Source organism: Molothrus ater, chromosome 3 (assembly GCF_012460135.2).
Source record: "Molothrus ater isolate BHLD 08-10-18 breed brown headed cowbird chromosome 3, BPBGC_Mater_1.1, whole genome shotgun sequence".
NCBI lineage: Eukaryota > Metazoa > Chordata > Aves > Passeriformes > Icteridae > Molothrus > Molothrus ater.
In genome coordinates, this window is record NC_050480.2 from 72,867,142 (window position 1) to 73,011,320 (window position 144,179).

Sequence of the window (144,179 nt, forward strand, 5' to 3'; positions counted from 1 at the left end):
AGCAGCAGCAGAGGACTGATGGTTGGACTGGATTATTCCACCTTGGTGATTCTACAATTCCAGCCTTCAAATATACCGAAGGATAAGCCTGCACTTCGCTACCCCCTTCTCTGCCATTTTTTAGTCACCCCAGCTCATTTTGCTCTTTCAAAACTACCTATTCATTTTCTCCTTTGCCAGAATTCCCAAAGAAACCGTGACCTGTGAGAAAGAGTGAATGACAGGCAGGAGGAAACCCCCGAGACGCGCGTCCCGGGATGACCTCCCCTCTTGCTCCTGCCATTCCCAAGCGGGTGGCGGGCGCCGGAGCCCAGGTGAGCACGGCTGGCTAGGAAGGGCAGGGTCGGAAGGGCTGGGTAGTAAGGCTGGTCCCCTCCCTCAGGGGGGTCGTGGCCACCGCCCTCACGGCGCGGGCGGCGGGGGGCGGGTCGGGCCCGCCCTCAGCGCGCCCCGCGGTCCCGGCGGAAGGAGCGGCCTGGCCCCTCCTCGCCCGCTGCTTCCGCCCGGTGTCGGCAGAGACAGCGCCGGCCGCCGCCGTGCCGGGAGCCGGGGAGCCTGCCAACGGGGAAGGTGAGTGTCGCAGCGGCCCTGCCCTGCCTCCCCCGTCCCTGTGCCGGGGCCGAGAGCCGCCCCGAGCCCGCGGGCCGTCCCCCCCCGCCGCCGTGCGGGGCTGACCCGCAGCTTCGCCCAGCAGGGAGGTGCCGCCAGCCCAGCTGTGTCGGGTGTCAGCTCTATTACGGACCCGTTGCAGCGAATAACTGGTGATCTCTAGGCGTGTGCTTGACGATGGACTGACACATCCCATGCCGAAAGAAACGCTTCGTGCGTGCTCCCTTGACTTGTTTTGTCATGGAGGAGATTTCATGAAACGAGTCCTAAGTGGTGTCTCCTTTGCCAGAAAATAACTGAGGTGATGCTCTTTGTGGTGTTTTTTCTGTGTGTTAGCGCTTGTTCCTGTGAAGCATCTCTCAGAGCTGAGTGATGCTTGTTATCTTGGTGGCGTGTTATAAAACAAGAAACGAGGGAAAAGTCTGTGATCTGAAGGGCCTATAAATAGGAAAAGAGGAAAATAAGATTACAAATTCTTAAAAGCTAGAAGTGAGATGAGATTTTTTTAAGTGGAAAGAGGTGTATTTTAATGGAGGTACTGGTTCAGAAAAGCAGGGCGTCCTGCAGGCTCAGGCCCTCTTTCCAAACCTGCTGTCTGCCAGGTTTGCTGTCACTGCTGGTTCTGGGGCGTCATCCCTGTCATCACCCACCTTCATGCCTGTATTTACTACATAGGAGAAGAGGTGCCTGTGCCAGACAGGGTGAGCAGCAGGTTCAGGAAACAAGTAAATGCTGGAATGGAAATGTGCAGTGAAAGAAATTAGGATAATGATGAAGGGCTATTTGAGGCATGACAGTTGTTGAGAGCTTTCTTAGTGGTAAGTTTTTTTTGCATTGCAAAAATTTAGAAACAGCTTATTTTCTTGAGACTTAGCTATAATAATAAAGCCTTGAATGACTTGAGTGATGCAGACTCTTATTTTTTTAGGTGTTGAATACTCCTGGCCCTCTGGGACCTTATGGTGCCCAGTTAAGGCCTGAGAGTCCATCCGCATGGGTCTGTGTCAGAATCTGGATATGAATCTGTATTCCACGTGCCTCAGAGACTGAAGCCTTCAGTTACTAATTGTGATTACTACAGCTTCCTATTTTCTTGTGACATTTGCTTATGATGTCAATGAGGGAAGTGGTCACACGTTTACGTGCCTGGGTAAGCGGCGACACTAAGACTTTATACCTTCCATCATGGAATTACTACAAGGTTTATATCAAAGCAGTCAAAGTCAGTGATTTTTTATGAATCTTGGACAGTACACTAAGCCAATGCCTGTGAGACAGGCAAGCATGTATGGTTCTTCCTTATGTAGTTCAGATACTCTGAGTATCCATTCAACTTGCAATAAGGTGCAGTCCAGGAACTTTCTGGAAGAGATGTGCTGAGGTCTTAAAGAGCCACTGTGGATTTCCCCATCAACGCATCCTTGCCTTTGACTCATAGGTAGCTCTGGTTTTCCAAACATCCAGCCTCAAGTACTTCTGTGGGCCAGAAATCCACTAACTCACTAACATGTGTTAGTTTTTGACACACTTCCTGCTACTTCTACATAGCATTATCTATTTCATTTGATTCACAAGGACAATTACAATAAATTGTGTATGAGTAATGGTAAAACAAAATTTCCAGTATGACTGGCCAAGCCAAAGAACTTGTCAGTAAATTTGACAAGATTTACCCTACAGCTTCCTAATTGTATTGTTTTCAGTGCTGTTTTTTGTTTGTTTTTAGTTGATAGCTTTGATTTCTTTTAAATGAAACTTTATTTTCCTATTCTTGTGGTTTGTTGTAATGAGGGCACCTTGTCTGGAAAAAGGGGTGGTTCCAGTTTTGGATGATGTCTAGCTTATTTTTATTGAGTATTAGAATCAGAATTTCAAGGTTTCAGCTTTAGAGCATGCTATGTATGCATTTGTACAGAAAACATGTTTGCAGGACATGAAGGACAGGTAGTTTTCCCTTACTTAATTCAGGCATACTCTTAATAGCAATGTGACTGTTTTTTCTGCAACTGACAAACTGCTGTGTTGACACTGCAATGTTTGACAACATTGGATTCCAGTTTACATGTTGAATGATGACATTTAGATGTCTTGTGAGGCTTGTAAACAACTTATACTGGGGGAAGTAAATTATTCTGGTAAAAAAATATTCATAATAGGAAAAAAACCATGTAATATGAAATGTCTGAGCTTAAAGAACAATTAAGTGTGAAACAAATGGCAGTTTTCACACTGAATACGAGCCTGAGTACATAATCACTGGTGAAATGAATGAGAACTGCTTGTTTAGCTCACTGGGGTTGCACAACCACCTCATGTAGTGTGACAGCACCTTGTTACCATATGTTAGGTAATCCTGATGTGCCAGAACAATGTCTAACCAGCGATGCTACAACTTCAGGTTTGGCAGGATTTCTCTCATCATTATCCTTGTTTCTTTCTTGAGTATTTTTGCTTCCTCCTGCTGCTACCACGCTGTTCACTTGGTTCTTTCCTTTTTCCATCTCATCTCTAGCTTCTGTTTAGATTCTGTTCCCATTGTCTTTTGTTTAGACCAATTATTTATTCAAATCTTTAGTTTAAAAAAGAAACCAAAGCACTTGCCATACAGACTTTTCGCAGAGTCTGAGATTTGGAATGAGTTTCAGGTGATAATTAGATTTTTATTTGAAGCTGTGATGAGTACAGGCTTTGTTCTTGTATGTATTTGTTCAAAATCATGAGTTATCAGGATTTAGCAGAGTTATCTTGATGGGAGGAGCTGGGCTCTTGTGCAAAATGCTGTAATAATTTCAGGGGTTACTGGTGTGGTGAGGAGCAAGCTGCAGTTTTCCCAGCATGGTGAATTGTCTTTGGATCCTCTTGTGACTGGGACTGTAGGTCTGTATGTCCGAGCTCTGGGATGTGTGGGCCTTCCTGCAGCACTGGTTCTGGAGAAACCTTCTGGCTCCTGCACCACTGTGTCCAGCCTGGCTGTTCAATTCCCTGTCCTGCTCTCCTGATGAGCAGAGCCAGTGCTTCTTACTGGGAAGGACTCGGACTCCAGGCCTCACATCAGTAGTACAGACAGTTATATTGCTGTAGTGACTTGGAAAGGGATCTAATGCTGCTGTTACTCATGTCTTCTGATCGTTGCTTCTCCTGTTTGACTTCTGTGTCCTTTGCACAGAGCTCTGTATAGTTTGCTTTCATGTCTCTGCTTGCAGTGCCTTCCTAACCTGTTTGGGTGAGTGGATGAGTATCAGAATGTACAGCTGCTGCAGGAAACATGAGGAGGTGGTAAGCAGCAAGCACGGGTTGAGAGGTTACTGAGAATGCAGCTGTGACTAGTAAGTTGGTCTACTGTGAGTTGATGGGATTTTGACTAATTCTTGTTTGTCTTCATTAGAAAGCAAGAAAACCAGCAGCAGCTGGAGAACTAAGCTGAAGGTGGGATAAACAGTTGATATAAGAACATACACAAGTTGAAATAATAAAATGAGAAGAAAAAGGTGTTTAGAATTTGGAGCATATTTTTGGTTAAAGGAGAATAACTAACATGGGAATATGGAAGAAACAAAGAAATAAGGGATAGTTCTGTGGGAAGATTTATCCTGAACAGCGTAGGAAAGGATGGGGGAAGCCAGATCAAGGGTAGTGTGATGCTACTTGTGGACTTTTTTTTTTTAAATTGAACTTGTGGACTTTTTTTTAAAAATTTGATATTTGCTTCTTGCTAGTATTCATTATGCTCTTTGAACTTTGCATTACGTGACAAGACAAAAGAAAGGGTAGTGCTCTCCATGAAGTGGTGAATCTTATTCTGATAGGAGGAGGAAAAGGAGTTATCAAACGTAAGGTGAAAGAGATTTGCTTTTTTCTGCTTTTGCCTGTTATTATTGCTGCTGAAAGATGGATGTTTCTTCAAATGCTTAACTTCTGAGAGCTGTAGTGTCAGTGAATACGTAGGTTGCTGTTACTTTATATTGCTGCATTTTTATGTTTCATTGAATCTTAGGCAGGTTACCTGTATTACTTAAACATCTGTCCAACAGAAATGTGGGACCTGTAGTTCTTTCGATGTAGGAGAAAAAATATGAGCATAAAATATATGGTTGAAGAGCCAAATAGTTTTTTGGCATTTTTTTTTTCTTTTGAAAAGTTCTCATTTTCCCTAGGAATAGTAGGAACCACATGGTGAAAAAGCATCATCTTTTTTTAGTGGGCAAGTGTTTTTTTTCCCAAACTCTTAGACCACAAGCAGGCTTATTTGCATGAATGTTTCCTCTCTCTCAATGCTGTTTTCAGTTTCTTCTTGTCCATGTGTCCTTGATAACCTGTTCCTTCACTCTTTTTTTTTTTCCCACATATTTTGATATTTCTCTCTCTCCTTTGAAGCAATACCCTGTAAAAGGCCATGTCTTCTTCCCATAATTCACATAACTGTTCACTTTTGAACATGCTTTGGTTTGTATGGTGATTTGTGCTGAAGTTTAGAGGTCAGGGATGTTTCTTCTACATCCAAACATAAGCATGATGGGTTCTTGTTCATGAAGTATAACATTCCCACCTCTAACTTCACACAAGTTTTAACCCAGTCTGTAATCGTGGTGTTGCATTTCAGTTTTGCCCACTGCCTCCCAAAATACTGATGATCAACGCAATTCTAATAAACAAGTTGCATACTTTGCAAACTTTACTATATTTGTGACAATTTTTTCATGCTATCCATTCCAAAGTGATTTATTCTCCCTTTGACTTTCTGGGAAAGTTTATTTACAAGATACTCTTGACATGAGTCTACTGTCTTTGAAATTTGTTGGTCAGAAGAGACCTGGCATGTAGTAAATCCCACGGAGCTGGCTAAGGCCCCATGGAGAATCGAACAATAGGAACTGCTGAGACAGCAACATGAGTTCCATAAGGCAGAGCTACAGTATCCATGAGAAGCAAGAACAACATCCTCGTTGAAGGCCCTGAAGGCAAGCTGGCAACCATCCGCCCATTTGTGATAAGGGCCCCCATCACCCTTTGGGGCAGAGATGTTCTATCCCTGTGGGGAGCTTCCCTACGTATTCCCACTCAGGATTTCTAATCAGAGCCACTGAGGCATGTGCGCTGCCAGATACACCTCGTCTCACCTGGAAACGCCACAAGCCAATTTGGATTGAACGGCGGCCCCTCAATAAAGCCAAGCTGTGCACCCTAAACACCCTCATGGAAGAACAGCTCGCAAAAGGCCACATAGTGGAGTCCGACAGCCCTTGGAACTCTCCAGTCTTTGTTCTACCAAAGCCTGGGACAAACAGGTGGAGGCTCCTCCAGGACCGTGGCAGAATCAACGAGGTGAACGAGGACATGGGCCCCCTCCAGCCTGGCCTGCCCTCCCCATCGATGCTGCCTAGAGACTGGACACTTGCTATCATAGACTTTAAGGACTGTTTCTTCAGCATTCCTCTGCACCCTGAGGATGCTCCACGGTTTGCTTTCTCCGTTCCCTCTCTAAACAAAGAGGCTCTGCTCAAAAGATATCATTGGTGTTATCTTCCTCAAGGCCTAAAAAACTCGCCCACTATTTGCCAGTGGTACGTGGCTCACATCCTGTCTCCCGTTCGGAAATTATTTCCAGATGCTATCATCCACCATTACATGGATGATATCCTGGTGTGTGCTTCAGATAAAGCTTACTTGGACAAAACAGTTAAAAAGACTATTGAAACCATAGAAAAGGCAGGAATGGAGGTTCATGAGGATAAAATACAGTACACCAACCCATGGCCTTACCTTGGAGTCCAGATCTGGGAAAGGACCATCATATCCCAGCAGTTCACCATAAATAATGACTCAAAAACCCTGAGGGACTTACACAGCCTGTGCAGATCCATCAACTGGGTAAGTCCACTGCTAGGAATTACAACAGAGGGCCTTGCTCCCCTGTTCAATCTTCTTCGTGGGACTAGGGACCTGGACTCTCCCTACACTCTCATAGAAGAAGTCAGAGGTGCCATCACCAAAGTCCAGGAAGCCCTGTCTTCACACAAAGCCCATTGCTTCGAGCCCAGTCTGCCTTTCCAGTTCATCATCCTGGAAAAAGCACCTGGATTCCATGGACTCCCTGCTTCGAGGCCCTTTGTTGATATTGGAATGGATTTTTACAAATAGCCAGCCTACAAAGACACTTACCACCTACCAGGAGGTCATAGCACATTTAATAAAAAAGACTAGGACTTGCCCCCGCTCTCTTTCAGGGTGTGAGTTTGCATGCATATACTTGCCACTAACCCTCACAGACTTTGAGGATTTGCTCCAGACCAATGAGAGCCTCCAGTTTGCCCTAGATAGCTATACGGGCCAAACTTCAGTTAAGATCCCAAAACACAAACTTTTTAACCCTGATGTAACCTTCCATTTGATTCCAAAACGAATCCAAAGTAGAAAACCTCTCAAAGCTCTAACCCTCTTTACAGATGGCTCAGGGTCTTCCCACAAGTCAGTGATTACATGGAAAGACCCCCAAGCACAAAATTGGGAATCTGACATACAAATAGTGGAGGGATCTCCACAGATCGCAGAATTAGCAGCTGTTGTCAGAGCCTTTGAAAAATCTAAAAACGAACCTTTCAATCTGGTCACAGATTCAGCTTATGTTGCTGGGATAGCTATGAGAGCAGAACATGCTCTTCTCAAAGAGGTTTCCAATCCAAAGTTGTACCAACTGCTCTCTAAATTGATACACCTGATCTCCCACAGAAAGCAACCTTACCATATAATGCATGTGAAGTCACACACAGACCTCCCAGGTTTTGTTGCAGAAGGTAACAGAAGAGCGGCTGCATTAGCAATGGCAGCAGAAACTGCTAAATGTTCCTAACATCTTTGCCCAGGCAAAGTTGTCACACGCGTTTTTTCATCAAAACGTACCTGCCCTCATGAGAATGTTCAAGCTCTCAAAGGATCAGGCAAAGGCTATTGTTGCTGCATGTCCGAACTGTCAAAACTATCAGATACCATCTATGGGGACGGGAGTCAATCCCCGAGGTCTGAATAGCTGCCAGCTGTGGCAGACAGATGTAACTCACTTCGCACCTTTTGGAAGGTCAAAATATGTGCATGTATCAGTCAATGCGTTTTCGGGAGCAGTATTTGCATCATCACATCCAGGAGAAAATACACTGCACACAATAAAACACTTTCTCCTCGCCTTTCCTGCCCTGGGAGTACCAAAGGAGATTAAAAGAGATAATGGACCTGCCTATACCTCCTGCAAGTTAAAGGAGTTCTTCAATGAATGGGGCATAGCACACAAGACCAGCATACCTGCAAACCCCACAGGACAATCCATCGTGGAAGGGACACATCAAACCCTCAAAAGAGTCCTTGATCAACAGGACAGAGACACGAGAATCATATCTCTAGTGGAAAGACTTTGCAAGGCTCTCTATGTCATCAACTTCCTGAACTGCACAGCATCAGAGCCTGACCCCCCAATACTTCGCCACTTTGCAAATACCACCCAAGCAAAGCTCACTGAGAAACCACCTGTGCTCGTGAAGGACCCTGAAACACACCAAATTTCTGGGCCTTACCAGTTGATTACCTGGGGTAGAGGATATGCGTGTGTGCCACTACCATCGGGTCCGAGGTGGTACCCAGGAAAAAACATAAAACCATACCTAGGCACTGCGAACACTACTCCTGCAAACATGGACAAGAACTCTCCTGAGGCAAACACAAGACCACCTCAAAACCAAACCAGCTCTGCCTGGAGATGAAGACGTCGCCGAATACCCACAAACACAAGAACAGACCGCCCCATCACAAGACAGCAGACAAAATTGAAAACTAAATAACATTCTGCTGCATCAAGCAGATGTTAGATAGTCTTAACACAAAAGTGTTCTCTGAATTATGTGTTGTTACCCTTTTTTGTATTTCAAAAAAACCCTATTATTCCCTCTTTCTAACCTTTTAAAACCCCTTAGCCTTCTACCCACTCCCCCTCCCTTAGTGTAGCTTGGAAATTTAAAAAAAAGGGGGGGAGGAGGGGAACAGAGAAAAGAACAAGGGAGAAATCCCTCTCATCATAAAGATAACAAATTCTGCTTATATTCCCTATCAGAAGCCCTATTCCCGCCCAAAGATGAAAAATATCTCTGTTGGTGCTGTCCTCACTGCTGCCTGGATGTTCTTCACTGTACTGAGTGCCTTTGGCTGGATTAGCCCACAGCCTAGCCATAATGTTTGGGTAACCCTAGAAAAACATTAAAACAGGACAACATATGCTTGTCCATGGGAAGCATTGATAACCCACTTTACACTTTCCACACAGTAGGAATTCCCCTTGTAGCAGATGACTGGCCTGTCTATAATTCAGAGCTCCTCCACACTACAGGTAAGAGACCCAATCTGGCTGATACTTGGGATGAGTGGACAAAAATTTTGCCCGATGCTCAAGAGGAACCCCAAGAATTAGATCTGTTGGGGTCCTCCAAGGCCACATATTGTGTCAAATTTTACTTTAGACGTCCAAAAAACAATTGGCCAGAAATTGACCAGAACAAAAACACATATCGAAAAGAGATATCACCAATAACTCTCACGATTGGTGCAATTACACGGCTCGTGGGATTTCTGTGTCCTCTCTCCATCCCAAAGTATTACCCAAGGGAATGTTTCTCATCTGTGGTGACAGAGTATGGGCGGGGATCCCCTCCGGACTCCAGGGAGGTCCCTGTACCCTTGGAAAACTTTCTACCCTTACTCCAAACATCACCCTGTTACATAATTGGAAAAAAGAAAGCAAATCAAAAGCTAAAAAAGGTCCTACACGGAATTTGATGAAAATGTGATCCTAAATTATACAATTGGAACAGACCAAAAAAGATTGCTGTCTCCCTGTTCTTACCCTGGGTAGCTGCAGCTAAAGCCCTCAGTGAAATCAATCACCTTGGGTGCTGGCTCAGTAAACAAGCTAACGCTACATCTGCAGCCCTGAGTGATCTCTTAAAGGAAGAAGAGACCACAAGACAGGCTTCTCTCCAAAACTGAGCAGCAATCAACTTCCTGCTGCTTGCCCATGGACATGGCTGTGAAGACTTCAAAGGGATGTGCGGCTTCAACCTCTCTTCACGCTCGGAATCCATCCATGCGAACATCCAGAAACTGAAAGATCTCGTGAAGGACTTGAAAGTAGAGAGAATCCCAGACTGGGTCAATGAACTTTTCAGGCAATGGGGATTAACAGGATGGATTGCATCTTTGGTTAAGGGAATGTTGTGGATTCTCCTTGTAGTTGTTATTGTGTTAGCTATGTTCTCATGCCTCGTTCACTGTTTCAAAAGAACTATAGCGAACGCTTTTTTTCTAAAAACAGAAAGTGGAGTTGTAGTAAATCCCATGGACCTGGCTAAGGCCCCATGGAGAATCGAACAATAGGAACTGCTGAGACAGCAACGTAAGTTCCTGTCTCCCTGACCCCCGCCCCAAAGCTTATCTCTGTAACCCTATAGGCTATGTTACTTAACCCTTACTATTGGTCAAGTCTGGATTCCCCTTAACCCTATAAAAGGGGCCTACTTTAGCCCATTCGACAGAAGAAGAGCTGTCGCTGGGACCCTTCACAGACTGCCCCAATAAACATCGCTGTGGAACCCCAAGGCGCTCCCTTCTCTCTCGCCGTCTGCTGCAGCCTCAAGCCAAGGGCTACCTACCCTAGCAAGCAAGAGCTGAGATCCTAAGAGAGCTTGCAATCACTAAAGAGCTGATAATCACCGAGCTTGCTAAGGGGGTTAGCCTGTGGCGATCGGCCTCGAGCTAGCCTAGCTTTTGGGCACCCTGCCTCCCTGAGGACTGCGCTCCCGGGCTATCTTGCACTGCTTGATAATAAGGCCAGAATAGAGGCTTTATTATACTGGCATAGTTTTGTTTTTTCCCTGGAAACCTTTCTTACCATGTAGACATTGTACTTCAGCAGCAGCTTTTTATGTTCTTTCACGTAGATACTCTATTTGACTGAGGTTTTTTGCTGACATTGCAGTTTAGTCTCAGAATATAAAGTATATTTATTATACCTACATGTTATTCATGCCTACTACCTTCTGTTTATTCCCCTGTGAGATTTCAGCTTTAAAAGCCCTGTTTTTTCTCTGGATCCAGTACTTTAATGCAGTATTTGGAGGGAAAGAGATCTTTAAAAGTTGTTTTATTTCACCAGTAAATTTCAATAGTGTGTACAAATGAGCAGCTTTTTCTTCCTTTGAGACGAAAAGGTTTCCCAAAATCCCACTTTCTGTTCTGGAAAATGCTTCATACTACACCAAATGAAGCATCCTCTTTGCTTTCATGCAAATGAAACTATCATTACTTCCTAGAGTAGATTTGTTTCTTTAAGCAGCAGCTTTCTTGCTCATTTCATTTTAGGTCATGGACATTCTTAGTGTTATCATCAGGCCTGTGCATTGACTGGGAAATTGGGAATTTGCTGGGAGAATAGCTACCACTTTCTTGTAATCTGTGGGATTCCCAACCTTGATTTTGCTTATGAAGTTACTTTAAGAAAAAACAAACCAAGACAAAAAACGTTTACTCATTTGGGGTCATTTTCATGTTGGTAGCTCTCAACAGTTCACAACCAGTTTGTTTTTGAAAAAGTGAAAGTTACCATCTTGTTGTGATTAAATAGAATAGCGAGTCATGATATGAAGGACCTCTTCCACTGTATCCTGAAATGTGTTTGATAAAACATACTCCACTTTTAGAAAGTCATGTCTTATTCTTTTGGATACATTTGTGGTGTCTGGTATTGTGTGAAGCCTCAGGGACCCTTGGCCACACCAGGGTAACTTCTCAGGGATTCCTCCATGCTCACTCTCAGTCCAGTGTTCTGTGTTTCTAACCAAGTGTTTAATTCTGATGGCAAATGGAGGAGCTTTGATCTAGCTGGTAACAAAGGACATGGACTCTGCTCTTGGAGCACTGGGCAAGCATAACTGGAGTTTTGTGACCTTTGTTAAGCTGAAGGTCTGTGATTGCCAAAAGAGAAAGAGACCAGGCATCAAACTTAAGAGTGTTGTTGCCAGAGCCATAGTGAAACATACCTGCTTGCTGAGTGTTAAGTGCTGTGGACCACCAGTTGATGCTTTCAGAGGCATGGCTGCTTTCATAAAGGCTTCATAAAGGTTCATAAGTGTGCCTGATCCCCATGGAAGTCTTTCATTTGCTTTTTCACCTTCTTGAGAGTAGCAAGGAAGTCAAGGCCAAGAGTACTTCCTGATCCATTTTCCCAGGGTTTTGATCATCTTATCTGTTGAATAATTTTGTGCCACACCAATGTATCATTGTGGGATCTGAAAATGTTTTCCGATTTCTTGATTCTCTAACTCCAAAACTCTTTCAAATTATTTCAGAGCAAAGCACCTTTTTGGAATAAGGTTGGTGGGGAATCCATCTGTTCCTGATTTGAGTCCTCAAATGGATCTTTCCAAGCTAACAATTTTTTGGTTTGTGAGTCCTGTCCTGCTTTGATGAATAGCTGTCTCGATAATTGCTTTTATAATGTTTGGCAGTGACATGTGCACCTTGTCTGGTACAAAATGAATACCCAGAAGCTATTTTCCCTGCATCTCTAACTCTGGGACTGTGCACACTTTCTTGGTCATTGCTACAAGATTATTAATGGTAATATCATATTACAAGGTCTTGCAGGTAGATCCAGTTTTTAAACTAAGTTTCTCCTTCTTTAAGTCTTTGCATAGTACCCCATATGTTGTCTATGAACTACTTTCAGGCTTGAGAAGTGATACCAGTTTTCATTTTGCACTTCAGCTTTTTATCATTACAACCCTAAACATGAGTAATCTGTGCCCCATTTCCACGTGTCACTGATATTTTTATACAGTCTTCAGTGAAATTCTTCCAGCAGTTTTACTCCTCGAGGGAGTGGCATGGGGGAATGACACAGGAACAAAACAAAGTGAAGGCATTGTATTGCAAGCTCATCAAGTGATCACTAAAAACAAGGCTTCCTAATTGCTTCACTGGTTTTAGAGGAAAGCAGTGTTATTTTGTTTAACTATGTTGCTTCGATTGATGTGTCTGCAGTGTAAATTTTTTAGCTTTTTCATTTTTACAAATAATGCCTAACAGTTTTATTTACTAATTCAGAGCTAGTGTGAAAGGGACTTGTATACAACTTTGACAGAGAATTGTGCTGGAAAGTACAATGAAGAAATGTTTCATTTTTATGTGCTACTGGCTGCTGCTGCTTTTCTTACAGAGAATTGGTCAAGATTTGTGACTGCTGTCACAACAGCTTGCAAAGTCTTTGGCCTGTGTTTATTGTTTTCCCTGAGAAAATCTGGCATCCATTGTTTGTTGTTTGTCCAGATAAATCTTTGATGAGATCTGGGCATCGTGTGTCATGTCATAGCTCATCTCTCACATCATGAAATCCCCACTTCCCTTGTTCCTCTTTGCAGTTTTCTTACCAGGTCACTCTGTCCCTTTCTAGTTCCTAGCTATGAGCCTGTAGGTTCCAGTCTGCAGATCAAAGAGCTTATGTCAGGTCTAGATGATTCTCCTGTGGGAGTAACGTAGAAATTGTCAGAGCCTTTGTGTAGAAGGCAGCTGAAGGAATCTTGCTATTTTTCCAGTTATTCTTTTACATTCTAGTGTTGAATTCAGTCACATAAAATCACGTATTAGGGCAGGGTTTCTTTTTTATTTAACCTGATACAGTTAATCAATAGAATACATCTACTTTAGTTTCCTATATTTTTGGGGAACTGGTCTCATTTAGATTACTTTTCTCTGACCTAAATACTTAGTTATTGTCATGGACTATGTTCATGAAACTCTGCATTTACTATGGTACTAGAAAACTTGTTTGAGATCCTTGTTTTATCTCCTGCTTTATTTTTTTTCTGCTGTTTTAGGACCATAAGAATTGTAAACTGTTGATTTGTGGAAAACTCTGGAGAAAACTTAGTCCATCCTTCTGCTGAGATCAAAAGTACCATTTTGTCCAGCTGAGTCTTAAAAACCTCCAAGAAACATTCCGCTGCCTTGCTAGCGATCATCCATTGCGTTCTTAGCAACCAGTTTTTTATGATGCCTTGGAGTGTCAAGACACAACTTGTGGCTGTTGTCTCTTGTTTTACCATCTTCCATTGCAAAGAAAGCTTTGGCTATGTTGCTTTTGCCGATCTCCTTCAAATGGCTCTAGGTTGCTATTTGATTGCAGCATGGGAGACTGAAAAAGCACAGTTCATAAAGCTTTTCCTCTAGCCTAGTTATTTACTTGACCCTCCCAAGTTTTCTTGTGTTCTTGATGTGAGGGGCTTGAACAGAGCTGGGCTCAGTGTTGGAGGTATGTTTCTGATGAAAATCCTGAGTTTTGTAGGTGCCAGTATTGACCCAAGATTACTTGACAGCTGACAGACAGTTGTTGATTATCTTTTAAGCTTGTTCAGTTACTTCTCAAAATATGCAAGTCAGTTTATTCAGCCTGCATTTCCTTGGCCTAGAAAAGAGAATGCAGTGGGAGACAGTGTCAAAATTCTTAATAACGCAGTGTGCATTACATTTACATATTTTCTTTCATTCTTGTGGCCAGGTATTTTATAATTAAGGGCAGTTGCATTGCTTAGCATCGTTTGCTCGTGGCAGACTGGTCTCTTTTTCTGATTAACATCTCTTCCTTTATGTGATCAGAGGAACTTACACAATACATGCTCCTGTGACTTTTTCCTGTGGAGTCAGCTGAGCCAGAACTGCCTATAGTGCCTTGGGTGCTCTTTCTTGCCTTTTCTGCTGGAAAATGGCCGTGACTTTAAATATCTTTTCATCCTTGACCATCAAGACCTCCACTGATTTACAGTGGTTTTTGATAAACAGCATCCTTGCAATTGACATTTTATGGTGTATCTAGTCCAGTCTCACAAATTTACATGCATCCAACTTTGTAGGTTATCCCTAACATGTAGTCCAGGTCCTTTCTCAAAAAGGTCAAAGCAGGTCACGTTGCTGAAAGCATTGTCCATTTGGGGACTGTCCTGCCTTTCAGGGCAACTTGCATTATTTGATAGTCCTAATTGTGCATGTAGGGGAAACCTTTATTATTGGAATTTCCTTCACTGCAACTTTTGACTATTTTTCCTTGTCCTTTGGACATACATCACATGCTTCAGCATCCATATAATCTAATTGGCTTTCTCTAGTACACTGATGTCTTGCTTGTCTGAGGAGTACAAAACTAGACACAGTTCTCCAGATGCAGTCTTTCCAATGCCAAGCAGCAGGAGATACAAACATTCCAAGATTGCAGGCTATTCCTTGTGCAGCCTTGTATACACTCAAGCTTGATGGTTACAGGGGCTCATTACTGGCTCATTTTCAGCTTTCTAATAATTTGTGTCTTTTTTTGGAAAGCCACTTCCTAGCTTTTGAGCCCCTAGTCTGTGTTGCTGCATTGGGTTGCTGAACTCTTGGTGTAGGACTTTCTATTTGCCCTTGGCTGTCATGTAGTTCCCACCTTTTCAGCCTGTCAGGATCCATTTGGATAGCAGCCTTGCCCTCCAGTGTTTCAGTTGGTTTGTCCTCCTCCCCCAGACATTTTGCAGGACCCTTCTGAGAGTGGCTCCTGTCCTGTGTTCAGTGGAGACATTGGACATTATTGCCCAATACTCATCCTTGAAAGAAATCATTGGTACATTAATGCTTGTTTCATGTTCTTGGGTACAACTTCGAGTGGGATTTATTATTTTATTTTTTTATAACTTTTTGTGAACTGAGATGAGGTTGACTGGCCTAGAGCTCCCTGGACACTCTAACCATGGTGGTTGCCTCTTTTTTTCAGTTTCCAGGCATGGTTTCCAATCATAGAATTGTTAAGGTTGAAAAAGAGCTCTAAGATCATAGAGTCTGACTGTTAAGCCAGCACTTCAATGTTCATCACTAAACCATGTCCCCAAGGGCCACATCTACACATTTTTTAACACTTCCAGGAATTCCACCACTCTCCTGAGTAGCTTTTTCCAATGTCATTGTAACTTACCAGAAAGGATAGAGAGTGGCCTCACAGTAGCCTTGACCATGAACACCTTGGGGTGTGTCTCTTACGATTTTGTGGAACCTTTTATGTCAAATCTGCTGCAGTTGTCCTTTCTCCTTTATTTTGGTATCACCATTGTTTTATGCAAGTTACCTTTGCCCTTGTGGTTATCATTGCATGTTTCACTACAGCATCTTGCTTCAGAATAGGTACACCAACCTGTTTGTCCTGTCTTGTGATTGAATAGTTTATATGCCAGATATCCATTTAATTACTCTGATTACATTACATGGTGCTTGTCTGAGTTTGTGATAACTCTTTTATTGAACACTCTTTAAGTGTCAATCAAATTTTGTTATTTCCAAGTTATCTTTGAAATTAAATGTCAAGTCCAATATGTTATCAGGAAAGAGGCATAAATAATTAGCACGATGCTTGCAAAGTTCACTTAGCTTTACTATCAGCATTTTACTTTGGAGTCAGTTGAACCAAAGACGAAAAGAATTGGTCCTACAGCAGAGATAATCTCCCTTTTGTGGATAACTCTATTTCCAGGTACTCCTGTCTGAAAAAATGACTGCAGGTGGCTTCTGGATCAGTAGGGAGACACCTAAATACATGTGTTGGTTTGCAGGTGCACCTGCATGTCTTCATATGTTTTTACGATGGTCTTTGTTAACCAGGAGAGGATTTTTCTAATCTGGAGGTGGCAACCAAGAAACTGATCCCACAATTCTTCCCCTAATCGGTTCATGTAGTGACACCTAAGGCTTTGTATCCTGTAACAGGAGTTTGTTTTCTGGTAGACACCTACGTTAAGGGTGTGTTAATCTGGAGCTAAAGCCCTGTGAATCGAATATTTCAATATTCTAACAGAAATTTTTACACTAGATTAAGCTCTCTTGACAGAAGCTGAATTTCTTGTAATACTTTTCCTACATTTGGTTGCAGAATTATGTGCAGGGGTTGAAGAGAAGGAAGAAAATACTTCTTGGGATGTAATAAGGTCTGATTTCTTAGGTCGATGCATCTCTTTGAGTCTTGTTACCTTTCTCCATGATAACTTGTGAAAATCCCACCAGTCAAGTTTGTCCTTCTGTCTGCTCAACATTCTTGGAGCTGCTGTGGCACAAACTGTGCTCTCTCTGTGGGCTGACAGAGTCAGTAGGAGCCTCATCTCTCGAAACCTCTGCCTGTTAAATCTGTTTGGAAATTGATAGACTGTCTTATGATATTTCTAGGGGAAATGCAGGCAATTGGCAATTTTGTGCCAAAAATAGATGCCTGTAATAGAAATACTGTTCTTCAAAGCTTCATTTAGGAAGGAGAAGGAGATCCAGAGGTATTTTTGTCTATTATTGATTTCATCTTGAAACAGGTCTGAATAGTATTCTGGGAGAATATTCACTGTATTTCCTCTGTTTTTCTCTTCTGTCCATTTATATTACCAAAGGCTGTAAAGTTGTAAATTAAGACTTAACAATAAATAAAAAATCCCTCAGACACTACATAGAGCTAATACAAAGAAGCCATTTGGGATTGTCTCAGACAGGCAGTTTTTCAAATAACCATTTCTTCTTCTCTGGTGTGCAGTCTTCTTTTCAGGTACTGCAACACTATGTGTTTTTGAAATTATAAATTAAGTTAAAGACTGGACCAAAGCTACAACAACAGGTCTGTGTGAACCTGAAAATCCTCCTGTGCCAGTCCAAAATGTATTGCTGAGTTTTCTGTTCTCATTGCTTAACTTCTGACCTTAATGTTGCAAATACTTCTTTTTAATGAAAAGTTGTCAATGGGATTTCCATTTAGATTTGTTAAGTGAAATCAATTCAGAATGAAAATATGCAACAGATTTTATTGTTTGTGATCATGATCAGAAACTTTGTCCAAAACCTACTTTCTTGGGTAAGAACTAGTAAATTTTGCTTCTTAGATTGTAAACACCTCAGAAAAGGAGTGACAACTTATGATTACTGTGGTTGTTGATGTAACTGGATTTCTTTGTTGAAACTGTTCTTGGCTTCTTTCAGCTTTAAATAATGAAGAATTACAAGCAGGGATAATGCATTAAAATGTACCTCTTTATAGTTTGGCAAAATTGACTTTACTTACATTTTAGTCACTACAAGTTAGATAATATTATGGCAGACAATGAAGTAGTAAAGGTGTCTGCATAATCATTAAAATAACTTTTTGGGGATGCTGGGATGAAATGGGCAGATGGGGGTACAAGGTTTCATCCAGAGAATTGTGCTGTAATTGGCAGCATTAAAGAATACTTCTCCCTTCCCTCCAGAAGTGTTTTCTGTTTGTATTATATTCAGGTTTTTTCATGGTGGTACTTGCTAATTCAAAACAAAATATTTTCTGTCTTTTCTGCATTGATTGTTCTTTACCTTAAACCTTTCAAAACCCCAGATTAACATTTGCGAAAGTAAAGAAATATTGTTTATTCAAGTGTACTTTTCTAATGTTGTCAAGTGTCATTACTTAAAATTTCAGTCAGATCTGTTCCTTTTAAGTTGTGTAGCACTGAGAATTTTTTGGTGACTATTAGTTGAGGGTAGTGCCTCCCACTTAATAGTGCAGCAGACCTTGTAGATCTTTCAGGCTTTGGTTTATGTGCCTGAAATTTCACAAACTGACTAGGAAATAGATTTTGTGTCCTTGTACTCAAAAATGAATGGTCCTTTTTCACTAAGCAAAAATAGTTGAAAACCTAATGTTATTTTTAACTATGCTTTTGACAGTTAAAGAACTTGCAAAGACATTCATGCACTGGTTTTTTTTTTGGTATTTTTTCATTTGTTTGCCTTCAAACAGCTTTCAGATTAATCTTCTCAGTGGACAAGTATGAACAAGAAATTTAAAATAATTTGCCTTTAAGCTAGAATAGAGCTTATTGTCCAGTTCATCATTGTGTATTTCTGAGACAGAAACTGAAAGATGATGCTTTCTCTCATATAGTAGCAACATGTATCACCCTCTCCAGCCCCTTCAAACATCAAATACTGAACTGGGCCTCAGATTACTGGATATGGCAGCTGTTGGGGGAAGGGTGGTTTGGCTGGGTTTTTTTGCAGTTATTCTGGGGGAAGGCATAATGACAAAGAGACAGCTCTGTAAGTATTGACCTGTTATAACAGTATCTTATTCTGCTCAACAGCAAACATGGGGTCAGAAGAGCCAGTGCCCTTACATGAAGAATTTATCTACTGTTGTGGAGCTGCCACCCATGTCTTAAAGTGCGGGCCCTGGAAAGACCTCTCAAAAGATGAAAGTAAAAATCTACCCAGGCTCTTGTTCATGATTATTCCTGGTAAGGGTCTTTTTTTGTGTTTAAGTCTAGAAGTTTGTTGATTGAAAGGGGTATGTCCAGTTTCATTTTCAAAATTCTCACTATCTAAGTGGTAAATTCTGGCTCGTGCACATGGCCAAAAACTCAATAATACTACAGTGGTGAAATTTCTTTGTTACATTCGATTGCTACTGCTACCTTTATTTTTAACAGTACCAGAAGGCAGCACTTAGAAATTAGGATGTCTTACTCATTTTCTTCGTGGTGGTGGTTTACTGAGAGCATTGTGGGCTTTTGTTTATTTTCATTGCTCTTCTTCTATTTATCTCTTGTACCTTGAAGTGTTACTGCAATGTCAGCTGTGTACAAACTGACAGATGAAAGTTACAGTATTTGAGGAAAAATTCTAGATCCAGTTGTTTCTTTTAGTTTTAGGGTTTTTTTAATAGGAAAAGTTTTTTAACTTAGATTTTTACACATGATTTTTTTTGCTGACCCTCTTGAACTCGGTGAGTATTGTACAGCTCCTAATTATATTTAAATGTGGCTGTCTTAAAATGAGAGCTCTAAACTTGCCTTTGGCATATGTTAAAATTAATGGAGAAATTCTAAGTTTGTTGAAGTCTACTAATGAACTGTAGGAATCCTGATCTTAGCAAAAGTAAAGCTTGAACCCACTCAAGCTGTGACTCTTTGACCACCTTACAGTTTGCAGATTTCTAATGCTTTCTGTTGTTTATTTGGATGTTCTGGATACTGTTGTTATTTCTCCCAGAATGAGTAGTACAAATAATGACTTTTCTGAGTATCCACAACTTTGGTTCACTGTAAGTGTACCTAGTGGCTATTTATGTGACTGTGTGTGGCTTGGTCTTTAGTGGTGAAAGAGAACACAGGTCCAATTTTTCAGGGTTTTTTTTCCAATGATTTGGAAGGTCCATTGGAACATTTGGAATATTTTATGTTCGTTTCCTTGGGCACAGTGGTTTTATGCCTTTGCCTCCAGGAGCTGAATAGTAACTTCTTAAGCCAGTGACAGTGAAGTTCAAATTCTTTTCCTAACTGAAAAGAAGCCATATATGAGTACATCTTGTTCCTGTTTTGTGAGGAAAAACCTTTTAAACCAAACACACTATGCAGTATCTCTTCAGTACCTCTCTGGAGGTACAAGCCTGATTTCATGCTTTTCAATTGCTGCTTTCTCTCAGTTGTGGAAGGTTTAATTGAACAGCTAAGTTTAGAGTTCCTTTTCCCCACAAGTTCTGGAGCTTTCATCTGTCTTCAGACTGATACTTTCTGTTTGGGGTGATAGTAGAGGCTGTAACAAAGATAAATCTGTAAAGCTAGATTATATCAGTGGAAAGATATGTAGGAGAGGAGCACAAAAGTCAAACATTAGCATCCAAGGCATGGTACCTCTGCAAGGCATGTAATTATTCTGTTCAAAATGTACCAAGTCACATTCATTGCATGGTCTCCATATTCATCATAGGAAACCTTTAATGCAAAAAAATGTAGTGGCAGGGCTACACGGAGCTGATTTCTTGCAGAACAGTTCTGTGAAGACTCCTTAATAACATCTTAAGATAGATGCTCAGAAATAGACATCAGTGAAATATTCAGTGTACTTCTGTCACGGTCTTCAGGCTTTTGCAAGCAGCTGATTTATGGTTTTGCTCTTATTTCGGAATTATGTTGGTAATAAGCTGGAACTTCTCTCACTGCAAAAACAATTTAAGACCTCAGCAACCACTATAATGCTCTCTTCACTTTAGGTGCCCAAATTCAGTAGTGAATAAAGTTACCCGAGCTTCTTGCTGTGGCTGTCAGGGAGCTTAGTGGGACCTGGCATAACAAAGTGCAGTTTTGCTTCTCATAAAACAAGTGGTGAGGCTTTTTTGCTACTGTTGCATGCCTCATTTTTAGCCTTCAAGGAAACGCTTATCTACAGTGCAAAAAACACAGCCTTAGGAGAGATATGGACATTTGGTCAATGTGTTCATGTACCTAAAAATCAGGATTAGATAGCATTTCCTTTGTGCTTTTGTAACTTCCTGAGTATTAAATGTGGAGCCCTTCTGGAGTCCAGCCATTTTCACACTTGAAAGGCCTGTATCCATGGTTTAGATTCTTTATGGAATGAGGGAAAGAGGGGCAAAAGGACAGCTTGGTACTGTCAAGGAAAGCCAAGGAAAGCAAGTCAAGGAAAGCAATATTCAGACAAGGGCAGCTCTGACTTTAAAAAAAGAGAGCATGCACAGGCAAGTGTTGAGTGATCTGAACTGAAGGTGGTTGGTCCTGCTGCATTTGTTACTCTGTTCTGTGTATTAAACTGCTCTGGTACATACTTTTCCAGTCCTAGTGAAATTCAGGCATATGATTTTGTTAACACATGGTCAAACCAAACAGAGTTGTGGGTGGGTATTGAGAAAGGTGACAAAATTCTCAGCTTCTGTTGGAATTGAATTGTTGCAGGAGATTTGAGAATAAATCCTGTGTGTATTTATTTTTGGTTTGTGTTTTAATCAGGTTACTTCAGAACAGAGAGGATTCCTCTTGGGTCCAACTTAGCTTTCTCCCTCTCCCCACTCTTTAAAAAAAGCACCTCCAAAACATTCTTCTACTCTGAAATCAATGACTTAAATGAAACAGGATTCTGCCTCTTGAGAGCTGATAGCTCACTGTGCTTGAAGCAGTTGAAAAACAGAGCATGCAGCAGGGTTTAATCTCATTTTTAACTGCAACAAGCTAATTTTTTTTTTGTTAGTGGCAGTGCGAGTGAACTTATAATTTTAATAAAGCTTTACTGTATTAATTGAAATGTTTAATACACACTTTGTTTCATGAAGCATTTAGTCTTGTGTCCACAAAACCTCTGAATAGGAGTAATAATGTGTCTACTAAAGTGTAGAAAGTTCAATTTTTCCTCAGTCTAGAATATATGCATATACTTGTTTGACTTTCTGAAGATAAATTCTTTTCTGTTAAAATTGATGAGATTTACTCATGAGAGTAACATTAAGTGTGTACAGATGGAGGATCAGGTACATGGTTTTCTGGATGTGTAGATGTCATGAAAAGGACAGGAATTACTGGTTTTCCTCTTGTGTCCTAAAGGACTGTTTTCACTTTTACAATGTTTGTTTAGTTTAAAATTAGCAGTGAAATACAAAATCTGCTACAGCAATATTTAACATGTCTTGTGTTCATTGAAAAACATAATCCACAAAGTGTAATGGAATTTTTTTCTGTTTTAGTAGTATCTATTTGTGCCTGTGTATTTATGAAACATTTAGTCTTGTAAATAAATACTCTACAAATTTTAAAACCACTGTGCTGTTTAGCTCATGACATTTTGCTTTTCATCAAAGTTTTTCTTGCATTTCATTGCAGGGGTACATTGGGATACCTTTGTTTCGGGCTTCCTAATTTGTGTTACCGTTGCTGTAAACAAGGCAATTTTGCAATTTACAGTCTTGTACTTGGTAAACATATATAATGTAAATAGGTTTTTTTTGGTGGTAAATCATGTTACACAAGTTTCATTCATTAATATACAGAAATAATTTCAGAATCTGGTTCTCTGGCCTGCATTCAGAGTACTCCCTATGCTTTGCCAAGTTTCTTGATCTGCCTGTTTGCAGTTGAATCACTGCTGGGTTTTTGGATAATGTTACTGTTTTACCAACTCATGCTGTCACTTGGTGATGTTTAAGGGCTATGAGGACCTAAACACAGACTTTTTTCAAGTATAAAGATATTTCTTCTGAACTAATTCTCTGAGTCAAGAATTGAGTATGCACAACATAAATTGCATATTTGGATTCTCATCTCTTAGGAGTAGTTACATGTACTTATATCAACAACACTGCTTCACTTGAAGACTGCTGAACTATTTTTTAGCAGTGAAAGCAGTACAAACAATTTGTCTGGATTATGACAAGTCTTTAGTATTCTCTCTCTTGAGATGAGAGTTCCTGTTAGTTTTAAAATCTTTAAATTGCCATTTTTAACTGTAACATAGGGACTCTAAAAAGCTTTCTGTACCTTATCTGGCTTTGTCTTCACCTGCTGTTTTACTTAACAGTCATCACCCTCAACACTTGCATTGAAGGAAGAAGTTATAATAAGAATCACTATGTTATAATACTTCTCAATAAAACTAATTGTATAGTCCTAAAGCTTAGTTTCTTTGTATTTTGTTTCTTTGGCTCTCACCAAACCAGCTTCTTGAAAGTTATTAATTTTTCACTCTGCGCAGCAGTTACTGGAATGAATTGTTCTTCAGGAGGGTCTACTGTCACCACTGAGACCAAGGGGTAAAAGCATCTATTTCCTCATTCAGCAAACTGTGTAAAGCATGTTTAATTCTCTTCAATTTGGTTTTAGAATGGGCATTGATTTATACAAAATTTATGTGATTGAATGCCCTTGTTGGTACAAAATCTTCCCGTTATAACTTGGTCTGCAACAACTGAAGTAGATGTAGTAAGGACTCTCAGTATCAGCAGATGAGCTTGCAGTGTGTAGCTTTTGGCAGCCTTAGCCAGGATATAATCTGGAATCCTGCATGGAATCTTGGCACCTCATGTGGATGGGTCAGACTGTTTATGTGAGGCAAAATCTGATTTTGGAGTCAAGACCATGAAGTTACTCGGGGAAGGTGCTTTATCTTCTCAGACACTACTTTCCAAGTCAGCAGCCAGGGTCTCCTCCCCCAGCACATAGCAGTGTCCATGATTTGCCTTTGAAATGCAGCTGGAGAAAAGGGAATGTTGCTGGCAATGGAGAGACATATTAGGAGGAAAATAGATTTCTTACCTCCTGGGCAAGGGGTGCTCTGGGTCATGTATATTTTGTGCCTAAAGGCACTGACTGAGCTCCAGCAGCAATTCTGTGAACAAAGTTGAGAACCTGTTCTGTCTGAATGCATTAGGCAGTTTTTTCCTCTTTCTAGTTTTGTGGTTGGTTGTTCTTATTTGGAAGAATAGTACCGGAGGATCATCCAGGAAAAAAAGTCTGTCCTCATGTGTTCTCTGCAGTTTTGTCACTTACCGGCAGGATTATGAGAGGAACTCTTAGGAAGTTTGGTTTGGGGTTTTTTTTTGTTTGGTTGTTTGTTTGTTTACTTTTTCTTGGTGGTTTGTTGGGGTTTTTTTGGCGGGGGGAGGTGAGGGGGTGGTCAAACTGAGTCCATGACATGACACCTGGTTCAGAAAGGGACTCTAAGGCCCAATTTCATCCAGCCTGATTAAACAGCTAGTTCAGATGCCGAAGGAAGGAGCATAAATTTCTGGGTAGTTTGTAGAACCAGAGGGTAGGGATGGCACCGTGAGCATTTCTGCCTACTGGGGGGTTAGGTGGCTGCCCTGAGATGTGAATCTCCAGCTGTGAAGGTAATAAAAACTTCACTGTGTGTGCAGCCTCCTCTGACTCTGCATGAGCAGGGAGGAGCTGGACTCACATCTAGATGATCCCTTCCAAATTCAATGATCCTGCAAATGTGACCCCTGAACTGGCCATCCAGGCTCCTTGACCATGTGTGGATTCTGATCTTGGTTGTTATTGGGATACTTCAAAAGGTAGTAAAATCTATGGATAATCTTAGATAAATACTTGATAAGAATTAGTCATCCTTTCAAAAACTGTATTTTGCTTCACAGCTCTACTGAACAGTGAAAACCTTTAACAATGAAACTGTGTTTGTTAAGTGTTGGGAACCAAATAGAATTAAAAATTGGTAAGGAATGAAGTATGCTACTTTAATACAGTATAAGCAGAGGATGCCAGAAGAGGGAGCTGTTCTAAAGATTAGAAAAAAAAAAAGGGTGTTTTGGCAAAGTTATTGCTATAGTTGCCAGATATATCATACTACAGGCTTCATGTTCTCCTCTGAATGCACAGGTAAGCATTGACTGATTCTCTACTGTATTATTATCAGGAAGAAAAATAAAATCAGTAGTTTTATAAGACCATGTTACAGTGATTAACCAGTTATGTTAGTTGTTGAGGGTCATACAAATGCCTTTTACCTGCATTAGGAGGAGTGAGATAAAGCAAGTTAAATTAGAGCAGAGAATATAAGATTGGAGTGCAGGGGCTTCTGTTCCCACCTTTCCATTGGGTTTCTTCTCAGTATATGGCCAGTCATCCTCACAAATTGTGTCCCAAAGCACCAAAAAAAACTTCATTCACATTTACAGTATTTGTAATTATACAATAACCTAAGCTTCTAAGCTAGCATTCACAGCTAACACCAAGTAAATAAATTAACATCGAAGCACAGCTGCATAGAGTGAGACAACAAATACTTCCTCCCTGGAATGTTTAAATCATTGACCAGCTCCATGGGCAGCTCCACTCTTACTCACTGTGAAAAATTCTTGTGCCAGGGCAGGTATCACCTCCAATGTACAGCAATAAATAGCCAGAGGACATTAAGGAAAATAACTCATCACATAAAAGTACTTCAGGTCTTTTTTTAAAGGAATCATTCATTTAACTTTGGATTTGGGGGGTTGAATTAAGTAATGCTTCTACATGCAATGAGAATTTTAGGTGAAATTCTGAAAGTGTAAGCACACTAGTACTTATGTTGAAAAAAGCTCCAGAGGTCCCCTGTTCATACAATAACACTTTCTTAATCCTGTGTCACATATTTCTGGTGATCTAAAGCTGAGGTTGTTTCTTATGTGGATGTTTTCCATGATATTAACATTGTACTTTATGTGTTTATCTTTACCTACCCCTACTAGTGTAAGGTACAAGTTTTCATGAGTCCTGTTGCCTTTCCTCATTTTGATCATGCCATCCCAAAGAGAGTAGTGCTTCTGTTGTCCATCCTCAGCTGAAACAATGGAGCAGAGAAAAAGGAAATTTTAGATGTTCAAAAGTGAAGATGTTGCTATTTTGCACATCTGGTCCAGGGAATCAACTAAAAAATCTTGTTTGATTGGAGTCTTGGCTCTCTTGACAAGGCACTTGGGGGGTTATGGAGCTCAGAATGGCAGCTAGTCCAGCTGGCACACTTGAGTCACATGTGGCTGATCAGCAGGAACCAAAAAAAGTCTGACTTTTGCATCTGATTTGTGTCCTTATTATATGCTGTTCATATCCAAACAGCTGAGCAGAATTCCTTCTGTGTGTGCACAAATACTCTATTTAGGAACAATTTCTCTTTTACATTTTATCTTAGCAGTAGCATTCATCCATTCTGTGATATTTGCAGTGCTTGAAATTAAACTTAGTTCTGCAGATACTATACTGTATTATTTACTATAAAACATTGTTCCTTACTGTGTGGAGAGGATGGCTGTGAATCTGCAGTGCTTTCCTGAAGAGAGGGAGAGAAATGCTGTGCTCTTTTATCATGGCCTCACCTGCAGCATAGGGATTGAAGCAACCACTTGATCTTTGAATGTGTTATTTGCCTGCTGGGCTGCTCATTGCACTGGCTCAGAGAAAACTACCTGGTGTTCCTAAAATTTTCAAGAATGTCTTTCTCTGTACTCCACCTCTCTGTATTATAATCTTACATGATCAGTATAACATAATTAGAATTTTCCTGGAAAGTCTCTACTATTACCTGCTTTGATTAGCAGGTAACACTTTGGCAATTGAACCTCTCTTTAGATGTGGGTGGCTATTGAGGAGACTGGCCATTCATATGGCTCTTGCCTTCACACAGTTGTTAGAACCATGATGTTAGGTGTAAAGCAGATGTTCCTGAGTGTAAAGTAGTGTGGAAGTTAGAAACTATTTGTAGAGTGTTCATTAAGACTCACCAGACAATGGAAATCCAAGAGATTATTGCTTGGAGCACTTAAAAAACTTCCTGAGGCCATTATTTTGCAATTCAAAATGTTTGTCAACAATACTGGCATAGGGTATTCCTTTTCCCACCATGCTGTGCCATTCCACCCCTCAGTTATGCCAGAACAATACTTTGAGAGATCATGCTGTGAATTAAATAAATACATACATTTATATCTGGGGTCTTTTTACAGCTGGAACAGTTCCCTGTTTGGGTTCACAGCAGGGCCCCCACAGAGCTGTGCCAGTGTAATTCAGGGGCTGGTGAGCTGTGGTAGGAGGGTGGGAATGATAGTCAGGGGGGAAGGTGGGAGTTCCTTCAGCTGGATTTGTCACAGAACTTTCTGTTGTTAAATTATGGTGTCAGTTCCCAGCACTCAGCACATACATGAGTTCTCATGCTCTGTCTGGAGACCTTGGCAGGAGCTGGTGCCCCACCAGCCTCTCCAGGTGGTAGTGATTCTCTGAGAATGCCTCTCCCTTGAGCCTTCTGCTTTTGTTTCCACTGCAGCTCCAGCTGAAGCTGCCAGCTCTTTACATTTGACCCTGAGTTCTCAGATTCTGACATCGAGAATTTGTATTTTACATTGAGATGAACTTTTTCCTTTTTTCTGAGTAAAAGAATTGGCTTTCCTACTCTCCAGTAACTGGTATGGGGGATGCAAAAGTCATCACTGAGAACAGACTACACTGTTGAGTTCAAGGTTTGTGCCACATAACAATCCAGGTAGAAGTACATAGAGTAAGATAAAATGTTTTTCCTTTTCCCTATGATTGGTCTTCTTATCAGCAGGTAAGGAAGTAACAGCACAGTTTTTTATTTCAGTGAGACATAAACACTGGAAAACAGTTTTTATTCTTGTGCTTGTATGGGGTGTATGTCATTATATTTTGTGTATTTGCACTTTGCACAGCAGCAAAAGCATACACAAAAACACACACAAATCAAGAAACGACCCACCCATATCTACCTGATATTTCCAAAGCTACTCCTCCCAACTTTTCTAGCCATTTCTTTAGCTCTAATGCAAATATTCATGACTTAATTACAAGATCAGCCTTGTAATTTCCTCAGGTGATCATGCATGTAAGATACTGTAAGCTGGAGTTGTTTGTGCATGAAAATTAAAGTATTATTAGCCACTGATTATTTGGTTTGTTTCTTCTTTATAAAATGTGAATAAGTATCACATGAACCTCCCCTTCACTTACTGAGGTAAATAGTTTGACTTCCTGAGGACATTATTTGTAATAGATAATACTAATTTGTCTGTACCTATTTGATTTCTGTTTTCAGTCCACACAAAACTTTGAATATGTTAGTGAATTTTCCCTAGGCTTTTTCTGAGACATAGTGGATGCCGAAGGATAGCAAAATAAAAGCTTGGCTGGAAGGCATGCATGCTGGTAGAGTACCCCCTGAAGGAAAGGTGTGTGTTCTATCCCACATTATATATTAAAAAATTAAATTCTTAGGACACTGTTCTTCTATATTTTTGCTGCTTCTGGACTACTTGTTTGTGACTAATATTTTAAAATATGCTGACAGTTGAGCTTTGTTTACTGGGTCAGCCCACGAGCTTCCATTGTCTTTAGAACAGAAAAAAACATAGTCTTTCATTAAAAATAAAAACTTCCTCATGCCGAGAGGAGCCTGTATGTCAGATCTAGACTTGGAATATGCCATTTTTTTAATTTCCCAGTGCTCCAGAAGTAACTCTGATGGGGGCTTGGCACAGTTGAGCTTGTTAAGTTTGAGAAGGCAGAGTAATGACAGGATGGTTGAATGTCCAGCTGTGTTTGACAGTACTTCCCTCCACTAAATCTGGGTGGCAGATGGGACTTACTGAAGTGACTTACTGAAATTTCTCAATCCACAGCCTTCTTTTGGTGTCCTCTCCCTACTAATGAGGCATTTTCAGCATGGATCCTTCCTGCCTGGCTGTGTGAGCAGCATCAGGGGAGGAAGTGATCCCTCTCCTGCAGCATGCAGTGGCTTGAGTTGGCCAGAGTTATGGAAAAGTTGTGTTCTAGGGTATTTTGTTTGATTTGAAAATTTTAAAAAAGATCTGTTTCTCTTCATGGGATGTCTGAGGTGGGAGGGAAGAAGAAATTGCTTAGTGAAGGACTTACCTATGAAGGAAATCCAGTGTTTCCATGTGCATCATGTACAAACAAAGGATTTAAAACATTTAAAGCTACAGCAGCAGTGTATAATGTACTTACTTTCTGGGAGCTGATACCAGAAATACCTGAGCTACTACAAATTTGCCTTGATATTAAACATTTTGACTTAGTTGTATCTGAAAAGAATGAAAACTAAAAAATCCTCTTTCAGATTCTAGTTAACACATGATCTTATTTCTGTCTGATAGTAACTCTTATGGATCACTGAATCAGTACTAGAAATAAATATGACCCATTATGTTCAATATCTGGATTATGGAAAACAGTATGACCAGAAACTCAGTCATAACTCTTGCTCTTGTTTTTCTGTTATGGGCATGAGGGGAGATTTTGTTCATTGTCCTGATTTCCCTTTTTGAAAACAAACCTTGATTATCCTAGTTGGATTAAAAAACTCTCATAGGAATAAGTAAATACATAGTGATACATAAATACTGCCTTCCATCTCTAAGTTTTAGATATTTTTTATCCATTGTCACAGCCTTCTCTTAAGAGGCAGAAGCTCTTGGCAATAGATCTTGAATGGGTGAATAAATGTGCTTGTGAAGTGATTTGTGTTTTTATGTTTTCCTGAAAAAAGTGTTTCAGTTGAAGTCTTCATGGAGCATCTACTGAGGACCAGTATTAATACCCCACCTACAGGGCCTTTTTCCTCAGTCAGAAAAACAGTGGTGTCAATGCAAAGAGTCTGTTCCTAAGGATGTGTGTTGGTAAATCTTGGTTTATCCATGTTCAGAACAGTTTGTTCTTTTATCTTGCATTTCTGAAGACCCAAGGCAGATGCAAATGCAAAATTAGTTCTCTAAATCACCTTAGATTGTTGGTTTCAAATGCAACATTCTTGAAGTTTCAATACACAAAAATTGCAGAAACACATTTTCAGTCTGTTTTTCTGAAATTAACTGTCTTGGTGCTCTCTCTTGCCATTTATTTCCTGTCTGTTACTACCTTGATAAAACAAAACAAGCAATAGCCAAAACTAATAACCCCAACGCACCCAAACCTGTGTGTTTTCTTATTTTTTTTTAATTCTTACCAGTGGTACAATATAGGAAAATCTGATACAGGTTTGAAAATATTCTTTTTGGTGCCTTTTGAGTGTATTGGTTCCTTTATCCTTGTATACAATTCAAAACTGATCAAATCTTCAGAGCTGTGTATCTGCACAAAACAAATAATTTGTGGTTATCTTGGGTTTGAATTATTTTTTTCCCATCTTTGTCTTTTTCCTGCTGCTGTTGTCTCATCAGAACTGTGTTATTCAGATGTTTCATAGGCTTTCTTGTGAACCCATTTGACATCAAGTCTCGTGTTCCTCTTCATGCACTTCCTTTGTTCTCCCTCTTTCTTTTAGGAGGTTTGTTTTCTTCTGGTCCAATGCTGCTTCAGACCACGAAGCTGGCTGAAAAATTCCCACTGGGAATTCTAGACCCAGCACAGAACTCGCAGTAGCCTCTCAGCCAGCATTGGTTGTAGGATGGTCTGGGTCAGACCAACCACCTCTGGGGTATTAAAAGTAGTTTTTATCTATCTTCATCTGCTTAAGAGACTGTGTATGTGTAGGTGTGTACTAGGAGATCTAACTAAATGTTTTAATTTTTCATTTACTATGGGGAAAACAACACACAAAAATTATTTAATTGTAAGCACTAGAAAATTCGGGGTTCTGCTGTTGAAAAGTGTGAAAAATTGGCTATTCCATTGAGAACTCTATTTCAGTTTTATGTCTCAGTCTTAACTCCCTTCCAAGAAACATTAGTTTACAGACACATTAAAAAATAAAAATCAAGGCTTCTTTTGTATTTATGTACCTCTTTTGGTTGAGATGGCAGAAGTAATTTTGAAGTACATCTGTGGACTTTATAACCCTTGCAATATTGATTGCTTAATTACAAAGTTCAGTAGGTTTGCAGTGGATGAAATCAGCATTTTGTACTTCATATCTTATCTGCCTGGATAGATGCTGTTAATTATTGCCATGGCAAAACCAGCATATACTGTCACAATTTTTAGCTGGTAATTTTAATTCACAAGCTTCAGGCATTCTTGTCACTCGGGCAAAAACAGCTGTGTTAGGTTAATTCAGGTTTATCAGACTGTCTGTGGGATTTCTTTAGAGGTGAATGAACCTACATTTATCCTAAAAGTGAAGCAGCATTAGGGAACAACAGACAAGCTTATTGGCTTTGCAAAATATAATACAAAGAATGTGTATTATAAAATCCTATATGTAAGTTTTATAGCTATGTCAAACTAATAACAGTGTATGTGTGTAGGTATATATAGGGAAAAAATGTGAAATGTTCTTGAAAAACCTATCTAATAAGCTGTGTTACAGACACCTGGCTGAATCCTTCTGAGATTCCCTATTTTCACAACCCAAGCAAATATCTTACAGTGCTTTCCAGCCAAATTCACTATTCCAGAGTTAGAGAGGATCAAACAGAGTTTTCACATGTGTTTCTGTATAACGTCCTTGTAATGTTTTGCTCCTTGGCTGATGCTGCTCCCCTAGAGTAGAGACTATGAAGGGATACAGGACGAAGAATGCCAGACCCTGAGATGTGCAAACAGGTGAAAGCTTCATTGACATGAGTTTATGATGGTCACTCAAATGTTATTTGACATGTTTTATATGAAATCCCTTGACCTTGCATGTCAGAGAGACCTGTGTGTTGCCTTTTAAGGCCTGTTCACCAGCCACGGTGTCAGATTCTGCAGTTTTCTCCCAAGTGTGAGAACATCATTGTGTGTTTTGCATGCTCCATTTAAATTCTTCTGACATCTGCGTGGGCTGCTTTCCATTCATTAACATAGGGGAGTTGCATCTTCTTCCATGGTGGCTGGTCAGATGCCAAAGGCAGATTAAGTTTCCTTGAGCAAGGAACTTGTCACTGAGGCTCTTCAAGTTGGAGCTGGGAGCTTTGGCAGCTCTGTGAAGAGGCAGTGAGAATCATCACCACAAAAATGATTTTCATGTGTCCTGCTGTGCACCCCTGGATTTCAAATTTGATTTACAGCTGCTCTTTTTATTTTATTTTTCTTTTTAGAAGCTGCATTTGTTTTTTCATGCAGGAGACTATAGTGTAAATACTGCAGCATACCCTTCATTCTGAAACTGTGGGTTATTTCTAAAATTACATTTATGGTAATTGCTGGCATATTTTCCAGTTCCTTAAAGTTCTCTGTAAACCCACTGCTGGCTGTGTATTTCCCTTCTTGTATTCATGTAGCTGCCTTTATACTTTATGGTCCTGCTGAGGTCCCAGAGCAAGCAAAAAGCAACTGCTAGAGAAGTGCATAAAGCACCAGAGCTCAGTGCCAGCCGCTGCTCCCAGGGATGTTCAGGCTCCTGGAGACACCACTGGAAGCACTGGGAACATCTCACAGGACAGTGCATGGAACCCAAATGCTTGTTTCTAAGCAAGGTGCAAGAAACCTTGTCATTGTTTGGGATGGCTGGCTTTAGTTACATGGCAATTTTTCATTCACTCCCTGCCACTCTTGGCTTTTAGTATATACTGCTTAAATAAATCTTTCTCAATCCAGCTATCCCTTCCAGAACTGCTAAAAATTACTTAGTTTTATGTTTTAGTCTCAATTTCTTTTGAGCAAGCTGTATATATTTTTGACTTACATTTTTTCTGCAGAGAAGGCTTCTTTCTTGTTTTGGTGACTATCTTCATTTCTAACCTGGAACATTTTTTCCATTGGGCTGTCTAATGCTTGTGTTCTCTTACCTGTGGTTTCCATTTGAGATGAATGTGTTCTGTTGCTGAAGAATTCAAAATGCTTAGCAATTTGTAAGCCATAAAAGCTGTCATTGCTTGTGAGGAATGGCTATGGTCTGTGACTCTTTACGTGAGCATGATGTGTTTGTTGTTTTCCATTCATAATTAAACTGATGGAGTTGCACTGATAGTGCACTATATATAAGTTTAAATTTATCAGATCTGAATAATTTCTCTTGTGGAAGTGCAGCATCTCAAATATTAGTATTTCATTTTAAGGCAGGCCAAGTTTGACTTTGTGATGCATTGTATAGGAAATAATGTGAAATCAGGATAAAGGTTATTCTTTAGAAGTGATTTCCGGGTAAATATTCTGTTTATAGAAGTTGTTCTCTCTCCACTGCCTAAGTGTCTTATTGAGAAAGCAGATGGCATTTAAAAATCTTGATTTGATGGAAAAAGCATTAACAGGAAAATGCTTGAAAGTGAGAGGTAGGCAAATGCATCTTTATAAGTCATGTTTGTATTTCTACTTATATGGGTGACTAAAGAGTAGTAGTTCTAGTTCTTTGAAGCCTGTATCTGCAGTATATAGAAATGGAGAATATTTACCTCCTAAAATAGCTCTAAGTTCCACCTCTGCACTCTTGGTTGTTCTGTACTGTTTTGTGTTAGCTGTGGGTGGAACAGATCGGAAAAGGAAGCAGTGGATTCCCGTCTTCAAATTAAAAATGGAAAGACTTTGAGCTTAATGTAGAATAGCTGGGTGAAATGTCATGTGTTACAGAGAAAAACAGGGAGTATGGCAGGAGTCCTTTGCATATTGCAGCCTATGGGTACATCGGATAAAGTAGTCCTGCTGTTCTCATTCACTGTATAAGTTGTCCATTTGACACAGTCTTTCCATGAAGTGCTTGGAAATCTTTTGCAAATTAGACAAATCCTCAGTGTATTACAGTCTTGATTCTTTTTCTATTATGGTCACCATTTACAGCTATTGTTTAAAAGACTTCTGAAACAACATAAATGCTGTTGAAAATTAAGCACAGTTGAGAGTAACTGCTTAAGATGTGCTTCATGCTTCAGATGACTGCAATTTGAGATTTATTGGCATGCATGAATGATTCAGCTGCCCTGAGGTGTCTAGGATTGATGGGGTATTCAAATAACTGGAGTAACCTTCAAACCATGAGGGTTAACACTGCATTTACTTATGGTTTCCATTTTTTGACACTTAGTTGCTGAGTGATAGAGCATAGGCAGTTCTGGTTTACTGTACTGGGAAATCCTTCTAAAGCACAAATGAGCACTGCCTGGGTGCCCTTGTGATTGACCTGGTAGTTCTTTATCTATAAAATAAAATAATTTAATTGAACACAGTCCAGTTGCAAAGATCAGCCTAAAACGTTATTGATCACAGACTGCTGTACGTATTAAGTCCCAGTTATTTCTATTAGCTGTTACTATTACTCTGTTATATGAAGAAAATCTTAATCAGTCCAGGGTTTTTTTTTTGTTTCCTCTCATAAAGTATTTTGACAGCAGCTCAATCAAGAACATACAAAATTACTTTGAAGACATATGAGATAAACATTATTCAGTCATAAATATTGTAGAGGCCAGCTTTCAAGAGCAGGGACGATTAATCTGCATTTACTTAGGTCATTGCAAATCTGGAATAACTCCATTGGAATTGCAAGTTCAATAAAGAATAAATTTATAGCTGTTTTGCACATGGTGATTTTTGCTGTAGAAATTTTCTGCAGAAATTTTTGCTGTTAAAATTCTGGTTGATTTTCATTCCCCTGTGTGCCAGCAGTTCTCATTCATACCCCTTCAAGGCATTTTGAAATGCCAGTAGCAGTTCTAACAGGTCAGATCTCTCAGATATCTCTTACCAGGAGCGGACGCTTATGAGGATTGGGGTTTCTTTTGCATTTATGGATTTTCTCTTTTACCTGCCTAAAAAACACACCAAATTATCACAGGATAAAAGTCTCCTTTCCCTGAAAGAAGTATTAGATTTTCTTAGGCTTTGTATAATATTTGATGCAAAGCTTCACTGTTCTTCAGCTGATGACCAAATCCTGAGCAGATTTTACGTCTTAGGTTCACCTGCTGATGATGGAAAGGAGCACCAAGATATCTAAGCTGCTGTCATTTCTCCCCATCCTTGTTCTGCATTATTAAAGGAGAGAAAAGTGTAAAGAAAAAATGCTATGATTGAGATTAATTTTGTGATTCCTTTATCTCAAAACTCCTAATAGTGTTATATTCCAGGATTAAACATAATGCAAAACATTATGATCATTTGTACTACAAAAGACACAATTGATTTTGGATTGCTGCTACTTTTTTCTTCTGCCTTGCTGAAAGACAGATTTCCTCTGTGTATCATCAATCCAAGGAACTTGACAAATGATGTCAAGATTATGTTTTATTGTCTCTGGGGCCCTTCATGTTATATATTTTTGATGTATGAAAGTGTGATTCAATTGTATGGATATGTGAACCTTTTGAATTTTAAATTGTTTTTCTGGAAATCAACTTGCACAAATTTGATTGTGTTTTAGAGTTTTTACAAAGCAACAGTTTCTTTTTTTAAAAGTCTCCTTTAATGGCAAGCTTACAAAGAGATGCTTAGAAATACATAATAACTGATTGTGATGTTTTGGGGTTGAGGATTTTTTTTTCCCCCACATCTGTGTAGTCCGGTAAAAATAATGTTTGTCTAAGATCACTAGTTTTATTAAGATTTAAAACCCCCCAGAGACACTTAGTACTTGCAAGTGAGGGGTAAAGTGTGTGAGATACATTACCTAGAGGGAAAGGCTCCCTTCCTGTGCTCATGCATCATCCCAGGGTAAGCTGCGGTACCACCTCCCGTGCACGTGGCTCTGCTCCAGGTGGCTCTGGGTGCCTCGGTGGCACTGGGCTCAGGGAACCTCTTGAGACAGCCGTGAACTTACTGTGTGCTGCCTGAACAGCAAAAGGGTGGAAGTAAAACAAGAAAATATGAAAACACCCACAGAAAGAGAAGTGGAATAACCCTTGTTTTTATTTCCATACACCGTTTTCACAGGTACTAATTTGATTATAGGTCTAATCCTTCTCTGTCACTATCAATACTTGCACAGCTCAGCCTCTGTTATTACAATGAGATGGATATAGAGGAGTTGACAGAATTTGAATGAAGGCTTTTTTGTTTTGTAATGCACTGGTGTTATTTTGGAATGTTGTTGTCTTAAAAAATGACAGCCTTTTGACACAATACTGCTCATGCTGCCTTTTGCTGTTGATGATACCCAAACTAAGAATTGCCTGATGTGGGAGTTGAAAGACACATAACTGAGCAATCCAAGCCTTGATGGTGAACTTTGCTGGCGTCTAAACAATAATAAAAAATCAGTGTAACTACTCTGGAAAACCAATAAATAAATAAATAAATAAATATGAATTTAATGTTCTGATGTCTGTGTGGAAATTTTATGCATCATATGGAAATTAGGAAAGTTCTGCTTTGTCTTCATATGAATTTCCTCTCCAATTTACATCACTAGTGATATCCAAACGAGAAAGAAAAAAGGAGGAGCACAGTATAGAGTTTTGTTTGGCAATCCAGAGATCCCTTTCATAGATGTACTTTTATCTTTGGGACAGTATTTCAATTTCCACTTCAGCAGTGGTATATGACTGTTGATCTTCTCTGTGTTTAACATTGGATTTTAGAGTAGGGTGGTCTGAATTCCCAGGGCAAGCCATGGCCATTCAGATACCAGCCTTTTATGAGAAGTCCTCAAAAGCTGCTGGCACACCAGGAGGGAGGACAGGTTATCCCATGGTTCTAGAGCAGAAGAGTTGAAAAGGAAAGAGCTTCTCCACTGGTATAAAAAGGGACAGATAGAAAATGAAGTTGCAAGCAGGAAAATATTTATTTGGTCCAATGTGTTTAAGATAAAATCATCATTTCTTTTAGGGTCAGGACAGCCTTTTTGTATAGTAACAATGCCACATACCTATTTTGAAGTGGTAACACTGAGATATTTGGAGAGCAGGCATCTGGATCATGTGATACATACTGTAGACTTTGTGATGTTTTAGTTTCACATTCCTGTAACTAGATGGGATAGATAAGCAAGCTGGTTGACCTCTGATGGAAAAAGATGTTTTCACTTGTGTTGGACTTCAATTTTAGGTTTTGCTATTTCGAAGCAATTCTGTAAAATGCTTCCCATGAGTACCATTGGTCACTGGAATTAAACAAGTTGAATAGCATAGGGGAAATGAACATAACATTGGGGAAATGAAAACTGGAAATGTACTAGAGAAAATAAATTAGCAAATTGCTGTGTAATGCTGTTTAGTTTGTTTTGAAGCAGATTGCTTGCTGTTGGAAGGTTATTATTGACTGTGCTTCTATGTTTTGTTTTTTGGCAGGTAACCCAGGACTGGCAGGTTATTACAGGACCTTTATACAGGCCCTTTATTGTGGACTGAACCAGCAGTATCCTGTCTGGGTTGTGAGCCATGCTGGACACTGTAAACCTCCGAATGGGATGGAAATGATAGAAGGTACAATATTGTAACCTGTGCATACAGTTGTTTATACCCTTCCAGTTTCAGTGGCAAAACTTGTGCTTATTGAAAACAGATTGACATGAGTTTTAAATGTCTCCATTGTATATCCACAGAACAATTTTCAGTTGTATGAGAAGAGAAGTTAGTGAAGTATTTTAAGTAAATTAGATTTGCCAGACAAATATGTGCTGTTAAGAGAATAAGAGAGTTTACTGTTGGCAGTTGTTAGAGACACATTACAGTGAAGAAGGTCTAGAATGTGTTTATGTTGAGAAGAGTAGATAGAAAAGTACATTTTTTAATTAAATGTCCAGTTCAGAGATTGAGTACGTTAGAAGATATTTAATTATCTCAGAATTTAAAAAGAGCTGTACTAAATCAGTGAATTACCTGGAAGCAAATCTTTCTGAGACTAGAGTATGGGATGTTTGCAGGGGAGAGGTTGCTTGTGTATCTGTTAAGAGTCTTTTGACATGCAGATCTGCAGCAAGAGATGGTGCTCCAAGCATGGTTAGATGGGGGAACCTGCAGTGAATACTGATTGATGTTGGAAGTCCTGAAAGCTGATTGATGTTGGAAGTCCTCTGGACTTGGTCAAGCTACAGTGGCGTAGCATAAATCGGCATTTCTGATATTTTCTTCCTATATCACACTGTGCTGACACCCCACTTTGGAGACCACTGATTTAGAGTGTGCAAGCATTTAAATTGTGCACTTGACTTGTGAATTATGCTGCCCTGTAAAGGGGTCTTAAATGTAGCAAACTACAAAGGAATAATATGCCTGATAAGATTAAGTTCAAGTACATTTTGGAAGTCTAATGAAGACTAAAGTAAGTTTTCCAACTGCAGCCATCAATCACAGACTACTTCCTAATTGACTGGAGGGATATCACTTAGCAATTTGGAAACTGAACAAAGCTACACCCTTCATTTCTACTTCTGTATGATATCCTTCTTTTCAGAGAACTCTTGCAAGCCCTGCTCCACAGAGGCACACACCATTAATTGAACATTTCTCTGCTGTAATTCTGCTCCCAGCAATCAATCCACTGTGCAAAACTATTTGAAACTTAATTTTACTCATTGAATACAATACAGAAGTTATACCTCAGTTTCAAAGTCCTTATCCTCCTCCTCAGCTTTTAAAAAGACATTTGTTTTGAACACTACTGTGAACATAAAACAGGCCAACATCAATCCTTAGGTGTAGGCAAAATTACAAAAAGGAGAACAATTTTCTAGTTCTCTCTTATTTTATTTAAAATTAGCATAAAACTTATGCATAGACAGCAGGTGTACATACATAGCAATGTTTTAAAGTGGTCTAATTCTGTGTACATCTGCTGTGGCTGGATGAGAAATAAGAAATAGAACATTTCACACAGAAGTAAGTTTAGAATCTTGGGATCATTACATTTGGAAAAGATCAAGGCAACCAAATGCCACCATACCCACTAAACCATATCATGTGCCACATCTGCTTGTTTTTTGAACACTTCCAAGGTTGGTGACTCCACCACTTCCCTGGGCAGCCTGTTCCAATGCTTAACCACTCTCAGTGAAGAAATTTTTCCTGGTGTCCAACCTGAACCTTTCTTGGCACAACTTGAGGTTGTTTTCTCCTGTTGTATCCCTTAGAGACCAACCCCTGCCTGCTTGGCTACACCCTCTTTTCAGGTAGCTGTAGACAGCCACAAGGTCCTCCCTGAACTTCTTTTTTCCAAGCTGAACACCCCCTGGTCCCTAAGCTGCTCCTCAGCAAATTTGTGCTTCAGACCCTTCCCCAGCTCATTGCCTTTCTCTGGACAAACTCCAATGCCTCAATGTCCTTCAAGAAGATGGAAGGCATGCTTTTGTTTGTCCTTAGGACTGCCAATAAACTACTTTTGGTAGGAAAGTGAGACTGAGAGTAAGAAAAATTAAATCAGAAATAAATTATTAATTTATTTGCCTAATAGTCTGTGTTTGCCAAGTGCTACAGAAATATGGAATCCTGTGATTCATATCTTAGTCAACTAAAGAGGCACAATTGATGTATTAAAATGTCATATACCTAATTAGTAGCTAGTCAGCATTCATTACTTAATGATACCATATTTGGTCAAATGATAAATAATATTCAAGATAAATCTCTAGAACTTGGTAAACAATATGGATGAGTATTGAGTTAGACACAGTCAAATCAGCAAGGCATGTTTTTCCTTCTGAATGACAGGAAATTTTGAGTGGCATTCTTAATAGTCAATTTACAAAATAAATTTGTAGTTAGATCTTCAATGTTCTATGGACTGTAGAAGATAATAGTGTGTCCTTAAAATCTGCTAAACTAGCCTTAGTTTATGGTTCTTGGTGAAAAAAGATAGGTAATGATTGATTTCTAGTCCATCAAAAGAGTGTTTCCAACTGCTTGTTCTTTACACAGGGGGAGTAGGGCCTTCAGACCATTTTGAAACTGAATTACATCCTAAGAAACAGTATGGGAAAAGCAGAGAAGTGGTGAAGGAATAATAAATTATCTGTGAAGGCATTGATTATGTGAACCTGAAATGTTAATGTACCATCAGTGTGAAGTTTTGAACTCAAATTAAGTTGTGCATAAAAAGAAATAAATTCTAGTGTTACAGGAAAAATTGGAAGTGGTATGTAGCTTAAATTTATTTGATATATTGCTTCTTGGCTGTTGTTATAATTCATCTGAATGGAGTTTGCTTTTGCAGCCCTCTGGCTTCTAATGAAACTGCAGAATTGGCTATGTGTGAGAATCTGCCTCTAGCTCAAGTGGTATAAATCCAGAAAAAATGACTGAAACTTTTTGGGTAAAATTGAATTAATACTTCAGCAAGTTAATAATCTTGTTAATTGCTGGCTAGTTGTCCACCAAATGACAGATAGAAGTGTGGGCATGATTAGCAGATATGAGCCATAAGTTTTTACCATCATGATATGCTTTGCTGACAGGAAAGAGCCCAAAATAGTAGCCTGAGCAAGACAAAGAGTGTGGTGTTCTGTAAGAAGAGGTTATGAGTTATTTAGGACCATGATTCCCAAACTGTGATCTGGCTGATCAGATGCAGTTGGCATTTTAGCTGCTTTCCACTTGCTAAGGGGAATGAATAGTAACTAAGAATACTTTTCCAATAACACTTCTGTGTAAGCATTTGCTGCAGTGCCCTTGGAGATGTTGTGCCACCGTGATGTGTGGCGCTGGCAAGGAGTGGGATTGTGGTCTGCACTGCTGCAAACAGGAGAGGAAGAGGTCATGGAAGTTTGGTGTTCCAAGAACTTGGGTTCCTAAAAATAGGGACTTTTCCTTGTTGTGTATCACAGAATTATAGAATGGCCTGGGTTGGAAGGGAGCTTAAATGTCATTTAGTTACAGCCCCCCTGCCATGGACACAGACACCTTCTGCTAGACCAGGTTGCTCACAGCTCCATCCAGCCTGGCCTTAAACATTTCCAGGGACAGAAGTTACATGGACACAGGGACTCTGTATGCATTTGGTAGTTTTTGCTGGCTTGTGACTCATTTATTTTAAGTAGAATAGATGTTTTTAGCAATTGCTGATGAGGGAAAATACCTACATTGCTGAATCAGGTGGATCAGAGATACTGGCAGTTTCTTTGGTCAGTACAAAAACACCTCAGAATTAATCTCTGTTGTACTCAGAAATTTTTTGACCTGCAAATCCTTATCTATGCTTCAGCCCTGTATGATTAGTTATAACAGCAGATATGTGGCCACACTGAGGTATTCAGTGATAGATGTGTTTAGAAAGCATTTATGTCTGGCATATTCATATATATGGGAGAAAAGCAGTAGGAAGGCAGCTGGGCTGGCATTTCACGTACATTCTTTAAGCTTATGCATATACATATTTAATTGATGTTACATACATTTAATTCACATTAATTTCTATTTCAGCAACATTTTCTGCTTCCTAGGCATATCAATTAAAATATCTGAGAGTCATTGAAAGATGAATTATCTTTAATGTAAGTTCCTTTGAGGTTTAGTCAGTTATATTTCTGTATTACAGATGCAGAAAACTCTGTAGTCATGTTTATGGCCTAGAATACATTAAAATTCTGCTTAACTGTAATGCGGATTTATATGACACAATGTCTCCCAGTGTAGTGGTATCACACTGTAGATACAATAAAAAACCCAAGTTTTGAGCATGCCATCACCCTAGAATTATGCTGCTTTCACAACTATTTCATACCAAGTGTTGTTTTTTAATGTATAGAGATGGGAAGGTTCCTGTTCACAGAGCTGGCCTTGGCACGGATGAATCACATGGAGCTCCTCACGTGGTATTTGTCAGCAGTGAGGGACCCCAGGTCAGGGTGTGCACAGAAGGACTGGCTGTTGTCACAGGATGGGACAGGAACTGTCCCTGTAGTGCAGTCCTGCTGCCCCTCGTGATCCAGCAACTGCTGCTGCCCAGAAACCTTATTCCTTTCTTGGAAAAGGCAGCCTAAGGAAGGAAGCGTGTGTGCATGTGTAAAAGTTATTAGGAGCCATTTAAATGTTGAGGTTTTTGTCTTAACCTGGTAAGATCTGAATTTTACTGTATGGCTTTAATACTAAGTGTCTATTTTAAGGAAACAAATGGTCGGTTCATCTTATGAACCCACTGGAATGCTTGAAATCTAGATGTGCGAAAAGTAAGCAGCCCTAGGGATGCTGCACTACTCCAGTTACTTTCCTTTAAACCACATTCAGTTAATTATTCATGGAGGTCCCGTAATCATGCCCATAATTATGCAAATACATCCTTAGAGTGATATCTTGGCATTTGGCATTGACTTTATCAGTCCTGCTTAATTTTAAGCCTGTGTTTAAAAGTCTTGTTCCATTCAAAATCAAAACTAAGAAAATTAAAATTTTGCCATATATGAAGTATTTCTAAGTTGTTGTTTTCTTTTCTGACCATTCAAAATGTTAACAATTTTAACTGTTTATATTATCATACCTTAGCAGCCATGTATTTAATTATAAAGATAATTTAAACACTATTAAGCTCATTTTGATACCACAATGTATATCCCATTGAGTTTGATGGAGTAGTGACTAATTGTTGCTGACATTACAAGGAATAGGACTTTGTCTTTACATTTCTTATGTCTATATGAAAAATGGGTTCTCTGCATTCTTCTATTTCTTTCAGGATTTTCCACTAAGTCTGTTGACATAATATCTATTGAAATATTATTAAAAAATGTCTATGTGGAAAGCTTTTTAATCCATTCTAGTATCTTCAACTAATTCCTTGGTTAAAAGAATGAGAATTTTTTATCCATACCTACAAATAAGAAATATATAATTCTGTTTTTAAAGATTTTTGAAAACTGATACAATCTTCTGGATCTTTATCCAGAAAACAAGTTGTTAAAAAAAAAAAAAGGCAAGAATTAATCCATTAGAGAGCGCAATGTCTTTACTGCATTCCAGGAAACTTTGGATGTAGGCTTTGAAATTGTTTATGGGTTATTTTGTGCATTTCATCCCATGACATAGGTATGTTCTGATTTGATACCAGCATTTCTGTTTAGAAGCAGGTGGCTTTTATTGGGGGGGTGGAAGTGCTCAAGAATGTTCTACCTGGTCAAAAGGTAACAGTTCCATCTTCTGGTATCTGTCTGAAGTCAGGTCACAGTTCCCTGGGATGAGCAGTGCTATGATGTTTTAGAGTAGCTTGCTTAAATGTTTACCATACTGTTAAAGAGAAAGTAAAAACCCAATGTAATTTGAAAAAAAAACCCCACAATATTTAGATGATCAGGTTATTTTCGCCAGGGAGAATACTTAGGCATCTTTAACACAACTCAATTTGAAAGATATTCTTGCATCTGCTAACAGAATGGCAACAAAGCAACCCCACAGCAGGGAATAATCATTATGTCTGAAGGTGTAAGAGGCCTGGATTTGTTTTTGTAGTTGAGTCAAAAAGTTTATTCACTTCACAGGTTGGCTGCAGGAAGGAAAGCTGATCAATAGTTTAATTTAGCAATTCTAATTTATATTAGAGACTTCTGATTTAATTTTGATACCCACAAAACTTGCAACAAGTGGTGCAGATCTTGATGGGATCAGTCCAAGGTTTAATGACATTTTTATTTTTAATTGATAGTGATCTACAGTTGTAAGAGTGAGAAACTATCAGTAATGCACATCATCATTACAGATTCTAAAAAATAATCAGGTTTGGAACATGGACCCTTTCTGGTTTTGTTTCAGTTTTAGGAATTTCCCTTCCTTTGAGGAGCAATGTATGCATCTCAGGAAAATACAGGAAACTGTAAGGCAGAGTGGGCAGAAGAAGTGACTGCAAATGGCCTCATTCTTAAATAATCAGTAATGAATTACTGTTACCTCTAGGGTATCTTAAATTTGTAAGATCTGAGTAGAGGCAGAGTGCTTGAAGAAATGATAAAGAACAAAATTATGTGGTACTGTGGATTCAGATTGAATGAGTGAGTCTCATTGCTGCTTGCTGGATGAAGTTTTTCTTTCTTCTAGTTTTGATACCACGTGGCACTACTGTCTTTCTTTTAAGATAGACATATTCTTACCTTTCTAAAGGCTGAATTTGAGGTTTTGTCAATTAATAAATATATAAAAATAACCTAATTTACTACAGTTATTGAATTACTTGGTGTGGTCAGGTGACTACTTGTTTGCCAAGTAATTCCCCATTGGGTTAAACATTGTAGATAATTAAAATTCTTTGGCACTTTCATTGGCACTTTTTTTAGAACAGAACTATGGTTTCAAGCATATTATTGCTGAGCCTGCTGCCGCTTCCTTCCATGCTATGGTTTACGTGATTTGGGGGATTTTTTCAGTTAATCACAAAGAGGGCAATATCAGTGTTCCTAAATACACTTCAGTATGAAAGTACTTGAGCATATTTGGAGCTGTTTATGTCTAGAGTGCAGGTAAAACTCAGGTAATGTCTTATTATGTAAATTACACTGTAAAGCCTCAGGCAGTTTCAAAATGTTTGTATTGAGCTGTTGCTTCAATGTCTGCTAATGTAAATGAGTGAGGAAACCAGACTTTTTACAACCGTGACTCCAGAACTGCTTGTGGTGAACTGATTTACTTTCCATGAAGGACCTCTCACATGTGCAAATGAACACCAAAAATCCCTTATTCATCCCCTTCCATGAGATAAGGCTGCTCAAAGCCCAGTCCAGCCTGTCCTTGAGGGAAGGGACATCCACAACTCACAGTACAGAATTTCTTCCTTATACCTGAACGAAACATACCCTCTTCCAATTTAAAGCCATTTTTCTTTCTCCTATCACTTCATGCCCTTGTAAAAAGGGCATGTCCCTCTCTATCTTGCTTGTAGCCCCTTTAAGTACTCAGTTTTGTACTGGTGGCGCTTGAGTCTCTATTTCACCTATCAGGTAAAACTCCAAGTAGAATAAAGCCATCACAGCAGTACCTTGGGCAGGTTGCCATGGTTGTATGCTGGGCATTTCAGATGGGTGGCTAAGAAAGAAACCTTCAGCATTTTCTTCAGGAAGGTTAAAAGGAAACTGCTATCTTGGTAACAGAGAATTAAATGTTAAACAGTGTAACAGAACACTGGAGAAGAAAAGATAAAAATCAGAATTTAAAGCAGTCATTTCACAAAAATGTGTTTCTTCCCCAAAGATACAAAATTTGCACTGAACAGCATATGCAAATGGTTACTTAAAGCATCAGCAACTGATAAAGAAACCTGCTACATTTATACAAAGTACAAGGTGAAATTCTATTTGCTCTGCCGAATTTTACCATTGATTTTCATAAATTCAGACTTTTGCAGGGGCTGTTTTGTCTGTTTTTCTTTTGCCAGTGGGGATCAGTGCTGGGAGTCACTGAGCCATGGTTGGTTCCCTCTGCTGTCAGGTCCCACTCCTTTGTGTGAAGAGGAGCCCAGGCAGAGATTACAAAGCTTTTCAAGGCAGGTAGCATTGGGAGTGTTGACTGAGTCCTGTGAGGTGGCACTGCATTGCAGAATATTTTGCAGATGTGCTGTGCTACAGCCCTCAGCACTGCTAGCAGGGGGTCATGTTCTCTGCTGCCATAAACTGATATTTTTGCAGTTTTTGACAGCTCTTTGCAGTCAGTTCTGTGCTACCAGTTTACTGCAGTAGGGAATAGAAGATAATAATTCTGAAGGGTTCTTATAATCTATCAGTTTTGAGGGATACAGGTGAAAGATGGAAAAATGTTATACTTGCCTAAGTAGATAATTTACTCCTTAAAAAGGATGTTGTTGCTACATAATTTACAATATTAAATTTAACATTTCTATGGACAAATGAACATAGAAACCTACACTTCTCTTTATACTTCTATTGAAACAGTGTCATCCAAGATGAATATTCACAAGGGCAAAGAAAAAGACTAAGTTTATTGGCTGCCATCCTGATGCCTATTATAGGAGCTGGTGAAACAGGAAGTGCATTACTGTTATTTTAGTATTATTCTGAGAGTCATACTTAATTGAACATGTCAGTCTTGGCTGATACCACACTAATGAATAAAATTTTGGGATAGATTTTCAAGAAAAATTGCGGCTGGCCTAGCAAATTAAAAGTTACAGCTTGAATTCAGTAGAAGCATCAAACACTTCAGAAAATGTCACCCATCAATCTGTCCAATCACTGTGAACTACAGATTCTGTATTGTAACTTGGGCTGTTTTATGACTGCCCCTCTTAACTCCCTGCTTTTTCCCTTTTCTTTCTCTTAACATCATGGTGTGCACCTTCCCATTTTCTCTTACTTTGAAAATAATTCTTTTTATTTCCTGTCTGTGAAATAACATGGGTTGTCTTCCTTGGCCAGCTGTCCTACTCTGCTCTAAACTGTGTCTCTCCCTTGTTTGCTCTCAGTCCTTCTTTCTCTATTTGTATCTGTTTAAACTTCCCAAAGTTTTGAAGTGCTGTTTTCAATAGGTGTGACTGTTGGACTTGCCTACTGTGGTGCAGCACCTCATTTGTCATAACCAATGGAATCAATGCCTGTGAAGTGATACTCATCTATTTTTGTTCGCTTCAGTACACAGTTTCTACTGTCCTTTCCGTACAATCTCTGCTACACCTCCCCATTCTTGGTGGTGTGCAGAACATCATTCTTCTGGTTTTCTTCCATTGTTAATCTGTATAAAAGCAAGTTGTGTTGAAGTGTGCAGTGTTGTTTGTGTGGGTGAGTGGGGGGCATTGACACAGCCTTGCCCTTGGCTTCAGAAACAAGAAATATAGCATGGACAATCACCTTCCCAGGGACTCAGACCTTTTTGCTTTTTGCTCCTTGAGGTCATTTTATGTTGGAAATTCAGATCTGCTCCTATACAGGGATGGGTCTCTAGCTTGTACCCTGCAAAGTGTGGGGTTTTTTGTAAGTTTGTTTTACTGTTTGTTTTCTCTCTTCATAATACAATGCTGAGAATTCTTACAGATTTCACTTCCTGCAGTTATTCAGCTTACTGACTATAAAGTGCAGTCATTCAAATATAGAAAACTTTACCCTATACATTATGTAAATCACCCATATAACATTTGCTTTATGCTCATTAAAGTGCTTGGAATGGAGATGTTGATTGGCGTGGAACTGCATAATAAAACACTTCTTAATGGTGTTTGCCTTGCACTGGGGACAACCAACAAAATTCTGCTTCAAAGTTTGTACTGTTATTTCATAATTATTTGATAATAGTTACTCTGAACAGAGGGGAGCAAGACTGGAAATGTAAAATAAAATAAATTTTTAAGAGATAATTTTAAAAGTTCAGAGTGCTCCTGTATGCTTTTAATAAAAATCTGGGGTTCAGTAGTTGTCATGTTTATTAGTTCATTCTGTCAGACTACTCCTGTACTAATTTAATTATAATACAGCTTCCTTTGAAAAACATATTAGGTGTTAAACAAGTGTCCCAGCAATAGGTGTGTAGAAAGCAAAGGAAATCAATAGTTCAATTTGTATAATAAGGCCCTGTTATTTTTCTAGTAAAGAAAGTATTACATATGACCACTTCAGTATCTTGAGTAAATGGTAATTTATTTGTGGAGGATACCTTTACAAAAAGTAATTGCTCTAATAAACACTAATGAGTGGTGTGTTTATCTTAAAAATTGCATGAACAGTTCCTGAGGGTGCTAGGGCCAGACTAAGGTCTAAGGGTTAATCTAAAACACAATGCTTTAAGACCTGGTTCTTAGTGTCAGGAGGAGTTCTTCAATATTTATTTAACATTCTTTCAGGGTTTCCATCCTATTTCTTTGGCATTTTATTGCTTGCTGATACAAGTTATCCATGGTTCACTAATCAAGTGAAAATGAAACAGTCAGGCTTTGAGCAATATATCTTTAGGGGATGCCCATACTAGACCCACAAACATTAAGTCTCAATTTTTAAGCTTACAGTTCTATTTTAACACTTTCAAATGGCATGGTTCAGTTTTGAGGAATTATGGTCTTTTGCTATGAAGAAAAAAAGCATTCAAATTATTTATTTAATTTCCAGAATTAGACTTCATATTATGCACACAATTTTAACAGCTAATCTAAGTAATTCAGTTACAGTTTCTGCCTCTTACTACATAAAGGAAAAGAGAAAAACTTTCCTGGTGATACTTCATCTAAACACAGATTATTCAGTCAAAACTACTGCTGCTCCCACCAGTCTCTATGTGTTTGTGGTGGAAAAAAATAGGTGGTATGTAAAGTCTAAAACACCTGACCCAATATGTTGGTTTTACTTGGGTATTTGGTGGAGATGCAGAGGAATTTATATGTCCCTGAACTACCCCATTAGTTCAGTCTCCAGACAATTGTCCTTTCCCTGCAAAAGGTCCAGTTCTGAAAATTCTTAACCACATGAGTTTATAGGAGTGATTGACTGAAGTTTGTCCTTAGATATCCTGCTACCATTTCTTAGAGTCAATGGTCCATGGAAGAGGAAGATACAGTGCAGGTAGACCAGTGGTTTTTACTTCACTTTCCTTCATTATGTGTAATTGCAGGTCACCTTTCCTCATGGTTCTTTACTTGTTCAGGAGTAATTCGGAGGTCTTGTTTATGAGCTGATCTTGGGACATACTTCAAAGGCACTCCATGGCAAGTAGACAAGTGTCCATATATACTGAGCTCAAATACTCAGTCACCTGTTGTGACCAGGGCAGTTCAGAGTTTGGACATGTAAAATTGTGAAATTTGGGAAGTGCAAAGGTGTGCAGAGATTTGAAGGTCCTGTTAGAAAGTCAGACCTCTGGTATCTTTTTGAATCTTCCAGTAAAAAAAAGTCTATGATTCAGCAGACTTTTTAATGAAAGGCTAACTTTTATGAATTGGCAGCCTCAAGTCTGCTCATAAAACTGCTACACTTTTTTTCTGCGTAAGAATTTCCCTTGCACACACAGCAGAAAAACAAGCAAACACAATTCTCTGTTATTTCCCTGAAAACCAAAGTCCTCTTTCCTAGCAAGATTAACTTGTTTACTATTCTTAGAGCAAACAGTTTATTTTAATCTATCATTGTTTTCTACCTGTAGTTTTAGCAGAGGTTAGAAAAAGACATTCATTCAAGTGATGGTGCATTTGTTTTTCCAAAGGCACATCAGAAAATTAACGCTTTGCCAAAAAAAATAAAGAAATACAGTATTTCTTTTAATACACCTATAAATAAAGTCTTAAAATCATGTCTTGGCCCAGATGGGGTGTTTGTAGCATAAGGTACAAGTCGTATAATTTCTACTATCTGAAAACTGCTTAAATGCGCTCTCCTTCAGCCATGGCATGTATTCCACACCTGAGGTGAAGTCACTCTGGTCTCTTCTTTGATGTCGAGCCATTGGAGTGCTGACTGCCAGTGTGTTTGTGCAAGTCTGTTTGCTTACACAAAGAACCCATTTAAGCTTCTCCACCCAAGAAATTCATGTTGATTTTGGATAATCCCTGGGCGATTTTATTCTGTAAAATAAATAAATAAATCTTTCCAACTTGTGATGCAGCCCAGCTCTTGCACATTTTGGACTATTAGAAGTGTAGCATTTGTGTTGGGGAAACATGAAGTGACACGAGGCGTGGGCAATTTTATGTTTGTCCAGATGTCAAATAGGATGTCTATTTCAGTATTTCATGGTTATGTGACACTGCAGCTTCACCTGAGGAGTGTGGAGTTGGTCCACGATGAGAGTTCTGCATGAGGATTACCAGACCCCACACTGCATGCTCATTCCCCAGTGAGGCTTCTCTAGGAATAGTTCCAAGGTGATTGGGTTTGGCAATAAACCACTATTTCAGAAGAAAAGGAAAGGTTGTATTAAACAGCTGAAACAGTTCTCTGGAGTCAGCTGTCAGGACTCACTGGCAGTCTCAGAGGGGTTCTCTGTGTGTGCAACACAGGCCAGTAGCCAAGGGAATCAGAGCATCTTTGCTCTGAGTGTGTGAGGAGGGCTGCACTGGTGGTGATTTGGCCCACAGTAGAATGAGTGTCCATGATCATCATCAGTCACAACTGACCCATCCATCCAATTAAAAATCGCTTCTGCAGCCTCAACTCTCCCTAGCTCCCTTAAGGAAACACTGGTGCACAGGCTTGAATTGAGTGTTCTCAAGTCTGGCCAAAAGCAAGGAGGCAAAAGCCATTGTTTTCACTTTATTCTGAATCCCCAGCCATTTCCTTCCTCAGGGTTCTTGCTCTGGCAACACAACTGTTCTGAACAGGCCAATAGCTTTGGATATGTTGGCCAGGATGTCTACACTGCTAGTTATTAGGTAAATAAACATTAAATTAGGTATGTAATGTCTTAGCTAATTAACTGTATTTGTCTACCATAGTTAATCTAAACTTGGAAAGGATTGAGATGGGCTTACACTGTCTCTGCTGTGCTATTTATTAATTTCATGGCAGCAGTCTTCAGCAGTTCTTTTAGCAGATGCTGAATTCGTATACGGAAAAGCCATTAACCTCGTGAGACTGAATAATACAAATAAAAATTTGTCTTGTTTCCTCCTTGGTTTTTGGGGTCTTATGAACCATGAAAAGTTCTCTACAAGATTCATACACCTACTTTACCTCATCTCCCTTGCTTTAACTGGAAATAAGCTGAAAACACTTATTTTCAATAATTGAAATCAAATGTAAAACATTAAAAGATGTGCTGATAAACTGAGATGGCAGGGCCTGAGTGAAACAATACAGAAATGATAGCAAATGATACAATGATTACTCAACACTATATATGTTACCAACACATATATATTGCAATTTGTGTTGAAATATATATATATACTTAATATAACTTATTCTTTCTCTTGTTGCTTTATCCAGTGGGCCATCATGTTTCTACTATGCTGGTGTTTTTTGTGTTACGTATACCTGTAATTAGACTTGGGATGTAGACCACCAATTCCTGCATGAGGCTGAGCTGCTCTGTAATTTAATGTAGGAAAGGCAGCTTTTGCTAAAAGTAGAAACTAAATTTAAAAACAGTGTTTTTGCCTTAGGCTTTTATTTAGGGTTTTGGAAAATAGAACAAACTCTTTGTTTTCCATTACATGAAGAAAGCCTAATAAACAAAGCATCACTTCTCATCTAATTTTGCATTCCTTGGGTGTATTTTGGTAAACCCTTTTTTGTTTTGAGTAAATTGCTCTAAATTATGCTGGGATATGAGCATCGGTAGTTTTAGCAGAAATACTAGTTTAACTGAAGAACAACTTTGTTGGGACTTTGATGGTAATTATTTAAACTCAGAAAAGATCCATCTTGAGCAATTATTTTGCTTCTAAAGGGTATGTTTCCTACAGATGATCAAAAAGGTGATGTAGTACCAGCCCACTTGGGCTACCAGTTAGTTCTGTCAACCTCCCAATAACTTCACTACAGCAGTGTTAGTAATCTTTAGTATTTGAGGTTACTGTCCAGTTGCCATGAAATTTACTGTGTATGAATTAAAGCACTGACAACCATACTTTGATAAATCCTGTTCACAGTCATAGGCAGTTAACTCATAGTTACCTCTTTCCTCAAGCAGGTGCAGAACAATCTGAAACAGAACTACGATTCTGACTTTCTTGTACAGTAGTTTTTCAATGCATTTCAGTCTTTTTAATGTATTTATCTTTACAATGTCTTTGCCTGATGGACATTTTCTTGCACATTTATTTTTCACACAGGGGACTGTTGCAGAGCTCAGAAGACACCAAGTGGGAAGTTAAACACCTTACTGGGCCAGTTAGGGCTGTGTGTGCACTCTGTTAGCTGCTCCTGAGTTGTTAGAGGTGGGTGACTTTTGCCAGAAGCCTAGGAGCCATCTGTAGGACCATGGCTCAGTAACTTGCTGGTCCCCACTGTGTGTCCAAACTATGCTGCTAGGAGGTTTAGCTTACTTCAGGCTAAAACTGCACTGCTAGTCAGCCTGTAAGGAGCATAAAAGATCAGAGGTTTAATCTGTAGTAGGAAACTGAATCCTGAGATAATAGCACAGATTTAAGAGATTAAGTGATGTTAGTACCACTCCATCTTGTCTAGATAAGCTAGGGCATTCATTCCCTCATTCTTTTTGTCTCTTTTCTATAACTCTTTTTTTGTATTTCTTCTTACAGTCATGTTGGTAGAGTAGTCCGGCATAAACTGGAGTGGTGTATCCTTAACTTAGCGTTTAGTTTAGTGGGTAAAGCACTTTTCTAGCAGATGAAAGAGCTGTGAACCCTCTTAGACGGGGGAACTTCAGATGCATGTCACCCTTGTAGTAAGCAAGTTAAAGATGCCTGAATTGCTGTATATTTTTACAGACACCAGTTCAATTTGTCTTGTTGACTTGCCAGGAAGCAAGCAGCCAAATTCTCATCATGAGGGATTGCCCAAGCTCCTTTAGGAGGTCCATGGCAAAGCAGCAATGAAATTGTACAGTAATCTAGAACCATGAAGCTCTAACTTGATTTTCCTCTTTGCAGCTGAATTGACAATGAAAAGAATCTGCTTTAACAGGGATATTTTATGTAGGTGCTAGTGTTCTGTGTTGACACATAGGCATTTTCTCTTTTTCCTCATTCCATGGGACATTTTTGTGCATCTTTAATACAGGATATTTTGAATATCTGAAGGTTGCTAGTGCATGATGACATATATGGTAGCTTGTCTTCTGTGGGGAGGGACTCATTCCTGGGCAGTATTGCTGTTGTAGGTCCTGATCTCTCAATGTAAAGTTGGATTGATTTAAGCTGATCCAATGCCATGAGTTTGGTTTTGTTCTGAATGAAGGAGATTAAAATAGTGGATGATGTGCTATGAAATCTCCATGTGTTTACATATCTTGTGGTGGTTCCCACGCTACACATAAGGCTTTACATCCTGTGCATGTGACTTATCAGTCAGTATTTTCCAGTAGTGGTAATTGAAAATTAAATTTTTAGGTCTGGTGAGGGCTTTTTTGGGTTTTTTTTTTTGTGTTTGGTTTATTTGGATTTTTTTAAATTAATACATGTTTTTATTTCAGTGTTCTACAAAGAAGAGGGGCAAAAAAAAAAAAGACATGCCTGAAATTTTATTCACTGAACCAAAAGACTTCTTTTCTTTTATGTTTCAGACACAGATATTAAGGAGCTAGAGGATGTTTTTGGACTTAACGGACAAGTAGAGCATAAGCTGAACTTCCTCAAAAAGAATGTATCAAAAGATATAAAGCTGGTACTGATTGCTCATTCTATTGGTTGCTACATCACCCTGGAGATGATGAAACGAGCATCAGAACTTCAGGTACATGAACCTTCTGGAGTGGGAGTTGCTTTATTAGCAAAGCAGTACACGTGGTCAGCCTATGGCTAATGCCATGTATTTCCTGTCGAAACTCAATTCTGTTTTACACAAATAAACAAACAAACAAAAAAAGGCTTGATCCTAGTAACATATAAAGTAACAAACATCCTAATAACAAATAAATACATATTTATGACTTCCTTGTTCTCATTTTTAATTGATTTATAAGCAAATCACTAGATGTTTGGCAATTGCATTATGTGTTACACCAAAAATTAAGACTGGTTGTGATTTTTATAGTGATCTCTTATCTTGAGGCAAACTGATTGCTGGTTAGACATGGGAAAATGTATAGGAATGAATAGTAACATAAATTATGAAAGACATTGATTTTAAAATTTAATACAAATATCACTGCTTCTGCAATTCAGTCTTGGTTTGTGTAACTCAATGAGAGTAAGAGCTGTAACTGCATGTTCTGTATATCTGAACATTTTCCTTTGTCCCTGTGAAGCAGTAAGAAGGCTGAAGCAGGACCATATCCTTGCCCTCTGTAAATGGCAAACTGTGCTCAGTACTAACTGTCTGTTAGTGGCTGATAAATGGAGAATAGGGAGTTTTTATTCTTAAACATTCACTCTTACTAAATGATTGCTTCCTCCTTTACTTTATAAAATCTTCAGTGGAAGGAAGTTCCATGTTAGTGGTGACATGAAGTCTGGGGTTAATATATGCATGTGGTTAATATATGTAATGTATGTGGTTAATATATGCATATCCACTGCTTCATAACCAATTCCACCATTAACTTCTTCCTTTAAAGGTAAAAGGAACTAAAAATGAGAAACATGAGGATAAACTGACATATAATAATAACAGGCATATTTCACTTTGTGATTGTAAACAAGAATATTTTTAAACAAGAGAAATTGTATTTTCAGAAAGGAGCATTCTAGAAAATATGTGCATTAATTTGTCCAAACATGCCAACTTTTTAGGAGTCAAAATCTTTAGTCTTTATTGCTCAAATGATTTTATCTGCTTTCAATTAAACTAAAAATTGTTGAGTAGCATTTTTACACCTGGCTCACCAGATGCTGGCAGCTTTTTGTCAGTATTTTGAAATGTAGGGATCTTTGGGACCCTCTTAGACCTCATGGTGCATGGTGTGCATAAAGTTAATATATGGCAAGCTACATTTAAGATGCATTCAACAATAGAAAATATTTGTGTAAGCCAGAGAGTATTGTGCAATCTTTGTCCCTTTGCCAAAAATAAGTTAACTCTTAGGTTTTATAACATATGAAGTGTGATAATAAGAAACTTGTGTTTCCATCTCTCCCTTTATTTTTACTGGAATATTTGATTCCCACAAGATTTTGAGCACATGTGTATTTTAGTAGCTAGATCATTTGATTTTATATTTGTGTAGTTCTTGGTGATATTTTTTCATTATATGAATTTTGGGTTTGGTCTTTAAATTCTCTGCTTTGCAAAGAGCCTTTCATTATTTACAATTTATTACTCTGAGCTGGAGGTTAATTTGTTGTATTTTTTATTCAAATAATCCAGTAAACATTTATATTTGGAATGTATGTTTAGCAGATTTGATATTTAGAATCACAGTATCATAGAATTGTTAAGTTTGGGAAAGATCTCTAAGGTCATTGAGTGCAGTTGTCAATGCAGCACTGCTGTGTTCAGCACTAAACCATGTCCCCACAGTGCCACATCCACGTGTTTCTGGAATACTTCCAGGATAGTGATTCAACCACTTCCCTGTGCAGTCTGTTCCAGTGCCTGACCCTGCTTCACTGAAGACATTTTTGTTTCACAATTTAAAGCTCTTCTGTAGTCCAACCACTTATAGACTAGATTGTTCCTCCCTAAGCATGCATCAAAAGGAGAAAGTACATCCCCCTTCTCTCTCCTCCTTGGTTCCTCTCCAGCTGTCAATTTTCACAGAATTACAGAATCATCAGGGTTGGAAGAGACTTTCAAGATCAAGTCCAGTCATCAACCCAGGACCACCATATTCATCCCTAACCCATATCCCCAGGTGCCTTACCCAGTATGCCTTTTCAACACTTCCATAGACAGTGCCTCCACTACCTCCCAGGGCAATTTATTTCAATGCCTAACCACTCATTCAGTGCAAAAACAATTTCTAATAACTAATCTGAATCTCCCTTATGCCATTTCCTCATATGTTTTCCCTTGAGACAGGGCAAAAGAGACTGACACCCATGTCACTGCAGCATTCTTTCAGTTGTAGAGGTCTCCCCTGAGCTTCCTCTTCTCCAGACTAAAAAACCCAGCTCCTTCAGTCACTTTCCATAAGACTTGTCATCTAGACTCTTTACCAGCTTTATTGCCCTTCTTTGAACCTGAATGCTGCTGCTATCTAGGGCCCCTGTGCTCTGCAGCTAAATGGAGTACTGCATTTTTTTTCCTTAAACTTGTGTGAAATAATGCTTTCCTCTTTAATTAAGAGAAATGAAATAGGAATTGCCAATTTATTCCAGCATTAATTCAGTTTTGGAGCCCATCCCTATTTTCCCATTGACTCTCAGGGAGGCTTCCATTGAGTGTTCCTTCAGGAGACCCATTAACACAAACTTATTCTTAGGTTGGTGCCTTTAACCAAGTCTGATTAGTAGAGAAGGGCACACATGTTACATCCATACTTGTAACTAAGCAGGGCTATGGCACAGATTTTAGCACTGGGACAGTGATGCTTTAAACTTGTCTTTAAGTGACTTTCTGGCCCAAAGGAAGCAGCAACTCCCAGTAGCACTCTTGCATGGTTCTGGGCTTGGCTGAGGTCCAGGACCATTCCCAGTAGTTAGTTTGGATGCTGGCATCCTCTTTGGAGGCAGGAGACTCATCTATGTGAGCACAGACCATCCCATGCCCTCCTGTTCAGTGAAAAGCTGCAGAATAATTCCTGGCTGCTCTGTTTTCTGGCTCACGAGTAACCACAAACACTTTCCAGTTGTCATGGTGGGCTTCAAGTCTTAAGAACATTCACCTCTCCATGGGAAGTAGAGCATCCAGATTTTGCCAGACTGCTAAAAAATTTTGGCACTTGGAAGGAAAAAAATCAGCCTCACTTTGTGAAGATGGAAAACTGCAGTAATGTACAGCTTCCTTGATTCCTTGATACTTGCTCTTAACCTCATAATCTTCTTCGCTCTTTATTCAGACAACAGAACTGAAAAATGAAGCTCAGTGACAAAATTATTTTCTCAGTTGTTGGAACATGCATCTGACCCATAAATATGCTACATCCTCCACGCATTCTATTCTAAAATGGAAATCCTTACTTGGAGAATTTCCTTGCATTTTACTGGCAACACTACTGAGTGTTTCCTAAAACACTCCATTTAATCATTAATTTAATCAAAGATTGACAAGTTTCCTTGCTAGTGAAATTCAATCTCTTACAGCATTACTCTTTCATTTGCAGTGATGCTTTTGAAATGCTAACACCTTTGTGGTAGTAAATTAACTCTTGTTGGTGAGTACAATATAAATATTGCTCTTCCTGTAAAACTCATTGAAGAGGATGAGTTTAAAACCTCTGAGTTTTATCAATTTAAGAAAATTAAATTTCTGTAATATGTAAATCAAACCCATGCATTGCTACTGTGTCTCAGTGGTGTGAAGAAATATTGGGTATTGCTGGAATTTGTTGATTTCATAAATGATAGCTAAAACCACAGAACTTGGAATAGTTGTGCATAAAACACATTTCTAAATTGGAAACCCTGACACATCATTTCTGTGCACATACTGATTATTTAGTTTCAGTTGCTGAACACTTGATTGTGAGTATGGGAAGCACTTTCATAATGTTAGGAAAGAGAAAACAACCATGTTTTTAAATATGGGTACTTCAACAAGAAAACAAAGTTCTTTACTCTGGAACTACTGGAAATCTACAGGATCTGTGAGATTGTGAGATTGAAGGAGGGAGATTTTTTTAACAGTACAGGAACTACTAAGCATGTCTGACCTTTGAGATCGTAGGGAATCTTTTCAGCAGGATTAAAGGAGGGGGAAAGAATATATGAAAGCAGTGACAGTCGTTCAGTTTCTGTTTTGCTATGATTAGAACCTAAATATGTCATCCAATACTCATGGTGTCACCATTACAGAAAACATCATCTGAAAGGATAGCAATGTAGCAGGTTGTGACTAGAAGTTCTTGTGTTTTATGGAAAGAGAGAAAAGATGAAAATATAACTGAGAGAAATATATCATGAGAGAAAAAGGAATATAAATTTTTATTCCATATTTGAAAGTTTCATTTGATATAATAGCATCTGATTCCAATGTTGATTACCTAAATTAGATGTCATGGTACTTTAAACAAAGTCAGTTTATATAGCTGTTGTCTTGGTGAATTAACTTCCGATGGTCTCACTGTCTATTATAAAATATGCTTGGCAAGGCATATTTTTAACCACCTTGAATGCTCCTTTTCAACAGTAAGCTTATCTCAGATGTTTTGAAAAGTACAGTGAGACCGCATAAAATAGATAAGTATTATAGAAATATCTATTGAGAGAGGGAGTAATAAATATATGAATTTCTTGTTAGTTGCAGGCCTAAATGAAAAAGTGAAAAAAATCAGCATAAAAATAAAAATGGGTAAAAGACTTACAGTACCACAAACTCAGTGACAATATTTGTGAAATTATTATACAGGGAAAGAAACAGATGGCTATGCTTAGCAGACTTCACAAGGGAATTGGTGTACATTTCAGATAAATGTGTATCTTGTGAAGAGAGCTATGATTTTCTAGGCCATGATATAAAACTAAACTGGATCTGGTGTTGTTTTCTTCTTCAGTCATGCATCCACATACAAAATGTGAAATACATATTAGAAGAACAAGCAAATGGCATTGGGCTCATATACACTCACCTTCATCCCCCTTTACATGTTGAGGAAGCAAGAAAAGACTTACTCTGACACAATTTTACACAGATTTAAACATCGATATAAGTTCAGTTGCCTTCAGGGAGATGAGTGTGTTAATTTAACTTTATGGGTGTTTTAAGTGGGTCTCTGAGTTGGATTATTTTTATGAGACACAGAGAGAGATTTGGCAGTTCTATCAGTTCTTGGTATATCGAGTCTTTGGAAGCATATACAAGGAAGCCCAGGTGGTCTGAGACAGCAATTGAAATAAAATTTGCTTTAGTTGACAGTTTACACATTACAGAGTCTGCAAAATCCACCTTGGAACTCTGGATAATGCTTCAGGCAGTATCAGTAATTCTGATGGAGCAGGCAGTAAAGCAGCAATAGGAACATGGGGCATATGCAAACATTATGCAGCTCGCTCGCCTGGAAGAAGACAGAAGGAATGCAGATGATTTATTAAATCTAACCAAATAAAATAAATAAGATATTGTAAGATACTTTATTAAATCTAACCAAATAAAATAAAGAAGATACAAATAAAATAAAATAAGCATCAAAGAAGTTGCTATGAAGATTTGTAGAAAGTTTTTTTTTTTTCCTAAAAAAGAAATATGAAATCTTCACATGAAAAGCTAAGGCAAATATAAAATATGCTCTCTGTTTGGGTGGGAGGCTGCAAAATAAGGAGATGGGTTCATGGCAAACAAAGGTTTTTAAGGGAAATAGTAACTTTTGACTGAGACACTCATAAAAAGCTTGGATTTAAAATTTCAACAAACCTTGAAAACACCATCAGCAAAAGGCCGATAACTGCAGAATGAGGTTGAAAGTGTCAGCTCACCCAAGAGACTGCTAGCAACCATTATTTTCACTGCCTTGATGACAGACCCTAACCCTGAGGGATCCAGTTATATTGTCTTCTACCTTTCCCCTTCAAAAAAAAGCTTTAAAAATGTAAACTGTAAGAAAATGCAGCAGTCAACAGGCAGACGGCTCTTTTGTATAACCCTCAATGGACACAGCCTTTGTCAGCAGGAGCAGGCACTGTCCATTACCATGTGCTGTGTAGGTCTGCTAGAAATTACTTCACAGGCAAACAACCCCACCTTGTAATACAGCGAACAAAAGAATGTTAAGTGTCTCAAGGATGCAAAAAAAAATTCAGGAAACTTAAAATGAAATGAGATAAACCCTGTTGAAGGTGATACAACTCTTAAGATGTGATGTACCTGAGGGAGGTTTAAATTTTGAACAGTTTGCCATGTGTGTATCCATAGTGTACTTTGTGTGGTTTTTGAAGTGGGTGAGGCAGGTAGGTGTCACCTGCTTTATCCTAGATCTCTATGGGGAATAATGGATTACATATCCTTCAGTAATCTCCTAAGTCAAGAAAATTTGCTCTCCATAAGTGAAGATGAGATTGGTGAATAGCAGAGTGACCATTTTTGCAATTAAAAGACAGGCTTGACAAAATCAGCAACACTGGATCTGTCAGCTTGTAATTACCAAGCAGATGAATGATAGCTTTTGCTTTTAACACTGATCACATTTTAGGAGTGAGAATTCAGAGTTGATAGCAGCATTGCCCTAAGATTTCCATAAGACTTGGATCATAAGCCTCTGATCAGAAGGCCTGAGATAAAGCTTAATTCCCAAAATTTTCTGTGAAAAATTATGTTTTGTTAATAATGTTCACTGAAATGTCAACTTCTCTCAACTTGTTTAATATACTGGCTTACTGCTCAGTTGAATATAGAAACAATATGAAAAGCAAGATTTTGATCTGTGATGATTCAATGAAGTAAAACTTAAGAACGATCATTCTGATTTCAAGAGACTTGATTTTTTTCATAACATTGCGTTTATTTCACTGCTAACAAAACATCTGATTTCAAGTGTATGTAGTCAAAATTCTAATACACCTATAAAAATTATTTTTTCTAGGAAGTTAAAAGACATTGAAGTAGCCAAACGTATAAACAGAAAAGAAAGAAAAATAAACTGAAAAGTGGAATCTATGATCATTCATCAGGAATCCAAAGTAAAACATGAGAACGAGGCGGAAATGAAGGACTAAAAATAAAAAGATGGTTAAAATGGTAAATGGCAGAATAACAAGATTTACTAAGTACTTTGAATTTTTACAGATTTGTTAATAAAATCTTGTTATTTTGAATCTCCAGAAATTAGATTCATATTGTAATAACTAACTGAAATGATTGTATAAAAATGAGGGAATTGAAAGCAAGAAGTGAGTTTCGAAAACAATTAGGATTTCTGTATTTCTGTTTTAAGAAGAGCTCAACTCAACGCCCTTCTACAAGCCAGATTTCCAAAGAACATTTTATGCTGGGAGGTGAGATCTTTTGAAATTCTGCAGATGTGTGCACATAGCTCTTGAAAATCAGAGAGTCATCTCTTTGGAGAATTGGGCCAAATGATTGGAATTCAGTATATGTTGCACATAGCTTGAATTTTTTTAATGTTTTTATATGGCAGTTAATGTGCTTTTACAGAAGTCAACGGAGCCAAAAATCTAGCAGTTCTCATGCTGTTTTAATAGTAGGTGAAGGAGAACATAGCCAGTTAGGACACTGAAGAGTTGTTCATGAAAGGAGCAGGTGAAGGGATATTCTATAGTTTTTGAACATAGACTTTGCAAACAATTAACCCTTTGAGCTCAGCTTTAGCTCTAGTAACCAATATCTGTTCCTAGAAGCTCTATATTAAAAGGGGATTTTGCTGCCAATTTAGAGCCCTCAGCAAAGAAGCTGAGCTACTTTGTCAGCTCTTGCCTCATGCTGTATGTGGTACAGTTGCTCAAGTCATGAGGAAGAACTTGGCTTGGAACTTTATGAAAGAGGGTTACTGAAGATGGACAGGGTTGTAATTGCAAATATTTCCTACTCTGCCATATTGTTCATTTGTTCATTGCACATGATTCATGGTGAAGCCTAGGGGTACTTCTGCTGCTTTGGTTCCTACCCAAGAATGGTTTGTCCTGCTTGAAGAGTTCACTGCGGGAGTGAAAGGAATCAGAAAAAGACACAAACTTCAAACCAATCACTTGTAACATCTCTGAGCTTAGTTAGCACATCCATTGCGTTGGAGGTCATTTTTAATACCCTGTAGAATTAAGTTCAGGCAAATACTGGAGACTTTTTTTTTCTGTATCACTCTAGTACTTCATTGATTGCTGATTATTGTAGGGGAGTTTTTGCCAATACCACTATTGATCTTTTCAGATACCTGAGGATGTGTTCCATGACCATAAGCCTCTCTTTAGGGAACTAAATCAAGCCCTAGATTTCTTCTTAGGAATCCCCATCTGTACTCTCATGACTTAAGCTATCTTCAAATTAAATGTAATAGAAGTTCTCTTCCTTTTCTATTTGTTTCAATGTGTAAGTGTTTGAAATACTTAATTTCTGATGTTTGGATGCAAGTCTACTTATCTGTGGCATTTTGTGAAAAAAAAACTCATTGGAGTTTGTTTGCTCTTTTATGTGGAATTGACTGTTAAGTATACATTTTAGCACAAGTTCAGGAAGGACAATGTGTTTAATTAACTTATTACCTTTGAAGTCCTGTAAGGAAGTTGAATTTATGTTAATGAAAATATGCTTTTAATAACTTTGTTACAACATTTTTAGTCACTGGAAAATTTTAAGAACATTCCGCTCTATTTCAAATTCCAAAACAAAGCATAGTTTTGTATAAGGAGCAGAATTTACTGAGTCTTAATTGTTCTTGAAAACACTGAATTTCTGCTCCTCTATTTTAAAACAGTAGTATGACTACTGCAAGTGTATTTTACTGAAATGGAAGGTACAAACCCCAGTTCTCAATAAATATAATTTAAATTGCGACCTTCAATGGCAGCTGGCATGGCTCAGACTTTTTACCTGGCACTGGCAATTGAAAGATATTCTGCAAATTCTTGTTTTCAGTTGCACTAAAACCCTTACTTACCTGATGACCAGTTTTATTTGTGTGATAAATTAGATATGATAATTTTTCTCTCCTAGCAGATTCCTGCATATATTCAATTTGTTATAATAATTAAGGCTAGCAGTAGTCTCTAGTATTGCAAAGGAAGGAATTTTCTATTTTTCCCTTACTATTTAAAATCCTAACAGTTCTGGAAAGATGAAAGCAAGGATGGAAAAATGAACTGAGAGAATTCCTAACTCCCTTCTCTCTCTTTTTACCTTCTTCTGATATCCTGACAAGAATTTGGGATATAAGTTCTCTCTCAAACCTCAAATATTCATGGTTTCTTTTCATTCTCTGACAAAAATATGAAGTTCTGCTTAGTGTATACTTCCTGACTCACTCATCCTGTTTTTCACTGATATCACAAGGCAGAACATTACTGTTCTTCTTTCTCTGGCGTACATCATTAAGCCACTAAGCAACTTTAATTAGTTATAATGGTAGCGACCTGAACTCCTTCCAATATTCAATACCAGCTTAGCTTGTCTAACTCCTAACCCTTTGAGCTGAGAAAGACTATGGATCTGGTTTGACTGGATGCCTTTTTGAGGGCTGACTTAAGTGAGTGGTAAAATAAACCCCTTCCAAATGTCATGAGTGGAGCACTTAAAAATACAAGTCCAGGGATCTCAAGGCACTGATGGAAAATCATGGCCTTTCCTTTTCATCAGCAGAATGAGATTATAATTGTAAAGCTGGTTTCTCATTTACTTTGTTCAGCTCCATTTCCTTAAACTGAATGGATTGTCATTGAGATTTATTGGTAGGTATGGCTGTACATCTATGGCTGTGAAAGCAGTTGGTTCAAGACAACACAAAGTCTGATTCTTAATGTTTTCTTTTGGTTGAGCCACCTCTTCACTTAAGGACATATTGCTGGTTCATCCTAAGTGGTAAATGTGCCAGAGCATGTGTACAAAGGTCACATTTGCCAGTCCCTGTGCCATAAGAGTACCTGTAGATGCAATGTGGTGATCTCACGGGAGTGCTACACTGAAAAAAAACCCACCCTGTTCTTCCAAAATGAAAACGGAAAGAATTTCTGCTGGAAAGTGGCAGCTGCATTCTGACATTCATGTAATGGGAGCAACTGAAAGCTTTATGGTGTGTAACTGTGACACTGCATTCCAACATAAGCTTCTCCCTGCCCTTCTTCCAACCAATAAACTATTCTTCCTCTCTTTTCACTCTCACCCCTCCTAATCTTCTTCTGTTTATATGCTTTAATCATAATAGCAACAAATCCATCCCTGCTGGTATTATCACACCGTTGCAAATTTTGGCTGTCTCCTTTGGCACTTCCCTTGTAGATGGAATGACATTGCCCACTTTGATGGGGCTTAATTCTCTATGTAAAATACTGCCCTGTCAATGAATATTTTCTCTATTAAACTATTTTCAGTCCAACAATAAGATACAGATTTTTGGGAGAACAGTTTTCTCATTATTACCTTAACCATAAAAAGGCTATTTTTTTTTTTTTTAATTCAAACATTTTGGGCAAGTTTTCAGTTACCCAAATATTTGTAGTACAGAGTAATTTGCATTTCAGCCCTGTGAGACTTATAAATGTAATGAACAGTCTGTGTGTTTAATATTTTTTATATTTTTAATAATTTGCAAATAGTTCAGTACGTAGAGCTGACCTGTTGAAAAATAGTTTGCAGTGTCTGTAGAGAATACTTCTGAGACTTTTGTGTATTTAACAGAATTCTGAGCTTCAGCTGGAAAAATTCTAGGAGTACTTCTTACTGGAAAATATTTCAAGTAATGTGAAGCAACAGATAGTTTTTTCCTGTGCCATGACCCAGTTGTAAGGTGAGGTATGGAAAGTCCCTCTCCTATTGCTATAAAACAGGTTTCAGCATTGGAAGTAAAGTACACAGAAAATATTGATACCAGCTGAAAGGTGTGATTGAAAGTGTATTTATTTCAAAGGAAATTGTCAAAGGTCTCAATTTACTTGTCAGTCCAAGAGATTAATCTCTAACTACCATGATTAGTGTTTTATGGTAGCCATGGTCTTCATCTGTCTATCCAAGAATAGATAAGAGAGTCTTGGTTTCTAGAGCTGGGAATATTGTATCTTTGGTCATACCTACATGGAGTGTAGGCTGTCACATTTAATATCTGGGAAATGATCCTTTGATCAGAATTTATTCCTGGGGCAGAATTAAGACATATTAAATTCTTGAAAATTTTGCCACTAGTTTCAACAGGAGCAATATCACACACCCACCTGTACTGTAGGTGCAGTCACAGACCAGCAGGAGTACTCAGAGGGACATTGGGCACAGTCTCATTAGGGCTCTTCTTTTTGGTTACTCTGTTTGTGATCACTGATAAAGGTGATTTCTTACTCTCAGCAGCTGTAGCTGGATACAGCTGAGATTTCCATGCCTCTCACTTGGTTGTCCTCAGTTACCTTTGTCCCATTCCAGTTCTTTTGTAATTAAACTCTGCAGAGCAACTTCTAGTATTCTCATAATAATACAGCACAAAGTTAATACTGCAGAAGCCTGATGGTGATTCATGTTTTAGCAGGACTCTTCATATGGAGAGTCCAATGAGTTTGGATGCAGGACTCCAGTGCATAAGGCTCAGAATCAAATTTATGCTAAGTCAGTGGAAAGTGGCCTTAAAGTAGACATAAATTTAATCACACCTCACCTTGGTGCAAATGACACTCAGATCCACATACCTAAGGATGTAATCATTGTACCCAGCACTGTATTTGTCATTACACTGGAGATCATGGTTTGAAATACAAATATATTAATAAAAATGCTGGTCCTTGAATTTTGTTTCCATCCAAGTGGAACTGCCAGGAAGCACTGGAAGCTTGGGGTCTTATAGGTGTACTTCAAATAAAATTGGATAATGTATGTTAAATAAAAAAGGTGCCAGGACATGGAAAAACCGTGTGATCACTGTAAAGTATTTTAAACAGATGCAAATTTTACCTGCTATATATATATCATCAGGTAGAAGTTAAAAGAAAATAGTAAAAAAATAAGCAAAAGTTTTAATCCATTTGAAAAAATTTGTGGATTATAAATATTTTAAAATAGTTGGTCAAATTCAGATGTTGAAGGAGGTATCATTTATATTATAATATTGGATATGTTGAATGTAAGAAACAATAAGTTAAATAACATAAAAATTCAGTTTGTTGTGCTCCATTGTAAAGGAAGGTACCAAAAAGGAAGATACCAAAAAACCTTATGGTCAAGAAATATGAACCAGCTTACACAAAAAGGAAGTTTCCCTTAGATTTACTTGACTGTTTCTTGGCTTACATTTCTGCCATTTGCAAATAGTGACTTTGTCTGATATCACTGAGGTAAGCATTGCCCATACAACTTAATTCCCTTAAAAAAAAAATCCAAATATGACCTTACATTTTGCATCAGTTGGTGCCATTATAGAACATTGTGAAGTTGTGAGAACTGAGTTATGCCCAGTTTCACAAGATGGGTGAAACAGTGTGCCCTGTAGCTTTCATTATCTTGTATCTTGAAGGAAGTTAATGCTATTGAAATGTTTGGAAACAACATACTTCTGAGGTTTTCAGGAAGATTTATATGTATGTTTTTTTTCTTAGAGAAACCTCCCAGGAAGTATATATCTATATACACTGTTTCCTGAAGAGCTGATATAGCTGATACTTCTTGTGTAGGTCCAGATAGGAATAGCTAAAACCATGGGGTATGTGGTTATATGAATTTGTGTTGTCATGAAGCCAGCCTGTTGTAGTCCCTGGAGTTCTCTCTTTTATAAATCAGGATGATGGAGATCTGTCTAAGTTGACCACCTCCCTTAAGGTCAGTAAAATAGTGATGAAGTTTTCTAGAGGTGAGAGGTCTGCATGGGCTGTACCTATGATCAAACAGAAACAAGAATGGTCTCCTCCTCAAGCTGAATTGAATATCCCAATCTATTAGAGTATGCTATAAGTAATTTTAACTCTAAAGACTTATAATAAAGTTAATTCTGAAAAAAGGAGAGTGCATCAGACACCAAGAGGCAAAGACATCCTTGACATCAAAGGTAAATGGAAAACAGCACTTGGACTGGAAACAGCCCTTGTCACACAGCCAGCCTGAGCTTAGGATGTGAATAGTTAATGGAAAAGACTGTAAAGAAAGCTAAGAGAGTACATCTGTTATGGTGGCTGTAGGTTTGCACCATGTAGGTATTGTAAATATCATATATATATGTTTATGAAATTTAATTATTATTATTATTATAATACCCAAGATATTTATGGACTTTTCCATAGTCCACCAAATATTTTTTGTCCTGATGTTAGGTATAGCTTCTGTGCCCTCATTATCAGATGATGCCCTCGTCTGCCTTCCTTGGAAGCAGTAAAAAATGTCCACAGGTAGAGAGTATATACAGTGTTCTCTATAGCACTGTAAACCTCATCTACATGCTCACAGTAAAATTCATTGAGTATTTTAAATCACAAAGGAATTCTCCACCAACACTGATTTCTGTGTTTTGTTTTGGTAGCATTTTCTCTAGGCTGAAAAAAAAAATCCTTTCCTGGGCTTTTAAAAATATTTTAATTTAATGAGTTCCATATTAGAAAAGGGGGCCCATGAGAGTGAGAGTGTTGTGAGTCTGCCATCCTCTCATCCTGTGCTGTATCATCAGTTTTGGGGGTTTGGATCTTTTTCCAAAGCATCATAAAATATGTCATTGGGTGCTGGAGGATTTCTTACAGCTTGATGGGAAGGAAATACAGAATGGTTGTGGACTGGGTTTAATGATCAATCTTGTGCTGGAGTGTTGAAAAGTTCATCTTATTAACAGAATACTTTGAATTATAAGTATTTTTTCCATGGTCTTCTCAACTTCACTTTTTTTCTGATTTTTTCTCTTTTTTTGGAGGAAGGGTGAAGGCTTTAGGAATAATGTGTGATTGTTTTTCTCCTCCTGAAAGGATATATTTCGTTCCTGAGCATAACCCTGCAGATATTCTGCCAGCTTGCTGTATAACTGAAACATAAATACATTTTTAATTTTTGAATGTGTTAAACATTTACACGAAAAAAGGAATAGCGGGGGAAAAACCCTCACTTTTTAAGTGAACGCATTTGCTTTTCATCATTCATTTAGTCAACATCTGTAATATGCAGTCCCAGGGCAATGTACTTGCATGAGAAAAGTTGAATATATAAGTAACATCATCAGGCTTTATATTAACTAGTTTTTTACAGCTCCCTGACACAGTGTTCTCATTTGGGAAGTCCAGGCTGTCTGTACATCCATGTAAGGGGGCATTTCTCTTTCTTGCACCATTCCTGCTGGTAACAGTTCAACAGCTGGGACACTATACTTTGATGCAGCATAAAAATTTGTGTCAATGCAGACTCCTAATGCCTGCTTTAACATTTTAGATTTTTCATTTCTTTCCATCACATTTACTTATATCACTTGTTCCACTCATAATATTATTGAGTATCCTTTGCATTTATAGCCCTTAAAATGTTGTGCAGGTATGATTCTCCACCCCATTACCTTTTTGCTCCCATTTTGCCATACAATTAATGTGGGTTTTTTTTCTGTAAATATAACCTCTTCCAGAAATTTTATCATCCAAGCCCCTTGTTAATTTTAGGCTGTATTTGTGGCTCACTCTTGGTTGAAATCTTTCCATTTAGGATGTAGAGCACAGGATGCAATCTGCATTATCTCCCAGAGGCAGAGCTTCCTCTGGCATTTGTGATGTGTTTCCTCACTGTGTCTAACATGAAGTTGCAGAGCTTCTCTCTTGTTTGCTTTCTGCACCGTATCATATTGCAAAGTTGCATCTCCCACTTGTCTTTATCACTGTATTGCTTGCCAAGATTTTTGCTACTCATTCATGCTTTAGATTATTTTTACTTAGCATATTTAAAAATAGTAGTAGCTTCTGAGTTTGTTCTGTGAGCTGAATAATTAAAATACCAAATTTAACTTAACCTCATTGTGACACCACTGCTTTCCAGTTCAGGAGTGGGGTGAAGGTGGGTGTTAATTTGGGGCTCTTGTTGGTGGGCAGGTATTTTCTGAACTTCTGCTTAGGAAAACTACTTTAAACATCATAAAACAGGCACCCAAGTTAGATCTCAGAAAGGTGGCTTGGCATGTACTGAAACACCATATCCATGGAAACTGCAGTCTAGCTACAAAAGAGGTAGTGACAGTCAGTATGAAATACCTCTAGCTTCTTGTCTTATACTGCCTATCTGAAATTCGAAGATCAAATCTTCAAACATGCACCTGATATCATAATTACTGCACATTTTCAGTTTTTACAGAAGTAATACATTCTGGTCTTCTTACATTGCCATGTTAAGGGGCACCAGTGTATTTACAGTGTTTTCAGTGCTAGAGATCATACACTGCAGTGGATGGGCCTCTTTAGAGAACACTTGCTCAGATGCTGCTTAATGGTAGCATTTTCTTTCCAAAGTATTGTTTAGAAGTGTGCCCTGCTGCTTCTCCCTGGATTTTGTTCTATATGAATAAGCTCCTAGTTAGAAGTTGTAGGTCCTCTGTAATTAGTGGGAAGCAGATAATTCTACTAGAAAGTGTTTTTAGATCACTTGATATTTTTTGAGGATCTGTCCATGACAGACTTCAGTTGGGAGTCTTGGGTGATTTAACTCCTATCTCAGGCACCTCAGTTTAGAACCAGTAGTGAACTTGGATAACACTGAACCAAGATGGACTCTGAAAGGGCGAAGGTTGTTTATTCTCAGTTATTTTCCCACCATTTCATGGTGCAATTTCAGCAGATACCTTTAATATCTGTGTTTGTAAACGCATACACAGTTAGTGATGGGCTGTTCTTTCTTTGCTGAGCATCTGATGAATGATCCCTTGATAACAGAGGGGAGATCTTTATATCCTTGCCAAGGTTGCCCCACAGTGTGTTTAGAATCTCATGCAGACAAAACTGATTATTAAATATCACTGAAAAGGTCAGGGTATTTCTGACTGATTGAGGTAAATATGCTAAAAATTGTATTTAATTTTTTTTTTTTGTATAAAACATACCAGGGCCCACCCTGTGGCTCCTGTCCGCAAGTGGCAAATACAGCTTAGATTCCAGCCATGAATATTCCGAGACCCAAACTTGATTGCTTCACAGACGTCCTGTATTTAGAAGAATCCCTGGTCTACACTGTTTTTTAACCTGTGCCCAGATGTCCTGCTGCCTTTGGCCAGAATCCTGCCAGAGAACATACTAAAAGGTGTTGGTCTTGGAGCCTAGGCCCTAGCCTGGTTTCACTTACCAGTACTGAGGTTATGATGCAGACTGGAAAACGTTGGTTTTATCACATGTTAGGAGATAACGTTTTTTGTACTGGTTTCACCTCTTTCTATTTACAGAAGACATACAAGGGAAAAAACCATGCTAGCTAGTCAATGAGGAGTGCCTCTGCTCTGATAAAGCTCAGGTTATTGCTGTGCTGACAAAGAGAACTGTTAGTTATACTGCTCTTCTGGCACAGCTTAGCTGCTCTGTGCATGTATGCATGCTTTACTGTATTTGTGAATTTGCTCTTTTAGTGTAAGATGTCATTAATATTCATGTAACCAGAGTGCTGGATGGGGATCTCTAGGTATTGCTGTATTTATTCAGGGAAGAATTAGAAGCATGTACCTGAGTATGTGCACGTGTGTGTGTGTGCATGTGTTGGACTTGGCACATGCCCAAGGTAATGCCAAGGCCTAATGCCTTAGAGGTAAAGGCACTGAAGTTGTCAAGCAAAATTTAATTCAAAGTTTATGTGGGAAATGGATCTGTGGACTGCTTGCATGCTTTTATGCTCAGTCCTTAAAAGTTCATTTGATTTTACATACTCACGTTTTATATCTTTGGCGCTATTGTTTGGGTGCATATGTTTCTATGTAAAAGGAAAATAGCATCCTGACCTTGTAAATCATGTTCATCCTTAGGATCATTGCTCTCTGCTGCTGTCCTCTGTTGCATTTACACTGCTGTGCTCTAACATACATGAAAACATGAACTGGGTCATTGTATGTTTAAAGGTGGCATAAGGTAGTTCTGCTGAACAGTAATTTCTTCAGACACTGTTAGAGAATTTCTGTCTGTGTGTCTGTGCATCCTGAATGTGCCTTCACAGCCCTGCATGTGTTGATTCCCTTCAACAACTCAATCCCTAGCTGGATCCTCAGGATGCCTATGGAAATTCTACCAGAAGGTCCTGTGATCAACCCTGGATCCTTGATTCACTTTGTTCTCAAACTATGACAATTCAAATACCCTTAGTGAAGTTGAGCTGACAAACATGAACATGATGCTGTTGGTGACAGTCAAAAAGTCTGTTTTTCTTAGGGAGCAAGAGTTCCTTCAGCCCGTCAGAGAATTTAAGAGTGTTATTTAGTTTTACCAGCATGTTCACAGAGTTGCATATACTAACTGCATTTGTCTGGAAAATAAATTCAGCTCTTCAGGGAGCATGTTATGTGTCTCATAGAAGACATTTTGTAGAAAATTTAAAAATCTTTCCTTCTGTCACTTAATCTCACAGATTTTATATAATGGAATTAGAAGTCTGGAAAGAAAGAAATAGAAAAAAATAGAATGCATCTGATGCCGGGACACAAAGGGAAAATTTGGGCACTAAGAAACAGGAAATGTAGAAAATTTTAAAGGAAACTTTGAAATCAAGTGCTCATTCCTCTACCCTATTCTATAGTCCCTGTATGTTGGGAGGAGTCCATAGAAGATGTTAACAGAAGATTCTTGTGCACTAAGCAGCCACTAGTGAACTAAGCCACCATGACATTATTTGTAATAAAAAATACAAACTTTCTTACAAAATGTTGGTTATTTACAATTTTTTACATTTTTGTTTTACAGAAACAGTTTGGTTACCCAGAAAAGTAACCTTCGGTTAGAGCAGAGAATTGTAATTTACCATACAGTTATTTAAAATATTCCGGCTTTTGCAACGTATATTTTCATGTGGAGTCATCTAACTTCACAAATTTCAGTTTATTTGTCTATAAAAAGCATGCTAAGACTTCTCTGTGGTGCTTAATTCTAATAAAGCACTTTGAAATAACAGTTGTAAGATCTTCTGTTAACTGGTGTTTGAGATATTTGTTTTCTTACCTCTTTAATTATGCCAAACATTTGTTTAGAATTACAGGAGATCCATAGGGTAAAGTAGAAGAAAATGCATACAGTACGTTTTTGATTTTGCACCAGGAGAAAAAAAGTGTTTTGTCATTTGTGTCCATTCTTTGGCTCTTTTGCTGTCATGAAATCATGTGGATTTGTTGATATTGAGCTGTGACAGAGTTCACTGGTACAAAAACCAACGACATCTTAAACTGACCAAGAAGAAATTATTCAAGATTTTAAAGTAGATCTCTATATTTTACATATTATATTCTATTAATGAGTGAGTAAAGTAAAGTGAACGGGCAAACCCAGCAGGTCCTGCTGTGGGGAGAGGACAGCCCAAGCCAACACTGTCTGGTTTATCCTGTGCGTTTTCTTGGAAATCTGCTCAGCACAGCTGTGGCAATAAAGCACAGAATACTTCCCTGATCCTTGTTGTTTTGCCTGCAAGTTTCTGCATACTGAGTAGAAGAAATTGTGTGATTAATGTGGCATTCTGTGTCAAGGATAGACTGTAGATTACCATTAAGTGCATCATTATGTTATCTTTGAGAAATTTACTAGGTTTCACCTGACAGATAATAGCTTTTCTTCTGCCAGCGCAAGAGGGGAATAACAAACTAATACATGGAGTGACCTAATATATATCAAAAGAAATGCTGCTTTTTGACAGAGAAGCAGCTCTTGCTTTTTGAAGGGTTTTGAAGGAATTTTAAATTAAACTTCCTCACTTGTTTTCTTTCCAGAGCTGGCTGTGTGGGTGCAGTGCTGTGCTTAGGCTCTCCATTACTGAGCACCGGATGGTGCAGTGACTCTGATGTAACACATCATGGATTGTTTCCTTCCTTCTGCCCCCTGATTTGAAGTCTGAGTTCCCTTTGGGCTCTGAAATGCATAACTGGTGTGGGATCTGAGCCTTGTGATCTTTTTGGTGGTGGTTATTGTATTAACCATTTCTGCCATCCCAGTTATCAAGAATGGGTTATGCAGCAGGAGCAAGTGCTTTCCAAAAGCCTCCCTGCTCAAAAGCCAGCAAGAGCCTCCAGCAACCACTGCTTCTGTCATTAAAGCAGAGTGAACCGGTGATTTATTTCTGAGGAAGTTCCACTTTCTGGTATTTTCTTCAGTGGACCAGAATATTTTTATTTTATGGCTCTGATAGAGATATCTCAGCATACCTGTGGTCTGTCATGAGCAGGGGTGGTCTGTTCTTTGAGATCCAAGGGACAAGACTGAGAAAGCATGGCTGTAATTACTGTATTCACCTACTTGGAGCCTCCTCTGAAAAAAAATCTTTGAAATGGCTCTTGCTCTTTTCTGTTGGTCAATGTTTGCCTTTTTGCATCCTGACTGCTTTTCTCTCCTGTTTTATTTCTTTTAGCAAAATGTCTCTTTGTATTAAGAGCAGGTAGCATGGTGTGACAGCCCTCTCCAGGCCCTGGCTGTGTGAGCTCAGAAGGCACACACCTGGGGGCCTGAGTTTGCAAACAGCATTTCTTGTGTAATCAAAACTGGCTGATTTTAAAAGCATTGACCTCCTGTTGTTGGCATTGAAGGACTTAACTGCTCTGAAAATTAAGTGACTTCTTTCAGTACTGGTTGTAAGTGGCATCCAGTTTTCAAGCATGATTTTACATTCTCAACACCATCATTTACCAGTCCCTCAAAGAAGTGGTATTACCCATTCAAACTTCAAATTGTAGCTGAAGAATATATTTCAACTCATTCAGTAGAAGGCACATAAATATATAAAGTGGAAAATATTACTGTGGGGATGTTTTTAACTTTATCCAATTTGCATACTTGTAGTATTTTTATAAGGAAACCATTTAAACATTTTACAAAAATCCTTTGCTGGTGTGGTTGAAACTATTAAATTGTGCAGTGTTAAGCAGCAACTTATTGGAAATTTAATGGTTTGGCTTTTTTGTACTCTGTTCTCGTTTTAATCAAAACAAAACAACTTGCAACTTTTACTGCAAATCCAAACCCAAGTTTGGACATAACCCTTATGCAGTGAAGCTGTGAAGGTACTCAGTTGTCATTTTGTCATGTTGCTTTGGATAGATTTAGATAAAAGCTCAATTGAAAGCCTGGATTGTACAGGAATGTATGTGTGGAATCTTGCTAGAAGCCTTTGCTTTATTCTTTAATATTTATATGGACCAGTGATCCTGGGAAGTGAATCATATTCATTGGGGATTCTTCCTAAACAAAGCACCTTGGTAAATACCATGCTGTTACGGAATGGGTATTTAATATTCCTTGTTTTGAGAGCTCACTTTTCCTGTAAAAGAAGTAGTTTCTCTTCCCTCTGTGTTCTAAAATTTACTGTGCAGGTCATATATTCCTGAAGTTAATGGACTGATTGCTCTAGATACAGAAATATATAAACAGTGTCAAAAGGGAAACTCCCCAAGTCCCCACGCCTTCCTCCTGTGGTGTGTGTTGAAAGAATCAAGAGCAGAACATTCTGGGCTGGTTTGTTCTCTGGATGCATGCTCAGGCCATGCACCATTTCATTCTCTCTGTGATATATACACACTGCTAGACGAGGGAGTAGGAGCTGCCTTGGCATCCACATGAGTTATGTGAAGAGTTTGCAGGTAATGTTAGCTTTTGGTTCTTAACAAAATGTACAACTTCTGAGACACTGCATCAGATTGTAGGCCCTTGAACCATTTGGGGTTGGAGCCCTGTGAAATGTAGAGTTAAAAATTAATGATTAAATAGAAGCAGCTGCCTTGGTGACTAAACAAAAGAACATCTATTCCTTGAATAGTGAACTTTAGTGTAGGTGCTGTCCTGTGTGTTGAAATCTCACAGTTCAATAGCATGATAAGTGAATAACTGGTAAATAAATTGGCCAGTTGTACAAATACTGTTGATTGTCACAATCATCAATAGTGACAATTACAGTATAATTTAAGAGTGCTTGTACTGTTTTTAGTGGGTTGACCAAAGCAGAGTCAAGGATAGGTGGTACACCTCCTGGCGACGAGGTGTGTTTGCCTTCAGTCGAATCACTGGCCAACTTCCTGTAGTCCCTGGATCCATTTGAGTCTCTGTTTCCAGAGTCTTCTCTTGCTCAGCTCTCTGCCTTTCCATGTGCTTAACAGATAAATATTACTGGACTTTGAATTGGGGGTAGTTTAAACTAGGTGAATCTGAATGTTACTCTCTAATATTGTTAATATTTGTGCATTATATCTAAACTTATGGTAAAATATACTATATTTTTATTATATAAATAAATATTTGTAATACTTCTTTTATTTTGACTGATGGTTTTCTCAAGAAACTTAAATGAATTATGAGGAGGGTTACTATAAATAAAGGGATCATTAACCTTTGCACATTATTTAATGGTATTTATGTATCATTCATAGTTATGACAATACATGGTGGTTATGATAGCCAGTGTCCTCCATTTTCAGAATAATTTGTTTTATATTAATTCTGAAAATTTTAACTTGAATATAATTCTGTGCCATCTGCTGATTTCAGGTAGTGTAAACTGTGTATAGATAAATTCCAGGCATTTAAAAAGTAAAAAAACCCAAAAAATTATTAACTGATGGTGAGCATTTGAATCTTATTAATTTCCTTAATTTTACCTGAATATTTCTGCTTCATTTATTTCAAGACACAAATAGGACATGCTTTTTTGTATGTGTCATTATAACAAAATTGGTTAAATCTCATATCTACATTTCTGTTGCAAAGAAGTTGAACTAAATCTTTTAAGCAATTCTGCAGCCAAATGCACATTTCAAGATCATGGCTTGGGAATTCAGCAGTAAATTAAGAAATAGTGGATAAATGTTTGAAAAATATGAATTTTACATTTCTCTGTTATTGTCTGCAAAGGGTTTAAAAAAGAAATTAAATAAAATTATCCTCCATTTTTTAAATTTGTGGGTCATTACAAAATGCAGGAATGTACAGGATGAGGCAACAGTTTTCTTGGTTTCTCCCTTTTCTGCCAAGGTTTAGCAGCTTTCTCTGTGGTTAGTACAGCCATCCAAGCAACTAATCCTATATCTATAAACTGCAATGTCAAAGGATTAAAGTGTGCCTGGGAACGCAGGTCAAATCTGCTTTAGATCACAACAGTTTGGGTTCAGCTCCTAGCTGAAATATCACACAACTACCATGTAATTTAGTACAAGTTTTGCATTCCAATACTTCAGCTGCTGGTTGCCTTTAATAAAAAGAGGCCCAGGATTGATTTCCCTGAGAAGGTATTTTTCTTTGTCTCAAACCAAAGCAGTATCAGCTGGAAAGCAGAAGGATTTATTAAAATAGTTCTGTATTTTTATATAAATAACTCTTTAAAATTCTGCTTTTAAAATTCTATAAGAAGTACAGTTTCTGATGGTGGGTGCATGACACAGAGGTTTCCCTTCCCTCTCTCTGTCTGGCTGAACACAGTGACTTAGGAGACGGGGACAGTGGTGACAAGTTCCTGCCTGGCACAGCCAGTGTGTCTCCTCTGGGACTTCTCCACCTCTCCAGGTGCCCCTGAGTGACAGCTGTGAGGCTCTGCAAGAACAGTAACCAGAACAATGGTTCACCTGGCTTGAAGGTGTTGCTGAGGTTGTCAGTCTACAACCTTTGCATGGTAGCTAAAAATTGCTACCATGAAAAAAACCCAGACGAGTCATTTTCCTTCAGACTCCTTCTGAAGAAAACAGACCCACTTCTTACAGAAGCCTGCTGCCTCCCTGAGCTGGGTTAAAGATGTGAACAGAAAGCCTCCCATCTTCCCACGCTGGTACAGCTCTTGGATTATTATCAATTATTGGTTCTTCAGGTAGATAGTAATGAAATTGCAACAAGCAGCCCAAGGACAATCAAGAGAGACTTCAGGGCCTTGGGACAACTGGTTAAGGAATCAAAAGCACAGCTAGTATTCTCTGGCCTTCCAGCTGCAGGGAATGATGAGGGAAGAAACAGGAAGAGCCAGCAGATCAGTACCTGACTCTGACCAGTTGTTCTCTGAGTATCCAGACATGGACAGTGAGCAGAATGAAGCCCCCATAATGTATGGGGAAATGGTTAGTGACCTCCTACCCAGCACAGACACACAGTTGTCAGTGACCAGCAGGACAAGGGCAGTGATTGTCACCCTGTACTGGGCAATGTTGAGGCCATACCTCGAGTGCTGAGTTCAGTTTTGGGCCCCTCATGATAGGAAAGACCTTGAGGTGCTGGAGTGTGTCCAGGGAAGGGCAGGAGAGCTGGGAAGCACAAGTCTGATGAGGAGTGGCTGAGGAGGTGAGTGGAGAAAAGGAGTTTCAGGGGGACCATATTGCTCTACAACTACCTGAAGGAAGGTTGTGGCCAGGTGGGGATCAGTCTCTTTTTCCAAGGAACAAGTGATAAGACAAGAGGAAAAGGCGTGAAGTTGTGCCAGTGGAGGTTTAGATTGGATATCAGGAAAAATTCCTTCACAAAAAGGGTTACCAAGCACTTAATAGGCTGCCCAAGGGAAGTGGTTTATTCACCGTCCCTGGAGGTATTTAAATGATGTATAGATGTGGCACTTGAGAATATGGTTTATTTGTGTATGTGGCAGTGCTAGGCTAACAGTTGGACTCAGTGATCTTAAAGACCTTCTCCAACCTAAAGGATTCTGCGATTTTATTATATTTCCTGAATTTTTGCAGTTTGTTCTGTTACAATGCCCAGATTGTGTAAGCATCTCTGGGTGGCATTCCCTGCCTTCCATTGGAGGGCTGCTGGGACTGGGAGTGCTGCACACAGGTGCAGAGGCATACATCAGCTGCATCTCATCTGGGAGTAAAGAAATATAAAATATATTTTACAAAAATAAGAATCTAATTTGCACAACATGTAGAATGATATGCACTAAGCAGACTATATGTATATAGTATGCATATGTAACTACATTAATTGATATTGAGTCACCAAGAAAGCCCAGCTGTTTACACCTTATTATCTACCAATGCAATGTCCAGATCCTCTCTTACTTTTTGTTATTGATACTTCTGTTAGGTAGGGCTGTGTCTCTTTGAGGGTTATTCCTATATGAGTTATAGCAATATATTTTTACTTCCAGAAAAAAAGTTGCAATTATTGTTTTAGAATATTTGCTTGATGTTAGCATCGAAATATAACTATGAGTAAATGTATTAACTCAGTCTTGATTAGTATGGGTGGGTGTGACTTTAATTAATTTCTTTTTACTTTAAGGCTATAGTGTATTATTGTAACATAAACTAATTACCACCTTCAGAATGTCTATTTCATTATAAGAAATAAAAAGCAATATCTTATGCCAGTGTGCCCATTGTAGTGAAGAGGCTGTATGCTTCTTGTTCTGACCAAGTTTACCTGTATTAAGCTGCAAATTGAAAACCCTATATGTTGTCAATTTTTAAATTTACCATCACAGCAGCTGACACTTAAATTCGTTTGTTTGGTTTACTTAGAGAAAGCAGTTTACCAGGTGAAATGAAAAGCGGTGTACTTTTCCTGAGATAAAAAGCCCGCCGGGACTGAGCCGAGGGCTCCTGCCTGCTGCCCTCTGCTGGGGTTACTCCTGCTGGTGCTTCCAAAGGCCACTCACCTCTTGAGTTCTTATCATAAAACATCATTTTGTAACTGTGTACTTGTTTGCTTCCTGTTTTAAAAGACTGAATCTGGGCACATCACACACCTTTGGGGCAATGTGCCTGGAAGCTCAGTCTCACTGCGATGGAGACTCTTGTAAAGGTTGGGTCTGCAGGCTGGGCTGTGCTGCTGTGCCTGGAAGCTCAGTCTCACTGCGATGGAGACTCTTGTAAAGGTTGGGTCTGCAGGCTGGGCTGTGCTGCTGTGCCTGGAAGCTCAGTCTCACTGCGATGGAGACTCTTGTAAAGGTTGGGTCTGCAGGCTGGGCTGTGCTGCTGTGCCTGGAAGCTCAGTCTCACTGCGATGGAGACTCTTGTAAAGGTTGGGTCTGCAGGCTGGGCTGTGCTGCTGTGCCTGGAAGCTCAGTCTCACTGTGATGGAGACTCTTGTAAAGGTTGGGTCTGCAGGCTGGGCTGTGCTGCTGTGCCCTTGCTGACGGTGCTTTCTGTGCCCTGGCAGGTCCTGCGCTCCGTGCTGCTGTTCCCGACCATCGAGCGCATGGCTCAGTCCCCGCAGGGCAAGCTCATGACGCCCCTGCTGTGCAAGCTCCGCTACGCTCTCTACATGCCCGTGTTCCTGCTGTCCTTCCTGCCCGAGGGAGTCAAGGCCTCCCTGGTGAGGTTTGCTCTGCGGGGGATGAAGACCTGTGATGAGTCTTCAATAACAACCTCCATAAATCTCTTCAGTGTCGACTGCATCGGTGAGCACCTTTCTGTGTTAAACCATCTTTTGTATTTTTCTCATTTAGTAAATGTTGATTTAGTTTTTTAGTATTAAAGCATGAGTTTTGAGGAATAACAGATCTAGTCTTTTCTAAAATTAAGACCATGGGTACGGGAAAGTCTCGTATGAGTAAATTAATCTTAAAGGCAAAATAACAAAATATTTTCACAAAGAATATATATTTCTTAAGCAAACTGACCTATACTACTGACATGATTTCTCATGTGATTAAAACACTCTTTTTACAATGTACTTTATGTGACTTACATCTGCTTAGTTTTTGCATTTCATTCATATTGGATGGTGAATGTAAATCAGTAATCAGTTTCACAAAGAGTTCTTTGCATCTGTTTTTATTAAGCTGTTTTAGCCAGCTGTGTAGATTCTGTCATCTGAATTGGAATATTGGTAAATTCAAAAAAGGACCTTCAGTCTACAAAGACTCATAGAAGTTACTTTATGCACTGAATTTCAGCACTTTTTTGGGCACAAAGAGAAAGATTAACGCTCCTCCGGTGTATATTGTACATATATTTTACACATTCTAGCAAGAGAAACAACTTTTAAGAAGCAGAATAATTTCAGATATATTATGTTAAGTTTAGAATGAAAACCAGAACGTGAATTGTGCTATACTCCAGGTATTTTGGTAAGTTAACAGTTTAAAACAATTTGGAATGGAATTGACATGCTAACGCAGTAATAATAGCAAGAAGGAAGTTTTGATTGCGTTAATAGTAGTAAAAACACATTCCTACATTTCCAGTTGGGCTCTGTCTTCTATCAGTTAAATTTTACTTACTAATCATCCAAACAGATGTGCCAGAGTAACTGGGATTGCAGTGAGGGGCTGTGCCTTTCATGGATCTGTGGCTCTGTGTGGGAGGCTCCCTGTACGACTGTAGGGTTTGTGCTGCCAGCCTGGACAGCCCCACTTTTTTTGTACAGACTGGACATAATGACAGTCACTCCCTTGCAGTGCCCTGTGCCTGACAAAAGCAGACTCCTGCTTGCTAATACACATTTCTGATTGAACTCCTATAGTTTGTGGCTTGAATTCCTATTAATTGATGACAGTTTCGTGGTGACCAAGGAGAAAGCAAGCATGCAGTCATACCTACATGAGGTGCTCAAGTGTCTTCCTTTGATAGTTTTGTCTCAGAAAAAGGTATGTGGGGGTCTGTGAGGTCACATCTCCACAAGCCAGGAATCCTTCTCTGGTCCCCACAGATAAACTTGTACCTCTAAAATACAGGTTATACACAGTCAAGGTTGTATTGGAAATGGTCCTTGGCCTGTGTTAACCTCCAAAAAACAGGGCCAGCCATTGTTTGTATGTGTTGTTTGGCCCAGGCCACACTGCAGCAGCAGGAATAATTGAACAGAACGGATTTTGTGTTCTGCTGTTGGAGGCTGACCCTCTGAGCTCTTTAGTCCCCAGGTGAATGAGCCAGGTTGATGTGTGCCTGTCAGCCTGTTGTAATTTCCTCTGCGTACCAGTGTCTGACCTGTGTCCTAGCTGTAAGGTAAATTGAGGCAAGAAACCAGGCTGAAGGCTCTTCACTCATGGGAGTTCTCTGCCTATGTTCAGTTTGTTGCCTGAATTAATTCTACCAGAATGAAAACCCCTGGGAGCCAAAGTCTTGTAAAACTTGCATAAATAGGCCTTATTGATGGAACTAGTTCTTTTGGGCTTGTGATAGCATCTCTCTCAAGTAGAATTCCCCTTTGGTTTGCATCTTTGGAAACTGATGGTGTTTTACAGCCCAGTGACTCAGGACCACATGTGTGGATTAATAATCTCTGAGCATCCGGATATTGCCTGTTAACCTTCTCTTTTATTGTTTGAGGACAATAGAAAATGTTAGCATTCAGCAAAATTTGATAAATCTAGCACAACAACTGAGTGTGTCTTATGAGACTGCTCATCTGTGAGTTACTGAAGCCTCTGAATTTTTGGTAGACGCTTTTCTGAACACTTCCTTTTCCCCTAAAAAATTACTAGATATAGTTCAGAAACATTCAGCAAATTAGGTTGTTTCTTCTCTCCAGGAAGGTTGCATGTCAACTCATTAAAAATATACATATTGCCTTTGGCATGTAACTCTGTTGCATTACTGTAATTGTAATAAAAGCTGTGATTAAGGGCAGAAAAGATGGTAAAAGTTTCCTTAAATCTAATACGTCCGTTAAAACAACCCAACCTGCCAGGGATTTGTTACCACATCCAAAGCTTAGTCACAACAATGTTTTCTCTCCTCTGAAAGGAAATGAGATTTGAAAACTTAATTAGAACAGAATTCTAAGACCAAGTGCTTCTCCCATTGACACTGAGAGTGAAAAGCTCCATTCAGTTGCTGCAGGATCAGGCCATTGGCTGAAAGAATCAGTGAAGGAAGAATTACATTACCTATTATTGCCCCACTTCCAAATTATGTTTGTTCCTGCTTCTTATCCAAACACGTCTTTCTGTTGTTCTAACTCCATAGTTGATGATATATGGAAGCCCCAGTTACACAGCAAGAGGAATTGTGATGACACTGTCCAGAAAGGGAACATAATAAAATGTCTTGTCCCAAAGAGGAAACAGTACAGAAGGAGAAGAGACAGCAGGGACTGTAAAGAAGATGGATTGTAAGGAAGGATGGGAACATACAGTGTATAAATAATAAAGGACCTATAAGAAACAAGCAAAAGGGGCTGAAGGGCCTTTGCTTACCTGGTTTAACTTCTAGCAAAGATATCTTAGGGCAGAAAAAAGCATTATAATGAACAAACAAGCATTTGGGTACTTGTATTTATGAACTTAGGAGATCAATAGACAGAAATATTAAACATTAGTGACCCTGACTTATCTGAAACATTGTCACTCTGTTTATTCAGGCTAGCAAAACAAGGCTACCCCTATCTAACACAGCAGTGGTGGTTCTACAAATCATGTTTAGTCCTGAAGTGCTGGAATACTTTGGCACTCCAGTGCCCTGAAATTTGTAAACATTTTTTTGGTGACAGATGCCAGTAGCAGACTTACAGTGACAGTAAACCATTCTATCTACATGGAACAGGATTTATTGTCCAGCCGTTCGACTGGCAAACTTCCTCCATTTGTTTCTGTAAAATTTCCACAAAAGCACAGACATTACATAATGGGTAAACACTGCACAGCTTTTTCGAGAGGCAGGCTCACAGGTCAGAGGTTAATGTCTGGATGACAGGGAAGATACAGATAAGCACAATAGCAAGAAAAACCTCTAACTGGCCCAAATGAGGTGGGTCCTTTGTGATCTTGAACCTGTGACTTCCCTGGAGGAATCTCCCTGTTTGTTTAACCTGGTCGGGGAGCAGGGGAGCACTGCAGCCTGGGCCAGGGGGAGGTCTGCTTTGTACTGTTGGGGCAGGTTAGGAAGGAGGGGACTCAGAAGCCTGAAACAAGGCTATCAGATTCATTTAGGCTGTCACATAAGTGAAAGCTGGAAATAAGAGATGCCTAGTTAATTTAAGCATCCAACAGAAGTTGTAAAACAAATAAGATAAAACTCCAGAATTGTGTTTCAAATTTTATCTTGTTCCAAGTGTGGAAACATTCAGATTTCACGTGGAGGGTTTAAATTTCCCTTGTTTTACAGAGGCAAAAAGGGCTATAGCAGTTTCAGGCACTCCACAGGACTGTAAAGAAAGCAAGTCCCATCTGAGGTATTGAGGTTTGTCTCCCAGCTGTAGCTGCTTCTCCCTCTCAGATGTACAGGATGACAAAATTAAATCCCTGAGGTGCCAGGGAGTAAAAGATTTTATTGTGGGATACATTTTACACAACTATAAAATAGCATCTTTGAGATTAATTTACATCAAAAGCCAGTAAAATGTAAGCTTCCAGTTGCTATGAAAATGGAACAGAAGTTTTTACATTGATGACTCAAGTTATTTTAAAAGTTTATTTCCAGGAAGCCAACTGGGAGGTAGCGTTCTGGGTTTGAATTACCCAGCCTCAGGAGTTATCATGGCTTGAGATCTGTTTCTATTCCAATTCTTTTTATTTATCAGAGAGATTTGAAATGTGACATTATGGTTGGTCTTCATCTGATCACTATGAACATCATGCTGTCTGAGTAGCTGGCTTTAAAGCAGGAAAGGCGAATCACACCCTGCAATGACTGATGCATTTTACTGATCACAGAGGGACTCTCTCTGTTAGAAACCAAAAGCAGAGGGAGATAAATGTCATTCAGAATCCACTGACTGTTCTTTTTGCTTCAGATACCAGAAAACAATGTGTTCCTGATTTTCTGTGCAGCTTTTACCCTTGCTGCTAGGACAGTCAGATATCTCATACTTTGTCTGCATTAGAATTTACAGCTGCTGATTTCTAGTGAGAGTCTTGTTATTTGTTTCCTGCCTTCTTTGAAAACTCATTTTACATTTTCACCTCAATTTCCTGACAAGTAAGATGGGAAATTTTTTTGAGATCTTTTCCTGGGACTGAAGTGCTGTGGAAATACCCATCTAACCAAAATGCTTGGGTAAGGACAGTGCATCCTGTTGTGTTCATGGAACTCAGTAGCACCTCCACCTATTCTGCTTGTATTTTTCAGATATAAAAACCAGTGCTTAAGGTATTAGGTAAGCACTTGATAAAAACCTTCACATGAAATGGTGAAATAAGAGGTTTTGCCCCTGAAAAATGTTTTTAAAAGCTATGTAATTGCACATATAAAATTTAGTTTATATGTGCAATTACATAGCTCTTTCTTGCTCTGCTTTTTAAATTAAAATGCAACAGAAGTTATGATGAGCAGATGGAAATTCAGCACAGAAGGCATAGTTCTATTGATTTTTATTTTGTTTTATGGAAAAAAATCAGAAGAGCTCTGCCTTCCATGCTGAATGGAACAAAACCCATCCATTGAGGCATGCACAGCCAAGGAGGATATGCACATTATATACTCATCTAGGTTTTATTTTTCAAATGCTGTACCACCATGTTTAAAAAAGAACCCAGTGTTCAAGACAATGGATGAGCTATTGGCCAGCATCACATAGCTGGTCAGCAGCAGAGCTCTACATAGACCTGCATCCCAGGGCAGCAACTTGATCTACTGAACCTGCCTAGCCACTAATTTAACCTAAAAATACATATATGGATGTCAGTCATGAGCAGCTTCCCCAAACCACACTGGCCAGACAGGCTGGTGCATGCAGTGCATTTTAAAATAGGGACAGAAACTGATACTACAAAGGATTTCAGGTAGCACCTTTCAATCTCACACCTACATCTTTACCATCCTACCATCATAGTAGGCAGGAGAATAAAAGCTTTCCCTGTACTCTGGGCACTGGGTAACTGTGCAGATCTTTGAACCCAGACCAGAACATTTTCAAGTTGGTTTTCCAAGCTGATGGAAATCCAAGTCCTGGTAGTAAAAAGTAATTGCTTTATTTCTTCTGATGAATGTACATTGCAGATAACTTCTGGCTACAATGCAGAAACCATTTCAAGGATGTTTTATATTTAAATATGTGTAGAATTTCAGACATGATGGATAGCCAGACAAAATTTCATGGTGAACAGAAATTACTGACATGGTACATAAATTCCATCTACATAAACTAAATCATGTTACATCTGTGCAGAATAGTGCAGTATATCACAGGTGGGCAAAAACAGTGGAGCTCAGCAGGTCTCCTCTCTTCCTATGTGCATTCTTTGATGCTCAGTGGGACAGAAAGAGGTCAGAAATTATACAACAGATAGTCTCTCCTTCTTCACTAACATCTCATTAATTAGGCTTCAAGAGAAATCTGTCCTAAAATCAGGTAACTCTACAGCCATCTCCTGAAAGATGTTTTTTGCCCCCTGAATTTGCTCTGGCAGAAGGCTGCTTTGGTAGCCTAGCAGCCTGGCCCAGTGTGCAAAAACCTCTGGTCCTGCAGCGTTTCTCAGCAGCCTCTTGTGTGCTGTCACAGTTCAGTCCTATCCACTTCTGACATTTTAAGTGATGATCGTAATATGTGTTTCTGCAAAGTGTTTAAGAGCGTGTTTCCTTACCTGTGGAAACACAGTAATATTTTATCACCTGCTTCGAAGGAAAAGGCGCCAAAGAATAACAGTCTTTAATATTTTCATGTTTCCTTTGCTACTGTTTATTTTCCTGTGTGATGCCTGACTAAAATGTTTGTTTAATGTAGTCGGACAACTCACCTTACCAAGGCAGCACTTAAGCTGATGGAAAAACCTCACATCTGCTCTATTCTTTCTGTGTGAATAAACTTTTCCTTATTTCAGAGTGGGATGCTCATATTAAATTACTGGAGGAAGGCAATGACTTTTATGTATTTATAGTCCTATTTATTTATTAAAGTTAATCTGCTTCATAATTTACCCCATTTCCAAAAGAAAGAAAGATGTTTAATGAGGACTTTTATTACTTGCAAAAGCTTTTACTTTCCTGTGAAAGCCTTATGAAAATAATAGTAATAATGTGGAAATTTCTCATTTGGTCTGTTTCTGTTAATTATTCCTCTCTTTCTTCTTGGGGGAAAACCCAACATAAAAAACTCCCATCATAAATATTACTCATAAGGCGTGAATGTTTTGATAGTGGAACTGCTGATCATTTCCATGAAATGTGAGGCACAGTTGGGATTTGGTTGGGGAAGGGGAGATTGTTTATTCACCCCTGGTGAGGCTTCATCCCCAGGGACACGATTTACGCCCACAAATTTACAGTGAGTCTAATGATGTGTTGCAAATGGCATGAAAAAGGAAGAGGTAACATCAACAAAGCAGAAGGGATGTTGAAAATAAGTATATGCCAGTGAAGTGCTACCAGCTACAGTTGCTTTGTGTTAAACTATGCCAGACAGTTATCTGTGAGCTGGCACTTTATTTTTCCTGGGCCAATACAAGCCCCCCTGAATTCAGGGGAAGGACTCCCTTCTGCAGTAGGCACATGCCTTTTGAATGAGACCTGTCTGCCAAAACTCCCCCAAGGAATATATAAAGTAGAATTCATGGCTCTGATATAACTTGTGTTTACTGGTTAGAAATTTAGCTTGATCCATCAAACTCCTTCATCATGCAGTACCAGCAAAGCACTTAAACTCATGCTAAATCCATACCCATGGGTAAACTCTAGACATTTGTCTTAGAATAAGTTTTTTTTTCTGAAAATGACATTTACAAAGCTGGTAATTTATTTAGGGTATATTTATTATGTGACTGAAGGGGACACTGGTTTTAATTCTTATGATCAGCTACATGTAGCTACTCTAGCATCCACTTTGCTGCTGCTCCTTGTCATGAAGATGTCCACCAGCACTCAGTAATTCTATAATGTGACAATACTGACAAGGAGAAAATTCCTACAGAATCTTCATGGATCTGAGAAGGAAATGCGGGCTTTTCTTAAGCAAACATAGTGGCACAAGAGATTGCTTTCTGCTTAGTCTAAAGGCCAGGTCTATTTAAAGCAAGCTTTAAAAGAATGGATTCTGTTTATGAGTACAAAGTGGTATAAAGTCCACCTTTCTTATGAATCAAAGCCACTCCAGCTGAAGAATGTTCACCTTTTTCAAAGGATGGGTGATCCAGATGTTGAATTTCATGAGGCTTCCTCAGTAAAGAATCAGCCCTAGGTCCCAGTCCAGAAGGGCACTTAAACTGACCTCCATGTAGCTACTCCTAGGCTAGACCCCTGTCTAGCAAAGCAGGGTAATCCCACAGAGCTCAGGCAGGAACCACAGGGTGGAGATGCTGAATTGCTGCAGACAGTGTCCATCCTGGCCATTCCTTATGGACTGAGCACCACCTACAGCAGACCCTTCTGTGTCCCTCTTGCAGACACTTTCCATAACCAAAGTCTGGAAGCTGGCAGAACTCCCAGCATCACAGCCATCTGCCACAGAATGAGAGCTTAAGCTGGAGATGAATTTTTCTACCTAAGGGACAGTTCTATCATTTGAAGATGGTGGGAGTAGTTCCAAAGTAACTTCAGGCAGGATTAAGCCTGTGGACATTTCAGTTTTCCATCACATATGCCACTTCATCTGCACATGCTTCATCACACAAAGTAAATGAATGTTTTTCACACTCCGTAACAAAGCATCTATTGTTTGCAAAGCACCTGGGTATAATTGTTGAATAACTTTTTATTTTTGCCTTTAGCCTCTACTCTGCTTTCTCAAACACAGCTGACTGATTTTCTTGTATAGTTCTGCTCTTCCTGCAACTGTAGTACCAAGCAGATTGGAGAAGCCCATCCATAACAATTGCAGCTGTTTCTGCCTCTTCATGTCCATCATGGTTATACATTAACTGCTATGTTTGCATTCTAAATTCAAGCGTAAACTTAAGCAGACCCCAAAGTCAATGTTTATATCTTTTAAACCTCTAAACATCAACATTTTATCTAATGTGTCTGTGCATGTGTGGAAGCACATGTTCCTGCATTAGTCATCCTTGATACAAAGCAGTTCCTTCTGTTTGATGTTTTAAACAATAAGTTATACGATATTTCCAAGATTGCTGTTGGCAATAATTACCGGTAGAAAATATGTTTTCCTCATAGGAAATTACAGTGCTGTTTGGTATTATTAGTTCTTACCACTGTTTTCTGACTCCTTTAGAGGAATGACAGAGATTGCTTCCTCAAGAGCAAAGGATAAACTGGAAATGAAACTAATGTTACACTTCACTGAAGAACCTTACAGTAAGACAGGCAACTTACCAGGAAGAAAATGTGATCAGATAGTAGTATATTTCTTGAGGTAAACTTATTTTCAAAAATTAGTCAACTATTTGCAGGTTATTTTGATACAAATGCAGCATTTAAGAGCTGTATTGCAGCATGTCAAAGTTCAGATAAACTGCACAGCACATGAAAATCACCGACTCACAGAGTGGTTTGTTTTGGAAAGGACTTTAAAGATGATCCCTGCCATGGGCAGGGACACTTTCCATTAGAAAAGGCTGCTCAAAGCCCCATCCAGCCTGTCCTTGAACACTTCCAGGGATGGGGCACCCACAGCTTCCCTGGGCAACCCATTCCAGTGTCTCAGCACCCTCAGAGTAATAAATGTGTTCCTAATATCTAATCTAAACTTGTTCTCTGTTGATTTAAAGCCATTCCATCTTGTCCTATTACTCCACACCCTTGTAAATCCCTGTCAGCTCTTGTATAGACCCATTATGTATTGGAAGGTGCCATAAGGTCTCCCAGAGCCTTTGCTCCTCCAGCCTGAACAGTCGCAACTCTCATGGGAGAGTCTTTGGCCATAATCATCACATTGAAGTCAAATTATTTTATTCTTGTACTGTCTGCATGAAGTCCCTTGGAAGGACAAGAAAAACTCTGTGTGCATATCTGCAACTCGATGTTCAGCAGTAGCAATATAGAAATAAACTGTAAAATCTGTGGAGCAGAAATGTTATTTTTCCTGATAGCCTAAGTAGCCTCTGTGATGCTGAAGCCAACTTGACTGGGACTTTTTGCACTCCCATGCAGTATAACTCTTTCTTAGATGCAAAAAAAAAGACCAAGTCAGGCACTCAGGACTCTTTCCTTTGGTTACAATTACTGGAAAATTATAAATTTAATTTTATATTGTCCAATTTACCTTTACAGAGGCCAGGAGTGGGAATTTAAAGTTGGCGATGTGCATATTTTAAAATATTTCTGAAGCATTTTGTAACAACAGATTATTGTGAAATTATCCTGCTGTGAGGCAGATTTGCTAAGGGAGGCATTAATTAAATGTTCTGGAAGAAAGAGACTGAGAATTTGTGGAGGTTTTGTGGAAGTCTCTTGTGTGACAGAAGAAAGCATCACTTCAGGCTTTTCCATGTCAGTATTGCCAGCACCTGACAAAAGATGTCCCCAGTCTCTGCATGGTCCTTAGCCAACACAAACAACAGTCTGATGTAATAGCAATAATAGAAATTAAATGGCAAATGGTGAAATAGCAGATTCATTCTGTGAAAAAAACCTGACAGTAAATGATGGTTTTGTAAGGCAGAGCATCAGAAGTGTCTTGGGAAGCTGTAGTGTCAATATGGGAAAGAAAGATGTATGGAAACAAACTGTAGAGAGTGAGAGACTAATGACAGGGTAATGAGGTTGCTTGTTTTTCATAGGGCATAAGACTTGGCTATTAAAATCACTCTGCTTCCTCAAAAGAATATTTTAAAGTATGCACAGTGGTTGAAGCACTTTCAATCAGACCAGTGTCATGGGAGCTTTGGCTTCCTTAGCCATGAAAAGGTGATTAACATTGAAACATTTAGTAAAGGATGCTTGATGATGAATTCAAGGGAAAAGATAAAAAATCCCTCTGTATTATCACTGTGATTATCACTGTGAGCAAATTTGTGCTCATGAATGATGTGAAATTATGGTAGAGAAAGAAAATCATAAGGGAGAAAAGGACTACTGGAAGGTGGTAGATGTGGCAGGTGATGTGCAGGTCATGTAAATTTCTAAAGTATGGAAAATAAAATCACATTGCAAACCATTAAAAATCATCAAAATTATTAGTTAATTGTCTTAACAGACACAGGTGGGAGAACTGACAGAGCTGGAATATAAATATGAAGGGACTTAACACTCTTGGGAAAGAAGAGCAGGGAGAAAGGAGGAGGATGTGCTTGTCTTAGCATCCACATATTAAAGACAAGAGACCTGTTGAATATTACATTCACCAGAGCATGACAGATGGAATTAAGGGACTTCTAAGAAAATTTGGAGCTATCCAAAGTGCAATATGTAATATGGTTGATGGTTGTAGAGTAGGGAATCCACAACATACACTGTTCAGCTACTTCTCACAGTGCATTGCTTTACCTATATATTTATATAGATAAAATATATATATCTATATAAAAATATATATGTAATAGAGGAGAAAAAGAAATTGGCAGAAATTTTACTATGGCAGTTTGATACAGAGGATGATGCCTCATTTGAAGATGAGGCAGATTGGCTTCATATTTTCACAAAAGGGTAGCACCTCTGCTAGAACAGAAATGCTTAACACATTTACAACATAAAGCTCTATTCACTCACTAATCTCCTTAAAATCCTGCCATAGTCAGTGGAGAAATAGGTAACACTTGTCTAATCTGTCTAAGTCAGTACTTAAGGATGAGATGAACCATGTACTTTCATCTGACTGTGAAGAAAGAAAAATTAAGCTTTAGATACCCACATTTAATCAGGTGAATCCTATGACAGGCATAAAACAGAGTTGTTTAGACTGAGCAGGAGACAAATGAAGAACATAGAAAGAGTTTTCAAGTAAACGGCAGTAATTTAACTTACATGTCCATGGTAGATGAGGTAATATATAATGGAGTACATTGCAACAAAAGTGATTCAGATTAGATTTTAGTTAATGATATGAGCAGAATTCTAGATGGGATTTCCTATGAAGATAATGAAACTTTCATCATGTGTGCTTCCTAATGACAGGACGCATAAGTACCTGCTGAAAATAACATAGTAAAATTGATTCATCTTAAGAAAAAGACACCAATGGAGATCCCTTCCAGCCCTGTAATGTCATACACACTGATTAAATAGACAAGAGTAGCATTGAGAATTTCAGAACCCTTAATGAGGGACAGTTTACCTTAGAAGAACCAAGCAAAACACGTGAACAGATGCAACATAGAATGATTGAGGAAACCCAAATAAAGGTAAAGCATGCCTAATGTCAGACATTAGTTAAAAGCAAATATGAAAGTTCATAATGTGACTGAATTCTGGTATGTTTTTAACTTTCTCCAGTTAGCATTCTCCAACTATTCAGGCTCAGTTGAGTTAGCACTGCCATGCATCGTCCCCGTAAGCAGATTGGGTGGGGGAAGAATCTAATTCTGTGGAAACAAGCCATTCTATTCCACTTGGCCTCAGGGTCTCAGAATAGTTTCTGGCTCCACTTCATACACTGGTGCAGATACAGCCTACATTCATACCTGCAAAAGCAACAACAGTTTGCTTGTTAAAAACAGACTGTGGAAGTTTGACTTCACAATTGTCATAGCAGAAGCTGGGAAGGTGCATTTTGTGTTGACAGAAGGGTAAAATAGACTAGGAAAGGCTTTTTACTAAGCTGTTCATCAGTGAAGGGACAAAGGACTATCCAAACCAAGCCAATGTGGAAATATGTGCTTTACAGCCTGGCCTTTATGGAACAATGTAGTAGATTTTTCTGTAACCAGTGAGTACTTGATGAAGGTACAATGAAAGGCACTATAATTGAGATGGTTTTCCAAACCATCAGGCCATGTTTGGGAGAACTATACTATGCACTGGGTTTAAGAACAAACCTGTAAGGCACTAATGTCAATGAAGGGCAAACTAATAAAGAGCTTTGCTCAGATTTCTGTGTAAGAAATGTGGAATAGCTCAGTAAATTGTAGCCACTCTTCAGTTTTTTATTTCAAGTCTAGTAGAACTGATGTTCAGTACTTGTAATAATACACTAAACAAGAATGTTGTTTTTTTTAAGAAATAGTGACAAATATTGCTGAAAAATTAGCTCAAAATTGAATGAATATAAACACCATCATACTGAGATATACTGTTGACTTACACAGGAAATAATAGCTGGAAATGAGGTCCAAAGTCCATTTTGCCTGGTCTCATTTCCAACAATAGTCAGAACAAAATGCTTCCAATAAATAGGCAAAAATTCTGCATTAGAAAGGTCTGCCAGTTAGTAAAGGCATTGTTCTTTGAGGTAAAGGCTTAAAGACCTGAGGCATTTGTAGTTACAGTATGCAGCTCTAAATTATAGTATGTTAAGAGAATTCTAAATATTTCTTGACTTCCAGTGTCTTTGTCCTCTCTTGCTAATTTCTTGGCCCTGAGAGGTTCTTACTGTAATGGGCTGATGTAAAGTTGCTTTCCTTTCACATGTTTTTCTACTTCTTAATATTCTTTTATATTACAAATGATTTACAAAATATTTTTTAATAACTCAAGAGTTCTCTTCTGGGCCTGGTTGCACATCAGGTTTGTGGCTTTTAATCATTAGTGAGCTGTCTTTCATTAAAAGACAACATCAAACACAAGGGAGGACAGAGACCAGATGCAAAATATTGTTTTACTGAAGAATAAATGAATTAACTGAGTGACATTCAACCTGGAAAAATAAAGCTAATGGAATCCGTAAGAATTTTTTTTTAAATACCTAAAGCATAGGTTCTCTATATATAGGGAACAGAATCAAGGGAGCCAGAAGTAGTGAGTGAGTGAGCGTGGCCAGGAAGGGCCATTAAACTTGTTGTGCTGCCGAGTCTCAGAATACCCTGCAGAAGTACTGAGAATACCCACAGCCTGCACCACAGTCACAAGGGGATCACTGATCTCTTACAAACCCCCTTCTTTAGTCATTTCTTGGTGAAAAAAAGACAGTATCTTAGTATGTATGACCTTCACAAAACACTTAAGGTGTCTCTCCACTCTCTGTATTCATCTGCTTGAGGGGTTGCTTGATCTGAGTAGTGGCACCAGCTTTGCATTTTGTAAGCATCATGAAGGCAGGGCCATGCTCTTCTTTTCCTCTGAATTTGTCCACTCTAGAAACTGTTACAGTATGTTCTTCCAAGGTTGATGCTGCTGAAACTGTACTATTTGGACCTTGAAATAAAAATTTGGCTTTGTGTTTCTCCTTGTATCCATTGCAGAGCATAGCTCCTACTAACTTATAAAATAGAATAGTGTGTAGGACTTAATAAATTTACACCTACAGCCACAATCTTGTTGATAGAGTCAACATAATCTAAAGCCAGCAGCAGTGGGGAAATGAAGTGAGCTCGGGTAACCCTTTGTAGTCTTATGTTTGTCTGATGAACAAGCTATTAAAGAATGTGTGTGCATCCATTAAGTTGTCTAGATTGGGGCTATCTTCACAACCACTCATTTTTGTTGGAAAAGGAACTATTTTGATGATTTCCTGAAAATTATTAGCCAATGAAGTTGAAAAGGATTTTTTCCTTTGTTATTGTCCCTTGTTACATTAGTATGGCATCTCTTTCTGTCTATTCTTTCTATCACTTTAAATTCATTTCCGTAGCCCAGCAAAGAACACAGTATCATTTTTATGTAATTAATATACAGGAAAAATTATATTTATGTATAAATTATATGATTTATACATAAATAATATTTAAATAATAAAATAATACTTAAGTAATTAATATACAGAGCAAACCAAACAGAATGAGCTCTAGTCACAGCACTACAACACACTGCTATTTTTAAATTAATCTAGGGCATGTATATCTCTGAAAATTTATCAGGATTAAGTCAGAAATACATAACCTTTTGTATTTTATGGATATGTTCGCTGTGTTTAAGTAATTTTTTTCAAGAGTTCTTTCCATAAAGACATAGTTCCAGATCATGTCGAATTTTCTCAGGCAACATAGTGTGACCCCTCAGTTTTTAGTGTGAGTTTATGATTAATTTAGCCCTAATCTAATCTTTTGTTTGCAAATAAGCAGGCAAATCTTCTTTGGATATTCAATAATCAAGCAAGAATTTTAAAGACTTGAGGAAAAACACATATTTCTGTCCAAGTACAGGAAATCTCTGTATTGCTTCAAAAATCAAGTATAAAGTTTATCTGTCCTGAGTAAGAAATGTGTGCAATTTGCACAACTTCCCAAGTTCTAGCATAGATCTCTTGATATCCAGAGAGTCAGCAGACGAGAAATTAGTTTTGACTATTGTTCTAAAATCTTTAGAAAACAATGATAATAATTCTAGGCATGCATTTCTTAAAAATCAGGAAGTTTTCTATTTCACACATGGTTTGCTTGGCTACACTGTGGCTGTATCAATGTGTTTGAAGTTTAGCTCAATAGATATAGGTATCCATCTAATGACTGGCTGCTTGAATTGGAGATTAAAGAACCCGAAGCATTGAAAAGCTTGATTGATTTCAGTCATTATTGTTTGTGAAAACTAATAATTTAGCTGAAGGATATTAAGTCCTTGCTGTGACACTTTGGGTTAAAGAGCTACCAATGATATAAAGCACTCTATTCTTTTCTGGATCCTTGATTTGAGTCCAATCAGGGTTCCTCTATCACAAAACCCCAACAAATAAATCAAACACATTTTGGCACAGTTTGTCGTCTCTGCTTAGCAAATGTATGAGACTGAACTGACACTGATCCTTAATCACCTTTAATCCATGGAGAGGGAATGATCCTACCAGGGCAGGAAAAAGGTCACTGGCAGGATCATGGGGAGAAGCTAAGTTGGCAGTAAATTTCATAAGCCTGACCTGGGAATAAATGAGGAGCTTCATTTTCAAAGTAATCTGTGTATATAAAAGATCTGCAAAAGTTACAGCATTTTAAGGTATTTATGTGTTAAAAACACAATAAATATGGTATTTGTCTGTTTAAACTTTGATTCACTTTTAAGCTCTTCAGCCTAATTGTTTATAATAGTTAATTAACACTAGCTTTTTTTTTGTTACTAAATCTTGGTAACCTGGTTGTGAATTACAAGGGGTATCAGCAGCTTGAGATGGAATAGAACATGATAAAAACTTCGGGGTTCTACAGCTGTCACCAGGTACCTTGGCCAGTTTCTGTAGGTTTGCAACCACATTTTTTTGTTTGTTTTGTTAGAAATAAACCATATGAAGGAATATTTACAAAGGCCATGATACTGGAAAAATTCGTGTTATAAGCTTCAGTTTCTGTGCTTTGGATTATCCCACTGACTCATACTGACTCATTATGCATCAGTCCAGTATATGCAAAAGGACACATTTGAAGGAATGTGATTATGCCATGAAAATTAAGAACAAAGCCCACTCAAATTTGTTTTAGACTGTTAAACCAGATCAACATATTGAATAAGCAAAAAGATGTTTACAGGAAAAGCTAAAGAGCTTCTATATTTGTTTTCCTAGAAATCCTTGACTGGTTCAAAGCCAAATTGTTAGGAGCCTGTTTCCTAGATAGGAATTGAGAGTGCAGGGGCACTGGACTTTTGCCTTCCATGCAAAGGATAAGAAAAAATAATTTTTGTTCCTTTCTTCTAAATTCTTTTCAGGAGAGAACTGCAGTTTATGTATCCTCAACAGGTAGGGAGATGGCTTCATAAGTCACATCCCTGCAAGACAGGATTTAGGATTTAACTCCAGCCTTGATACTGCAAACCATCCTTGCCCACTAAGGAGCTTTCAATCCGCTGTGTGTGTCTGTGACTGGAGTTGTGGAGCACTCACACTCGTGTCTGTGAGAACATCCTCCCCATTTCAGGGTCTGAATATGCACGTTACCAAAAGAGCTGATGTGAGTGGTGTACATCTCACTTACACATCCCATCACAGCAGTGCTGTGGTTCTTCAGACCCTGAATGTTCTCATGATTTATCACTGGGTGAAGTCCCTCCTTCGGTCCCTTCTTGCTTTTGGGAGGAAGCTCTACAAGTGCACAACTTCTCATAAAGCTCATCAACCACACCGTACACCTTCATTTTATGGCAGGATCAGCTTATTTCAGTTGAACTAAATATCAGTTAGGGACTGGTGGAAGACACACAGATTTCAAACTACAGGACATTTGTCATCCTTCAGATATTTAACACTGTCACTTCAAACATTCCTGCTAAAAGTAGAGGCAGAAGTGTGTGTGTGCAGTATTAGGTCCTCCAAGCCTTTGGTATTGGCTTCACTAAGCCAGTTCAGAGAAAGATTTTAAGTTCAAAAAGCACAGTTTTCTCAGAGAGGCATGTTTTGACTTCGGGTACTTTCAGACTAACCTTCGGCTGTGTTTTTGAGGTTTTCTTCATCAGATAGCTGTGAAGATTTTGTTACTTGATCACTGTAAAAAGCAACGTTCAAGGTAGTGGTGAGCAATAATAAGGGAATATGATGAATTTGGCTCTGTAAATTTCATTATTGATAAAGAAATATATTTTTCAAGGACTAATTATTAGACATTTTTACACAATGTTTTTCACTTGCAAGTATTTTTAAGACAGCCTACAAAACACACTTCATTGTCATAGCAGCCTGAAGCGTATTTTTAAAATGAGAAAACTGAGACATAGAGATTTTTTAATTTGTACTGGGTCTCAGAGGATTTCAGTGATAGTTCACAAAAATTCCAGGCCTCTTGACCTTTCATCCCCCAGTCTTATCTTTCACTTGTAATGATTTTTCAGAATACTAATTTCAGTCTTCGTTTACTTTTACTGAACCCTGGATATTTCTCTCTTTGGTGACGGTGCTGGATGCCAAACAGATGGAAGCTACACACTCACCCTAGCCCAGGATGGACACTGAGGTTTCAGCTCCAGCAGAGCTTCCACACAGACCATTAAGTGCATTTGCTACATTTGTATTTTGAGCCACAGTTCTGCAGGTTGCTGGATGTGCTTTATTTTTGTGCAGTGAATGGTTCTGCAGGCTTGGGTGAAACAGCTTCACACAGGAAGTTCAGCATGTGGGCTCTACATTACATTTTATATTCTACTTGAAATAATGACAATAAAACCCAATAAATATTTTTCCAGGACTCTTGGTAATGATTCTGGGATTCTAGAGATTTCCTGCTAAAGCAAGCATTGGCACAGGTTGGAAATCTTTCCAGAGTCAGTAACACCAGGTAGCAAACACTGTGCAGGTGATCTCACAGGACAACCTTCCTCTTCAAACCCAGTGACAGATTTCAGACGCCATTCATTTTTTAAGTGTCAGTACCTGGTTGTGCCCAGTTCACAACCTGATTTTCAGAACTGCTGAAAAGCTCAAAGTAACAGTCCTTGAGAGCTTTTTTAGATGGCTTTCTAATTGCACACAAAAGAGGTAAGTTCTGAGTTATTTCCTTAGAAAAAGCCGTTTGGTATTCATGAAATAAGGAAACAGAACAAGTTTTTTTTTGAAAAGGAAAGAACTAAATATTCAAAAAATGCCAAGGTTAGCAGAGTGTAGTATTAGGAAATAGCAGAGAGATTTCTCCCTGAACTTGTGACTTAGCTTTTGAGAAAAATAGCTTTTTTGAAGAAGCCTGATTGACATTCCATAGCAGCCAGAGAGAAGGTTACTGTTCCTGCTTTATAATGGTATAGCTTTAAATATAGCTTTCCCCAAACATTAAACATCTTACAGTAATGTGGATTAGAGGGAAGCAGTGGATTTAGGATATTTTGACTTTAATAAAAATATTTGCAGTGTTCCCATTATGTTTTAAAAAAGTTTGGGAAATATGACATACCTGACAGCACCTACTAGACAGATGTATGACTGCCTGGAAAATGAGATTCAGGAAGATTTTTGAAACTAGGAAGATATATCTAGTAGGGTTTTGTGACAGTCTTATCTTCATGCCTTTAGTATTTAGTAGCTGTTCCCTATGTGACCAGCGGAACACAGTGTGTGTGTTTGCTGAGGTTGCAGAAAGCACCATACTAGAATAGGCTGCAGATGTGCTGGAGAGGGACAGGATCAAAGTGACCTTCACAAGCTAAGACAGGTGCTGGGGAGCAAGGAGAGGACAATGCTGTCATTCCTTAGGGAGCCAAGTTGTTCTCTGTGTAAATTTCTTACAAGGGTGGTAAATTACTGGTTAAGGAATAGTTCCACAAGAAAATATAATGGGAATATTGTGTGTCACAAGTTCATGTGGGTGAATGTGTTGTAAAATGAAGCATGATTCTCATACATATGAAGAGGTACAAGGGCTGAAAGAGCTGCAGCTCTGCTGTTGAAGAGAGAGAGATTCACTGGCATGAGCTGAAATTCAGCATCAGTAAAATTCAAGAGAGAGATGAGCCACTGGTCATATCTACTGGAAACCAAGAAAGAATAGTAGCAGATGTAGAGAATGGTATCTAAAAGGTGAGGTTGATGTAAGTATAAGGTATCTGGCCTTTGTAGAGATTTGCCCTAAAATTAATTTTATTAACTGTGTTTACAATTAGAGGAGCTCAGGGCAACACACTTAAAGTGAATGCGTCAAATATGTGTACAGATCAGTTTCCTGTGGCAGCAAGGTTCATAATTAATTGCATATGACATTAAAACGTATTTCCTTTTATTGTTTTGTATTTAAATGTTTTGTGCTCTAAGAGAGGGAAGACCAGTGTGTCATAAAGTAACACAAACGTGATGGCAACAGATGTTTATTGTACTTCTTTGATTGTTTTGCCCACCATTGTCAGTTTTGCAGTGTCCCTCAGGGGTTGTGGCTGTCAGCATACAGAGTAAATGGTTCTTCAGGTGTGGTCACATGGTGTAGTGGTAGTGCAGAATTCTGCATCATCTTCCTCCTACTGTTTAAGAAACTTGGTCTATGGTCTGATTGGACTTTTGAGTTAATGTGGACAGTGAGCACCAGTCATCTTGGCGATCTCTGGATTCTGATTGCATTCTTTGCATTGATCATAAGCTTGTAATGGAAAAAACACTGGGTTTTTTCCTGCATGTATCTTGATTTCTTTAATTTGAACTTCATTACTGCGCTGATTTTTTTTCTCTCTTCTCATTGGCTCTGTCTCATTCTCACTGCCTGTTCCTCACAACCTAACTAACATCACGTCCTGTGTAAATGCTGTCAATAAAGGACTTATCTGTTTACCAGATGATTAAGAAATCAGGTACCCATTTGTTTTTAATATCGACCTGGACTAGAATCTTCGGCCAGGATTCATTCCACTTCAATTTAGTAATTAATTAATTCAGTAATTAATTCAGATTAAGGTCTAAAGGTTTTATCCCTGAAAATAGAGTCATCTTGAAAAGTGATTTAATCCATAGCAGAAATTATTAATTTGCCAGGTATGTTCAGTAATTATTTAGAGATTTTAAAACAAAATTTCAAATTTTATTAATTTATTAGGATTTAATTACATTTTATTATTATAAATTTATTATTTTTAAAATTGTGATGACTCTAGACCTTCTTTATTGTTATGAAGACCAGATTATCTAAGCCTATTTTTTTATTTGCTTCCAAACTCCTTATCATATTAAAGCCTTTTGTTTTATAGATGTTTAATTCCAGCCAAAGTTTGTTGTGTCATATGTGAGAGAGTTTTTTAAAGACCTGTAATTGTTGTAATCTAGTTATGCATACTTCAGAATTTAAAGATCAGTAAAATCCTATTTTCCTTTGTAAAATTAGTAGCAATTAAATAGTATTTTCTACTCCCAAAGCCATAGAACAGGGTGATTCTTGTGTAGCAAGATTGTTACTAACAGCAATTCTCAATTTGGAGTTCTTTCAAACCCTAAATATACCTTCTAGCCCTGATGTATTTTGTGTTCTCTCCCCACTGTTGCTTCTTCTCGATATCTCACTACTCAAAGAGAAATTGTTATCACCAGAAAAAGAATATAGAGAGCAAAACCCTCCTGAATGTATTGAACAAGAAAGTTGGATGCCACAAAGGAAAGTCATTTATTTTCCAAACAGCATCATTATCTTCTTTAGCTGCTCCCTTAGCCTATACAAATTCTGTTGTCGGCCTCTTGTTTCTGATATACCTAAGGAATATTTTATTGTTTATTTTTAAATCCTTTAATGTTTGTTCTTGGAAACCTACTTCTGCTCTTTGCAATTTCCTCTTACTTAATGCCTGCTGAAGTTTAAGTTCCTGTTTATTGGTTTCCCTAGGATCATGTTTCCAAAATTTGAAGGATTCCTGTTTGGTTGAAATAGACTCTTGAACCTTGCTGTTCATCCGGTTTAGCTTAATCCTGCCTTCCTGGTTCCCTTTCTTGCACAGTGCCCAAAACTTCAGAGACATTTCCTTTTGAAGTACTGCCCTTACTGCCTTTGCTGTCTTACAGTTTTACTTTTAGTATCCCTGTGACTCATCTCAGCTTACTACATGTGTGAATTTCACTTCAATTCTTATTATTTACTGAAAAAAACCACACAACCCACCCAGAAGTATGAGCAGAGTGCACTGAGACCAGGAGGTAGGACAGAGGAACCAGGAAGATGGGAGAAGAGGAGCAGGACAGTACTTCTGTTCCCTCTGTATGACTGAACTGGGAGTGGAGAGCTGCCTGCAGCATCCCAGTAGTGTTGAATCTGCCAGGTTCTGCCCTGAGGGCCACTGCTATTGTCATCCCTGGCCTCCATCCACTGCAGGTACTGCAAGGTAATGCAGCGGCTCTGACTGCCCATCTGCTATCTCCTGTGGCCTGCTAACAAGAATTGCATTTTGGGCTGAAAAGTAGAAGTCCTGACATAGTGAGATCCTACAGGGTGTTTGGTACAAGTCCTGTTGCCACAGATATCCTGCCAAATCCAGGCTATTGCACTTGGTGCTTTGTGAAATCCTCTAAATCCAGGGAGACAACTTGGTCACCTGAATAACCAGCACTTAGAGTAGCAAGGGCTGCTCTCCACATCCTGCCTTCTGACACAGACCAGGGCTTTTGGCAAACAGCTTCAGTTATAGGTAATAGTTCTGAGCACTAAAGTCATAGAGTTACCACATTAGAAACATAACTCAATCAGAAATTAACTGCATTCCTATGGAATTCCTCATTATGGACTTACAGAGTGGTTTGGATTGGAAAGGACCTTAAAGATAATCCAGTTCTAACTTCCCTGCTATGGGTAGGGACACCTTTCACTAGACTTGGTTGTTCAAAGCCCCATCCAACCTGGCCTTGAACACTTCCACGGATGGGGCATCCACAGCTTCTGAAGCAACCTGTGCCAGTGCCTCACAGTAAAGAATTTCTCCCTCACAGTAAAGAATTTCTTCCTAATATCCAATCTAAACTTGCTGTCTTGAGCTTAAGGCCATTCCCCCTTGTCCCATTACTCCATGCTCTTGTGAGAATTCCTACTCTGTCTCTGTTGCAGCCCCTTTGGATACTGGAAAGTGCTATAAATCTTCCCCAAATCCTTCTCTCATCCAGGCTGAACAGCCCCAACTCTCTCAGCCTGTCTTCACAGGAGAGGTGTTCCAGCCCTGTGGTCTGTTTAGTGACTCTCCTCTGGACATGTTCCAATTGTCTTTCTTATCTCTTGTTTAAGTTTTTCCTGGATGATTTTTGAAGATACATTTAAAGATGTGCATCCTTCTAAAAACAAGGAATTTAATCCATCAGTTTGAGGCTGAATTGAGAGGACAACAACCAGTGTCAGGATATGAACTTAGCAATGCTGTAGATGCACAGATTTTGCCAGCTGCACCACAGGATTGGATGACTGGGTTGCTAGAAATGAAACTGCACAGAGACTCCTTTTCCCAGCAGAGTAGGGTGGGACCAGCAGATTTGTTGGATTGTCTATGACAACCCTTTCATCTTGTCAAGGAAAGGAAGAACTTGCACAAGCTGCAATCAATGTTTAATTGAAGAAGGCAGAGCTCTGCAGGCCTGTAACTGAATTGCATCTGCTTTGGCTGGCTCAGAAGTAAATATTACTTTCTAGGATTTTTTTTATTCATTTGAAAGCACTGGCTTTGTCTGTTAACATTTGATCTCCAGTGGCATCACTCATCTCTCCAGTGGCATTCTGTTTCCTTAGAGCACTGCTGGAATTCGGCCAACTCCATGTTTTGGTCACCACCAAAGACCTGTGTGATTGCCACTTCCTCCCCTATCTCACAGTGTGAGAATGTTTTACTCCTGTTTCAAAGCAGCATCAAATCCAACACTGTCATTAACTACTTGTGCACAAAACTTAATTGGTTCGGATTTTTAAAATTATCAAAGTCTTTCAATTTTCTCCTCTTTTTCAGGAGAAGATTTAGTATCTTAAAATACTTTCAGTTATTTTGAGACCTAGAAATTGAAATGTTTTTTGATAATTTAGCCATGTTGGTTTTACAAACCGGTGAGAAAGTAGAATATTGTCATTTATTCCCACATATAGGTTATGAATGTCTCTGTGATCAGAGGTCAGGAGAGGCTTGGCCATTTTATTAGCCCAGTAAGCTAACTGGTCCAAAAAAGAGCTAAAAGAAGTGCTAATTCTTTGGCTAGCTTCACATTTCTTCAGTACAGCGTGATGATGACAGAAATGGATAGCACTTATTAAAACACCCTCTCATATTCTGGAAACATAATGCATGGAGCAACTCCTGATTCTGCAGTTGAATACAAGGTTTTTTCTAGCAGCAGAATTCATAATCTGCAGTGCTTGTTCAAAGCCAGGCTTTGGACTGTATGATGAGCTTCTGTAGGGTCTGTTGTATGAGAAGTCAGGCTAGGTGGACAGTGTGATCCTTCTGTGTCAGAATGTTTAAATTGGGGAATATTTAGGCATCCAGAAAAACCAACCCAACTAAGCACTTTTCAGAAGTGCTTAGTTCCCATTGCTGTCTAACATATAAGGGACATGCCTGAACTCAAGACTTCATAAAATTAATTAGGTGTCCAAATGTTAGACTCACTCATTTATGTCTCTAAGACAGTGTCTTGCAGATCAACTCAAAATAAATTGCACTAAGCTATTTTTAATACTTTACATTCCAGAGAGCTAAGACTTAGACATTTGGTGTCCCGTCCAGTCTTAACTGGACACGTGCCATCATTTTATGAAGGACAACCACATATTTGTAGCTGCCATTGTTTTTTTTATTTTTTTGTGTTGAATGTTTGAATGACTTGCATAATGATATGTCAATAATTTAATCATCTACTGATTAATAATGCCTTGTAATGTATGTTTTGTATTTAAAACCCAGTCTTGAAAACCCTCCATATGGGATTTTCATGCTGACCTTTACTTTTCTAAAAGCATGTAATGAAAGCTATCATTAGAGTTCTTTCTCTGGTCAGGAGAGAAAGTCATCGCCATGGGCTGATCTAGAAGTCTGTAAGATAGATGGATTGAGTTACAATTGAAAAATCCTTTCCCTCTCCATTAATTATGGAATTAATTAATAGGAGGTGAGTTAAATCAGTCTGTATGCCTTTTTAATTGTTAGGTGAGACAAACTCTTCTCTTTCTGTCCTTGGCATTATTTTCCATGGGATTGTCAAGATGATGACTGCTTGAGTTGCTCTGGTTTTTTGCAGAGTTGTGTATGTATTGTACTTTTTAACAGTTTTGCTATGTATTTACATTATTTCCTGTTTCTTTTTCTGTAGCCAACATCTTGTACATGGCAAGCCAAGAAATGATGAAGGTGGTGGAAAGAGACAGTACAACCATAAAGCAAAATTTAAAGAAGGTAACTGTTTAATCCTCAGTTTTCAAAGGAAGCCCACATGCATGAGGTGTTACACACAGTTATATTTATGCAAAACCATAATTTCAGCAGGCTTGATTCTGCTTTTTTGTGAGCGTCATTCCATTAAAGGGATCACTGATTCTTAAAACACGTTGATCCACACCTTTGTAGATGTAGCATTCATCACTATCAGATGTACCAACCCATCTGGTTTGTTTTCCTTGCTGGAGGAGAAGCAGTCTGTGTTCTGGCTGGACATGAGGTGTGGCTCCCAGTGGGGCCTGTAGTTACCTGGGTTCTGATCACACAGGTGGGGTATCAGTTATTATCATGGGATTCTCCTGGCTCAATCTTCATGGCTTCAGAATTGAACAGAGAGGAGTCAGCAAAATTATGGCTCCACCCTTTCACCCATTGGACTGTAACATAAGGGAAATTCCTCAGAGGCTGGAGCCACTACTCTACAGGTGAATTAATTCATTTCAGGGACCTTTCTCACACTGAGCTTTCTTGTCTGTATGGATTTATTGTTGAAAGAGATTCTGTAAAGTTCTTATCTGCACCAATCGCATTTTCCCAGTCATGGTTCAAGGGTTGGCACAGGCCAAGAACTGTTCTAATTGGAGTTCTGATGTGGTCACCCTGTGGTCACCGTGTTTTGGAGGCTGAAATAATTTAAAATGTGACCGTGGTCAGACAATTCCAGATGGGTTATGAGCCAGAAAACTGTCACATTTAATAAACTTCTATTGTGATAGCCCCTGTGAAAGTAGATAATCAGGGTAACATATTCTACTGTGTTCCTTTCCTTCTCTACAGTTTTCTGTATCATCCCTGTCTTTTTGCTGGAAGAATGATTCTAGCACTTTGCACTGGAAGAGATTTTCCTCAGAGAGTGGAGTTTTCTAGGACAGAGGTCCTAGATCTCTCTAAAATTACTCCGTGCCTTTTAAATAGAAACGGTATAAAGTTCATTTCATAAAACAGTCTTTCTTTTTGTGGCTGAAAATATTTATTTTTTAGTTAGTCCATTTGCCTTCTCTGCACTTTGAAAGGTATGTTCATATTTTAAAGGAATTAAAGTAGCACACATTAACAGGGATCCATGCACTGTACCTGGCATGCCTGGGCTTTCTCATTTTTGTTGCAGAGCACTCTGTGGGGAATCTCAGAGAAGAGACTGAAGGGCTCACCTTGCAGATTGCAAATACTCCCATTGTCTTTAAAAAGCTTTCCATGGGTTGATCCAAAGCCCAGTGAATTCAAGGAAAATGGTTGATTTTATTGACTGAATCACTCCTCTGAGTGTCAGGGAGCTGGAGGGTCTGCCTGTTCCCTGAAGGATGAGCCAAGGCTGACCCCACACAGGCAGGCAGTGCCCTCTCCAAGCAGGATGCAGTCCCACAGCACCTGAGCAGAGCACAGGAGCAGGGTCTATCAACTGTCCCAGACAAGGCAAAGCAATGTAACAGGTCCAGCATCCCTCCAGAGAATCCAGTCAGGAGCAAAAGGGGACAGGGGCAGAGACAGGAGTGGAGACAAGGCTACAACGTGGGTCCAGAGTCTATCCAGGAGGGATTACCAAAGACATGGTAGAAGGGAGGCTGCAAGGTGGGAGCCATCCAAGTGTCAAGCTGTGTACAGTGTAGATCTGATGTTGGTCTGGGACACAGGGCCAGGGCTGGAGTCACTCCACAGTGTAGCTTGGGACTAAAGAAGGACAGAGCTGGAGACCCGGGAGCCCTGCGCAGGAGGTGTGGGCTGGGGCCAGGCAGGGCTGGTGAGGCTGTCAGTGCCCTGAAGGGTGGGACTGCAGGTCCCTGTGCTGGCCAGGCTACAAAGTGAAGAGTGCAGGAGCAGGACTCCAGGTGCTTGAGGAAATGTTTATCACAAGCACACGTGCTTGAAGTTAAGCAGGAATGCTTTGTTGGGTGGCACAGTGGTGGTGACAATCAGCTGCAGCTCCAGTGACTTCAGGTGGTCAATCAGATGCTTCACATTACAAAAATTCTGATTTCTTGTACTGAATGAAGGCCCACAACTAACAGTAAAGTTTGCAGGTGTCCTAGTCTGCTCCATCTGTGCTTTTGTTGACTCTGTCAACCTAAGCATGGCCTTGGCAAGCAGGAGCTGGTTTAAACCTGTGTTAACTTTCTTTTATTGATTTTTCTATGTCCTCATACATGTGTGGCAAACATACTCAAGAAAACAAAAAGCTGAAGCAAGCTTGTAAGAGTTAGCTAACTGAAGAAAAAGCAAGTCTTAAAGTGAAGTTAAATGCTTCTCTTTTTTCATCTTCTAGTAATTTCTGGGAATGTAAGAATTAAGGGAAAAATTTTCAGTTGGCATCATGTTAAATTTGAAGAGTATTGACAATAAAAATGGGCTTAACTTATAAAGGTTGGAAGTTTATAAAAACAGGAACTATAGTCCAAGTTGCTATAGAACTGGCAAGCTGTTACTTCAAAAAATTTATACTGTTTAGTAGTCTCTGTGATCATATGGTAAAAGCCAATCTTAACACCTGACTTTGCCAGCTGCTGTGGAATAGAAAAGTTATTTCTGGATCTTATTTGCATTCTGTGATCTGAAAGAAGAGACACAAAATTATTCCAATCTTTCCATGTCCATGTTTAACTATAATTAATACTAGCTAGGGACCAGGAGAAATTTTATCACCAGACTGCAGATTCTTAGTCTAACAAAGTTAATTGCTTGGATTTATGTTGAAAGAATGGGAGCTGGAATATTGTTTGGATAATTAAGTGAGGTTTTTCATTTAAACTCTTTTAAAGTCAGGACTTGTGCACATTAGATAGCAGTGGAACTGTATGAGGAGGATGGAGACCTGTCTTCTAACAAAGTAATATATGATAGAGCCTTTGAAATATTGTGTAAAACTATTTGTCCAGATCAAGCAGTACATGGATGTAGAGGAGTTTGAACTTCATATTGCAGTGACATGGGGGGTTGTGATAAACCAGAAAATCCAAACAAATAAGGTAAGGGATACTGATAAAAGATTTCCTCAGACCTGGAGGTTAATTATTAGCTGATCATGTCTAAGCTGAGCTACCTGTGTTCTTTCACTGTAATAACATCAACTCCCTTTCCTAACAGAAGCTGGAGGCAAAGATACTACTGAACTAGAGGAAGTTTATTGTAATTCCTGCACAAAAGGAAGTGGGTGTAATTCCATGTTCTTAAAAGATGGATCAGCGCTAGGCATCATGAAGCTTTTACAAACAGAATAAAAAAATTTAAAAGGCAGAAGAAAATGGATGTATTGGGCATTGACTAGCATGCCTGGAATGGCCAATGATTTTTCCTTATAGAGATTATCTACAGAACTTAGCTTTTTAAGTTTGCATTGTGTCCTGTTTATTGCTCTCTTTTAAGACTTAGCATTATTGAGTCTTTTTCTAAGCGTATAAACCTGTTATAATAAATAAAACCTTATATAGATCAAGAAGATAATTGCATGAGAGGGTAAAACTAGGTGCTTACAGAGGAACCCCTCTTAAAATAATCACCCCTCAGATTTTGTGTTTATTGAGAGATGTATCTGGTTCATTAGTCCATGTGTAATACACAATAGTCCTATTTTAAAATGTAGGATCTGCTCCAAAGCCCTTTTAAATCCATTGAAGAGCTTCCACAGGCTTCAGCAATTTTTGAATCAGTGAACATTTGTAGTGGTTCATAATTTTTTAAGATCGTAAGCCATCTCCTCCAACTGCAAATCAGGATTCTTTTGGTTGGCATGTTAGTCCAAAAACATTTACATGTTCCTTGAGCTTTTTGCCAGTGGTCTGGTGTAGCAGTTGCATTGATTGCATAAGGAAAAAGACAGGAAACATCTGAAGAAGACATACAAAGATGAAAAAACCCAACCTGTTGTCTGATAAGAAAGTTACAAACTGGAAATTTATCAACATATTAACCTATTTTCACTCAAACTGTGGAAGTTTGTATTGTAGGTGGCTTATAGACCTTATAGATGATTAAGTGGGGAAGAAATACAGTATTGAAAAATTGAATTAATGAAGTCTATGTTTACTACTTTGTGCTTATTCCAATGGTGTATTTAGAATTTAAAGCAGTGCAAGTTTATGTCACGCCAATGATACCGTAGATAATATGTTCTCCAAAAGTATCAACTAAACAGTGACATGCAGAGATTTAGAATAAAGGCTGAAGAATTAAGTATTTCCTCTTCACAGAGAAGTGCTAGGCTTTTCTTTCTTTCTTTTGCAAAACTCTCCTTGCTAGAGAATTTTTTTTTTTAACTAAGCAACCAAGAACTATTTTGACCCCTGAAGCAACTGTTTTGATGTTGCCTAGTCTTTTTGTTTGAGTCTCTGTGGACATCCATGTGGGTTAGTAGTGATTCACAGTGACAGGAGCATGATCTGAAGGTACGTGCTTAAAAAATTGTTACAAATACTTTGCCTGCCCACAGCGTGAGTGAGGTGCTTGCCTACATTTGTGAAAAACCTTTCAAACACTCTTTCTGAATAGGTGCAAAGTGTTCTCTCTAGCCAAGAACACCTCTTTTTTTGGCTGGTCTCACATCCTTTTTGGCTTGCACTCCCTGGAGGTGCAGAGTTGAAGCCAGGGAAGTTGCACATCTGCTTGGGGATTTTGGTGTCTGTGTCATTTAACCAGAAGAACCAGCTTTTCTTTGAAGTGCCCAGAATGCCTAATCAGGGATCAGCAGCTTCTCTCCTTGGTGGAAAAGGATCCCAGTGAGCATTTTAAAAAGTCAGTGTACCACTATATACTTACCTATGATGTTTAATTTACTCTGTAACTGAGTGCCTGTTACCATCATTTGTAATGTGTGGTATTCTAGTAAAGAAGTGATGACAAGAATTTCCAAAATGTTTGGGGTGGGTATAAGGTGTGTGCTGCACACAGTGAGCAAAGATAGCATCCTTTCCCCAGCCTTCTGAAGAATATTTAAAAGTTACCATCAACCCCTTACTACCCCTTTATTTCTTAGTTCCCCTTTGCAATGCTTCCCACTGGGGAGCATTGCCTTTTACAGCCAGATTCTGATCCTGCTGTTGCAGGAGACATTTGACTTACATTAAGTCCTACTAAATGTAGACTATGTCAGGCTGATACTCAGAGGGAAAAACTGTTTGCAGTAAATACAGTTGGAAGAATCTGTCCCAGCAGTAGTATTGCTTAAATAGGGGTTTCAGGTCTGTTTGTTTTTATTTTGGTATTTATACAGACTTGACTTCTGAGATGTTCATGTTCCTGACACATCTAAATATATATCCTCAAAATGCTTTTAAGTCTTTAAAAGTAACATAGATAATATAAATAAGTTAATCACTCTGATTTGTTGATAAATCCTGTGCATCCTTTTTAAAAGCACAGTTTTACTTTGCATTGAGTTTGACCCATCGTTATCTGTGAGAAAGTGGAAATAAAAGTGGTCTCTGTTGATCTCATGTGCAGAGCAGCCAGTAGTGTTGATAATAAACTGCAGCAGAGTTAGAGAAGCCCTTTTCCCTTTGTTGATTTACCAAGTCTCAGCATCGATAAAGGCATGAAAACTGTGTGAGAATATTTGAATATTCTCACTGGGGAGAGCCCTCAGACACCTGGAATCACATGCAAAATAGCCACTACATCAGGCCCTATCTAAGGGATTGCATCCTAATTTTTCTGATAGTAAAATGTTTCTTCACCTCCTTTCCAGACAGGGAAAGGGAAGCTGGTTTTGTTTTTATTTATGCTGGCTTAACAACACTGGCCACCATTATGTTAAATAAATTCAGCACAAGCACTTGAACTACCCATTACACCTTCACTGCAAGTCCTACAGGTGGGTATTTAAAAAGAGCATCAGGACCCCAGATTGTCAACTGCCTTTTCTCCAAACAGTTCAACTGAAAACATTGGGTTTCACACTGCTCTTGGAAAGCTGAGAAAACCCAGTTCTGATAAAACAAGCTGAGAAGCAAGTTCCCCAGGACCTTACCATCAAACTGGCTGATCTCAACCATGGCAGCATCACGAGGGAAAGAGATGGTATCTCAGAGAACCATATCCCAAAGCATTGAGGGCTTCCTAAGGCAATGCCAGCTCATTGAATTCCCAGAAGCCAAAATACAACTGAAGCAAATTTTAAAAAAGTATGTCCCAAACCAGTCTGTTCCCCTATTCTTTTGGCAGGATAAGGTGGAGACACTTTCATAATTCCAGAGAAGCTAAGTAATTTTCTATAAACCTTGGTTGAAACTGAAATTAATTCTGGGATAATGCCTTTTAAACTAGTTTTCATCCAAGAACAAATAAAACTGGTTACTGTTGAGAGATGTCATCCAGAGAGAAGCTGCTGGAGCAGCCAGTGAATGCATGTGGGAGTAATACTGATAAAATGTGAATGTATCAGAGACAAGGATTTCAGCAAGGACACTGGGGCAGTCCTGCTGTTGCATATATGCCACTCCTTTATATCCACAGAGATCAGTCCTTCACTTTTGGCCATCAGCTGGAGTGGTGCCTGCCCATGTAATAAGATCCTAAATTTGTTATAACATGTACCAAATTCTAGAGAAATAAAAAAATTCAATTAATATCTTTTAACTTTTTTTGGTTTTTTTCAGTGCTGGTCTTTGACAGTTACAGAAGAGGCAGAAAAGAAATCTCTCTGTAATTTGTACTTCTGTGAACTGTCATACATACTATAACAAGTGCCAATGGAGTCAACTGCAGGAAATCTTTATTATTTTCTTAGAAACTCTTTAAAATGTAAACATCCTGTTGATACAAATCTCAGATTCTTCTGATGTTTACTTAGCAGCTGCCATCATTGTGCAGTGTCAGAGTACAAATACCATATTACGGGGTATGAGGCTGACAGAACACTTTTTGGACTTGTGTTTTATTTTACAGAAGCTAAGGCTGAAAATACTTCTGAGCCATTTAATGATAAATCATCATCTAAGAATACTGCTGTTATTTTAAAGCTATTTGGAGTTTAGAAATTGCATAACTATTTCAAATGCAGCATTGAAATGGCTGGCAAAGACAGCCCACATCCCCTTCACTGTGCCTTCAGGATCAGCAGATCCTGAAGGAGGACATGTTTTAGTCACTCATAGCAAGCAGGATATTGCATCAGGAATCATTAAGTCTTTGTCATGTCCAGTGGTAGGTGCCATTTCCCTTCTGAGTCAGGAATACCTGGAAGTCTCACCATTCAATATTGAAAAAGAATAAAAGATAATCCTCTCACCCTCATGGCAGAAAAGTTTAAAAAAATGCAAATATTGGAAAGTTTAAGCCCACAGCAAAACCAGAAAGAACTTCCTATTTATTGTTTTGCAAATCTGTTTATTTTTAATCTAGTCTAATTATTTTGGGGGCCTGACTCATCATTTCTGAATGCTTAGATTGGCAGCAGCTTTCCATTGCTGGTGCAGTGGTTGTGCTGACTCAGGCTGTCGTTACAGCCATCCACCATCCACAGGAAAATATGCATTTTACAGATCCATGCAGGCCATATAGTGCATGCCAGTGTTCCCTACATTAATGGAGATCCCATGTGCCTCTGGTTACACATGGTTTGTTAATTATTCCTGCCTGCCTGCTGCAATAGCAAAGCTCCTGGTGTTAAAATTAAATGGGAAGATGGATTCTGGAAACTTTCATTTAAATATATCTAAAATAGTGCTGCTTGAATGTATTAGGAAAGAGGGGGACATTTTAAAATCTGTGTATTTCTTGTCTGTGTGTGACACAGGCAAAGAACAGATACATTTTGTTATTCAAAAGATGGTCAATCTCATAAATGGCAGTCAAGTAGCTGTCAGGTTTCCTAGGCCCTGTACCAACATCTGGATCACTGAAAATTTACACCTTTGTTGCAGTCTTGCTCTTTCTCATAATCCAGTAATAAGGAAGAATTTGAAATTAAAAACCACTTCTGTTAAAGTTTTGGATGTGCAGGCATGAGCACATGGGGAGAGTGCACACACCAACACCTGCGCATGAAATAAGCAGGCAAAATAACTGCACCATCAAGTTCCCCAAATCTTGTTTAAAAACTGTTCTTAGTTGATTATAACAGACCCAAACCTTACTTAGTTGCAGGTATGACACACGTCTGTCCTACCTTGATTGGTTCTGTTTCAATCCAAAGGATTCTACAATGTCTGCAAAAGCTCGGGGAAAATGCACTGTTTTCTCATGGTAGCAATTCCTAGCTTGGAGAGGGAAGCTTCTCATTCCAGTGTAGAGGAGACATAAGCTGAGCTAGTAAAGAGGTAACTAGTGAGGGAGCAGTAAACAGAGAGGAGGAGGAGGCAGGAAGAACCAAAGGCTCTGTTTGTTTGGCCAAAGGCAAGCTTCTGGTGCTATAAGAGGTGATGGATTGGAACTACCCAAGCAAGGTCATTTTTCCTGAATGTGTGATGGAAATTGGGATGCCTGGTACACATGTAAACCCCACAGTACAGTCACCTGTACATAAGATGTTTTTATGCTGAACTGAACCCAGCCCTGTTGACAGGAACAACTGCTACTCTGAGAGATGCTTGAGGAACAGTGCTGGGAGTAGAGGCTCTAGAAAAAACAACTAGGGTTGAAGTTGGGACTCAAAATGAGATGGAGGACCCAGGAGACTAAAATCTGGACTTTGCAGGGCAAGAATGGGGGACTAGAACTAGAAGCAGAAGTATTACCAATTGGAAATAATGAGATATGGAGAATAAAAATAAAATAAAGAACCAAAGGTGGTGTAGGGCAGTCTTGAGACCAGAAAGGGTTTCAGAAAGTCACCTGTAAAGAGTGAGCAAATGACTGGACAACAAGACCAGTAGTTGGTAAAAGTTCTGCCCTTTTCTGCTTGGAATGGAACCTAAATTTCCAAAATCTTATTGTTCTTGTTCTCAGCAGATGCCATTTACTATGTTTGCCTTGAGAACAGAAGCAGAACAAGATAAGAGAATTTGTAGAGATGGATAGTAAGTAGTGAGGACCTGGTGTTCCAGGTCCTGAGGTACCAACAGTTGACTAAATGTCCATTGGTGACTGGAGGTTTTTAAGTGTGATCCTGGAGAGCATCTTTGCTTTAGTTTCAGTTGGAAGGATTCCATGTGGTCCAGAATATGGTAACCAAAGTATGGTAAATATGGACAAACTGGACGTTTGCTTCAAAAACACACCATAGATTTTCAAACTAAATCATTAATTTCTGTGCTGGATGCCTCCAACGTGACAGCAGGAGGAAGGTGTCCCATGCTTCTCTGGCCAGAAGCTGACAGTGCTGCTTCTTTCAATTACACCATGACCTTAAGGAACAGAGGCCTAAAGCAGCAAATCTAGAGGTGTTGACACTGTTGGCAGTACTTGTAGGTGCCACATGTGAAATAGCTGAGGTTTGGTTTACCTCCTCAAAGCCCAGCAGACTGTACACACAGGTTCTGCTAAAACCAGCTGCATTACCAAGCATTTCACAGCTGGGGAGCACTGACCTCAATTCAGACACCTTTTGTGTAAGTATGCAGCACTGATCTTTCATTAAAACATCCATTTTCCTTTTTCTTCTTTCATTAACCAAAAGAGGTGTGTAATGGAGGAGACAGCAGGATGTCCAGCCTCATCTGTGGCAGAAGGGGTAAAATGCCTATTGAAATAAAAGGGACTAAGTTGATGGTAAAGGCACCTAAACTTTGAAGAGAATAGGCTCTTGGTGAAGTCATCAATATTTTTCATAGATAGTCACAGTTTGTTCTCATTTTTCTGAATATCTCATTTAAGACCTTGAAATGTGTATTACAGACAGATAAACTGTGTTTCAGAACACCTGCAAAAGCAGTCCAGGAATGCTGTTCTTTGAGTACAGTCGATACTGTGTAATGCTGCACACTCTGGAAAATCAGCTTGAGGTGTTTCACTCTACACTACATGCTTTCATATTAATAAATGTAGTTTGACATTAATTTCTGTGCTCCCCACCTGCAAAATGAAGATAAAAATTGCCACTAAGGTGTTGCAAAACTAAATTAATAAATGTGAGCATGTGAATCCTGTAGTAGTGCATGCCAGAGGAATGCAGAGCATAAAGAAAATAAATCCTGTCTGTAAACCATGAAATATGTAGTAAATAAATCCCCAGACCGCACACAGAATTTAAAATGAAAAATACTATCAAATAGCAGCTCATCAGCTGAATATCATCCTGTCAGTGGATTGAGTGAATCAAGGATCCTTTGGATCATGCAATGAAAGATTAAACTGTAATGCAAATATACCAGGGGCAAGCTAAGAATGCACATAAATCTTCTATTTAGGCATTTTCAAATCTGTGAGTTCTCAAGTTTACAACCCTACCTGGAGAACAGCCCATTTCACAGTCCATGCAGACTAAGCCAAGTATTTCATCCACCTTTGTAAGTGTAAATGGCTTTTCATCTTTTTCTAAATGATTGTGTGATGAGTCTCTAATTTGCCTTTCAAAAAATATAACCATTTCAAGGACTACTCCATTAAATTGGAGCTTCTCCATTGCTTTTTTTCCTCCTCAGTTTCATAATCTTTAGTTCTGTATCTGTTGGTAATGGAGCCCAGGGTTAAAAATAATTTGGTCAGATGTTTTGCTTCCAAAAGGCCTGAATGCATCTGGACATTTTACATTAGCTTTTGTGAAGAACTTTTGCTAGTGTGATATCTTGTAATTGAAGGCAAGATCAAAAGAAATTTTCTGCTAGAGCAAGCAACACACACCTTGTTTTCAGCAAGTAGTGAGTGACAAAGGAAACCAATAATGTTTGTTAATATGAAATGGTTTATGTTCTATGTTTTGCACAGAAATAGAAGTATAACTGGCCTTGGTGTCTGTGCTACTGAGATACTATATTTTGGATACAGCCAATAGTCAATAATGTACAAGATTTGGGCAAACTTTACCAAGAGAAAAGTGAGTTAGACAAAACCTTGTAATAGTTTGTGAAATGCAGTCTGGGCTCTTAGCCCACCTCTACCCCAGTGGGTCCATTTATTTATATTCCACATGGCTACAAAATGATGGAATTGAAGATATTTGTGATGAAAGGAAAACTTCTTGTCCCCTAATTTATGTTAGCATTGCTCAATTATTCACTGAAGTACAGAAATGAAATATGAAACAAATGTGAATAATGGAATTAGGCCAAGCTGTGTGTGATGTGTTGAGCAATCAGCATCCTTCTGGTACCTGCATTCAAACATTTTAGTATGAAGAGTGCTCCCCATTAATCTTGTCCTTGTACAGTCTGAAATCCATAGGCTTTTACTCTCTCCCAGAAAACTACTTTCCCCTCATATACTTTATAGAAATTGAAAAGCATAGCTATAGCAGGCAAAGTTGAGCTGAAAATGAGGAGAAACGATGACATGGGGAAATGTGAGATTCACTGCTTCTAACAGAGAGAAAAGTCACTCCCTGAAGATGGCATTTTCCTGGAATTTACAACTTTCATGTTTAGGTGGGCTCTAGGACAGGTAGCACCTGCTTCATGTATGTCATTGGCCAAGGTTATTTGGGCAAGATCAAAACAAAATGGACTTTGGCAGAATTTTAGTTCCATGTTACAACCCAGAAGAAAGTTGTTTGTTGGTCTCTGGGAGGTGCCTGCACTCCACACAGGCTTCACAAGGGTAAGACAGAGAGTTGGGACAGTTCAGCCTGGAGAAGCGAAGGCTCCAGGAGACTTTGGAGCACCTTCCAGTACCTAAAGGGACCTGTAAGAAAATCAAGAATGTAAGAAAATTTTTCGCAAGGCCTGTTGCAATAGGACAAAGGGCATTGGTTTTAAACTGAAAGCAGATCAATTCAGACCGGCTGTGGGTAGGAAGTGTTTTCACAATGAGGGTGGTGAGACACTGGCACAGGGTGCCCAGAGAGGTGGTGGAGATGCCCCAGACCTGAAAACATTTAAGATCAGGTTGGATGGGGATTTGAGCAACCTAATATAGGTGAAGATGTGCCTTGTCATTGCTTTTTTAAAATAGCTGGAAAGCTAACATAGAAAACTGCTAACAGCTATGAAAAACACAACAGCTGGGCTGCTTGGGGGTGGACTTCATGGACAAGTCAATGTTTTGAGCCATAATAAGAAATTTACTAAGTCAGCCAGGCTTTCATCAGCAGATTTCTGTTTTCAGAGTTAAACCTGTATTGTGTTCCACAGTTTTGCAGAGCATTTAATTGTCGTCATCATACATGCAGACCTGGAAACAGCCAAGAAGTACCAGTCTGCTATTCCTCACAGTGTATCTCAGGATTTGATGCGTTACTTCTTTCCCAACTCTTGCATTGGTTGCTCCATCAGTAACATTCCACACTGATTATTTGATATGCTTTTCTTCCTAGCTGATTTTTTACTATGGAACTGGAGACAGCTGGTGTCCACAGCACTACTACGACGAGATCAAAATGGATTTTCCAGACGGGGACATCCGGCTCTGTGAGAAGGGGCTCCGCCACGCCTTCGTGCTCGATGCCAGCAAGGAGATGGCTGCCATGATCACAGACTGGCTACAGGATGATCTGACCAAATTATAAACACTAATTCAGTGATGAACAAGAAAAAGAAGTAATTATTTTGTGAACGTGTAAATTTTTTTTTGTGAGAGAGTCTGTCTTATTTTTTTTCTGTTTACTATAGATTATGGCTTGTTTTCTATTGAGATGTTTCAGAGAAAGTTAAAGAGAGACTTGCTGGTCCAAAGTATAGTTTTATTGACTCAGTGCTTATGTAGTTTCATCCTGAGTCTTCTGGACTCTGGAAGACATGGCAAAGGGTGGAATATTTATTGACTGCTGGCATTCTAGACAATGCTGACACAACTGTACCTGAGCTGCTACCACCCCACTCTCTGCTGCAGAAGTGTCAGCATGTGGGTGGGTCCTGGCAATGGGTCCTGGGCAGCCCTGACCTTGTCTCCTCTGGGTCAGAGGGGGTTGGTGGTCCGGCTGAGTTTGGGATGAGTTCAGGGAAGATGTGGAGATCAGGTGTGCAGTTTTTCCAAGTCTCACCATGGGTTTGGGGCACTGCCAGGACTCCTCAGGGTATTAGAAATGCTGTAAGGTATCTGTAGCTGCTCAGTAAGGGAATATATAAGGATCTCTTACCTGGAACATGGCCAAGTGTTTCATTTTTCAGTTGACTGTAGAGAAGGGAAAGTACACTGGTCAAAAATGCCAGTATTTAAAAGTTAAAATGGATCGCAGAATCCATGTATAACAACTTCTAGGTGGCCTAGCTCTCCTAATGAAGTCCATGAGAACAGTGCTTGCTCAGCAACTTTAAAGAATTGAAGCACTTTTGATGCATGTCTAAATTTCAGTTCTTTGCTCTAAGGACTGAAGTATGAAATTTTCTGCCAAGCCACAAATTAGGTATGTTCACCATCAGAAAACATCTGTTACTGTGCCATGGCTGCATCCATGACATGGCATGAATGTTACTGTGGAGAACCAGACCCTTGCATGGTGCTGACAAGTTCCCTGTTCCTCACATTTGGTGAACCCTTTCCTTTACAGATGGAAAAAAAAAAAAAAGAAAAAAGCCTCCTACCAGTTGTGATAACAAAAGAAGTTGCAGGGAATAGCTAGAAATGAAAATATTGCAAGTAAGGGGAACAGAGCCAAGTGTAATCAGGAAAAGCTTTCTAGCCATGAACCTGTGAAAAAGTCTCCCTGTAGAGTTCATAAAGACATTTATAAATAAGCAAAACACTACAGAGTAGTCAGGGGAGGTCCTGTCCTTGCAAAAAGATGAATTTAGATGATGCACTGAGTATCTAACTTACATGATTTATTACCAGTTTTGATACGTGTGAGAATGGTATTGGAGAATGTTCTCTGTGATGCAAAAAGACCAGTTAGTTGCTTTGTTTTCTTACACAATTATACACACCCCTTCCACTGCTCTCTAAACTCCCCTTGAACCTTTCACTAATATTTAGAGCAACTTGTAATAGAGTTCAGTTCCTGGATATCTGGGACTAGTTTTCAAACCTGCAGACTGACACTGGATTTAAGTGACCTTCTCTGAATCAGAAACTGGTTTAGCTTTTGAGACTAGCCAGTGGTTTTTCCAATTACACTGCCACGTAATGAAATGGCCATGATGAGTGGGGCAGGAATGCTGGGAGCACAGTTTCAGCAGCGTGGGGAGGAACCAGACACTTTCAAAGTGAGGAGACTTTGCCCATGCAACTGATTCTGCCTATTGGAGAGTCATGGGACTTTCCATCTTTACAGGTCCATATTCAGTCATAATCAAAACAATCTTTGTGCTCACTGTCGAAATCCACAGTTGTGTGTGTGCGTGTGATAGTCCCCAGATGTTGGGATCATCCCAGCTGGATGGCCTTGTGGCAGATGCTCCCTGCATCTGCTGGCTGAGGTTTTCCCTGGGGCAGAGCCAGGGAGGACGTGCCCATAGGTGGAGATACTTTAATGTACACATATATGTACATGTGCACCTGTCTGTATGTCAGCAGCATAAAAACCACAGCTCACTTGGTTGTTTTGGTTTGCACATTGGTGTGGTTGGACAAAACATTTGTTCTTTGAAGTATGTGGAGTCAGGGAATGGACGAAGACTCAGTTTGTGGGAGTTCAGCTGTTGTAGTGGATCTCCTGAGACCAGACAGATTCTTGCATTAACCAAAGATGACAAGCAGCTACTACAGCCTGGAAACTGAGGCACCTACGAGAAGCAGTTGTTTACAGTGCATTATGCGTATACTTTGTATGAGGAATTAATTTAGCAATACTTGTACTTGACTTGTGTATGCCTTTTATACAAAAGTTAATCCATTATACTAAATCCTAATTGCATTAAGACCTAAACTGAGATTAGGTCTGGTCAGTGATGACCAGATCTACTGCAGAAGAATGCCTTACAATTTTCTTAAAAGAATTTTCTCTAGTATTAAAAATAAAAACCATATTGATTCAATTGCTACCTTCTGCCTAGAAGCTGTTACTGTAAGGCAAAGATCTGAAAATTTGCTACTCTGTTCATTGCTAAAACACACGGGCCTACTTTCCACAGCTGTATTTCCTGAGAGGAGCAGATCCCACACAGTGAGAATCCAGCTCCTCAGAAGCCCGTGGTGTTCATTGTCACCCCAGGCAAAGAGTGTCAAAAGTGCTTGTGGTCCAAATGTGCCAATTTACCATGAAAACACAGTGTGGTTTTTGCCTATTTTAGACTATTTAAGAATTCTTGGAAAACCTATCACAAATATATTGACTGTAAGCTGTAGCACCTACTCACTGTTATCCACATCTGTGCTTGATTCTCACCACACAAGTAACCCTGCTAGTGCAGTGACTTTGACTCATGTGCAAGTGTTTTGCTAGATCGATACCTTTTAATAAAAGTACACAGCTCCAATAACAAAAATAAAGAAATTTATGGTAAAATGTAACTTGAGTCTTTGTTTTGGTAACTTGTTTAGTTCTAGTTCAGCTCTTTTATTACTTCATGCATACAAAATCTACAAAAATACTTTCCAGACCCCAAATTTCACATGCAATGCAGACATCTGCCAAGTGCACAGAAAATCCGTGGGTGGTAGGCACCTGACTCTCTTAAGCATTTTTATCCAGAGCCTCTCCAAAATAATCAATCAGTTTCCCCTTGCTGCTTCCAGCTCCATGTTTGCTGCTCTGAATGAGCTATAGAGTGTGTGGATCAGTGAGGCTTGTCCCTTCAGGAAGCTGGATGAGTGCTTGCCCAGTGTTTATGGTGAAGAATTTGGAGTTGGACTCCAAGCTAAACACCAGATTCTTGACTCACAGAGACAGATTGCATACATGAGCCACAGCAGATAATCTCTTCTCTGCAGCTGAGGTCATTTATGTATTTATTTTACAGAAAATGGGTTTATATGTGCATCCACCCCCCATCCCTTTCTTTGGTCTAGCTAATTGCCAGCAAAGACTTTAAACAAGACGTTCAATGTTATCATTTTAAAGTCACTCAAACTATTAGTGGGTTTGGATAGACTCACTAGACCCAAGAGATTTGTTTTACTCTGTGTCACAGGTCATGCTCAGACTCCCAGCTACAATAAAAACTACAATAAGTTTCTGAGGCTCTTCACTTGCAGGCAAATGTTCTCTTTCCTGGCACATTTACAAAATAAGGACCCAGAGAGCGTTTGTGAGTGACCAGGAACTATTAAAACAGCATATATTTCTGGAACAGCTGATGGGGCTGAGCACAAGCAGCAGACCCAGCAGTCACAGCACAAGCAGCTGCCAGGAGCGATCGCTGCTCTCAGTAGCAGCAGGCAGAAGTTACGGAACAGGCTGACACTCAGATGGGACAGGCAGGAAGGGATTTCATTAAAAACTCTTTCAGAGTGCTTGAGCTGATAGTCAACAGCCTGGGTTTTGCCTATTGCAGGAATGTGCTTGCAGGAGAACAGTTGTGTTGCAGAAAGTAGTTTGCAGCAGCTAATAAAATACAGGTGTTTTTTAAAACATCTGACTGACTGTACCTGACTGCAGGGTTTGCCAGTCAGACACTCAAAGATCTTTTCCATCCTGTTTGAAGCAATTCACACTGAAGGAGGATATGAGGGGGGCCTCCTGCTCTCCTCCTTTGTGAACATCTTCAACAAAGCCCCCAGACTCGGAAATACTGTGCTTCATACATTGAGAAGGAATCCATGGGATGAGATAACTTACAATTAGGAAAAACAGGCTTTCCTAATGGCAAGACTCATCTACTCCTCTTCCCTAACCAGCACCCTTAAAATCTGGAAAGTATTCCACTGTCCTGATCTAACTTGTAGGACACAGGAATGCCATTTTCAGAACATAAATGTTTTGATGTCCTAACATGCTCTCATCATGCAGGGGGTATGGCAACTCATTGGCGATTATAGGAAAGAACTTGTATTTTCACCCACAAAGTAAACCCATGGGATTTTAAGTATCCAGAATGGTTGAGCCCCAATTCAGATCCTGTCCTGTTTTACCAGTGCTAGGCATTTTCTTCTGTTGTATTCATGTTTGACCTTGGACATCTCCTCTGTCCTTGCTGTGCCTTTGATTTCTCTTCAGTTACAAACTGCCTAGTTTATGTTGTCAATCGCTTGAGTAGTCTGCAGTGCTGTGGAGTGAAAACCATTGAACACAAACCCCACCACTCCCACTGGTTTCAGTGAAGATGTGGTGCAATGCCTGTGAACAACCATTTGCTCTCACCCTTCACTGCTCTGTTGAAAACAGCTTGTTAGGATAGCACATTCCTGTAAAACTGCTCACAGCGTGGGCCAGGGGCAAAATGTCATCCTGCCTCCCTGCCCAGGGAACCTCTACCAAAAGATCTCCTCTTTGGCCAGTGTCACCAAAAAATGGGCGTGTGGGGATGCAGAACACTGACCAAAAGGTGGGTCCTGCTTGGTCAGTCACTCAGTGTGCACTGGGAATAGAAATGACCATGCCTCGCTCCAATTCAGTTCTCCACATTTCTTCTGGTCTTGAAAGCTGAGTTTGCTTTGTTATGTCTAAAACACATACCTGATGTCTTCCATGCCTCCAAATGTGCTGTACCCCACACCTGCATGTTCACAGTACTGTGTGCTTAGGGATGTAGGAGAGATAATAATCCCTATTGCCTTCACTCTGTCTCCAAGGCACCTGGGTGATGTCCATTGCAGGAGCACCTGCTAAAGCACCTCACTCTCAGTCCAGCCTGTCCTTGAACACTTCCAGGGATGGGACATCCACAGCTTCTCTGGGCAACCTGTTCCAGTGCCTCACCACCCTGACAGGAAAGAATTTCCAACTAATATCCAATCTAGATCTCTCCTTTTTAGTTTAAAACCATTCCCCCTTGTCCTATCACTATCTGCCTGTGTAAAAAGTTGCTCTCTCACTTTTTTACAAGCCCCCCTTTAAGCACTGAAGTCCACAACGAGGTCTCCATGGAGCCTTCTCTTGTCCAGGTTGATGGAGTCAATGGAGGGAATCCTGGCTGGCTGTCTGGAGCTGGATAGCTTCTCATCATGGCAGGTGAACACTATTCAGAAACACAGGGAAGAAAAAGGATGTACATTTGATGATAAATCCATCACAAACACTCACTGTTCTGTGACTTTATTTATTGGAAAATACCTGTGGCTTCCCTGGAAGGCAGTTTAACATGAATGGGTATTTCATTTTTGGTTTAACACCTTAGGTAACCCAGGGAATAAAGGTGGTTTACAAAGGCTGCTCTTGACATCTGGTTTTAGGACACAAGCAGAAGTCATCAAAAGAAAATCTTGCAGAGGTCTATTTATCAATAAAATATTTAATAAACTTATCTGTACAAAATATTAAAAAGGTTATTGAAGAGTATACAAGAATATTTATTTAACAAATATATACTGCTATATAATATATTCAAGAAAATATAGATTGCTGTTTACAGTTCATTTACAATCCCATATGTACAATCTATTTAAACTTTAGATACATACAAACAATGCATTTACACCATCACGTACAGAGCTATCTTCTTCAGAGATATTTCACACACCCAGACCTGAAAAAGCTGCACAAATACATGGATAGTTCAGAGGCACACACAGGGATACGAGTATTGCTTCAAGAATCATAACTACTAGAAATACAGCTATTAAAAACTTTTTAATTTTTTGATATTTTCCTTTCTAATCAAAGAAAAAAACATATAAATAAAACCACGACTGACCAGCAGAGAGGCTCGTTTTGTCAGAGGAACTCCATAAAATGTTGACTTGACTCCAAAAACAGAGAACAGTGATGGGATACAAAGGGACTGAGCAAACTGGATCAGCATTGCTCTCTGCTTCATCTGAGACAGGGAGCACGAGGAGCAGAGCAGGTCTGTGCTGCACAGACAAGTGTCCATTTCCTTTCAGCAGCATCTCCACCAGCTTTTGTAGTGGAGCTGCAGAGCTGGACAGAGCTGGTGACTCCAGGTGGGCACAGCCCCTGACTGCTCCTCAAGCTGTGGGAGCTCCATTTGCACAGGCACTGCACAAATGTGACTTCAGCTGAAGCTGAAATGTGGGAGCTCTGGACCTTCAGCACCTCAGACATTTCTTTAAAAGGTTTATCACTCACAGCAGTGGGATGGATGTAGGCAGCATGATCACCCCCTCCCTGGGCAAGGACAGGATGAGCTGCTCCTACAAAATGCCCCATCCCAGCTGATCACTTCCTACACAGCAGCTTAACTCTGGCACCTTCAATGGCCAATGGCCTGTCCCCATGTGACCATCCCTTTTCCTGGCCTGTGGATGCTGCTCCACACTGCTGCTGCTGGCTGAGCTCCTGGGAGCTCCTTGGTGCTCAGCAGCTCCTGGCACACAGGAACTCCCTGGGATGACCAGCTTGGGAGCAAAACAGCCCTGAACTTTGCCTCCTCTTTATTCCCTACTGTTCTCCTCCCATCTCTTCACCAAGGCAGGATGGAGGAAATGAATGAAACACCACAGGGAACGCTACCATCTCCCCAAAAACTGGGACCAATGCCACAGCTCCCGGAGAGGCTTGGCCCAGCCTCTGGGTCTCATTCCTCTGATGATGGAGACCAGGGTGGCACCAGCACAGGCTGACATTGTGACAAAGAGAAAGGGAGAGACCCAAACACTCCCAACTTCCATCAGAAAGGCACTTGAGTGTGTGACCCATTGTTTGCAGGTCTCCTTCTCCCACCAGCTTCAACCCTGCCAGACCTGTCTCCTCTCTGTCCCCTGCCCAAAGGCACAGACTGCACCACAGGGACAGACTGCACCACAGGGACAGACTGCACCACCTCCTCCTGCTGCTGAGCCTCAGCCTTCCCTTCCTCACCCTCCTGCCCCACCAAACACCACAGCAATTCTCCACACTCCCCATCCTGAAAACCCAAAGCATGAGCACAAGTATCAAAGCAGAAAAATGAGCTCACAAAATGTATGACTGAACTATTAAGTGGTGATGACAGAAAAGTGGAGAGCAAAACCTGCTGAAAAAACATTGAAAATGTGTGGAGTTCTGGTTTTATCCGTGGAATGGATGGGAATGGATCAGGCTTTGGTTTAAGATTTTTCAATACCAGTTCCATGCAAATGCTCTGCTGCCCAAGCTTCCCACCCTAGTCCATCCATTGAGCAAGAGTCCAACATGCTGCATCCATCAGCCAGCCCATTCTCCTTCCCACCACCGCCTGTATCAGGCTCCTCTCCAACATGGAAAATTCAGGGGCTGTTTGAGGACTGCAGCCAGTAAAAGTGAAAAGCAGACACAGGGATTTTTGTGTCTTGAGGTGCAAAGATGCAAAACATCCTCTAAGATGCAGGGAAGGCTCCTTGGTCAGTGGGCTACACCAGCATGAATTCCAAATTTTCTGTAATTTTCTGAAGGCCCAGATCACTGGCTGGTAGGACATAAAGTGATTTTCAGAGATATCTTTGCAGTTCTATGTACCTCACAACATGTGCTGGGAACAAAGAGCTTAGAAGGACTGAATGCAGCTGGTTTTACCTTGGAAGACATGAACCAGCTTATGACAAAACTAAAGGTGTCACACGCACCAGCCTGGTGGAACATCTCTCTCTTTTACCAGCCATTAATTCAAAGATAGGAAAGACAAAAAGCTCTCCCCCTCCCACACAAATTCACAGGCTCCTGACCATCAGCAGCACCCCGCCCACAGAACAGGTACTCCCCAGCTCCTTTCCTCATTGTGCTTCCATGGAGGACACACTCCCACAGTGGGGACACTGCTACACTCTGCTCCTGCCACCCTGCATCTCCATTCTGACCCCACATAAAGGGACCCCTGATGCCAAGGGAGCTGCTCTGAGGCCAGTGGGACACACATCACCTGCTGATCATGAGCGGAGTCACACTGTTCTCAAAGACCTTGCTTTTTCCCACACAGGTTTTCCCATCCCCTCACCTACCCCTCAGAGCATGATGTGAAGAGAGAAAAACTCAACCCAAAACTCCAACTGCACCCAGGAGAGGGGGCACAGGAAGTGATTTGATGGAACTGCCCAGCCAGGTCCATGGGACAGCCCTTTGCTCTGATCATCTGCCACACACAGATGTGGGGCACCCAGCCCCATTTCAGGTGGCAGCCTCTGCGCAATACCCAGGCTCTCGCTGAGGGTTTTTGGCTTTTCCTCCCTGGCACATGGCCCTGCTGCCCAGGCACAGACAAAAGAGAAGGCACTTGGATTTCAGAACTCAGCATGGATTTCCATGCTCAGCATGAAACCATGGCATTTCCCAGCAGTTTTAGTACAACACAAGTATGAGCCGGGCTGGTATTTATGATGTATCTGCCCCCTTAAAGTGGGTCCTGTGGGTTTTGATGGAACTACTATTGATACAATCACGACAAAAAACTCCTGTTAAGGCTGGAGAGCAAAGCCATGGCAGCCCCTCAGCATCCAAGGTGCTCTGCTCCTTTTGCCCAGATGCAGCCCTTGGCACCAGCATTCCCAGGAGCTCCGGTGAGCACTCCCAGAGCACAGGTGACTCTCCCCAAATACCACTTTAGTGCCTGTGGGATAAGGGCTTAAACTGCAAAAGGAGCTGTTTGTTTTGCAAGGGGAGTGTGATGGATAAATCACTGCCCAGTGAGAGCTGTGCAGCCAAGGGCTGGGTTAAAACCCCCTGGGTGCAAACGCACTCAGGAGTCACTGGCACTCAAACTTGAGCAGAAGTTTCAAGGCTTGGGTTTGCTTTTAACCAGAACTGGATTTTGCCTTTGCAGCCTTTTCCTCATGGGTATGCCAACCATCAGCCAACAAGCAAAGAGGATGTGGCTCCATCTGCCAGTGCTGATCAGATGTGAGGGCACTGGGATCAATGCAGCTCTGCCAGGATGAAGCCACATCAAGCCCTTTTCCATATGAATCCTTCTCTCTGCCAGAGGATACTGATTTCCCTCCTATCATTGGATTTAAGTATGATGTAAAAAAAAAAAAAGGGGGGGGCAACACATGGTTAGAAAAGCCCCCTATTTTAAGATAATTAAAAATAAAATTTTCCTTTAAAAAAAAAATCTGTGATTCTTGGGAAGTATTTCTAGGCCAGAAGCACCCCTGGTGACCAGGGTTAAACAGGGCATAAAGTAATTTTGCTCCCAACTTTTCCTGAAGGCAATGGTTTGAGCACAAACTCAAAGAATCTCTGGATAAGGCACACACACCAGTCAGTCCCTGTCCCAACTGGGCAAGTTCCCCCAGATCCCAGCCCCAGTGCTTCTAAGTCAAATGAGATCACTCTGCAAGTTTCCCTAGTCCTGTGCAATTACATTCCCAAGTCAGAGAGGAGGGAGCCAGTTAAGCATGGATACATAGTCCTTTTCAAATGCTTAATATTTCTAGTTTCACTGTAATTATATCCTGCAGATAAAAATGGTGCTCAAGGTCAAACAAATCCTCCAGGAGAATGTGCACTGCATGGAAACTGTTTGGGTTTTTTTTAACTGGAAAGGTTGTATAAATACTGCAGATTGAGAACCTATAATTATCCATTAAAATCACTCTGAGACTGCTGAATTAATATTTGTCCATGTTCAATCTCTAGTCTCATAAAGTTTACATGTGCCCAAAAATCAGCTCAGGCAGGAGGCAACTGATCAGAAATACATTTTTCTGGGCCTTTCCTTTAGCATTAGAGCGTGATGTTCTTTGGAGAAGCAGCTCCAGGGATGGGGGCTGGGCTGGGCCACCATTATCCTGCAGCCAGGGCCCCACCAACCTCTCCAAAGGCAGGATTCACTGCTCCATGCCCTCTACAGACACATCCCTGTGTTGCCCCAACAGTGCAGGGCTGCAACAACTCAGCTGAGAGAACCTGGGAAAGGCTTTTACACCCACCACTCCCATTCAGAATCATGCAATCATTAAGGGTGGAAAAGGTTATATCCCTACCATCAACCCCACATCACCATCAAATTCACCATTAAACTGTCTCCTCAAGTGCCATGTCCACACAGTCTTTGAACACTTCCAGGGATGGTGACTACACTTCCCTGTGCAGAGCTTTACAACTCTTTCTTCCGGTGACTTTTTTCCCCAAATATTTAACCTAAACCTCTACACATTTGCAGCAGCTCTGATGGTTGCTGCCCAAGACTAATCCCACTGTTTGGTGCAACCTCCAAATCTGCCTGGGGATGGAGAGGCAGCCCTTGCAGTCATCATGCAGGGATTCATAAAGGGGACACTGGTGGCTTTTGCTCTGGAAATACTCTGGGAGCAAGGAGCAATGTGAGAGCCAAGGCCCACAGCTCACTGGGGGGGATCAGCACAGTTCCCCACCCGAGCCCCCAGCTCCACTCTCCTCCAGCCCTGCCTTGCTCATACCCATCCCCCTGGAGCAGCCCCAGGCAGGGAGCTGCCTCCCCTGACTCCTTAGAGAAGCAGAAGGAGGATCCAACTCCATCCTTTGCCCTGCCTTTGTCCTCCAGAGGTCGTTTGCCCAGGAATAGAACAGGAGACACTTGGCACACTTGGCACAGGCCCCAGCACCTCTGGGCTTCTCTTGGGGGGATGAGGTTTGCTCCCCCACCAAACACTCCTGGTCCAGGGGTGCCCACAGCCAGGACAGCCAGGTTGGGTTCCCAAATGGGTGAAACCATGGACAGCATCACTGCCAGCAGCAGCAGCCTCTGTGCTCCCCCCAAATCTTCCCCTCTTGTTTATCCTTGTGATCCAGGCCATGGAACTGCAGCAACTGAGCCACTGCTTTTGTCCCCAGCACCAGCAAAGCCATCACTGGGCTCAGGACAAAAGCCCCAGCAGTGGGCACTGCCCCAGAATTGGGGTTGGGGTGAAGAGTTGCAAGACCCAACCTGTCACGCTACTCTCCATCAGCCACCTCCAGACCCGAGGTGGGTGACATCTGTCTGTTCCCTGCAACTCTGGATGAAAAATACCCACAAGAACTGGGAGCCACTGGCATTACCACCCCTGGGACACAGGACCACAGGAGCAGGTCTCAGGACACCTTTTTGGCGGAGGCTCACAAGAGCCACCAGCCAGCAGGGGCTGCCAGGAGCTATACATATCTTCCTTGGATGTGAACTGCCCATGAACCCTCACCACAAATATTTGGAGGAAGGGGAGGGGGTAAAGGAAACAAAAACATTTTAAAAAATTGTCTCAGCAGTGAGAAAAACTATCAAACGACCAAAGGCAATTGAAAAATTAGGTACTTCCAAAGCTTGGTAACTTTATAACTGATGTGGAATCTGGCAGCTCGAGCACTGCTGTGCCAACCTCCTTCCCCAGCCAGCTGTGCTGAAGGCAAAGGGCAGAGGAAATCCACAAACCCTCGTTCTGACCCCTCCTCACCCACTCAGGGACCTCAGCCTCCCCAAATGCTGACAGGGAGAAAACCCATGGCATGGACTTGATCCTTCCTCTTCCCCCCACCTCCATCTCTCAGCATCCCCCTGGAGCCCTGGAGGCAGGTACATCATTAGCATATATTTACATGCATGCTGAGGTAGGGGACATGGGTTTTCCTCTTGGATGCATGGATGTAAAGCCAGAGGAGCTCTGCAGGTGTCAAGGGGGTACATGAGACTTGCAGACCCCACGCTTTCTCCCCTGAGCTGCCACCAGCCCCAGCCTGAGGATGCAGAGCAGGCTCTGTGGGCAGGGATGGAGGGAGGCTGAGGGGTTATCCCAGTGGATCTGTCACTGTTTTCCATGGACACATTCACTTCCTACTGATGCACTTGGGGGGAAGGGGCTGTTGAACCTCACCAAGGCTTTTCTGATCTTTGAAATCAATTGGATCTCAGTAGAGTTCTTTGAGGTGACCTCCTCCCTGCCCTGGCCAGGCTCAGCCCTCCCAGCAGAACACCCCTGCCATGGAGGAAACTGGATCTATGTAGGAAAAACCCCATGTTTCCAGCAGGGATTTACCTCCTCCAAAAGCAAACTACCAACACTAATAAGCACTGATGCTTACACACCAACACCCTGGCCACAAGAAAAAAACAAACCATCAAACACAAACTCTGTGCAAATACATCTCTGGTCTAAGCCAAGCCACCCAGCAAAGCCAAAGTTTGGTACCAAAACCCACAGAGGTGAAGCAGCAAAGCCTCCCAGCATCCAAAGCACACTCTGGCATGGATGAAGAGCTTCTCTGGTTTAAAGGTAATTTATTAACTCAGCTCCTGAGTTACTAAAACCCTTTCAGCACACGTCAAAGCAGCCCACTTCACATAGCAGTCCCTGAGGGGAGCGCTCAGCCCTCTGTCATGGGAAAGGTCTGTTCCTGGAGGATCCAGCTCCCTTAATGGAGCAGGGAGCAGCCAGCACTCCAGGGAGGGACACAGCTCCCTGGGAAATCGATGCCAAAGGAAGACAGGGTGGAGCTTAGTGCTTTTATAGAGATTATTTGGAAAGAGAAGAACCCGAGTGAAATGGCTCTTCCCTAGGGAACTTAGGACCTTTGTTTCTCTCCAGACATGCTCAGGATGGCAGTGTGACTTGCAGGCCTGATGCTGGGTTCCCAGTATGCCTTGGAAACACAGTTTTGTGCAGGAAAGGGAGGGGACTCGCCCACCAGTACCTCCTGCAAGACACAGACAACAAAGCCAGCGCTTCCGACCATGTGGAGTGGAGGCACCTCCAGCGAATGCCTCCCAGGGCCACTCCCATCTTTCTAAGAGCACAAGCTCTGCTTCACACCTGACTCTTTTAGCCTCTGGTTCTCCCTCTTTCCTGTCTCTGCCAGCAGACTCACAAACCTCTCCACACTGGAAACAGGTCTGGACCAAGTGATTACAACCCACACCAGCCACAGGTTCTCCACCCCCTGCCTTCCCCCAGGGATCCCTTATTTTTCCACCAGGAAACTCAGGGCAGCAATTTGAAGACTGCCAGAAAAACTCATTTGACTCAAGAAAAGAGCATTTCTATCTCACCTCCATCCCACTGCCACAGCCAGAGGGTGATGCTGACCTGATCCCTCTGCTGCAGACACCACTCCACCTCCCCCCACCCCAGGTCATCATTCTGACCAAGACAATTTTGGCTAGACATTTTCCAAAACCTTTGGGAAAGAAGTTGTCAGCTCCACTTAGGCAAGCCAAGTGTATCAGGCAGAGCTCAGAGGCTGGGGAGACATTCCCAAGGCACAGAGATGGTGGCAGCCTCAGTCTCAGAGGGGCACCCCCCATCCCTCTTGGGGTCATGGCCAGGGTGGCCCAGGGAAGACAGGGGACACCTGCTCTGAGCTTGGCATTTGGGAAGGCACACACCAAAATGTGTATGTGTGTATATATCTATATATATATTTTATATATATATATTTATATTTATATATATATATAAAATGGGCAGGACTGCTAAGCAAGACCAGGAGGGACAGGGAGAGCTGCAGAAATTGCTACCTGCAGCCACACGTCTCCACGACCATGTCCTCATACTGTTTGTAAACCACGTTGTTCCCAGAGTCAATGTAGAGGATGCTGATGGGGCTGAGCTTGGAGGGCACGCAGCAGCTGGGGGGGGTGGACTCGGGGTCCATGGAGTTCATCAGGGTCTGGATGATGGCGTGGTTGGTGGGCTCCAGGTGGGAGCGCAGCGGGAAGTCGCAGACCCCCTCGCAGTGATAGGCCTCGTAATCCAGGGGGGCGATTATCCAGTCATCCCAGCCCAGCTCCTTGAAGTTCACGTGCAGGGGCTTCCTGCTGCAGCGCGTCTTCGCCTTCTTGCCGTGGCCTCTGCCCCCAGAGCGGGCCGCAATGGTGGTCCTCCTCTTCCTGCGCCTGAGGAACACCTCCTGCCCGGGATCGGGGGGCTCCAGGAAGGGGGGGCTGCCCAGGGCCTTGATCTTATCCCGGATCTCCTTGAAGAGGTTCTCCTTCCTCTGGGTGCGGGAGAAGGCCACGAGCAGGGCTCGCTCGTGGGGCTGCGGCCGGGGCTTGCCGAAGCCCAGCTGCCGGGGGGGCAGCGGCTGCCCAGAGCCATCCGACACCACCCGCAGCTGGAAGCACAGCAGCTCCCCCGGGGGCGAGCTCTCCCTCTGATCCCGCAAGGCCTCCCGGACATCAAACACCTCCCATCTGGAGGAGCCCGCGTCCAGAATGTCCGCGGCGCGGGAGTCCAGCAGCCGGGGCTCCTCGCCGTCCCGGGCGGGGCAGGTGGCGAGCAGGAGGTGGTGGAAGGAGCCCTCGGGGGACAGGGCCAGGCTCCGGTTCTCGGGCACGGAGCGCAGGATCCGCAGCTCCGCGCCCGTCACCTCCTCTGCCTCAGGCAGGCTGGAGATGTCAAAGAGGTACCGCTGCTCCGAGGCCGACGGGGAGGCATCTGGAAGAGATAACACAGAGAGAAAAAAAAAAAAGGGAAAAAAAGATTTAAATATCAGCAAGCCAAAGCCAAGCGCCCATTAGGGAGGTGCAAGTGACGCAGAGGTAATGGGGGAGATCTCGCTGTGCAGCACGGCTTCCTGAGCATCCCAGCGGAACACAGGCTGTGTGCCCTGCATCCAGGAGCGTCACTCTGCCTGGGGGCACCGAAAACAAATGGAAGGAGAAGGTACAGAGGGAGGGAGGAATCAATTCAAACAAGTGGCTTCTCATCAGCACTCTTCTCCACATCCTGAGGAGGCTTCTCTGCTTCCTCCCAGGTGTTCCAGTGACCCCAGATGCAACACTATTCTGATTTGGCACGGAAGCCACACCTGAACCTGTGCAGCACATTGCCAGCCCCAATCGGCAGTTTGTCACCTATTTCTTCTGCCCCAAGTGTCACTCACATACACATGCTGTTAAAAATTCCACTTTCCCCTCGCAGACAGTCACAGGCACACAGGTCTGATAGAGGCAACCAGAGCGGCTGAAAGCGAGCCCAGCCTCAGTTTGGCACTATTTTTAGTGCATCCAAAGACCTGACACAGACTTGTGCAGTTTCTGGCACTGAATAAATATACTCAATGTGAATTAAAAAAGAAGCACCAAAGGAGGTGGAGCTGGGAAGAAGAGGTGAATTGAGTTCTGGGAGGGTTGATTTTTTTGTTTTCTCCCTCGTTAACGAGAAACCTGACCTGGGCATGCTGCAAACATCTCTGCTGTGCCCGGAGCGCCCCGACCCGCTGCCGGCAGAGCCTGCCCGACCCCTCCCGCCCCGCACCCGCCCACCCCCGCCGGCAGCGCCGCTCGGCGCAGCCTGCGCTGCCCGCGGGGGGAAACTGCTTCTCCCTGTCATTCGCTGCTGCTGCTGCTATTATTATCATTAACAGTACTATTATTATTCATTATGGTTATTAAAATTACTATTTGAAAAGCAGATCTAAAATTCCTATGAGAAGCAGATAAGAGCAGATAAGGAGATCTCTTTGAAGAGTTCATCTGGTTTCGTTTTGCGCTGAAACTTCCCAGGACCTGTGCTTAGCTTTCGCCCAGCACTCACAAGCCGAGCACTGCCCACCCTTCCACCGGAGCATCCTCCTCCCGGTCCCGCCTCGCTCCCCCGACGTTTCCCCATCAGTTTCCAGTAAACCTCCTCCCGCAAAGGCTGCCGGCAGGATACGGCCCGTTCTGGGTGTGGGAATGGGACTGGGGGGGCTCTCCCACCAGCGACAGGGACGGGGTGCGGCTGGCGCTGCTTTTCAGTTTGCCTTTTCATTTTATTCGATCAGGAATGTATTACTTTCCCCCCCCAGCCGTGCGAACTTGGCCGGCAGGGCGCGAAGTACATATATACACGTATTTGTTAAAAGTTTATCATTAGGTGCGTATATGCTTATTATTATTATTATTATTATTATTATTATTATTATTATTATTATTATTATTATTATTAGATTCGCGGGTATGAAGAGGGCAAAAGAGGGCGAAGAGGAGGAAGGGGACCGCGATGCCGAGCTCAGCCGGCGGCGTTAGCGGGAGTCGCTACCTGCAGAAATCGCTAACCCAGTCGCTCCGGAGCGCCGCGGCCGCCCGGGACCGAGCACCCCCCGGGACACCGCGGCTGCGCTCCCTCCCTGGCCCAGCCCGGCCCGCCGCGGTGCCCCGCGGAGTTTTTCGGGCTGCAAAGGCTCTGGCAGGACGGGGGATGCGGCGCGGAGAAGCTTCTCTCAAAGGGCGCCGCCCGCCCCGGCCCCGCATCAGGTGGCGGCAGGTCCCGAGAGCCCCGCACCGCCGCTCACGCCGTCCTGGCCGGCTGCACCTCGCACCCCGTCCCGAACCGCATCCCCAGCACCAAGCGCCATCCTCGACACCGACTGCGTGTGCAACCCCATGGCCACCCCAGAGCGCCGCTCTGCGCCACGCTCATCTCCGCCGGCCTTCACCGGTGCCAGGCACAAATCTTTTGCTGCCCCCATCGTCAACCCTCCTAACCGTATGCTCATGCACAGCCCCACTCCCAGCCCTGTCCTCGCCCTCACTGCCACGCTCAGATTCGCGCACGGCTTCGTTCCCGTTAAACAACCGGGATGCGCAGCCCCTATCCCGTGAAGCCCCTGCAAGCACCCCGTGCGGAAACCAGCGCACAATCCTATCCCGGGCACAGCCCTGTGCTCAGACCAACATGTGAGCATCCTCTCCGTGTGCCACCACGTCCCCAAACTCACGCTCAGAGTGATGCACAACCCCGTGTATCCATCCCCACATGCACACAGGAGCCGATCCCCACACGCCTGCACCGTCTCCGTCCCCAAGCCGCATCCTCATGCCCAAGCCCATTCCGAAGCCCGGGCATCGACTTCTCTCCCGCCCGACGGCGGAGCCCCGGCGGGGCGGCCGTTCCGCGCTCGCCGGCCCGGCCGCGGCTGCCCCGCACTCACCGCTGCGCGCCCGCTCCGCGAAGCCCGTCACGGTGTCGGCGCGGCGGCCGGGGGCGCGGCGGGCGGCCAGGCGCTGGTACAGGGCCACCATGTAATGATGCGGCACCACCGTGCCGTTGCGGAGAGCCCCGTCCCTCCGCGGCGGGGAGGAGAAGGGGGAGGCGGCGGCGGCGGAGGAGGAGGAGGCGGAGGAAGGCGCGGCTGCCGAGGGTCGCTGGGGAGCGGCCGCTGACGGGCCGCGCACGGCGGCGGCCTCCAGCCCGCGGCGAAGGCGGCAGGCGCCCAGCAGGCAGAGGCAGAGGGCGGCGGCGGCGGCGCGGAGGCGCATGGCGGCGGCCCGGGGCTCGGCGCGGAGCTGCTGCCGCCGCCGCTCCCCGCCCGCTTTTGAACATCGTCTTCGCCGCCGCCGCCGCCGCCGCCGCCGCCACCGCCGCGGCCGCGGCCGCCCGCCGCCCGGGGGCGCCCCCTGCCGGCCGCTCGCCCCTCCCCGCCCGAGCGCCGCCCGCGCTCGCACCCGCCCCGCCCGCCCCGGCAGGTGTGAGAGCCCCCCGGAGCCCCCTCGGGCTCCGCCCCGCCCGCCCCGGCAGGTGAGAGACCCCCGGATTCTCCCTTAGACCTCGCCCCGCCTGTCCCAGCAGGTGAGATAGCCCCGGATCCCCTCTGGACCTCGCCCCGCCTCCTCCGCCAGGTGAGGAAGCCCCGGACCCTCCATCGGATCCCGCCCCGTGTCCCCCGGCAGGTGAGAGATCCCTCAAGGCTCCGGGCCAGCACCCGGTGAGGGCACCCACACCCCTCGTTTGGCGGGGGGAGCCGCGTCCCACAGCCCCGTGCCAAGGCGTCACCCCAGCCTGGCTGTGGGGTGGAATGGGGCTGTGTTTGACTGTGGAAGGCGACCCCAGTTCGGATGGCGGGAGGTTGGGGGGCACTACCACCTCTGTTAGCCGGGGTCATATTTCGGAGCGGGGACTGACCGGGAGACCACCGAAGACTGGACCGGGAAACTTCTCCCGGTATTGGAGCGGCTCACTCAGCACCTCGTACGGGGGCGGGGGTCCCGGTCCTACACTGGAGATGGGGCCTGTCCCGGCTCTGTTTCGAACGGAGGAACCGCCACCCCATGTTTCGGGCAGACCCCTTTTCCCCGACACTGGACCGCGGGGGTGATGCCGGCGGCGGGGCCGGGCCGGGAGCGGCGGGGGGAGCCGGAGCGACCCGCTGTGGGGCGGCCCCGGGGCCCAGGCTCCCCCCGCACCGCTCCGAGATGCCCCGGGCTGCCCCGAGCCTCCATCGGCCCCGGTAATTCCGCCTCGGGAGTCCGACACCGGAGCAAAACAAAGACCCAGCCGGGCTGCGGGCTGATGTTTTCCCTCGCGCGGAGGGTTTCCTTGGTAAAATTCAGATGTTTCCTTGGGTCTCGATTAAAATAACAAAGTGGGGTATTTACTAGGATGTTATTTCAAGTCTCTTAAGTCCCTGGTTATGTCTGTTGCGATTTCTCCACAAATACAAAAACAAGCGCTGCGATGATTTATTTGAAAGAATGTAGGTGTTTCGCCAAAACAAACACGGCTTTTTTTTTTCTTCTCCCCCCCGAAACAATCGCTTCTCACAAGCATTTGTCACTGCAGCCTCTTGGATTTCTTTCTGCTATAATTTTACAGGTGTCCTGTCACAGCATTGTGAGCAGGTTTCTAATGCCAACCAGCGGCTTTGCTCGGTATGTACACACACACTGTGCAGAGACACGGACGGCACTCCCAGGACACCATCCCAAGAAAACCCCATCCCAACAAATTCCTGTCCCATGCACGCTAGATGGCCAGGCCTGAAGCCATTTGCACACCTTGCACAGCACTTGTGGAGTTTGCACAGCCTTTGCACAGGGCTTGCACAGCCTGTCCATGGGGTTGGCATGGCTTGCATGGCATTTGCACACCCAGTGTGTTCACACGGGGCCTTGCCCACACCAGCCCCCCCCAGCAGCTACTGACCCCCGGGAGCCTAACCCAGCTGGGGCAGGAGGCAGGGCAAGGGCTCGCAGAGGAAGGCTTCCTTAACTGTTATTCTTCTGTCAGTCCCTTATTAAATCCAGCCTGATGCTGTTCAGATAGTAAAGGTCATTTTTAAAAACCATCTGACAAGACCTCCCAGCCCTGAGGCCTCACTCCCCCCTGGCCAGGGTGCTGAGGCTCCACTCAGGAGCCCCTCCGGAACCAGAACATGGCAGCAGGGCTCAGAGCAATTCTTCCCAAAGATGAGAAGACTGAAAAGCACTTTCTGGTCCTGTCCCACTTTATCCCACCTCAAAGAGCAGCCCCAGGCTCCAAACTGTGCTCCTGATGCTCCCGCTGCAGCACATGGCAGCACTCAGTGCTGCCCAAGGGAGGGATCAAAAGGGTTAGCAAAAGGATGGAAGGATGGTGAGGTGGGAAGGACTGTTCCATGGGCAGACAAGTCTATCCATAAACCTCCGGGATTCTTGCAATGGTTTCTGGGGCATCCTGCCTGGAACCATGTCACACAGTCAGTTTTATGGGAAACAGTGAAAGGTACAAAAATGGTGAGTGTGGGCCCCAGTCCCACAACCCTTCAGCCTCAAGCCCCCAAGTCTGTACATCCTCCTGCAGGCTGGGGCACATGTAGCACACCTGTGGAACCCCAAGCTTCACCAAATTCCCTGGGACTGGAACTGTCACTGTCACTGCATTTTTGATCTGTATGTTTCAAAAATTAAAGTTACATTGATGCAACAGAAAGCTGTGCCTCCTGATTGTTCTTCCCCCACAACTTTTTTTTGCCCACAGATCAGTTCTCTTCTCAGCCCCCAGTGTGGGCACCAGGGCCAAATCCCTCCCTGCTGCGAGCTGGCAGAGCTGAACAGTGGGTTCCTGTGCATCAATTTGCACCACACCATCCTTGTCCCTGTGTGCAGCTGTCCCCATGACAGAGCCTTGTACTGCTGGGTGACAAGAGGCAGATCCCTGTGCTCATTGTCTATATGGAGACCCAGACACAGGCACACAGACCCCCACCCAACCCCAGTGACATGGACACACGTCTGGGAGCACCAGAAGGCACATGACACACAGACACACACACACACACACAGGTACCCCAACCCAAGCAGCAAATCCTGCCCAGCTGAGCCAGAGGGTAGATGTGAAACCCCACAGCTCATCCTCCCAGCCACACAGCGTCTATCGAGACGCACAGGCACTGACTTTCCCATCTGTTCTCCATTGCAGCCTCATTTAAACCCTTTTGGGCTTTCTTGAATTTCCATCAGCCCAGCCCAGACCAGCTGCAGGACCTTCCCAAGCCTCCTGAGCCCTGCACAGCAGCACAGCAGCTCCTGCCCCCAGCCCTTCCCTGTGCTGGGGATGGGCTCCCTTCTCTCCCCCTGCAAAACTTTTGTGCATAATTTCACCCTGGCAAAAAGCCACTTTCTACCAGCCCCCTTCCAAACCCAAATTAGCACGCTGCTGCAGCAGCAGAAATTGGAGAGGAAAGGCTGCAGTTTTATTTTACAACTCAATTAGCAAGTTTATACAGAAAAAAACACCCACATAACTGAGGGAGATTTTCTGTCCGTTCAGCTTCACCAGTAAATAGACTGGCTCTTCCTGAGGGCACTCCCCACTGCTGTGGGCACAGCAATGTGCTCCTGCCTGTGGGGCCCCTCAACCAATGGGCTGATCCTGGCTCCAGCCCTGCTCACTTGCTCCATCTCTCTTTGCTCTTACACTTAAGAATCCTCTAGGTATCTCTATCATGGGCTGAAAACACAGTTTTGAGACTGTCCTGACACCCTGTTCACAGAGTATTAAATCGGAAGTGTGCCAAAACCTAAGATGAAGATAAAGGGCCACATTTGCCCCTATTTTTTTCCCTAAGAACCAGTCCCAAGTAACATGAAGCCAATGGCTGTATGCCCAGGAGGGATCCTGACTCCTGAGACAGCTTGCACCATGTCCCACTACCGTCTCTCCCTTCCTTGACCAATAGACCCTTCTGGTCAGGTTTCTGGAAGGAAGGGGACAGTCTTCTCACTAAGCCAGTTTTATTATTGGGAACATTTTTTGCATGGTGATTGCTTCAGGGTCAGGAAGGAATAATTTGGGCTTGTCCCCTCTGTTGCAGTCCCCCTTCCTGAGGGGGGACTCCTTGTCCTTCTGCATTGTCCATGGCAGCTGGGGACCTTTGTGTGTGGAGCACTGAATCATCTCCATGCTCAGGGGTTGAGTCCTGGTCATGGTGAATCACCCTGCCACAGCTACCTCCTCTTGAACAGCTGTGGGCAAGGTCCCAGCCTGGCAGAAGGGCTGCCCTACTGATGCTCTTCAGCACAGGGGTGAATTTGATTTAACTAGAACCCCACGAGGCATGGAAGACCACTTCCCAAAGTAGGAAACTGAGGCAGAAGGGAAATCCTCAAGGAATAACCATGTGCCTCATGTCTCAGCTACATTCCCAGAGCTCTGCACCTTCCCTGTCATCAGCCCTTTCTACTGGAATAGAAATAAGCTGCAGTGACAAACCCCCTCCACACCTCAAAACTGGAGGTGTTTGCAGCTGTTAGCTGAGCCAGTGGGGCTCCACCAGATTTTCAAGTCTTAAGCAAGTTCAGTGATCAAACCATTGATGCCAGTGGCTGTTTGGAAGAGTGTGTTTTCATGTAGTGACCACACAAGCAGCCTCTTGGGGCTTCACTTAACAAATGTCTTCTAGCGAGATGGCTACAAGTGATGGCAGGGCCAGCTCAGCAAGTAGCTAAGCAACAGCATCGTTTTCTTTCCAAATCTTCCAGCAACTCCTTCCAAAACTTACTTAAACTGAGGCCAAGCTGAATTCTTTCTGATTGTCTGCTCAGGGATAGCCAGGGAAGATAAGACAAATCAAGGTACAAACTCCATGCATGAAACATCAGATGGATTCAAGGACCCCGTAGGCTGCTTTGCTCAGGCCCAGAGACCTGACGTCAGCTCAGTCTGGCTGCCTAAAGCTGTGCTTGTCTCACATCACTTTCTGTTTGAGCAGTTTGAGCACTGAGCTCTAGCTAGGGGACAGGAAATGCTTTGTGGAGAGTTCAATCCTTCTGGAAACAAAAAAGCTTCTTGAAAAAAGCTTTCCAATATCCCCTCAGGGAAAATTGTCCTATTCAGCATCTGGTTGACAGGGTCTGGCATAAGCAACCTGAAAATAGTGAGTCAAAACACAACTGAGCACTCTGTCAATTTAAAAAAAAATTTAAAAGCTGACTCTGCTTTTTGAAAAGTGCAGAGTCAGCAAGTAATTTGTCAATGCACCGTCACAGATGCTGGATCATGGTGATGGCTCACCCCAAGTGTCCTCACGGTGGTAATCTAGGCCAGCATCTGGTTGGAAGGGGTGGGATTCACTTCCCTTCAATTTTGGGTTCCTCTTCAGTCTAACTAATCACCTTCTTCCCATTACTAGTTCCTGGAGGGAGAGCAGTACCTCCAGAAAGCAGTTCCGGCAGGATGAACACAGAGCCCAGCTGAGACAGCTGTCACAGAGGTCAAGAAAGCTGTCAGCTGTCTCCTCCCCACCCCTGGATGAACATGCTACAAGGGGAAGCATTGCCCTACAGCTCTCCTCAAACTCTGCTCCATGATTCCTTATTCTTATGTATTAAATCCTTTGATCTCCACTCAGTCTTTTTTTCTCTCACCAGTTTCCCACATCACATCCTCCCCAACTTCTTGTCCTCCAGCTCCCAGTCCCTTTGTCAAGGCTCCTGAGATCTGGGGGGCATCAGGGAGGAGAAGGGGACACCTGGCTGGGAGAGTATTTGCCAGCAGATACCCAAAGGAACACCAGAAAAGGAACAGAGTACATCTCCCTGAAATTTCCAGTTCCCAGCTCCTCCCAGGAGATTCCTTCTCTGCCCTCTCCCCATCCCTTCCAGCCAGTGCTGCTCATGACTGCTGTGTCAGGCTCACTTCTCTGCCACTTGAGACAGAATTTCTCCATACAAAACCAAGTTCTTTGCTTTCCATTGCAATGCAAAGTCTTACCACCAACTCCAGTTATGGGTCATAACTCCAATAATAACTCCAGTTACCTCACTCATAACTTTCTGGGCGCAGCTGTTCACCACTATGAACATGGAAGGAAGGTGTCTGGGTTTTTTTTCCCCCCTTTAAGTTATCCTCCTATCCTTTGGTATTGTTGTTACCTTTTTTCTCTCATTCACTTCAGAGTTCTAATCCCATGCTTTTATTTTCTGCCACAGACCTGACAAATGGAACTAAATTCTGGCAAATCTGTTTTCCTGGACAGTTACTGGGGACACCAGCAAGCCCTGGGGGTCGGCTGAGGTGTGCTGAGGTTGGCTGAGGGCCAGAGAAGACCTGCCACCCTCAGCCCCAGCCCAGCACTCCTCTGTGCCTGCTGCTCTGATGGGCTGTGAGGAAGAGGAATGGAGGAAAGTGGGTGTATGGGTGGGGGAAAAGATGTGGTGCAAAGTCGTGTTTGATTGCAGCTTTGCATGGTCTGCATCACTCCCACCAAAGCTTGTCCCTGACCTCCCTGCCAGGGCAGCATGTCCTTCCATGACACACGTGGGGGGTTTGGCCCCACAGGAGAGATGGATCTCACCTGAGAGGCCCCACAGACACCAGCACACACCATGGGGCAAACTGAGCAGTTCACAAACCAGTTCTTACCACTGACACCTCCTGGTCTCCTACCCAGTTCTGCATTTGAACCCCACTATTTCTGCTTTCCTTTTCCATCTTGCCTTTTCAAACTTTTTTTGTTTTGTAAACAAAAATTCCTGCTGTGTGCCTCTTTCTCCTTCAGCTGCCGAGCAGCATGAGAAGCTCGGAAAAGAACCCATGCCACGGAGCCATCGCACCGTCCCAGCTCAGCAGAGACCGAGCATCCTCTGGCAGCCTGCGAGCCCTGGGAAGGGCTCTCCCAGGGCAGGAGCACCATCTCCTGGAGAAGGGATTTATAGCACTGCGGCTCCGTGGAAGAGTTTTCCGAGGCGCGGATGGAATGTGGAAGGCACTAGCAGTTCGGAAGGCACCCACTCTGGTTTCTCTCCGCGTAGGCTGTGAAATACTCATAAAGCAACCCTGTACAAGTGTGTCCAGTAAAAAGGAGGGAGATGGGAAACTGGCTGCAAATGGGAACACATTTTTTGGGCACACCCCTTTTTCTCTCTGCTGTGCATTAGACAGACTTGAGTGTGAGTTGCAGGATCAGGTGTTAAAGTTTTTACTATGGGTGTGTCAGGTGAAGTTGCATTTTATTGCACATTTGGGACTGTCTCAAAGAGTCATCGAGTTAATACAAAGAGCAAATCACATCTTACTTAAGGAAGGGTCCTTTGCAAAGTTTTGAGATGTAACTTAGAACAAGCTTTCTGCCTATGGATCTTTCCATTGGTAAATGCAATAAAAGGAGATACGTGCAATGCATTACATCCTGCAACCCCTGCAGATTTATTTAGTTCTCTCACTAAAGTTAAAGGCATGCCTCTGGACAGGGACAGCTGCATGGATGGAGCCAGTGACACACATCAGTGTGGAATGTCAAGTGCCCTGTTGGGCATGACCTTGATTGTGTGTTCTCAACTGCCTATCTCAGCTCTTTGCAGACAAGCTGGTGTAGGCTGACATCAGTATTTGGGGAGCATCTGTTTCTGCCTCAACAAGAAAGGCACAGACCTGTTATTTATAGTAGGACACAGAATGGTCCCAGGGCTGGAGCACCTCTCCTATGGAGACAGACTGAGAGAGCTGGGGCTGTTCAGGCTGGAGAAGAGAAGGCTCTGGGGAGACCTCACTGCAGCCTTACAGTACTTACAAGAGGCTTATAGAAAAGAAACAGAGCCATTTTTTATATGTGTAGACACAGACAGGACAAGGGGGAATAGTTCTAAACTAAAAGAGGAGAGATTTAGCTTGCATGATAGGAAGAAATTCTTTATTGTGTGGGTGGTGAGCCACAGCCACAGGTTGCCCAGAGAAGCTGTGGATGTCCTATCCCAGGAAGTGTACAGGTCAGGTTGGATGGGACCCTGAGCAACCTGATCTAGTGGAAAGTGTCCCTGGCCATGACAGTAGGAGGGGCAGAACAAGATCATATTTCAGGTCCCTTCCAACCCAGGCCTTTTTATGACTCTATGATTTATATTTAATGCAGGCAACACACTTGCTTTGCCTTGCCCACTTGTCTGTCCTTACCCCCCAGAACACTTATGCACAGGTTCAGGCACCTGAGACAATACCAGATCTTTAATGTGAATATATGCTGCTACCTGAGACATCCAGACCTCCAGCTGCTGCCTCAGAAAAGAGGACAGCCTTCTAACCTTCTGCCTCATTGACCAGCACAATGTCTATAGACCTTTTCCAACCTAAATGATTCTGTGAGTCCTGAGTATCCTGCACAGAAACCCCAGCTACTTATTTTAGCACCTGAGCACGTGACCTTTTGAAAAGATCATCAGAATTTAGTAGGAAAAAAATAAAATAAAATGGACTTTCTGATACTGAAGAAATCCTTGAAGAGCACAGCACTGTGTGTGGGTCACTTCAGCAGTGTACAGGGAGCTCTGCTTATTTCTGTGGTTCACACATTGATCTCAAGGTTAGTAAGTCAAAGTATGCCATTCTGGGCTCCTTCATCTGTGTCCAGAAGAAAAGTACAGCTCAAAATACTTAATATGACTGAGTCCTGTATGAAATGAAATGAAATGATTGTTGGGAGGGCAGCTGCTGATTGGCTAACCAGCACCTCACACTTGGAACAAGGAGGTGCTAAATTCTGCCTCTGTCCTTTCTGTAGGGCCTCACCCTGCATGCAGATTCAGTCCTGGCTGACAGTTTTTATAAGAGTCAAAGGCACAAGGACAGTTAAAGGCTGTCCTGGGCCTTGATGAATTACCACTGTGGAAACTGCAAGTGAACCCAGATCTGACTCTTCTCTTTTTTCCTCTGAATCTTCTTCACAGTTTTTTCTCTGTACAGTACTGGCTTCTGGATACAATATTTATAGGAGAGGTTGTGAATATAAAGGCTCATGAGCTCTTCAGGCAGACATAATTGTGCAAGCAGAGGTAGCCACTTGGGCTACATCTAGACATGTACATGAAATGTTTGTAGGAACACTCATTGGTATCAAGGTCATGTGCTGTGGATCAGCCTATGTCCACATGGATAAACTCCCATCATCTCCAAGGCTGATGGTCATGTACAAGCTGTCAGCTGAGAAAGGTCCCCAGCCTCTGTTAACAACTGAACTGCCCCAGGAACTCTTCATCAGGGTCTGAGTCCAAAAACACACCAGAGACCCTCATAACTCTGTGACAATGCTGAGCTGGCTCCCTGGAATTATTTAATTTTATTGGGTAAATGAAACACTGGAGACCCTGGAGATCAGGGCAGGGTACCTGACAGGCTTGTGTATATAAAACTTAGGTCATTGTCAGGATTGTCTGTGACCCTGCCTTCATTCCTTCAAAAGCTTATTCCAGCATGGCTGGGCTGAACCTTAGCCAGCCAAGAAAAAGTGGCTTTACTTGTTGGAAGAAAGGTCTGGGCCCTTGGTATTTGGTGGGGAGCTGAGAAGCTGGCAGCAAGAGCAGTGAAGAACACTGCCTTGGGAAGGGATGGCTGGGACCCTGGGGCAGCCACACTCCTTCCCATCTTAGTTTTTCCCTCTCTTTTGCAACAGGTCCCTGACTGCTGTTGTGGGCAGATTGGGAAAAGGATTAAGGAAATACTAAAGTTGTATTTACAACCTTGCATAGGATTGGAATGGATGTTCCTGGTGGAGTGTCAGGAAGGAAGAGCACTTTCCATGCAAACAGTTTTTTCTCAATTCCTGCATTTCCCTTTTTACTTCCCAGTTCAGCACTGCCTAGACTACTTCCCCTGACTGTGCAATGCTTGGGTAGCAATTACCATTCTGGTTTTGTAATTGTAGCTTTCAATGCCCCAGTGACTGATTCTAGCTTAGGCTCCATCATATGAACCAGGAATGAAAACAGCTGGTTGTAGGACCAGCTTGAACAATGTGCTCTCCCAAGGAGACTTCATTTCCATTCTCCTCAGGGTGATTGTTTCTTTCACCAGGTGGTGGTTGCTTCTTGCACTAGAGAAAACTGAAAACTTGACTCATGAGAAAAATATCCAAAATGTTTGCTACACCACTGTACCATAAAAGGCTACATCTCTCTCTGGGGAAATTTTTCCCTCTGTCTTTCTGAAGCACAATCACCCACTTCTCTAAAATGTCCAACACCCATATAGTGCCACTTTAGTATTCACTGTTTTGGAAGAGTGTGATAAAGAAGTATTTAGGGTAGATTCATTTCACTTGATCTACAACATGAGATTTGTTAGAGACACATCAGCTGTGCCACTCCTTGGATCAGAATTTTGCCTTTTATCCATTGACTACAAAGCCAGTCTACCAGATCAGCACAGAGCAAGATGCTGTGCAGGCCAAAATCTAATTTAAAGCAAGAATAATCTCCCTGTGTGACACTAGATAAGCAAGTAGTTACTGCTTCATAACACCTTTACAATTGTAGCCACAAATATCTTAATTAAAAACCCATGAATGTAAATACCCATGTCCATGACCTGGGGAAACCCAGACTCTGATAGCCACTTTCCAAGTAAGCATCAGAGCATCTGACTCAAAATGCTTGTTGTAAAATACCTGTGGGCTAAACTCAGCTCCTGAAAGAAACAGCAATGACCTGGCAAGATATTCACCTTCCTACCCCAGCTGTGTCTGAATGACTGGTTGATGAGATGGGTTGTACTGATGGTGCTATGAGACAGAGGCATCTTGCAGATCTCCTTGGACAACTGGGTCACTCTATCCTGGCTTGCTGTCACCTAGAAAAGGTTGGGCCATTGAAATGGCTCTCATGGCATCTGCCAAATTAGTTATCTTGGGATGAAAAAATGCAACAGAACCAAAGTGACTCAGTTTACCAAAAAGCCTGTATTGTACTTGCCTTTTATTTCCCTCACATTGGAGGTATATGAGAAGTGGCTGGTGAGCCAAATCAAACAGGTATCTGCTGAGTTTATGCCTCAGTTTTTCCCTTAGAGGGACACAAATCCTGGCCTCTCACCTACTGAGCTGCCAGGTTTTTACAGTGCTTGGAGGAGCTGAAATTTGTCCAGCCATTTCCTCCTGTGTTGTGCTTGGTTCAAATGGGTCATTGAGTCACTGCAGTGTTTTTCAGTGGGGAGCAGCCACAGAGACTGGCAGATACAGGGAGCAACAGACAGAGCAATTGTACACACCTTTTTAGGAAGAGGTGCTGAAGAATAAAATACTAACACCCCTTCACCTCCCAGCCCTTTTTGTTTTGCTTGCTAATTCCAAAAGTTGAAATTTTTCCTTTTGTGAGAATTTCAGTCAGGTCCAGAATCACTCATAAAATGGAGGAATTGTTCCAACAATGACCCTGAAAGGTTTCCTAATTTTAAAAGGAAATCCAGGAACAAAGCCTGGCCAGCTCTAACCAGGATGGTTCACACTGTGCCCTGGTGGGCAGTTCAGCAGAGAAGCCTGGGTCTCCATCACTCTCAGCCTTTACACTTACAGTCAGGAATCTGCAGGAAGGGAGTCACTTCCACACTTTCACATGGGTAATGAGCAACCAGGAGCCAGCACCAAAACCAAGCAGGCCTTGGGCTCTTGCTCATCTCCAACTTAATTACTTAGCACAAACATAAA

General features: G+C 41.2%; 2 protein-coding genes across 4 annotated transcripts; one reads left to right on the plus strand and one right to left on the minus strand.

Annotated features, from left to right (window-relative positions):
- Positions 1-443: 443 nt before the first annotated feature.
- LDAH (lipid droplet associated hydrolase) lies at positions 444-118,078 on the plus strand. 3 transcript variants are annotated; one of them, XM_036380565.1, is made up of 7 exons: positions 444-570; positions 18,804-18,956; positions 37,103-37,237; positions 52,841-53,010; positions 78,195-78,435; positions 102,546-102,628; positions 115,005-118,078. In XM_036380565.1, exons 2-7 carry the CDS (start codon positions 18,809-18,811, stop codon positions 115,194-115,196), a joined length of 969 nt encoding a protein of 322 aa, XP_036236458.1. In that variant the 5' UTR covers positions 444-570; positions 18,804-18,808; the 3' UTR covers positions 115,197-118,078. The 3 variants fall into 3 exon arrangements, with proteins under 3 accessions (XP_036236458.1, XP_036236459.1, XP_036236461.1); XM_036380566.2 differs by lacking the exon at positions 444-570 and adding an exon at positions 1,558-1,759; XM_036380568.2 differs by lacking the exon at positions 444-570 and adding an exon at positions 3,541-3,935.
- A 10,918-nt stretch (positions 118,079-128,996) lies between these two features.
- Positions 128,997-132,771, minus strand: GDF7 (growth differentiation factor 7). Its single transcript, XM_036380859.2, has 2 exons — positions 132,444-132,771; positions 128,997-129,964 (listed from the first exon to the last, which is right to left on the minus strand). Exons 1-2 carry the CDS (start codon positions 132,769-132,771, stop codon positions 129,042-129,044), a joined length of 1,251 nt encoding a protein of 416 aa, XP_036236752.1. The 3' UTR covers positions 128,997-129,041.
- Positions 132,772-144,179: the final 11,408 nt, after the last annotated feature.

Bases quoted from the DNA above. Each gene is read 5' to 3' on its own strand.
- LDAH (XM_036380565.1), top strand. From the start codon at position 18,809: ATGGGGTCAGAAGAGCCAGTGCCCTTACATGAAGAATTTATCTACTGT. The intron at 53,011-78,194 runs GTACATGAACCT...GTGCCCTGGCAG, and splicing joins AACGAGCATCAGAACTTCAG to GTCCTGCGCTCCGTGCTGCT. The intron at 102,629-115,004 runs GTAACTGTTTAA...TTTTCTTCCTAG, and splicing joins TAAAGCAAAATTTAAAGAAG to CTGATTTTTTACTATGGAAC.
- GDF7 (XM_036380859.2), bottom strand. From the start codon at position 132,771: ATGCGCCTCCGCGCCGCCGCCGCCGCCCTCTGCCTCTGCCTGCTGGGC. The intron at 129,965-132,443 runs GTGAGTGCGGGG...TATCTCTTCCAG, and splicing joins CGCGGAGCGGGCGCGCAGCG to ATGCCTCCCCGTCGGCCTCG.